At 41.3% G+C, this 144,179-nt stretch overlaps 1 protein-coding gene across 2 annotated transcripts; it reads left to right on the top strand.

The window, feature by feature from the left end:
* Positions 1–72,444: 72,444 nt before the first annotated feature.
* Positions 72,445–125,545, top strand: LOC148029373 (COP9 signalosome complex subunit 5-like). 2 transcript variants are annotated; one of them, XM_087688177.1, is made up of 7 exons: positions 72,449–72,681; positions 72,769–73,274; positions 111,282–111,563; positions 111,645–111,792; positions 111,871–111,956; positions 124,722–124,799; positions 124,878–125,545. In XM_087688177.1, the coding sequence occupies exons 2-7, from the start codon at positions 72,873–72,875 to the stop codon at positions 124,974–124,976; spliced, it is 1,095 nt and encodes a 364-aa protein (XP_087544303.1). In that variant the 5' UTR covers positions 72,449–72,681; positions 72,769–72,872; the 3' UTR covers positions 124,977–125,545. The 2 variants fall into 2 exon arrangements, with proteins under 2 accessions (XP_087544302.1, XP_087544303.1); XM_087688176.1 differs by having other exon boundaries at positions 72,445–72,681; positions 111,282–111,792.
* The last annotated feature ends 18,634 nt before the right edge of the window (positions 125,546–144,179 follow it).

Below are 144,179 nucleotides of genomic sequence, written 5' to 3'. Positions count from 1 at the left end.
TTGCATGCTATTGGAGCACTTACATGTATTTGGAGCAGTTTATGTCTTGAGCAGCTACATACACATTGAGACTTTGGGATCATACTCCGATCTTTATGGATATGCATTGATGTACTCTTGGTTCACAGGATGCTTATGAGCTGAGTCTCATATTTGGATCTTTCTCTTTGAGCAGATACCTATTTGTGTCAGGTTTTGGCAGTTACAGGAACACTTTGCCTAGAGTGTCTGGGGGTGTGCCTTTCACTAGCAGATGTTATTTTGACATGCTTGGTGTTGAGCTCATGTTCTTTTCACTGTCATTGGCCTTGCTTATGTCCGTTTCATGCCGGCTTTTGGACCTAGCATTGTTTGCTTGACATTGGATCCTATTTTGGGACAGTTTGCTCTCTAGACTGCATACCTGCAATTTATTACAGCAAGCAGTTATTGGTGGACTGAGGTGTACTTTTCATGCTGAAATATCCTGATTTGGTGTACCGCACCTAGTACTAAGTGGGCAGCAACTTTTGGCACACTTTGCTTACCCTTTGGACCCCGTTTTGGTCATTTTTGGGCAGTTTCTGCAGTAAAACAGCAAGCAGTTTTGGACTGTTTGGGCATTTCCAGCCTGCATAATGGCGTCATCTTCGCATGATAGTGCCATCTTTAACATTACAAAGTTGGATGGTACCAACTACTCTTACTGGAAGAGTCAAATTTGGCAGGTTTTGGTGCAGAAATCTCAGATTAAGCCACTTCGGTTGAGTGGGGAGCAGCCTGAAACTATGGACATTGACGACTGGCTTGAACTTGATGAGCTATGCAAGTCCACGATTGTATTGTCTCTCACTGAACAGGTACATTATAATGTATTTGAGGAAGCACAGAGTGCATGGGATCTATGGAATAAGATCAAGAATCTTTATGATAAGAAAAGTCCGGCGAGTCAGATGTACTGGTTGAAGCAGCTTATGGATCTGCGCATGAAGGATAATGCGACTATGTCTGCTCACTTGAGCCAGTTCCATGCTATACTGAAGAACCTGACTTCGCAGGATATCACCTTTGGAGAGGAAGTAACTCCTCTTTTCTTGCTTGGAACTCTGAATGAGTCATGGGATGTATTCCGCACTGCTCTTTGTGCCTCTAGTGCTACTCTAAAATTGGCAGATGTTGAGAGTGCTCTTCTTCAGGAAGAGGTGAATCGCAAAAACTTGGGTGCCTCTCGTGGTAGTCATGCTTTGACAGTTAGAGGCAGGAATGACAGGTATGACCGTGGTAATGGCCGAGGCCGTGACTTGCAGAAGGGTCGGTCTAAATCTCGTGGTGGCAAGTCGCGTAGTAAGTCGCGTGGACGCAATGCAAATGTCACTTGTCATCATTGTGGGAAAAAGGGCCATATTAGACCACAGTGTCATGAGTTGCGCAATGAGAAGCGCAAGGATAAGGGGAAAGATAAAGTGCAGGAGAAGTCCTCTGATCGCAGCATAGTACCTGCGAAGTCCAACGTCAAGATTGAGGAAATTAATGTCACGCAGACTGAAGAGTCCGATGGTGGTGATGAGTTTATACTTGCAGCTAGTTCTTCTGATGCTTCACACTTGACTGAGACACCTAGTATGTATGCACAGTGCTGGTTATTGGATTCAGGTGCGTCCTTCCATGTGACGCCTTACCGTGAGTGGTTTCACTCTTATCGTACTGTATCTGGATCAGTCAAACTTGGAGATGACAGGTCTCTTGATATTGTGGGCTGTGGAGATATTCAGTTGCAGTTTTCCACTGGCAGTTCCTTTTTGCTCAGGGATGTACGTCATGTACCTGCGCTTACGCGTAGTCTTATGTCTGCAGGACAGTTGGATGATGCAGGATTTCATGTCTGTTTTGGGGATTCTACCTGGAAGATTACCAAAGGCAGACTTGTGCTTGCTAGAGGCGCCAAGGCTGGCAGCCTCTATCCTCTTGTTGTATCTGGGTCTTCTGTAGACCATGTTTTGGCAGTGGGCTCTATCCCACATGTATCACTTTGGCATGCCCGTTTGGGGCATATGTCTTTGAAAGGAATGAAAATGTTATCTGGTTTGCAGTATCTTCCACCTTTGGATTATGCATGTTTTGACTCGTGTGATCATTGTCTTTATGGTAAGCAAAATAGGTCTACGCATAAGAAATCGGGTAGGCCACGCATGAGTGAGCCCTTGGCATTGGTGCATTCCGATGTTTGTGGGCCTATGCCTTGCATGTCTATGGGTGGCGCGAAGTACTTCGTTACCTTCATTGATGATTTTTCTAGGAAAGTGTGGGCTTATCCCATAAAGCAGAAGTCCGATGTCTTGGCAGTTTTTCAAAGATGGCTTGCTCTTGTTGAGAACCAGACTGGGTATAGGCTGAAATGCCTTAGGACAGATAATGGGGGAGAATATGTCTCGCATGCTTTTGAGCAGTTTTGTGATGACAGGGGTATTAAGCGTCAGTTGACCGCCCCTTACACCCCACCCCAGAATGGTTTGGCTGAGCGCATGAACAGGACTATTCAGGAGCGTGTGCGCTCTATGCTTAGCCATGCAGGCCTACCCCCGAGTTTTTGGGCTGAGGCAGTTAGTACGTCAGTGCATGTCATAAACTGATCGCCTTCCAGTGGATTGGATTTCCAGGTTGCAGAGGAAGTTTGGGCTGGTAAGCCACCCTCTTATGCGCATCTCCGTGTCTTTGGATGTGAGGCATTCTGCCATGTGCCCAAGGACAAGAGGAGTAAATTGGATCCAAAGAGCATTAAATGCATATTCCTTGGCTATGGTGAGTCAGGAGAGATGGGCTATCGCCTATGGGATCCGTAGGCGCGGAAAATAGTACGCAGCCATGATGTCGTCTTCCATGAAGACAAGATGCACAAGCAGCCTGAGAAGGTGGTTGAGATCCGCAGAGTGATCTTTCAGGAGGAGCCTAAAGCTCCAGCACAGCCAGTAGTACAGCCTGCAGCAGTTCCTCCACAGGGCCAGGATGTTGGACAGGTAGTTGGACAGGCAGCAGAGCCTGCGGTGAGACGATCTGCTAGAGATAGACGTCCACCTGACAGATTTCAGCCCTCTATGCATTATGTTTTGGTTACAGATGCAGGAGAGCCTTTCACTTATGATGAGGCTATGCGCAGGGGTGACAGTCACTCCTGGGAGAGGGCTATGCAGTCTGAGATAGACTCCCTGCATAAGAATGAGACTTGGGATTTGGTTGCCTTGCCTAAGGGCAAGAAGGCTTTGCCATGCAAGTGGGTGTACAAGCTGAAAAGTACCCCTGGACACCCCAAGCCGGCATACAAGGCTAGATTGGTAGCAAAGGGTTTTAAGCAGGAACATGGTGTGGACTTTGATGAGGTCTTCTCTCCTGTGGTTAAGATGACCACCCTGCGCTTAGTCTTGGCTTTGGTTGCACAGCTTGACTTAGATCTATATCAGATGGATGTCAAGACGGCTTTTCTACATGGGGACTTGCATGATGAGATCTATATGGATCAGCCTAAGGGCTTTGCAGAACCTGGCAGGGAGCACCTAGTGTGCAAGTTGAAGAAGAGCTTGTATGGCTTGAAGCAGGCACCTAGGGAATGGTATCATAAGTTTGATGCCTTTATGCAGTCACAGGGCTACAGCAGGAGTGCTATGGATCCGTGTCTTTACACGAAGAAAGCCCGTGATGGCAGTTTGCTTATCTTGGTACTCTATGTTGATGATATGCTGATAGTAGGGAAAGCTCATGATGAGCTAGATGCTCTTAAATCTCAGCTAAAGAAGAGCTTTGAGATGAAGGATTTGGGACAGGCCTCACATATACTTGGGATGCGCATTAAGCGCGATAGGCATCAGGGACTTTTGTATCTCTCACAGCGGGAGTACATTCATAAAGTCCTTGAGCGCTTCCGCATGCAGGACGTAAAGCCTATTGGCTGTCCATTACCTTCTTATGTGAAGGTATCACAGGCCGATTGTCCGCAGACAGATGAGCAGAGGGCCGAGATGGCCAAGATCCCTTATGCATCAGCCGTGGGCAGTTTGATGTATGCCATGATAGCCACTCGTCCAGATATTGCACATGCAGTTGGTGTTGTGGCACGCTATATGGCTACACCTGGCAGCAGACATTGGGATGCCGTGAAGGGTATCATGAGGTACCTGAAGGGCACAGCAGATATGTGTATTTGCTATGGCAGCCAGGATACAGGGGTCGTGGGGTACACTGACTCCGATTATGCAGGACATGCAGATAGTAGGAAGTCCACTTCTGGCTATGTATTCACCTATGCTGGAGGGGCTATCTCTTGGATGTCCAGGGTTCAGAAGTGTACGGCTTTGTCTACCACTGAGGCCGAATATGTTGCAGCCACTGAGGCTTGCAAGGAGGCCATATGGTTAGGCCGTCTAGTTGCTGACCTTGGGATTGATGCTACACCTACACTGCATTCGGATTCTATGAGTGCCATTCAGTTGGCTAAGAATCCGGTCTTCCATGCGAAGACGAAACACATTGAGGTGAGGTATCACTTCATACGTGGTGTCGTGGAGGACAGGTCTGTTGACCTTGTCAAGATCTCCACTGACGAGAATCCTGCAGATTTGCTCACGAAGAGCCTCACTACTGAGCGCTTTGCCTTCCTCAGGAGGTTGATGGGCGTTGGATGAGATGTCACCTTTCCTCACCTATGTACATTTGTACTGTCTTTTCTTTTTCTTTTCTCTCTCACTAGGGCAGATTCGCCTTTAAGTGGGAGGTTGTTGGGGGTAAAGGCGCCTCCGCCGTGCCGCCCCGTGTATTACTACACTGACAGTACCCGCCACTGCACACTGCAGGTGGCGGGCGCCCGTCACGTCACTTTATTCTTTATTCTTTTAGTGACAGTTTGAATAAAGGAAGGCCCGGTCACACATTGTGACTGTTGGAGTTCCCATTTCTTGTCTCTCTCTTTCTTGCTCTTGCTCTCCCGCCATAGCTCGCGTGCAAGCTTCGATCCTTCTCACCTTTCATTTCAAGGATGAATCCCTTACTTCGATGCTCAATATGAGGCGTGCAAGCGCTCAAGCTTGAATCTGTTTGTCCCAACGGAACCAAAATGTAGGAGCTTTCGCTCAACCACCAAGACCCACGGACCGCTTATTGTTTCAAGTGTTTCAAGCGAGCTCTAATGGCTATCTCTCACCTGTTGAGATTCAGCAAACACTCACTAACAGCCTCTTTGTATGGAGCTTCAGGGCCAAGGACATGTAGGCTTACCTATCCCATATGCATAGTGGTGCCTACTGCAATTTCCTACTTTCCTATAAAGCATTGTACTTGCTTCCTTTTCTTAATGCAATGATAGTACTCTTTTCTTATCAGTAAGTGACAGTGTCATTGTCCACATACACAAGATTGTGTTTATGAGTCCAAGTATCAATCTTGGAACCTAAGTCACTTGTGTAACAAACACTGTCTTTGTCTCTTCCATCATGAGTTTACTCTTCTCCTTTCATCCACCATAACTCACTGCCATGTCCTAGATCCGGCTCATCCCAACATGGTATCAGAGCGCAGTCGGAGCTCATTTCACTCCTCTCTCAGCTCCTCTTCACTCAGGTCAGATCAAGTCCCCAGCTCAGTCCCAGCTAATGAGCTTGTTTCTAAACTCTATCTCCACTTGACTTGTGGTAGCCATAGCCAAACCTGCACCCTGCCTCCTTTGAGCTTGTTGATCTCCCTCCACAGTCAATATTTCAACACGCTTTCTTCTGGAGATATGTTCCTTGGCTCAGGGCGCTGCCTCCTGTCACTTCAAACACCGACATTGGTGCCTTATAGCTCTAGCATTGCGTAATTCATTAGTTGTAGTCCAAAAAATTGCGCCTTCAGTTCGTACAGCCCAACATCCATCTGCACAATGCGATTCATCCTGGATCTTTAGGGATTTTGAAGCTTATCACTTAGGCTATCTCCAGCTTGAATCTTGAGGCATATGGTTCAGGCTATGAGCTGGAATCTCAGAAAAACTAGTCGTGCAGAAACCCTAAAAGAAGACCACCATAGCTTTTTGAGCTCAAGCTCATCTCTCACTTCACTTTCTCTCTCCTGCCACTTAAATCAAGGAGGGGAGATCTCACTAAGCTACTAAAGTTCTCAACAAGACAAGCATCAAATCAAGGAGGGGAGATCTGTGAAGCACTTGAAGACCCATTGAAGATTTGAAGACTCAAGGAAGAAGATACAAACATAGTGTCCATTGACACTCATCTAGTGCTCTTAGCACTTGTGTCTTGTGACACAACCAACTCTTCTACTACTGCAAACTGAGAATTTTGGAGCTGATTTGCTGTTGATCTTGCAACCTCAACATGGGAAAAGACTCTCCAAATGCTCGATTCAAAGGAGTCGAGTTTCACACCTGGCAAACCCGCATCAAGCTCATCCTGATGAAGAAGGGTCTCTGGGCCATCACAAATGGCAAAGAAAAGAAACCTCGAGATGAGGACCTTGCAGTTACTTGGCAAAAGAATCATGACAAGGCACAAGCCATCATTAAGCTGGAATTGGATGACAGCTACATCCATCATGTGGATGCCTGTGACACGTCCCACGACACTTGGGACAAATTGGATACCTTATTTGGTGCACAATCAAAGTCGTCTAAGTATGGTCTATTGATTGAATTTTTCCAACTTGATATGAAGCCTCATATATCCCTGGCATCCCATCTAAATTACATGGAAAGTCTCCTAACCCAACTTGCAGGGATAAAGCTAAAAATGGATGAAGATGTTTGTATTGGTGTCTTGTTAAAAAGTCTGCCTCCTGCCTATGATAATGTATCAACCACTCTAGCCAATATGTCTGATCCTCAACTTGTTGATATTAAAGCCTCTCTGCTAGAGGAAGAAAAGAAACTTAAAAGCAAAGAAGAGCCTAGCACTTCAAAGGATGAACAAATGTTATATGTAAACAACAGATACAAAGGTAAAAAGGAACCGCTCTTCTGTGACTTCTGCAAAAGGACCGGACACACTAAGAAGTTCCGTCATGCTAGGAAGAGGTCCCAAAAGGCCTATCTTGCTGTGAAAGAAGAAGAAGACCATGGACCAAAAGATGAAGATGAAGACCACCAGGAACAGAAGGACAAGCCTCATCAGTCCTTCTACTCTCATTACTCTGATAAACTGTTTTAAAATCCTTGTATTTCCTAGCCCTAATGCTTCTTGCCATAAGCTTTGTAAACTCCTCATGTAACTTGGCATTACATTCCCTGTACACTTTGTGAGGCCCCTATTACAACCTCTGGATGTCCATCATGTTTTGGTGCCCACACTTAGCCTTTTTTGCACAGCCTCTGGTGTCTACCATGTTTGTGGTGTGCCCACACTTTGCAGGTGGTTCTCCTCTACACACTTTGTGCCTTTCTAGTTGTGATTGAGGAGGGGTATTGAGATTCGGCAATCACACTCACTAACAGCCTCTTTGTATGGAGCTTCAGGGCCAAGGACATGCAGGCTTACCTATCCCATATGCATAGTGGTGCCTACTGCAGTTTCCTACTTTCCTATAAAGCATTGTACTTGCTTCCTTTTCTTAATGCAATGATAGTACTCTTTTCTTATCAGTAAGTGTTAGTGTCATTGTCCACATACACAAGATTGTGTTTATGAGTCCAAGTATCAATCTTGGAACCAATTTCACTTGTGTAACAAACAGTGTCTTTGTCTCCTCCATCATGAGTTTACTCTTCTCCTTTCATCCACCATAACTCACTGCCATGTCCTAGATCGGGCTCATTCCAACATCACCTAGTTGACGCACCATCCATATCTACGAGTGTAGTGAGCTTACCTCCATGCCGATCAAGTCACCTCCTCTCCCGCACACTCTAATAGCTCCATGATCCAAGTGCAAGCTTCAAGCAAGCTCCATCCTCAAGCTCCACGCTCCAAGCTCCATAGCCACGAGCAAGACAAGAGAAGAGAAGAGAAGAGAAGAAGAGAGGGGAAGATGGAGAGCTTCTCCTCGCCGGTCCCTCACTCTCACACACTCACTCCCTCACACTCCCATACTCCCTCTCTCAAGCACAAGCTTAAGAAAGCAAGAAGAAGAAGAAGAGAGCTCTTGTTAGCCACACACCAAAGAATGAGCTTCCATTCACTTTTTGAACTTTATATACAAGCCCTAAAATCCCATGGGCGCCAATCCCCTTTTTCTACATGACCGGCCGCCATTGTGGCAAGGTCCTTTCTCTATTTCCCTCTTCTAGCCTTATGCCTCTAGCCTACACCCATCTAATACTTTACAATTGGCACAGGAGGGAGCCTGACGCTCTTTTACATGAGCTTTTGGAGTTTTTTTGAGGCGCCTTTCATTTAAAATTATGCTTTTGGCCCCAGCTTAGCTTTAGAGGCCACTTGCGTGTCTTTGCTCTTTTTCCATCCTCTTCCCTCTTTTTCATTCATTTTCCCGTCTTCTTGACTTGGGGTTAACTGTAGACCAAGTGGTATACCTAGTTCCTATAAAACAAAATCTATTAGTGAATTCCTCTGTAGTAGAGGCTAAAGTGGTGAGTGAACTTTGAGATATTGCATAAGAGAGGTATTTTGGGTAGGAAAGAATAGAGGCTAGTTGCACCATATGGTACCATAGGATGAGGCAGTAGAACTCATGGACCGTGCTCAACTATAGGTTGAGGTATTGTGAAATAGGAGATGATCCACTAGCTAAGAATGTATGTGCAAATTGTGATATCACACGAGAAACACTAGGGTGTTGGTATGCTTAAGAAAGTAACCCTTTTGTGAATAGATCCTTGAAGGGACTTGATTTGGAATATAAACTCATCCAAAGTAATCATGGAAGTAATTGATTGATGTGATCAAGCTCACCAAGTTACTTGATGTCAAGATGGGGTGTTTGAAAACTCATCATCTCCTCTAGGTAAGGCACCTTTCTAATGAGACATCACTATTATTCTAGAATGTCTCTACTAGGGGGTTCTTCTTTTGTAGTAGTAGGATTATGGTTGATGCTATACCAACTTCTACCTAGATAATACACCTCTTCGCTAAGAAATGCCCTGCCTCAAAGGATGGCATAAGGCTTTTGACTGCTACACTATCTCATGTGTTGTTGAGGTGATAAAACCTCTATGTCCCATTGAGGGTAGAAAAAGAGTAGTAACTGATTGTGTTCGAAACTAGTTGATTCTCTAAGTCACAAAAGAGAACAATATGAGGTGATTAATGTAACCAAACTCATATATATCAAAGTTGTGGATCACCATATGAGGGGCCTACATAAGTGTGTTGCTACTAATGAAGAATGCATTTGAGCTAGCAAGTTCATGAGCTTCCATATTAGGGTAATTTTTGAAGTGATGCGTAAAGGAATATTTGTAAACCTACATGGAACTACTAAAAGAGATTATGTGTCCTCCTTGGGATTTTGGGACTATTCCTTGATATATGTCTCCTTTCCTCCATGAATTAAGAGGGTTTTGTGAATTAGAGTAGAAGACATAACCATCATACAAAGATGGGGACCACACACCAAAAGCACTAGAGGTCATTGAATGTTGAGGACTTTGTAGAGAGATCGGATTGAAAGTGATTTGCTATTGTGTGGTATTTGAGAAGGGTAGGGAATTATATGTATGTGGCAAGGGGAAGATGGTATTAAAGGAACCATAGGAAAGTGTATGTAAGTGATGATAAGAGTAGAGTTAAGTTTTTTGGATAGATGTGGATAAGGAACAACAAAGGGGTGAAAATAAATGAGCTTAATGAGAAGCCATAAACCTAGGTGAGAAAAGATACAATATGCATAGCTAGGGAAAGGAACCTTGAGGATAAGGCTAGGTGAGACATTGTGGTTATGGGTGGCATACTCCTAGTTTAGAAATAACGTTTTGAACCCTTGATGTGAATTGGCTTTTTAAAAAGTGAAAGAGTAAGTGTGAATGTGCTACTCTTTGCCTCTTTGCCCAATGTGGACAAATTACTGGTGACAAATTTTCTTTAGCCTCGTTATGCTAGTGGTTGAAGCCATTGCTTGTTGCTCGCTCCTTATTTTGTTGATGTTGCTTGTCACTTTGGTGACCACGACTCGATGGTGTAGCTATTGAGCAACATTTGTTAGAGCCACAGGACTTCTTCAATATTAGGTGTATGTGCTACCATTGATGTTGTTGAGTTATTGGAGAGTATTATGCTGTATGGCATCATGAATGCCATCATTGACTAGTAGATGGACAATATACATGTGAATGTCTTTGCTCTAGTAGTAGAATATATAGTGGCTTGCCATTGCTCCCTATACCACATTGATTAATTGCATGACATGATACTAGTGGAGGTAGGTTGGATAAGAGGCAATAGGCCAGATTGTGATACACTAGTGCCGGGCTTGACGAGAAAGATGTTTGTATGCTTGTAGAATAGGCTAGCATATGGTACCAAGTAGTAGACTAGTAGTAGCCAAGGAAGATAAGATAGCATAGTATTCAATGTTGGCTTATAGATTGAACTACTGGCATATATGTAGGTTAGCTTGATGGTTGCCAATAATGATGGATGTGGCTTATGAGTGCAAATTGAGAGATTGGTGTCAATAGTGATAGCTCCTTAAGAAAATAACATTGCAGTATGCACAATAGGTATACATAGCAAGTAGATTTTATAAACATAATTACTTGAAGAGATAATAGTACCTTGTGCTCCAAGATAGATGCAAAATATTGAAACTTGATGTGGAAATACTTCTTGAAGTAGACCTTCTTTAGATGTAGATTTTGTTGTGAAGATCTTTAGTAAAAAGAATTTTCTTGTTGAAGTAGGCCTCCTTTATATGTAGATTTTGTTGTGAAGATCTTCAGTAAGAAGAACCTTCTTGTTGATATAGAGACTTTGTTGTTGTTTGAGAGAAATTCCCTCTTGAATTTTTTTATATACAAATAAATTTTTTGATGAAGAGGACCTATTAATAATGTATTCAAACCAGTAGAGCAAAAACCAAGATATAAACTGTATAAGATAAGCTCTAAGATTTTTTTTTTGGAGGGGGGATTTAACTCATAAAAATGTAAGATTATGACATGGATTCAAAATAAGATATCTTTAAAATACACTTTTTACACATTTTTTACATATAGAAGGGTGCCATGTAAAGGGAATATTCACAAATTGAATGGAAAAGGGGTGTGTTTTGTCTAGGGAAAATGTCATAGATAAGGTATTTTTGAATAGGTATTGAATGCATGTGTTATATAACATTTAATGAACTAAACCCCCTAAGGCTCTAAGATGCATGCAAGAAACTATCAACCTAGGAATGTCTCTAAGCTTGTGGATGGTGGATCATGCTAGGCCATTGGGAGCTCGATGAGCTCTGATACTACCTTTGGAAAATAGAGTATTGTATTAGAATAGAGAATGTGAAAGTGATACAATGTTGGAGAATCACTCTGATACAATGTTGGAAAATAGAGTGTAAGAATGTACAATGCATACATAAATGCTACATTAGAATCAAGAATGTGAAAGTGATACCATGTTGGAGAATCACTCCAATAAAATGTTAATAGAATGTAAGAATGTACCATGAATATGCAAATGTTACACTGACTGCGCTACATTGCTCTACTAGACTATTGTACTACTGCTTGAGTACTAGCAATCAATGAGCGGTATATATACAAGTATCAGAGAGTGGTAGGTGAGATCTATAATGTGAGATCTACAATCCATGGGTAGTAGAGGTGAGATTGATTACATGTGATAGGTGACCAACTCGAGTGAATGAGGAAGTTGAGCTTATCAAGGGCTGATCTTTATGGTAGATGAACTACCATCGAACAATGGATAGTCTCTTGCTCTGGAGTTAATGTAAAAAATCTAGTATCTCCATCATTTTAGGTAATCTATTTCTTCTCAAAAAGAAATTTATGTATGGTCATTGCTGAGGAGGATGCGTACCAGCACCATGTAGAATCAATCGAGTTGTATCTCTACGTGTGAAAAATGGAATTAACAAAAATCCAAGATTGTATGCAGGATGTCTTATTTATGTAGGCACAAGCCAAAGAAGAATAAGAACGAAAGAAAGAACAAGCAGTCTAAAGATTTTAATGGGGGGTCGTGCATGAGGTACACTATCTTTACTTAAAATAGTTATACTTTATAATGTAAGCAAAAATTTGTCTTTCAAATTTTTATATATGCCAATGCTTCTTTGTTATAATAATGAAACAAACATATTATTTGGGGGCTTTGAGTGCTTCTACATGGTATATAAGCCAAAGTTTATCTTCCAAAGCCTTATATGCATCCATTATATTTTATAGTGCAACGAACACTATGTTTTGGCCTTTCTCATTCTTGTTCTATACTTATGTTAATCGTTTTATTGTGTCAACTTATACTAGTGCTTGTAGTTTTTTTATGACATCTGAGCTCAATTCATATAAATAATGCTTAGTGAGCATAAAGTTAGAAGGGGCACCAAGAAATTAGGGAGTGCTAGTTGAAGGATTTTGGCTCCATCCCCAATGTTCTATAGCTAGCAACTCCCTCATCTTTTTTAGTCACCATGCACCAAAATTAAGCATGCTAATTACCCCATTTATATTTGTTTATATGATTAAATTGGCATAAGAGTTGGAAGTGAATCACATTTAATCGTGCTTCTAAAATCACACTTTTTAGGACTTGGGAGACGTTGTCGGGCTTCCTCAACCATCTTGGGCCTCAATAGCGTATTAGTTATAGCTTACAAGCTCTGGTTTACTTGCTTTATAAGTTTTTATTAAACTATTTAAAGTTTTTATTAAGCAATAGAGTCAAGGTTACATGGCGTAGAGCAGCGACGGCAGAGCTGGCGTGAATATGGCGTTATCGGAGGGAGAAATCTTGGAGTTGCATGCTGGCTCTGATGGTGTTGTTGGAAATGAGAAGCATGTTGGCCTTGAGGTAAGACAGGCAATCAAATAGTCGAAGGTGTGGATATGGGGGTCGTTGTTGTAGGTGCCATAACACATACACTAAATAAACACAACACATATAACTTGAGATGATTGGTCTTTATTAAGTGTCTTGGCATGGCTCCTAGCTAGCATATTGAAGTTTTCAATTTGCTATTAAGTATCATATAAGGGCTAAGTTATCAAAATAAAGACATCCATATTTATCTTAAGAGACACTTGAAATACCTTGGATTTATTATTATTCTTTATATCCCTTGAAGCTTTTTTAATCATTTCCTTCATGTTATATTTCATCTTTTTGTTCCATTAAAATTTTTAAAAAATTTAATTTAAATTATGGAGATAAAAAGAATGAAAAGTATCTCATTACCTTTGTGATTTGTTTGCTTTTTTAATTTAGAACTATAACATTATTTGCCAACATAGTGTTCACCTCAATCTATAATTTAGATTACACTATGATATATATTAATATATATTTTTTACAAAGCATTAAAGATAACTAGCATATGTAGCACGTAGAAGAAGGTCGATAAATGATCTATACTTCTTGAGCATGCCATCCTTTTATTAAAAAAATAAAACATATTAGTAAAATGATCCTAAGTTTTCATTAAAAATAATTATGAATATCATGCTCATCCTACCAAGACTGTCATAATTTTCTATGTGATTTGAATCGTGCTATCTATGTGAAGGTAGTTCTGGATTATAAATATCCTCTATCTCCATCTTGTTTAAAAGAAAACTCAATAATCTAATAAAAATTATTAATATTTCAAAAAAATAATTATCAATGGCATGTATCATAGTTTTATTGACAAACTTCTCTTTGGGTTTCATAACATGTATAGCATTAGTGGATATCCTATTTATAATATATATAGTAGTAGCAAGTGCTTCAGCCCAATAGTAATGAGTCAAGTTTCTTTCTAACATCAATGCATGAGCCACCTCTATAATATGTCTATTTTTCTATTTAGAATCTCCATTTTGTTGTGGAGTATATTTATATATATATACTACCAATACCATATTAGAGAATTTGGAAATCTCCCAAGTCCTACTTTCAAATAAGGGGTAAAGATTTGGCCATGTGGCTAAATCTTAACAGTGGGACTTGGAAAGACAACCTATACAGTAATTAGGGTAGACTCCACTTTTAAGTAAGGGGACAATATTTGATCATGTGGCCAAATATTAACTATATTGAAAATTTTCGAGGAGGTGGAAGGTTGAGGTGGTTACATCTCTCTCTTCCTTTATCTTCTCCTCTCATGCTTCATTTCATTCCCTCTCTCATTTTGGCACAACTCTTGGTCTTTCTCTGTTGTGCTTTCTTGTCATATCTCTCATGGAAGAAGAGAGTGAGTGGTCAAGAAGAGGACACAAGAGAGAGAAGAAGAAGAGAGAGTATGTTTGTGCAGAAGAGAGTGAGTGAGTGACAAGGAGAGAGAAATACTAGAAAAGGAGAGAGAAAGACTAAAAGAGAGAGGAAGAAGTCATGAAAGCTTGGAGAGAGAGGTGAAGATGAACGGAGACTTATATTTAATCTAATGGTCCAAAAATCAAGTCCCTGACACCTTATATACTAGCCAGTGTAGCTAGTATTTCCCATTATTAAATTCCCCTCTCTTACATTCTATCCCCACCCGAAGGTTTTTGCCCTCAAAAATAATTTGGGCACTTATGATAACTAAGCAAGAGCATATCAGAGTACTACTCTATTGCATTATTACAGGGGTATACTAATGAATGAAGAGGTATTATTGCGTATGATAGGTCATTGGGGTATGTACGATACATAGGCCATATTGGATAATTATAAAAAATAAATTTAGGCCCAAATATCTTGAGTAAATGCGAGCTATAGACAATGGACAGCAAGCTATTTACTATAGGGCCCTACTGTAGTAAATCTGTCATAGCTTTCTGTAGGAGAATCCGATCGAGACATGCTACACATCAAAATGGAGCTCTTGGTAAGTGCTTTCAATCCATGTAGGTTGGGTTTGGCTGTTCAAAGTTCAAAGTAAAATCTGGTGTAAAATATTGAGTTGTCTGCAATCTTGCATGCACTAAAATATGGCCATAGATAACTAATCTTCAGCCAAAAGAGTCTACCAAAAAAGATGGATGCTAGTCTAAATGAGATCCCAAGCAATCCATTAACCTCCTGGATCAAAAGGTATTCCATCATAATGAGAAGAGAATGCCCATCAACCACATACTCCAATCCACCCGGATCAAATGGATACAATGAAGTATCCCCATAATCAAGTCCATGATCATATCCATAATCTCTCGGATCATAGGGAAGCACAATGCCATCTTCATATTCATGTATGCCCAAATCATGTATTATATCATCATCGGACATATGCCAATCATCATAACATGCTGTCTAAATATACTTACATATTGCTCATGTTTGTTTGCATGTTGTTGATGTCCATATTCATAAGATGTATGCAAGTCATAGTATGTACCATCAGCATATACATGTTGGCCATAAGCATAAGCATCAAGTACATAATGCCCATGATAATTTGCATTAACTGATGGGAAGGTGATTCTTTCGACATGTATATGAGATTGATCTTCTTGCTCTTTTCCCTTCATTTGGAATTCCATCCAATTAGTGAGTTGGGTAGCAAGGGTGTCCATAGTGGTCTTCATTTGACCAATGCCTTCCAACAATTCTCTATGCCTCTCAGAATATCTTGTCTCATGCATATACTGAGGGTATTAGTAAGCGCACTAAGGCTCCCCACGTCATGAGAGTAATCTTCATCTTCCATTTCAAGGTTTTTCACACTCCTGGGTTCTTGTGCATCCTTAATTTGTTATTGAACATCTTCATTGGCCTTGGTTTTCCCCCTATTCCCTGCCATAGTTAGGTGCAGTCCCATTAGACCACCTGTCACTATTTTGCCCGTAACTTGAGCTAGAAAGCTCCGATTGACCTACTTTTTTGTTCAAGTCAGAGCCAAGGATGCCCTCTTGGAACTGAGCATAAGCATGTGCTCCCAAATTTTATACAAAAATTTCTGTAATAGAAAAATTAATGATGTACTGTGCAGTCCAGCACCCTATCTACACTTGTAGGAGGCATGTTTTGACATGTAAGTATCTTGTAGAGTCCAAATAGAGCTCCAAAACTGATCAAAGTCCTTAGTAGGACCTATGGGCACTCTACAAGACCTGTACCTTAGTTCCTGGGAGTAGGTATACTTTTGTAAATGCAAGCAAATTGCTTATAGCACCCTGTGGGGGTCAAAAATGGGTTACAATAGATCAACTTGTCAATGCATGACTGAAGGGTCATCCCACATGGAATAACACATTGCCCAGTCATCCAAATTCACTATTTGCAACCTTTTTCCAGAACTGAGCATGTCATAAGCATCTCTTAGCACAATTCCCTATGCATAGGCATCTCCCATACATTCCAAGCATCGTATTCACTGCCATTACTGCATATGTATTCTCATGTCTGCAAATACATCCTCAATAGTATTTTCCCATACATTTGCAGCCAATAATATGTCCATACATCAGCAAATACATCTACATCAGTGCCAAGTCAATATCTTGGATCTTCAAGAGGGTACCTGCACTTGCAAGCAACTTTGGGCTCCGGATCACCAGAAAACACCAGATGTTACAACTCCTTCAATGATGTATCAAACATGCTTAGGTGTTGCAAAGTCTAATTCACACAAGACTTCACAGATTGCTCACTTGATGAGGATAGCCAATAGGGTACAAAAATTACTCCTCTATTATATTGCTCAAGTAACAATAGATGCAAAAACTATATCTGCAGTATGATACCCAACCACTCAAAGCCCAAAACTACTCTCTGAAGTCCACTCCAGTAAGCACCCAAAACTACTCTAAACTGTAATCTAGCTTGCTTAAGTGCAAGCTCTTTATAAGACAAATTGGAAGAAAAAGTGATGCCTTGACCAATTTAAGAGATCTCCCCTCAAACTAGAAGGTTTTGGATGGCATGCCTTCAAAGAGCAAAAATCATATGTTTCCAAAACCCATTCACAGCATCAAAGGTAACTCATGTGCATTCTCATGTTAATACTGTGGTTTCAGCAACCAAAGCATCTGTAGTTGAATATGATCAATGCCCCTGATTCACAACTCCAACTGGGCATGCATTCTCAAAGTTTTGAAGCACAATTTTGACCATACAAATGTTGCAAGAATTCCTTTAGATGACAGTAATGTGGTCAACAATTACTCCAGATGTTGAGCTATATCGAATTTCTTGCTCTAGTCTATCTTCAGTTTCAGCATCAGCAGTAGTGAATGGCTTGAATGGACTGTCTAATTTGTCATCTATTGATTCTGAACTTTTAAAGCATCCTTTACAGGAAGATCCCACTGCCACTTTTAGAATGCAACGCCAACAACCTGAAAGGGAGAGTGCACAACCAGTAGATGAGTATTCAAGGCACCTGTCTCACCCTTCCCCCATGCATACATTGTAGAAACACATTCCCTTTTTATCATTGGAGTTCCAACCTTGAAGCTTCACACTAAGGGGATATGCACTTGTTATTCGCACCGGTCTTGCTAGCATTGGAAAGTCCAATTGTCTAAGTTCTGCAGTAAATATTAGTAGTTCAGGAAAGATTAGATCAGGTTCAATCAAAAGAGAAGCTTTATAAGAAATTCTTTAGCAAGTTGAAGAATCTAGGAAGGCCAACATTGACACAAGTGAGGTGTTGGCCAAACTTTCATCTGAGGATGAGTGTCATTCCCCTATATTTGAAAATTCAAGAGTCTGCATTCAGGTACAGAATTCTGTTCTCAAGAGAAAGATAAAGAAATTCTGCATATTCAAATTCTGCGTATTCTGTTCCAAACTCTACATGGCCTACAAATTTAGTATGTGTGCTACATTACACACAGCAACACCAGCATCTTTTGCCTAACTTCCTACATCAAATGGTGATTCTGCGTGATTTGGCAGCATTAATTCAGCCACCCACCGACCAAGAAACCTTGAATCAAATGAGTTTGGGCAATGATTTTGGCATTCTGTCATAAGAAACTGTAATCTCCCTGCATCAAATGGCATCTATGTGTCCATTTTGAAAACACGGAAATCTTGTATCAAACGATGTTTCTACAATGATGCTAACATCCCTTTGCCAATAGGGTCAATATTTATTCTCAATGGAAACGGAGCAAATGTTGCCAAACATGTTCATCCCGTTGTTCCTTCAAAGGGGATAACTATTACTTTCAAAAAGATGGATCCATCAAATGTACCAGACGGTTTTAGGCCTGATCAAGAGTTGTTAAGAATCAAGCATGTCAGTGAGTCTAAGCAATATGGAGCCGTTCCAATCTCCCCGCAGTGTTTCCAGCTTCCTCTGCAGTTCTTCCTTTCTTCCCTTGTGTATACAGCTTCCTTTGCACTTCTTCCCCTCCACTTAGCTTCTTCTTTATGGCACAAGTGAAAGAAATGGCTCAAAAGGAAGCGCTTCCAGTGGCATCAACATATTTCTCTTGATCTAGTTGCATGTCTGACAAGTAAAGCTCCCTTCCAGGTATATATTGATCGAGAGGAAAAGATCTCTCTCTCTCTCAGATACCTTTTGCTCTCACCGGTTCTTTGGAACCATGGCAATGTCGTAGGCAAAGAGAAAGGGACTAGTCATATCGCCTTGCCTTTTCTTATGGTTGCTTCCAAACCCTAGCCGGTTGCATATAAGTAGAGTTACTGGAAGGTGTGCTGAGAAGGAGCATTCGCATGAATTTGAGGATGTTCTTAGACTCGTGAGCATCTGAAATTGTATGGAATCTGAGTTTTCTGCGGGCTTAAGGGAAGGTGATAGCTCATGTCACCGGAGGTGTCAGATGATTCGCCTTTCTTGCCGCTGGGGGCAGAGATGGCTAGTGATTCTGTGACTGAACGGAATGGCGGGCAAGATTCTGCTAGTGAGAATGGGCTTCCAAATCTCAGGCTGATGATGCTCCCCTGCTCACAAAAGAGACACCATCTTCTGATGACGCAGAAGAAGAAACTTTAGAAGAATTTCCCTCAAGAAGCTTCCTCTTATGGTCTATGTGTGCCGCCTGATGAGCTTGCTTCACAACTGGAGTGGCTTTCTGCTTTCAATGAGGACTCGTCCTACTCAGGAGACAGAAAACTTGCCTCGTTGGTGAGTTCAAGGAGCTTATGTGTCCAGTTTCTGTGTTGGAATTGGAAGGCAGGGCTGGTGTGCTACTGCCTATGTGCCGCTGCATGTGCCGAGCAGAAGAGTAAACTCCTTTTCAATGCCAAATACCATCATAGTTCCACTTGGGAAGGTCCTTTGGGCTTTTGACTAGGGCTTTCACAGTCTAGATGTATTCAGCAGTGATCTTGCCAGTGTGAGTGATGTCAAGATGGAGGAGCTTTGAGAAGAAAGAGAGAGAAACACTCTCCCAAAAAAAAAGTAGCAGTAACTTCTCCCTCCTCTACTCTTGTTACCACTATTTTTTTAGAAAAATACATTCAAAAAATGGCCTAAAATGACAAACTAATTGCTAACTTCAACCTTCCTACCACCAAACTTGGTCCAAGACTTCATTAATGCAGGCTTGCAATCCTTGTTGTGGTTCAGAAGTCCTTAGTAACTCCACTGCTGCTCCATGTCATGTCTGTACCTGTGTACTTGAAGCTTCTTGGATTTTATTTTTTTTAATTAAAAAGGATGGTAACTGAGCATGTAACGTAACTAAATGGATCAGAACTAGAGCTCTGATACCACTTGTCAAGAAGAGGACAGGAGAGAGAGAAGAAGAAGAGAGAAAGACTGCAAGAAGGGAGAAAAAGAGAGTGACGAGGAGAGAGAAATACTAGAAAAGGAGAGAGAAAGACTGAAAGAGAGAGGAAGAAGCCATGAAAGCTTGGAGAGAGAGGTGAAGATGAAAGAAGACTTGTATTATAATCTGATGGCTCAAAAATCAAATCCTTAACACCTTATATACCATCCAGTGTAGCTAGTATTTCCCCATTATTAAATCCCCCTCTCTTACAGATAAGGACAAATCTTTTGTGTGCCTCTCTCTTGTGTGTTTTGAGGGCATGGATTCTTGGTGAGAATGAGAGTTTTCTTGCAGGTTTTTATAGCCAACAAGTGTACTTGTAGACTCTCTTGGCCAATTCAAGGATCAAATTGTGCCGTCATAGGGTGCTTTTCAATAAATTACCCCTCTACTTAGTATCAAAAAATACCAAACAGTTTTAAATTTACTCTTAGATATAATAAAAGCACCAAATAATACCAAAAATATATCTTAAGGATATTAACTCCAAATTTCAAGAGCCTTGACCACTTAATCAATGTGACTACCTCTCACGTAGCCTCTTGTACATGGTCACAAGATTTGTTTGTCATGCTTCGTCATTCCCATCCTCTATGGCATTTTCACCTTTCTAGTTGATCTTTTGATTATTTTGTGTTCTTCTAGTCTAGGTGGTGGGTGAGGTACTATGTTGGCTCTTGCCAATGATGCCACGGTGGACTGCTATGAGCTAAGAAAAGGCACCACCATAATTTATGATGGTTTTCTTTTCCTCCATATAATTTGGTTCTGAGGTTGTATCTTGCTCATAGACCTTGTTGGCCTTGGGGCGACAAACTCAATTATGCAATTTAGCCATAATATGCTTAGATCCTAATTCACAATATTATTTGTCATAATGTCTTCCATGACCCAGTTGGGCATCCTAACATGGCTAGTTGTGGGCTTGTTGTATGTAAAGAGATGGTGGAGCATCTATGATGTGACTTTCAACTCATCATCCTATATACCAAGCAAGAGCATCCCCTTTTTGGTTACAACTTAGTCCTTCCATTGCTAGGGGGCACTGCTACTAGCTTATGTGCCTTCACGTATTCTTTTGATTTTCTTTTAATGCCTAGAGTTTTCTCTGCTACTTTTAGGGTAAGTTCAATGATGGTCTCCTAAATCTCTCAACAATCTCTATTCTTCACATTAAATTTCATCTTGAAGACTTTATTTTCTAGGAAGTTGTAGTAGATTATGGCTTTATATGTTGTGAGATGGATGGGGTTGCATGAGATTCTAACATAGGTGCCCTTTTCACATTCTATTATCAACTCTTGGAGTGGCTAGTGATATGCTATTAGATTGTCCATATTGCTTGTACTTTGGAATCAAATGTATCCCACTTCATGCATACTCACTTTGATGCCAAAGTTAGTCTATTGCAAGATTGAGAATATGTTCTTATCTTCATTAAGGAGATCTTTGATAAGGATTGTCTTGTTCTTGATTCTGTGAATTCTAAATTCTTGCACGGTCATGGAAGTATTCATAAGTTACTTCATAAAATCTCAAATCATGCTTTCATATATGACAAATAATGTTGCACCAATATTCTATACATGTGTATCATTGTACAATTCAAAGTCACAATTTACCCACCTCTTACTGTCTTATTACGAATCGTAACTTGCTTGGCAACCTTGGTTGGGGCTTGGATGTTTTGATAAGTTACTTGTTGGTCATTTGTCAACATGGTCATTGTCATCGGTCATCGGTCTCCCTCCCTCCTATAGAAGTGAGTCAAGCTTCCCAACTTGAGAGAGGAGGTCAAGTGTCTGCGGTAAGATTTTGTTGAATTTTTTATTGTGATAGTGTTATTGTGATATATAAAAGAATGAGTGATCTTTATTTATGTACAATAAGAGAAGGGTCCAAAATCCACCAAGTATAGAAGTCTAGATTGTACTTTGAGTTCAACTAGAGAGTTTAAGTCACTAGGCTGGACAAGTAGCTCACAAAGATATTATGTGAGGTCATAAGGAGTGATGGCCCATTCAAATGGCTTGCGATGTGGACTCTTCCTCTGTTAGTAGCTTTCCAAAAATCAGATGGTGAAACATCTCTTTTGGTGGAGTCAACGCGCGAGATTCATTGATTGTGTGGAAGGATACTATCTTGTAGTGTCTCGGGTCATGCTTCAGGATTCTCACAAGGTTTCAATGTTGCTGGACTATCATGCCAATTTTGCATTCAATGTTAGAATATTGAGGATGCATATTAGGGTGGATCACTAATGAGCAAGCAGACAATCATAATGAGACATAAGTAATGATAAAAGAGATCAACTAATATTACTCAAGCACAATGCAAGTACAACTAAATGAGAATGATATATGAAATGAGTGTGGGGATGAGCGCTTTTATAGGCTTACAATAGGTGGTATTGGTAGGTGGAAAAGGTGGAAAGGGACCATGGTATTCACTAACTATGGATTTAATAAACCATTCATACATGACCTAGTCTAATGTTTTATTTGCAATTTGATCCTTTGCCTTGTTGCTCGTTACAAAGGGTCTATAGAGTGGGTGTGATTGCACATTTCTCAACACCCCTCCTAAATCACAACCAAGAAAAGCATTGAGTATACAAAGGCTATCATGAGTAAAACCTTGCTAAGTGTAGACATGGAAAAAACCAACCATATAAAGCTAGAGGTTGTCACAAGGCCTCAATAAGTGTGCAGAGGCTATAGTGTAAAGGTTACATGAGGAGTACAAGAGCTTATGGTAAGAACATCAGACAAGTATACATTCAAAACCTAAAAATTTCTATCAGAAAATGAGCTGCAAAAGAGGGATTGGTGAGTCCTATCCTTTTTCTCTTGGGTGTATTCTTCTTCTTTTTCTTCATTGTTGTCTTGATCTTCTTTGACTGTTGCAAGATATGCTCTTTGAGATCTTTTCCTAGCATGACAAAACGTCCCAACATGCCCAATTCTTTTACAAAAATCACAAACTATGTCCTTCTTCCCTTTGTCCTTCACATAGAGGATTTGTCGGATACTTACTTCTCCTTTGCTCTTGATCTTCTTTTCCTCTTCAAGGAGGGAAGCTTTGATATCCACTAGCTTTGGCTTTGACATGTTGATTAATCATGTGTAAGACACATTATCATGTTCGAGTGGAAGACTTTTGAGAAGCACTTCAATGCAAATGTATTCATCCATCTTCAAGTTGATTCCTACAAGTTGTGTCAACAAGCCTTCCATATAATTCAAATAAGTTGTAAGTAAAGTACTACTTTTCATATCAAGCCTAATGAATTCAATTAGCAAACCATATTTGGAGGATTTTGAGTGAGCTCCAAACAAGGTTTCTAACCAATCCCATGTTGCTTGAGAGGTTTCGCAATCATCAACATTATGAATGTAGCTGTCATCAAGTTTGAGCTTGATAATAGCTTTGAGCCTTATCATCATTTTTATCCCATATTATTGAGAGTGCAGCTTCCCTTGGTTTCTTCTCTTAACAACTTGTGATTGGCCACAAGCCTTTCTTCATCAGGATGAGTTTGATCCTTGTCTTCAAACCCGACACATTTGCATCGCCATGAGGATGATTCTTTGGCCATTTTATTGTTAGGAGCAGTAGCAATTAACTAAGAGTAGACTAGCAAGAGAGTTGAAGTTGAATGTGTCAAAAGACACGAGGCACTAGTGCCAAAGAGCACTATGTGAGTATCAAGAGATACTAGCAAGTTGGAACCTTTGATGTTCAATCTCAAAGTTAAATCCTTTCTTTGCTAATTTGATATAAGAGGTCTGCTAGAAATTGAGTGCTAGGGTAGATTAGAGAGTATGTGACTTGATTTGAGCCAAAGGACTGAGAGAAAGAAGTGAAGCATGAGCTTGAAGTTTGATAGCTATGGTTGCCCTATTTAGGGCTTTTGACATGCAACTGATTTTTTGGTCACAGTGGTTTCAAGAGTGAGCCATTTGACACAATATTTGATTAGGAAAAAGCTTAAGTGTCTTCAAAATTCCTATGGTCTTTGTCAGCATTGATGTGCATGCAACCTGAGTGGATGATACGACCAAAAAGGGTGCAAAAAATGGCAGGGATAGGGATATTTGCAATGATGGAGTAGTGAGTGGACAATGTCCCACTATGAGGTCCTAGGCTAGAGTGCCTAGAGTAGAGGAAGATAATGCCAAAAGAAGTCACGAGCTAAAATAGCTTGGTTGGAGAGATCTAGGTCCTCCAAGACAAGTAGCTAGCTATGGAGGTAGATGAGAAAATCATGGAGAGGAGAAGGGAACCAAAAACCTAACCTATGATGACCTAATTTACCTAACTAATGGCCCTAATGACTTATTGGCATTGAGACTAGATTTGATACCATGTTTGAATATTGAGTATGCATGCTAGGGTGGATCACTAATGAGAAAGTAGACAATCATAATGAGACATAAGTAATGACAAAAGAGAACAATTGATATTACTCAAGAAATATTGCAAGTACAATTGAATGAGAATGACATATGATTTTTTACCCCAAGAAGTGCTTAAAAATAGCCAAAATTTCCAAATTTCAGGGGAAAAATGGACTTCGTCGAAGGCAGCAACTGCAATCAGTACGATTTTAAGCGGCAATGCTCCAAAAATGCTTTAAAGACCCACCAAGAGGTGGCTGGGGAATTTTCATTATTTTTCTAACGGTCAGACGGGACTTCTAGAGATTCCCAGTAGTGTGGGACTTTGAGATGAATGCCCAAAATTTTCCAGTGGCCAAATCTGAGGCCAGATGTAGGTGATAGGCCGGGCGAGAGGCCAAGGACCAAGAACCAAGTGGGAATGGACTTTAGAAAGTCCCAAAGGGTGTGCATTTTGGGGGCCCCCTTTGGGGGCCCCTAAATTTTGATTTTCGTGGGGGCAGGGGGGCCATTTTTTTCGACGGCTACTGCAGACAACGACGCCATGGATCACGATTTCCTGCAGGGGGCTATGCCACTTCAATGCACCCCCCAACAGATTTGATGCATAATTTCCCTCTTGCCTATGCTCCCTATCGCCTATCTCTACATGTGAAATGGCTGCCTGGTTATGGAGGATGAAAATTAATCTTTCTCTCTCCTCCACACTAAATGGTGTTCACCAGTTGTGATCAGGAAGAAGAAAAATAATCAAATTCGGCTGTGTGTGGACTTTCGAGAGTTGAACAAGCAAACAGTTAAGGATCACCATCCACTACCCTTTATCGACCAGCAATTGGTGGGTAGGGAGATATATTCATTCGTGGACTGTTTTGCAAGCTATAATCAGATGGTGATTGCACAAGAGGATAAGCTCAAAACAACATTCATAACAATCTTCAGGACCTTTGTGTATCATGTGATGGCATTTGATCTATGCAATGCGCCTGGTTCGTGGCAACGAACTGTCGATAAGACCTTTGGTGACATTTCCCCTAAGGAGATGAAGGTATTTACGAAAATGTTTTGAGCGATGTAGATAATTTTGCATAGCTCTCAATCCAAGGAAGTGCGTTTTTGGCGTACCTTATGGGCTCCTGCTAGGCCATGTAGTTAGCTCGGTAGGAATTGTGACGGATCTTGAAAAGATCAAAGCTATAGTCGCCATGAGTCCGCCATGCACCCCTAAAGAAGTTCACCGCTTTCTGTCATCAGTTTGATATTATCAACGGTTCATAAACGCTTTGGCAGAAAGAACGTTGCCATTGACAAATCTGTTATCCTTCAACTGTTTGTTTATATGGAGTGACCCTTATAAGGTGGATTTCGAGGATGTAAAGTAGGAACTCGCAAGAGCACATGTGCTGAAAGCACCGAAGAGGGGTGAAATTTTTTTTATCTTTTTAGTAGCTACCATGCATAGCATTAGTTGTTGTTTAGCACAGATGTGGGAAGAGAAGTGGTATCAGCCGATTGCTTTTGCCACTCAGAAGCAGGTTGTATCTGAAATTAATTATACTTATATGGAAAAGTTGTGCCTTGTGATGGTCTTTGTGACTAAAAAGTTCAGACGCTACATTCTTTATGAGAAGGTTGTCCTTTATACGAAGGTGGAAGGGCTACGACTGCTGATGAATAAGCTACAACTGCTCGACCGTTTGGCAAAGTGGTTAATCACTTTGCAAGAGTTTGACTATGAGGTTAAGAGCAAGCCGCCCAGGTTGTAGGGTATCGTAGAGTGCCTTGTGGACTTTGGGGAGTCAAAGGAAGCTCTAACTGAAGGCAGTGATTGGGACTCATTGTTCAAGATTGACACAACATTTATTCCCTCCTAGTATGCAGTGATAATGCATTATTTCTCAACATGAAAGATTGGAGCTGGTCTATCAAAGTCAGAAAATCGAAAGATCAAGCAGCATGCTTTAAAATTCACAATAATCGCAGGCACGTTCTATCCGCAAGGGGTAGACGATATCTACCATCAATGTGTAATGCCTGACGAGGTCCCTTTCATCTTAGAAGAGTACCATGACTCTACTTGCGGAGGTCACTTTACTGGGTGGCTAACTGTGCAAAAACCCTTGAGAATGGATTATTGGTGGCCGGCCATCTCCAGGATGCATTTGTGTACATTAAAAGATGAGACATATGTCAACGACATGATAGCCGAGAGAATAGGAAGCGACCACTCACTCCTATTATGGCAATCCTTCCGTTTGAGAAGTGGGGGATCGAATTTAAGGGCCCTATTACTCCGTCGTCCACTGCACAGAAAAGATATATTATCGTAGCGACTGATTATTTTACTAAGTGGTCGGAAGCACGTGCAACACGGAAGGACGATGCAAAGGAAACCGCCAATTTCCTATTAGAGCAAATAGTATGTCGATTTGGTCTACCAAAAGAAATAGTATCAAATCGGGGGACGCATTTTCTGAACAAAGCGATAAAAAACCTGACTAAGGCTTGGCACATCAAGCACAATAAAACAACCCCCTATAACCCACAAGCCAATGGGCAGGTCGAGAGTACCAACAAGCAGCTTGTGGGCATTCTGTCTAAGGTAGTATCGGAAAAGAAATGAGATTGGGACAAAAAGTTTTATATGGCAGTGTGGGCATACAATACGACGTTCAAGTGAGCTACTGGTCACACCCCATTCAAGTTAGTATATGGAGAGGAGTGTGTCCTACCTCTAAAGATTGAGTTGTTGCTGACGATAAGATTTGCGATCAATCATTATTTGGGTGATGGGGATGCCTTCTTAGAGCGCTTTACGACTCTAGCACACCTCAATGAGATTAGATTGCAGAGCTTGCTATATCAGGAGGTGACCAAGCATCAGATGAAGCAGCTCCATGGCCTAAAACCAAAGAAATACACTTTTAAGAAAGGACAGCTAGTGTTGTACTATGATGCATGTAGGGAATTATTTCAAGGAAAGTTGGAGCCCAAATGGGACGGTCTTTATAGGATTGTCAGGATATCAGGAAGAATAAATCCACAGCATGATTGGCAGATCTTGAGGGTATGGAGTTTAAGAATAAGGTTAATCTTAATAAGATTAAACCTTATTATTTCGGACTGCGCTAATGACATTAGTGCCTTGCAGGTCTATGCACGTTTGATCAAACATCTGCAAGGAAACAGCAATAGAGGTTGATGGGTCGACTGATCCCTTATTTGGAGCACCCATACTTAGAGCAGCGATATCATCATGGAAAGCTCATTTGGTGGAGTAAAGGCTATAAAGTGACTGAGCAAGATGACAGGACATTCGTTTGGGAGATTAAGGTCTTCTGTCATCACTGTTTGCAAATTTTGACGAACATCCTTATAGTCTTTAATGAAGAAGGTGTCATGGAGCCGTCAATTCATCCTCTCAATATGTTAAATTTTGACTATCATAATTACGAATAGGGGAGGTCTGGATGGCTGGTTGTGTAAACCCATTGTGGACGTATACATTATATTTGATGGGGCATCCAGGGGCCCTAATAAAAAAGGGAGTGTTTGAGTAGTTATCTAAGATCCCCAACGTAGAGTTACAATGAAATTAGCTGCTTATCTCGGGGTGGGATTCACTAACAGCATGGTGGAGTATAAAGCCTTGATTATGGCACTGAATATTGCCAAGAAAGGTGATATTTGGCAATTGTTAGTAAAAGGGGATTCCCAGTTGTCAAGGTTTGCGATCTAGGTCTTCTCGAGTCTGCCCTGAAGGGGAAGTATCTGGCCGTTCCCACTTAGGACCGACTTGAAGTCAGGGTTTCTTTCCTATCAGCCAAGTCTCTAGGAAGTAGCTAGCGTCCAGATCCAGATGAACCACTTTGCGTAGGAACAATAGAGTCGAAGCGGATTTATGTTTCACTTGGTTCATGGAGAATGGGAAATGAGAGGGATGCGAAGCTCAGGCATAGTCCCATTCCGCTCCCCTAAAATAGGATAAATCGGGATTCTAACTCTCTTCAGCTAATTCCACATTCTTGGAATCAATTTGCGGATTCACTAGCTAATTTTGCTTATGAAGAGGACATCTTATTCAACTATGGTCCTAGTCCGGATGTTGCTCTTAATAATGAGACGGGACCTGGTCATTTGTGGGGAATGTTATCAAACCACGCGTTATATGGCAGGCGATGGTTAATATGGGTAATGCGAAGAGTAGCCGAGACCCATCTACCACTATTATCCTGGACCCATAGGTTGTCCACATGTTATGCGTACGCCTCTTGCTATATAGGCAGGAGGTATGGGTCACAACTTGATGCATTTAGTTTAGGGTTGAGAGCCCTATTTTTCCCCTTAGAATAGAGCATATTTTCATATATCTGCCTTCTTCTAAGGAGGGATCTATATGAGCTGGTTTGTTTGATTTCTTTAGGCCAAGAGGGCAAGTCATTTTAAGGTTTTAATATTTGATTTCTTTAGGCCAAGAGGGCCAGTTAGTTTGCAATACAAATGTACTATTTCTTTAGGCCAAGAGGGCCATATGTCTGTTTGTTGCAGGTATGTTTAATGGTTTGTTGTTTTAGTGATTACATCATACAGGTTGATGAAGTTGCTGGAGGAAGCCTTTGCTGCGAAGGAGCTTCTTATGGCCATTCTAGGTGGTTTCATCCCCTTTTCGAGTTTTTTCCCTTAAGCAAATAACGATACATGTATAAGGGGATACTTTCTTTTTGTTTGTTTTGGGGACCGGCAATCAAGTCATGTAGTCCCAGGTTTAGGTTATGTATGTCTATGGGAGGTTTGAGTAGTCGTTGCCTCCTGTAAAGGCATTATCAGGAACTAAAAGACCTATTTTCAAAGGAAGTTCTAGTGACCCTATTTTGTTGACCTGCTAGGCGGCCGTTCTAGGAGTTTCTGTTAGTTATGAAGCAGTTTGAGAAGCTTGCACTTAAATATCAAGAGAAGAACAAGTTCTGAATCTAGCTAAAAATAAATATAAAAGGGGTTCTGACCCCTATAAAATATAGAAAAGAAAAGAAAGAAAAAACCTTGAGCAGTTTTTTATTGCCTTGCAAAGGCCTAGTAGGTTCCTGGGGAAGAGTTAGACCCGGGGCCGATACCTTGTCTTCCTAGGGATGGCATCTAGATGGAAAAATAAGAATAAGAGAAGGTTGGAGAGAAAATAAAAGTGAGCGTTAGAAAAGAATTAAGTGTCACCTTGTGAGGGCTTGGTAGGTTCTTAGGTACCAAGACAGGACCTGAGGCCGATGCCTTGTTCTTCCTGGGTCACTACGCTCAGCTCCCTCCTTTTTACATGCCTGAATATGAAAATAAATGCCTAAAAGGCCAATGTGCTAAACAAAATAATACATCTTGATCAAGCTATAGGAGTCATCGCCTAGTAGGAGCTCCTCATTGAGTTGTCCTTAGTTAGGTAGGTAGTTCAAACCACCACTTAGGATGATCTCTTTGATAGTTTTTTTAGCTTGGATGTGTTGGAACAATTGATTAGTGACTAGCTTTGGGCTTTTCATCAGATTATGCTAGGCCTACTCCTCGTGGATTTCATGGCTTGGTTTTGTTAGGGGGTAGGGTGAGAGCTATGATGTGTTTTGATGGGTATCCGTTTTGTATCAACTTGATGCTTCTTTTGGTTGTTTTTGTGCAGATCTATTTGTGGGATTCGACGGGCTGAGTCACCCTATCCCGTGGTTGCCAATGACAAATGATTTTTGACCCCAAGAAGTGCTTAAAAATAGCCAAAATTTCCAAATTTCAGTGGAAAAATAAACTTCGTCGAAGGCGGCTGCAATCAGTACGATTTTAAGCGACAATGCCCCAAAAGTGCTTTAAAGACCCACTAAGCGGCGGTTGGGGAATTTTCATAATTTTTCTAATGGTCAGATAGGAATTCTGAAGATGCTTAACAGTGTGGGACTTCGAGACGAAGGCCCAAAATTTTTTAGTGGCCAAATCCGAGGCCAGACGCGGGAGATAGGCCAGACGGGAGGCCAAGGACAAGAACCAAGTGGGAATGGACTTTAAAAAGTCCCAAAGGGTGTGCCTTTTGGGGGCTCCCTTTGGGGGCCCCTAAAATTTGATTTTCGTGGGGGGCGGAGGGAAGGGGGGGGTTTCGACGGCTATTGCAGACAACAACACCATGGATCACGATTTCTTGGAGGGGGGCTATGCCACTTCAATGCAACCCCCCCAATAGATTTGATGCATGATTTCCCTCTTGCCTACAATCCCTATCGCATGTCTCCACCGTGAAATGGTTGCCTGGTTACGAAGGATGAAAATCAGTCTTTCTCTCTCCTCCCTCTCTCTCTCTTCCAAGAGGCAATTCATGTGGGAAGAATCGAGAAGAGAACCGGTTGAAGGATGCTTGTCCGGCATGGTACCAAATCAATCCTCCCTCCCTCTCTCTTCCAAGAGGCAATTCATGTGGGAAGAATCAAGAAGAGAACTGGTTGAAGGATGCTTGTCCGGCATGGTACCAGATCAATCCTGAATTGATGGAGGGCTAGAGATGGCTGTTCAGAGATGGGCTGAGCCTTGAATGAGGGCTGATCTATAGTCCTGCATCAGATTTTAAAACCCGCAAAGAAGGAAAAATCGGTATTTCTATTTTACAAAGGAAACTTGATTGTTTTTTACATTTGATTGAGCCAATGTTGTTCTTATGGAGTGAAAACTAGTAGACATGATGAAAAATTAGAAAACATAAAGTTAAAATGCTGGAAATAATTTTTAGAAACCCGTAAAATATGGTTTTTATGAGAAAATTGAGATTTTTGGTATTTTTGAGTGGGATAAACCAATACACATGGGATAAAATGCCAATAAAATCTATATTTCTACTATTCTTAGAATCAAGAGCCATGGCTCTTAAAATATATCAATTTTTTATTAGAAAAATAGAGAAAAATAAGAGAAAAATAAAAATATGCCTTAGAAAAATAAAAAATATAATAAGTGATTGTGGACGTATGATAGTGGCAAAGCATGAGGTTTGGCCTCAGTTTGCCCTATCTTTTTGTGCAACAATTTGAGGGCTTTTATACACTAAACCATGACAAAACAACCTCTATACACCTATTCTCTCTCCTCCCTCTCTCTCTCTTCCAAGAGGCAATTCATGTGGGAAGAATCAAGAAGAGAACCGGTTGAAGGATGCTTGTCCGGCATGGTACTAGATTAATCCTGGATTGATGGAGGGCTAGAGTTGGCTGTTCAGAGGTGGGCTGAGCCTTGAATGAGGGCTGATCTATAGTCCTGCATCAGATTTTAAAACCCGCAAAGAAGGAAAAATCGGTATTTCTATTTTACAAAGGAAACTTGCTTGTTTTTTACATTTGATTGAGCCAATGTTGTTTTTATGGAGTGAAAACTAGTAGACATGATGTTTACTGTTTGTTCTATGCTTGCATGGTGAAAAATTTAGAAAACATAAAGTTAAAATGCTGGAAATAATTTTTAGAAACCCGTAAAATATGGTGAAAATTTTGAGATTTTTGGTATTTTTGAGTGGGATAAACCAATACACATGGGATAAAATGCCAATAAAATCTATATTTCTACTATTCTTAGAATCAAGAGCCACGGCTCTTAAAATATATCAATTTTTTATTAGAAAAATAGAGAAAAATAAGAGAAAAATAAGAATATGCCTTAGAAAAATATAAAAAATATAATAAGTGATTGTGGACGTATGATAGTGGCAAAGCATGAGGTTTGGCCTCAGTTTGCCCTATCTTTTTGTGCAACAATTTGAGGGCTTTTATACACTAAACCATGACAAAATAACCTCTATACACCTATGCAACAAAGCAAAACTTAAACGGTGGAGGGGAGCAGGATTTTGTGCAATAATTTGAGGGCTGAAATAATATAAATTATGATTGTTTTTTCTATGCATAGCATTTAGGAACCGGTCTATTTGGAAATAAGGGATCTAGTAGCACAAGGTTCGCCTTGGTACTAGATTCTTGCAACAAAGTATATACGTATTAGTTGGAATTCGTGAAAAGCTTGTTTGTGTACTAGCACATAGGCTGATTTCGAAACATAATTGTTTGTGCACGATAAGACATCCACTATTGCATTGATCATACTTGTGGTATCAACTCTTGGAAATGCATAACAATTGTTTGAATTATAGTTGACCCACGCTTGTGAGGGTGAGATTCCCCTTGCCGTAGGTTAGTCATTCGTTTCTTAGGGAAAATTATTAGTGAGGAAACATGGTATCTCCTAGATATCGCTGATAAAGAAAAGAGTATTATGCGAACGTGTTTATATCTAAAAGCAGTGCTTGGAGGGGCCAATCCCCAAGATGTAGGAGAGTTGCAATGCGGCTATGGCAATTAGCCGATGGGGTGCCTCTTGTGTCTATGATATGTGGCACTTATTGCCAATATATATGGGATATCCCTTTTGAGGGGTTTTGAGCAAGGTGTCGTTGGACTCCTATCCAGCTACAAACGCAATATTAGATGTATCTAGTGTGCATTTAGTTATTATAGACGCTCCTGGCCCATGAGACCGTGTGGTGGTGGAGGTGTCTGTTGTGTGCATGAGGTCTGGCTAGTGCCATAGCCAGTGCCGACCCATTTTTGGTCCCATCAAAGAATGATAATTGAAATGAATGTGGGGATGAGTGCCTTTTATACGCTTACAATAGGTGGTGTTGCTAGGTGAAAAAATGTGGAAAGAGATTATGGTATTCACCAATTGTGGTTTTAATAAACCATCTATACATGATCTAGTTTAAGGCTTTATTTACAATGCGATCCTTTGCCTTACTACTCACTACAAAGGGACTATAAAGTGGGTGGTGATTGCACATTCTCGACATTTCAAGGGTCATATCTTCATGGTGAAATGTGTACCATTTATTTAGGAAGCAAGTAGTAGAGCTACAAAGTTGGTGTAAGTTTCTAATATCACAAGATCCTTAAGGATCATATTTTTCATATATGAAAAAAGTATTCAGCACATTCTTAACTACTTTTATAGGATATCTTGTGTCAATTGATCCAGGACTATTAGACTTTTGAAGAAGAGATGCTCATGTTCTTACCATGTAGAATGCCCTCAAATGCAAGGAAAACCATGTTTAGGTCGGCCATTATTGAGAAACATGGATCTTGAACACAGTTTAGCTATGGAGGCTTGAACTCATAAGCAAAGGACATGAAGACTAATGACTAGACATAGACTTTCACTTAAGTGAATTAGGTTCCAAGATAGATTAGCTTGGACTCATAAACATAATCTTGAGTGGATAGGATTACAAACTCTAAGTACAAGGTACAATAGCATTACATTGAAAAGTAAACCAAATATATGCCTTTATAGCTTTCCAGCTTCTCCACTCTCCTCACTATGCTTATGGGATTCTGAGCATCTCTTTATAGAGCATACATTATTTGTCTATATTCTAGCCTCTTCAGGGGCACACATCATTTGCTATTCTCAACACCCCCCCTCAAATGATGAGTTCCTACACTCGTTGGCTTTTGCCCCCCTGTTGAGATTCAGCAATCACACTCACTAACAGCCTCTTTGTATGGAGCTTCAGGGCCAAGGACATGCAGGCTTACTTATCCCATATGCACAGTGGTGCCTACTGCAGTTTCCTACTTTTCTATAAAGCATTGTACTTGCTTCCTTTTCTTAATGCAATGATAGTACTCTTTTCTTTTCAGTAAAGTGTCAACGTCATTGTCCACACACAAGATTGTGTTTATGAGTTCAAGTCTCAATCTTGAAACCTAATTCACTTGTGTGACATTCAGTGTCTGAGTCTATGTCTATATGAGTTTTCTTCCCGTCTTTGAACCACCATAGCCATGCTCTAGATCCGTGTTTCTCAACATGGTATCAGAGCCCAGTCCGGCATGGCTCAGCTCGGCTTAGCTCTCCTCTGCTCTCTCTCAGTTCATATTAATATCTGGTCAGCTCAGTTTCATCCCATGACATCATCTCCCAACTCTACCTTCACTTGAGCTTCTATGGCAGCCATAGCCAACAGCACCCTGTCAGATTGAGTCGCTTATATCTCACTCCACAGGTCAAATCTCTTGGAGCTTTCTTCTGGAAAAGTGTTCCCCAACTCACAAAGCTTCCCTATATCACATCAATCCATGATATTTGGCTATCTGAAGCTCAGCATTGTGAAAATTCCCAGTCACTGCCATAGTCTTCAACTGTGACCTGTAGGACATACCCTCCATGGAGCCTTCATATCTCTCTCTATAGAGCATATCTTCATGAACTCTCTTCTAGACATATCTTCCTCTACTTAGGGCGCTCCCTCTTGGCACAAAAATCGTCCACATTGTTGATCAACCAGCACGGCATTGTCGAAATTCGTGGCTGCTGATGAAATCTGTGCCTGATCTGTTCGTCCGCTCCGCGCGTGCCGTACATGTTGCGATCTTGACAAGGAGCATAGGGCTTTTGAAGAGCTTGAAGTAAGCTTCATTTCTATTTAAAAAAAATTCAAGATGATCAACTACAGCTCCTGCAATCTGCAAAAAACTAGGCCCCTATTTGAAACCCTAAACTGTCAGCCATAGCCAGTTTCATCAAAACTCAAAAATCTCATCATTTTCTCTCTCCTGCCACCTAGAACAACCCACTGCCACTCTGGTCTACTGCCCCAGCACCAAATCAAGGAGGGAAAGGACCTAAGAAGATTGAAGAAGGATCGACGACCCCGAGCAAGGAAGATTTAAGCTCAACATCAAGTCTCTACATAGTGTGTTTTCACACTACCATTACTTGTGTCTCTTGACACATTGTAATCTGCTCCGTCACCTGTAACATCTGAGAATCTTGGAGCTGATTTGCTGCTGCTTCAGCCATCCAACATGGGAAAAGACTCTCCAAATGCTCGGTTCAAGGGAGTCGGGTTTCACACCTGGCAAACCCGCATCAAGCTCATTCTAATGAAGAAGGGTCTCTGGGCCATCACAAATGGCAAAGAGAAGAAACCTCGAGATGCGGACCTTGCAGTTACTTGGCAGAAGAATGATAACAAGGCACAAGCCATCATTAAACTGGAATTGGATGACAGCTACATCCATCATGTGGATGCGAGTGACACGTCCCATGACACTTGGGACAAATTGGATACCTTATTTGGTGCACAGTCAAAGTCGTCTAAGTATGGTCTATTAATTGAATTTTTTTGACTTGATATGAAGCCTCATACATCCCTGGCATCCCATCTGAACTACATGGAAAGCCTGCTTACTCAACTTGCAGGGATAAAGCTAAAAATGGATGAAGATGTTTATATTGGTGTCTTGTTAAAAAGTCTGCCTCCTGCCTATGATAATGTATCAACCAATCTAACCAATATGCCTGATCCTCAACTTGTTGATATTAAAGCCTCTCTTCTAGAGGAAGAAAAGAAACTTAAAAGCAAAGAAAAGCCTAACACTTCAAAGGATGAACAAATGTTATATGTAAACAACAGATACAAAGGTAAAAAAGAACCACTCTTCTGTGACTTCTGCAAAAGGACCGGACACACTGAGAAGTTCTGTCATGCTAGAAAGAGGTCCCAAAAGGCCTATCTTGCAGCTGTGAAAGAAGAAGAAGACCATGGAACAAAAGATGAAGATGAAGATGAAGATGAAGACCACAAGGATCTGAAGGACAAGTCTCATCAGTCCTTCTACACTCATTACTCTGATAGACTATTTTAAAAGCCTTGTATTTCCTTGCCCTAATGCTTCTTGTCATAAGCTTTGTAAACTCCTCATGTAACTTGGCATTATAGTCCATGTACACTTTGTGAGGCCTCTGTTACAGCCTCTGGATGTCCATCATGTTTTGGTGCCCACACTTAGCCTTTTCTGTGACAGCCTCTGGTATCTACCATGTTTGTGGTGTGCCCACACTTTGCAGGTGGTTCTCATTACAGCCTCTACACACTTTGTGCCTTTCTAGTTGTGATTGAGGAGGGGTGTTGAGATTCAGCAATCACACTCACTAACAGCCTCTTTGTATGGAGCTTCAAGGCCAAGGACATGCAGGCTTACTTATCCCATATGCACAGTGGTGCCTATTGCAGTTTCCTACTTTCCTATAAAGCATTGTACTTGCTTCCTTTTCTTAATGCAATGATAGTACTCTTTTCTTTTCAGTAAAGTGTCAATGTAATTGTCCACACCCAAAATTGTGTTTATGAGTTCAAGTCTCAATCTTGAAACCTAATTCACTTGTGTGACAGTCAGTGTCTGAGTCTATGTCTACATGAGTTTTCTTCCCGTCTTTGAACCACCATAGCCATGCTCTAGATCCATGTTTCTCAACACCCCCCCCCCATGATGACATGGCCTGGGAGACTAGCTCATAGGTAACCTAGTCAAGTTAAAGCTTGAAACTTTCCATTTTTGGCAGGAGTTTTTACAAAGCAAATCCACTAAGGGTGGAAAGACATACAAAAGATACAATGAAAATTCTTTTAGAACAGTCTATCAGAGTTGTTGATGGTAGCGGAAGCATCTTCTTCTTCTTCTTCATTCATGAATTGGTTCTGGTGGTGATCATTTTGCATCTGCTATGCTCTTTTCTTATGGAAATATTCATTGGCTATATGACCAGTCTTACCACAATAATGACATATCATCTGATTTTTGTTGTCGGTGTTGAATCCTCGACCTCTTCCTTTGGGTCCAGCAGCTCCTTTGGTGTATAAGATATTTTTCCTAGATGATGGGATACCATCTTTTGCATTCTTGTTCTTCTATGTTGGGGTAAAAGGCCCTTGGGCCTGCTCGTGTACAGTCACCGCCCATATTCTTTATTCATATATATATATATATATATATATATATATATATATATATATATATATATATATATATATATATATATATATATATATATATGAAAGTGCAATAAGGTTGTCATAACATTGTTGACAACACCTACATTGCGTGTGCTCTTCTCTCCTGCATCTCTTGCATCCCTTTCAACTGCTATCAAAGCAGGTCCTTCGCGAGCGCTTCCCGGCCTTTCCCGGCATCTACATGAGGTATGAGAGCTTGCTTCTCACTCAGTTCTCAGTCATTCTTTGACATGAACAGCAAGGTTTCATGAAGAGGCAGCCATAGCTTCCATCATTGAAGCTTGTTCTCTTCACCTCTTGCTTGGACTTGTCCTAGGCTTGTGTAGGCCTTCATTGGCCTCTTGCTTATCCCCTAGCCACCCTGATTTGGCCCCTCACGTACAACAACATGCTCATGTTTTATTTTGCGCATGTTTGTAAAAATGGCTCAAAAATCACTCTTTTTGTCATATCTCAGGCATTCGGAACCCGATTCAAGCAAGGTAAGAGTCTAAGTTGGGATTTTTGCACACTCCGGACATGATGGTGATGTCTAATTTGCCAAATTCTAATGAAAGAATATTCTACAATAGATTTCAGGTGTGAGACAACATGTATTTATATGTCTATGGCTTATGTGATGCTTCTACTGATGTCTATTGATACTGGATCACTTGTGGATGTTATGCCTCTTATGTGAGATGCATTTGGAGCTAATTTAGCTCAGCCACTGACTATTTTGAACAGTCCTAGATCTGTCCAAAACAGGGCAACCACATGTTACTTCAATTTTATGCTTACAGGTCTCGGCATTTGATGCCCGGTTGGTGCCTACATGTCTGGGAATGTATGCCTCTTAGTTGGCACTTGATTTGAGCTTGGTTTTAGCATTATTTTACTCAATTTTGGACTGTTATTTGCTACTAGAAACTTTAGGGCTGAAGCTATTTATGCTACAGTTGGGTTATGCCTATTCGTCACGGGGTGCTCCCGGCTACTCGGTATGATGTCATGATGTATTTGGACTATGCCACATGTCTTGTTTATGCTCCGGAATGCTTTTGAGCTGAGATTAGAGCTCGATTTGGGTTTGACTATCACTTCTTTGCAACTGGCATTTCATCTATGACATGGTTTATGCCTAGGCTACCCAATGCAGGTTATGATATCTTGGTGAATGCTTTATGCTTTGGTTGTGGATGGCAATTGTTTAAGCTCGTCTCGACATTCATTTGAGTATTCCCTTGAGCAGTTGGACATTGACTTGGCTTTTTCCGTTATGACTTGGCTTTTTCCATTATGACCTTGGATGCTATATGGGATTTGATGCTCTGATTATGCATCTTGGCTATTACTTGGATGCACTTATAGGTATTGAGCAGTCAACTGCTCCCTTGTTTTGGCAGTTGCCTATTGAGCTATGATTGCTCATTTGCATTTGATATGTGGGATACTTACTGATCATTGGACTTGGATAGTGGTTGGGATTTACAGTTATGGTCATCATGCTTCTCTATCGTATGACATCTATGTTATTTGGGCTGTTGTTGCCTGTGTATGTCAGGGAGCAGTTGATCTTTATGGCCACTCGTGTATGCACATGGTCTACTGCTATGTATTTTATAGAGCCTCTTACCTGGATGCTTTTACAAAGATATTTGGGCTTTTATTGGAGCTTGATTCTTGCAGGTTTATTTGCCACCTGTCGTTCTTGGCTAGACACGTATGTCAGTACATGGTATGAGACACTGCAAAGTTATGTATACTCCTATGTTTCGGGGATGCTTATGCATTTATGGATCTGAGGCATGCTTATGCTTTTATGGCTACGAGCTACAATGGTTGGATATATCATGATTGTGTTTGCTAGGCTTATCTGTGTGGGAGCTTTTGCATCCGTGGTTGATGCCTTTGTGTTCTCCCCTTTTGGTTTGGATGAGTCCCCTTTGTAGTATGCTATGAAGACTTTCAGCTCTTCTAGTCATGCAGACAGTCCTCTTGATGAACTTGTTCTCTCTTATGAGAGTTTCCCTAATTCTTTGAGCTCCTTGAATGTATTGGATAGCCCTAGTCATACTATTACAGAGCAGTTGTCCTCTTCTACAGGTTTTACAGGTTCTGTTTGCTTTCATTGTGGTAAGACAAGGCATGTGAAGCGTAAATGCTTCAAGTGGATTAGAGAGCAAAAAATATTGTGTCGCACTAGCATGAGAGCAAAGTTAGTGATACAGTAGGTGAGACCACTATTGATAGTGGTATGGTGCATGTAGTTACTCATGATGATGCAGCTGAGCCTAGACTCCTGGCATCGTGTTACCTTGCAGATTACTTGCTCAGTGATGTGGCCTATACCTTTGATTGGCTTTTAGACAATATGGCATCTTATCATGTTACTCCACATAAAGCTTGGTTCTCTTCTTACAGGGAGGTTGACGGATGTATTTCTTTGGGCCTTGAGCAGGATTGTCATGTTATTGTTACAGGGGATATACACTTGGCTTTGCCAAATGGGTCTTCTCTTATGCTTTGCGATGTCTTGCATATACCTACGCTTAGTAAGAGCCTAATCTGTATCAATCAGTTGCATGGTGCAAGATATTATGTCTCTCTTGGGGATAGTTCATGGAAAAAAATCCGTCGTGGTTGCTTGGTATTGGCTAGAGGTGCTAGATATGGCAATGATTATGTAGTGCACATCTCTCATGTGGGAGATTCTATGGTTGTAGTTACACAAATACCACATGCATTGTTATGGCATTGTCGCCTAGGCCATGTACGACACACTGAGATGGATGCTTTATGTGATATGGGCTTATTGCCTACTCTTCCCCATGCTACTTGCCCTCATTGTACTCATGGTTCGTGTAGAGCCTCTTTGGCTTATGGCGATCATGTGAGGCATGCTCCTCTAGATCTAGTCCATTTTGCAGTATATGGACCTATGCCTTCCCAATCACTTGGTGGAGCGTCGTATTTTGTGACCTTCATGGATCATGCTACCCACTATGTTTGGGCTTACCCTTTGGTACAAATTGAGGATGCTGTTAGTATGCTTGACAAGTTTATGGATTCTACTGGTAGCAGGCCTAGATGCTTGCAAATGGATTATGAGAGTCATGCAATCTCTCCCAGCTTATGGATCTCTTGTCAGCAATATGGCATTGATTTCTTATGCCCACAGTATTATGGGATTGTTCATGGCATGTGCCAAACTTTACAAGCAAAGATTGCTTCTATGCTTACCACAACTAGGTTGTCTTATGGCTTTTGGGCTGAGGCCCTTATGATGGCAATCTACTTGGTTAATCGGACGTCATGTTTCTCTTTGGATGTTATTACTCTGCATGAGGCATGGAGTGGCATGAGACCCTCCTATGATCACTTAAGGATGTTTTTGGCTGCCAGGCCACTGTCAGTATGCCACATGAGCCTACATCACGCAGATGTCTTCTCCTTGGTTATGGAGATGGTGACTTTATGGCTTATAGTTTTTGGGATTTGGATGCCCAGCAGGTTCTATGCAGCCGTCATGCTATCTTTTATGAGACGCAGACACCTCTCAGGCCTCTTGATGCGCGTTCAGTGCGCTTTATGGCCGATTCTACAGCCGTATGTCAATCTTCCGCTTCAATGAGGCCGCATATTGTCTTGAGACCCCGTCTGACTTGTGTCCGAGATGTTGGTCCTCTTTCAGTGATTGACTCTAGAGAGTTTGGATGCTCTCCACTGTCTTGTATGTGCCACGCTGATGCTATGTACTACTCTAATGATGATGATGTACAGCCTTGCACTCATGAGTTGTGCTAGATTGCTCCATTGTATGGAGTTGCTGAATCACTTGCCTCTTGGATGTCTTGGACTCGTTGGGGTAAAAGGCCCTTGGGCCTGCCCGTGTATAGTGACCGCCCATATTCTTTATTCATATATATATATATGAAATGCAATAAGACTGTCATAACATTATTGACAGCACCTACATTGTGTGTGCTCTTCTCTCCCACATCTCTTGCATCCCTTTCATTATGTTTGTTCTCCTCATCAAGAAGAGAGTGCTCAATATCTTTAAGTGAGAGGTTGGGAACATTACGTAGTGTTGGAACAAGCTTGTCATATGGTTCATGATTAACACTGGCAAGTAGCACTGCTATTGCCTCATCCTCATCAATGTTCTTTTTAAGAGTTGCAAGCTGAGTTTTAAGGCTCTTGAACTTATTGATGTGTACGGTCATAGACAAACTGTCTTCAACATCCGACTTATAAAACTACATGAGTAATTTTACCTTTGAGTTCTTTGCTTGTGTACAAAAGATCCTGTAAAGTTCTTCCCATTCCTTCTTTGCATCCCTGATGTCAGAGATGTAGTGTAATACATCATCTAATAGACCCCGGGCAATAATACCTAGAGCTTTCTTGTTCATCTTCTTCCATGCCTTTGTTTTAGGCTAGTCTTCTACAGCGTCTTCCCCTTTCTAGCATCTTCTTTCTTGTCATCTGCATCATCTTCCTCAAAGAGGTCCTAGAGATCTTTACTCATGAGATGGGATATGGTTTTCTCCTTCCAAGCATGGAAGCCTTCACCATTAAACTTTGTTATCTGCTCCAGTTCAGTCATCTTAGAAGGAGGTCTTACCACAAGGATATGCAGGCAGTTTTTGTACTTTTACAATGAGATTGAGACTTACAAAGAATTGGATCAAAATTTCAAATCATTACAAACTCAGAATAGGCTTTGAAATCATAAGATGAGTTACTCTTGATTAAGCTAAAGACCTAAGTGCCAAGAAGCACTAGTTGAGTATCAATAGATATTATGTCTTGAAGATCTTGATATTTGGCTCGATGTTGCTATGTAATTTTTGAACTTCCTTGGGCACTTCTAGATCTGCAGGCTTCAGAGGTAATGTCAGAGTAATCAAAGTCACTATTGATTATGGTAGTGAGAAAGGAACAAGGTTGCCAAGCTTTTTAAGTTTCTAGCTATGGCTTCCACTGCTTAGGGTTTCAGACAGCCATGATTCTTTTGTTGCCACAAGAGATAGGTGCAACCATTCGGACCAAGACTTGGGTGGAGGATATCCTATAGTATAGGCTTTGAATGCCCCATATAGATAGGAGGAATTGTAGCCTCCATAGGTGGGGTAGACCGTACGATTTTCACAAGGCGCAACACAGATAGCGAGCTAGTTTTTTTATAATGCCGCCCCGTATACACCTCAATGTTGAGGTCTCAGGTAGTAGGATGTTGTGCCTTGAGTTGCTGAGCAACTTTCCCAAAGCAATCTCAATGAGATATGCCTTGTATGGATAGATCCAAAGGCTCCAAGGTAAGTGGGTGGAGGTTGGCTTTGCTGGCCAAGAAGAGATGTGTAAGAATGAAGTAGGAGATGAACTCAAACACTTGTCCTGAGCTAGAGCTGAGCTATGAGAAGTTGGAGGAACAGGGAGAAGAGCTAAACTAAGCTCACCATGGCTCTGATACCATGTTGAGAAACATGGATCTTGAACACAGTTTAGCTATGGAGGCTTGAACTCATAAGCAAGGGACATGAAGACTGATGACTAGACACAAATTTTCACTCAAGTGAATTAGGTTCCAAGATAGATTAGCTTGGACTCATAAACACAATCTTGAGTGGATAGGATTACAGACTCTAAATACAAGGTACAATAGTATTACACTGAAAAGTGAACCAAGTACATGCCTTTATAACTTTCCAGCTTCTCCACTCTCCTCACTATGCTTATGGGATTCTGAGCATCTCTTCCTAGACCATACATTATTTGTCTATCTTCTAGCCTCTTCAGGGCACACATCATTTGCTATTCTCAACAGCCACAATCCTAAATTCACAAGTAGGAAAAGCTTGGTAAAGATGTCAAAGGTGGAGTTTGGTTGTGCAAAGAAATGTATGATTTGACTTTCTAGCAAGTACTGAGAAGTCCTTAACCATTTTGTAGAGTGGTCGACATTGTTGTAGTCTCTAGATGTTGGTTGATGGAGGAGGTTGAAACTAGCCTATTCTATGTGGAGTAGATGCATATATTTCAAAAACAATGTCATTTATATTGAAGATATTGAATCATTTTGCGGAACCAACTGAGAGTTGGAATCTAATAATTTTGGCCCCTTCTGGGAAAATTGTGAGGATGGAGAAATGTGAGGGGGAATCTTGTCTTGGAAGGAGTATAGTACAAGGGTTCTACTGGAATGGATGATACAGTAGATGGGACCAAGCTAAAGGAGGCTGTAGAGGGTGAGATAGAGTTGTTGCTTTGGGGGCAAACGTAAGTAGTTTAGGTAGCCAACACTTGCAGTAGCCCTCATAATAGCCTTGTGCCTCTAGCAAGGTTTTAGGGTCTAGTTATGCATGATGCATTATAGTGTGGTCGACGACGTCAGCATGAGTGCTTTCACTTAGGCCTTTGTGGGGTGCAATGCTTAGGAGCAAGTAAAAAGTCTTTCAACCTCCACTATCATTGAGAATGTACACTGACACAAGGCTTTTGGTGGGCATGATCCTTCAAGAGCTAGTTCACAAGCATGGTAGTTACGAGGGGTCATCTCAGCTATGGGTTATGGGTGTTCTACAAACAATGCCTTCTTGGACCAAGGAAAAAATCGGTATCACATGAGTGTTTTCAAATTGGAGATGGATGCAATTGTTAACATAGTTGATATTGGAGTTGGTGACAAACTTGAACATTTGGCATAGGAGGATTTCAATACAGATGCCCTTGATGCTCAATAAAACATAGAAGAGGAGTGGAATGCTCTTATTCTCAATAGTGAGCATGAATTTGTACTTGCCTAGCAAGGAATAAGGCCATCCTTCTCCATATGGGTTCTATTTTGCATTAGTGGGATACATCTAGGGTTCTCTGGGGTTGCCTTGAATTGCTCCAATAGAAGTAAGGAAAGATGTTGTAATTGGAGCCCTGATCTATCAATGCATCAACTGTAAGAGTTCTAGTTATAGTAAGGCAAAGGCAAAGGTATGAAGCTAAGATAATAGATTCATCATCCATTTTGAAACTATTAATAGGGGCTCTAACATTGGTGGTGATGGGGAAAGTTCTACACAATGGTAAGGAAGGGTATTATTTCTATTGCTCAAAGTGCTCATAAAAAGTTTATACTATTGATAGTTGAGGATTGTTTGGATTCTCTAGGACGGTTCATGCAAGGGGTGCCCTAATGTGTAGTACCTCTTAATCCTCTAATTGGCCATTGAAATGGCCAATGGGTTGGCCATCCAAAGTTTCTAGCTCAACATTCCCTACTCTAGTTATGACATAGATGCAAAATGGTCTAGGGTCTCTTAATTTGAATTTTTGCTTATGATATTTAATGGAATAGAGTAAATATAGATTCCCCCTAATCAAAGGACCCTTGTTTGACATGCTTGTTAAACCAGGCCTTACATGAGCTTTTTTCACAAGTAGGGCATGAATAGCTAGTAAGCAATTTTTCATTAAATGCTCTAGCTCTTCAAGGCGATGTTGCCATGCTTTAGTGCCTTCCCACCATTCTTAGATCTCGATGTGAAGACTATGGATAAAAAATTCTATAGGCATGATTGCATCAATGCCGTAGGTAAGTCAAAATGGAGTTTGGCATGTATTAGTCTTATAAGTTATGTGATAGGCCCAAAAAGCTCCCATGAGTTTGTGATCCTGATATGAGTGCGATGTTGAGACAGTCTTTGTCAAGACATGAACAAGAACTTTGTTTGTAGCCTCTATCTAGCCATTTGCCTTAGAATAGTATGGGTTGGACTTTCTATAGAGATGACCAAAAACATGGATAGGAGATACTAAATCACTTTGTTAATAAAGAGGGTTCCTTGATCACTGATGATGCCAATAGGGCATATATGCTCCAAATTGTAAGCTTCAAAATGATAGATGTGATACTTGCCTTGTAGTGGAATGATTTGATCACAGAACTTTGAAACTTGTTGGGGAATGCTCATGGTCGTGGAGCGTATTTCAGCAAGGAGATAAATCTCGAGTAGTACGCTTCCAGTGACATGCCCAATTGTTTCAATTTGAAGAACTCATTCATCTTCTGAATTCTGTATGCAGGTGGCATGTATCTTCCCTGCACGGCTTCCTTTAGCTTATCCCAAGTTATTGTGTTTTCAAAATTTGCTTGGTCCTTACACCGTTGCTTCCACCAGAGCCTAGCTTCTCCGGTAAGTTTGAGCTTGGTAACGGTGGCTTGGTTCACAAGTGATGTTCCTATTGCACTGAAGTAATCTTCCATGGATTCAATCCATACTTCGACATCAACTTCAACAGTCTTTCCTTTCCCATCTAATTCTGGTGGTTTAATCTATTTGAGAAGAAACTTTTTCTCTTGTGCCTCCAATGGGCTTAGTGCAGACACAAGACTCTGGTTCTACGCTTGGGGTTGTATCTGGTTTTGGATTAAAACCTTCATGTTAAGATAACATTTACATTTCTCTACATCTCGAATCAATGCACAAAATCATTTTTCATTGATACTATACAACAATTTAAATGAACATAAAATTCTTATTTATTCATAAAGAAGCATAAGCCTCGAGTACAATTATCCGAGAATACATAGACATTGGTTGGGATGATTTTCCTTTTCAATAGATACATCAATGCCAAGTTAATAATTCCCTATTAGATTCAGCTACAGGTACAGAATAGTAATATGGGTTGGGAGAATAGATTCTCATGAAGCTATAAGTCATGGGAAGTTCTAGAAGTCCCCATTTTTTATAGCCCTGACATTCGTTTCGCCCCATTACTTTAATTTTGTTAGCTGGCAAGACTTTGACCACCTCATCATAGACATAGTGATTATGTTCTACTTGTCGGGATTCAATGTGTAGGATGGAATTTACACAAGCCTCATGGAAGATGAATAACTTGATAATCTTCAAGACTACCAACAATTTTAGCCTCTTCAGGTTGTTTTCAAGATAGGCAAGTCGGTTGGCATCTATATAGCAGTATCCCGCGCTCCAAGTCCAACGCCTTTTTCCTCATACAATGGTGAAGGGTTGTAGAGTCGATCTAAGATCCCCATCATGTCGTATCATCGGTGATAACTTGAAGAGTTCATAGCCATCTTGAACATGATATGAAATACGAGAAACTTGCTCCATGCCTCGTAACTCTGGAAGCGGCAATGATCCACAAGTGAGTGAATAGAAAAAAAAAGAATTATTTCCTAGTGAAAACATCATTTCACTCTCCCTGGTTTAATCCTATCTGGATTATTCTATTCATTGATTTGCTCTGATACCAACAATGACGTGCCTATCTGTCGGCTACCCAAGCACGCTTTAGCGGTCTGTCGAGAAACAAATCCAAGTGTCGCCGCCCGATACTCCCATGGAATGTTCCGAAGTTTGTCGCTTAGGGTTTTCTGAGTTCACCTTGCAACGAAACATTCACGGCCGAACCCACTAGGATTGACTTGAAATCTGGGTTCCTAGGGGTTAAGGTCTCTTGAACGCATTCTAGCGTCGGGTCCTAGAAATCCTACTTTACATAGGGATACCCAAACCAAAGCAGATCCATGCTGCACTTGGTTCAAAGAGAATGGAAAACAAGAGGGATGCACTGCTCAACCTCTCTGTCCATAAGGCATACTTCCATTCCGGTCCCCTAAAATGGCATGAATGGGGTTCTAATATTACCTAAAGGTGCTTCATCTATAGAACCTTGTGAGAAGCCTCCCAGCTCTCTAGGACCACCCTTCCATAAGACGGACCCGTCAAGGGTTCCGCCCACCCACTTCCCTAAATGCGCATTCTTTAGTTACCTAATTAGGTCCTATTACATTTATGTGGGACATTTAAAAACAGCTTCCTTAATTAAGCCTTTTAAGAAACAAGTTTCATTTGCGTAACTTATAGCACTGACACAAAAAAAATCCAGGCAAGTTCTTTTGGAAGTAAACTTTATATTATCATCTTAACTGAAATACAAGTTTCGTAAAAAAAAATCCAAGCAAGTTCTTTTGGAAGTAAACTTTATATTATCATCTTAACTAAAATACAAGTTTTGTCCAAAAAGGACGGATTCCGCAATCCATGGGGATGCATCTTATTTCCTCCAAGTTTCTACCCTTGCACTAGTAACAGGGCCTCGAGCATCTATCTCGAGTCACCTAGATCATTTGAGTAGGACCCTGAGGCAGGGAATTTATAGCCAGAGCCCCCCCTAGTATCCAAGTGTCCTCCTACATTCAAACTGATAACCCACGGAGACACCTCTCATGGCGGGTTTGGTCCACGTTCTCGTCACGGTTATTTGGAATCCCCTTGGCTAGGGTTGGTGGCCAGCTGGGGGTAACTTGGCCCCCGCCCTCCTTGAGTTCAACCTGATTCAATTTTCTGTTGTGAGCTTGGGTCATTCATTCCGTTCATAAACATTGAACCTAGATTTACAAGCACAAACAAATAATGAAGGCGAGTGCTCTCAGGACATTTGCTAAGGTGGAGTCCTCATCTTTGACACTAACATCGTCTTTCTTGATCATTCTTGCCTTGGTGTCATTTTCCATTATTTTTCAGGGGATAGAGAATACCCTCTTCTTGACCTCACTACTATGTATTAGGGTAGAGTAATTACACTATAGTTTTAAATGATGGCTCCCTTGGGTTACTATCCTTTGGTCCCCCTATCTTGAGATCTTGGTCTAGGGTTTTGTTGGTTCAATTGGTAGTCATCTTTTTCCATCTTAGAACTATATCTAGTTCTAAGTTCTCCCTAGGGTCTCCTCCCTTCAAGATAACAGGAACTTATATTTACTCCTCTTGCAAGTCAAGCGTAAACCAAGTCTATTTGCCATTCTAAAATAGTTACGAGTATTGAATGTTGCTTGGAGAATAGTCATTCTCCTCCTTTTGGTTACTACATTCGAGCTTCCTTATATTAGCTTCGGGATGTCTCATATTCTGAAAAATGATATACCTAAGCGTGTTTTGGATTCATCGCAGCTAGCTATTGGGTTAGAGACCAAAGAGCATGTTGACTCCAAGTCAAAATATGGTCGTAAGGACAATTCGATTTATTTGCGACTAAGGTCCTAGCTTGGTCAAGCTAAATCTTGGCTTCGCTCATCGACCAGGACTTCATTTACCAAACTATTTCTTTCAAATCAGCTCAACGCTTCACATGCGCACCTTTATCTACCTTTTTAGATGCATATCCCATTATGTGGTGCAATTGAGGCTATTCATGATGCCATGCAAGTCCCAATGCAAGTCTTCCCTAAGTTGTCGATGCGATGCGAGGTCCCTATTCATAGAAATCCCTTCTAGTACATTTATGCAACTCAAAAGGCATGACTTAATTTCTCAAATGCGAGTGTACATGCATTCATTGAAAATGCAAGTTAATTCTCTATGATGGTCTATGGAGTACAATTGACCTAGACGAAATATTTATGTACCCCGACAATCTATGATGCATCTACAGAACTTAGATCCTATTACTCTACTTGTTTTCGCATGATTATTAAACCCTTTTAGGCTACCTTTCAAAATATGCAAATTAGACAATGTGAGACATGACTTTTTTTCTAATAATGCCTATGCTTAAATGTTCGATTTCAGTTTTCTAAACATGGTAGCGATACCTAGTTTTGGAGAGTCAAGTTAGTGTTTTCACATGATAAACCGTTCGTGTTGATAATGGCATCTTTTCCCGACACTTCTCCCGTAGTCACGGCTTTTCCAATTACCTAGGAGAGCTTACGCTTTCGGGCCATTTTGGAGTTGGAAGCGACCTTCACTTCCTTCGAAGGACTCCTTGGTGCCGGAGTTCCCTATGCTCGCCTTGTCTCTCATAGTCTTTGGAGGCAGTCGATGGAGTGGCTACGGGACTTGTAGTGAGGAGAAGCAGTACTTGGGCCTTTTCCCAATAGGGAGTTACTCTTGAACCACTTCTCTCCCTCTCTCGCCCTTCTTTACCCAAGATTCCCCTTCCCTCTCCTCTATCTCTGATTCTCTCCTTCACTATCTCCCCCTCTTCTTCTCCTTCTCAAAATTTTGGTGAAAGAAGGAGGGGGGCGGCGAAGAGCAATAATGGTCTTCTGAAGGAAAAGGGGAGGAAAACGAGTTATAATGGAGGGGGGGTGTTGGTTAAGGGAGGCGAAAGAAGAGGATTATCCCCCTTATCAAAGGGGGGGTGTAAATTTTTATAGGGAGGGGAGGAGGGTATTACGCGAACGGCCTTTTCCCCATGCATTCATTAGTTTAGTTTGGCTCCCTCCCTCATCTCGTAGTCTGACTTCTCCTCCCCTCGTTGACATGTGCAGTTGAACTTCCTCCCCCTTCACCACCTAGATGGCGTCGACAGGAAGGGGGGGTGTCGTCATCACGGCGGCAATGGCCTGTTACAGCTCTTCTACAGGAAGAGATCAACCATAAGAACTTGGATGCCTCTCATGTGTCGCATGCTTTGACATTTAGAGGCACAGATAGTAATGGCAAGAATGACCATGGGAATGGCCGTGGCAGAGACTCGCAAAAGTCTAGATCTAAGTCGTGTGGCAAGTCGTCGCGTAGCAAGTCTCATGGGAGAAATGCTAATGTGACATGTCATCATTGTGGTAAGAAGGGTCATATATGCCCACAGTGTCATGAGTTGCGCAATGAGAAGCGCAAAGAGAAGGGGAAAGACAAAGTACATGAAAAGTCCTCTGATCACAGCATTATGCCTGCGAAATCCAGTGTGAAAATTGAGGGGATAAATGTCATGCTGACTGATGACTCCGATGGGGAGTACATACTTGCAGTTAGTTCTTATGATGCTACACCATTGACCAATGTTCACTCTATGTATACGCAGTGCTGGCTTTGGGATTCTGGTGCTTCATTTCATGTTACACCATGCCGTGAGTGGTTCCACTCCTACCGCACTGTCTCTGGTTCAGTTCACTGGGTGATGACAGGTCACTTGCTACTGTTGGCTTTGGGGATGTATGGCTGTAGTTCTCTATTGGCAGTACTTTTCTGTTACAGGATGTATGTCATGTACCTATACTTACATGCAGTCTTTTCTCTTTAGGGCAGCTTGATGATGTTGGGTTCATGTCTCTTTTGGGAATCTGCTTGGAAGATCACACGTGGCATACTTGTGCTTGCTAGAGATGCCAAGGCTGGCAGCCTCTATCTTCTTGTAGTTGATGGGTCCTCTGTTGACCATGTTTTGTCAGTGGATTCCATCCCAGATGTATCTCTTTGGCATGCCCGTTTGGGCCATATGTCTTTGAAGGGAATGAAAATACTTTCTGGTTTGCAGTACTTACTGCCCCTTGACTATTCATGTTCTGATTCATGTAAGCATTGTCTTTATGGCAGGAATACGCATAAGAAGTTTGGTAGGACACGCATGGGTGACCCCTTGGCATTGGTACATTTAGATGTATGTGGGCCCATGCCCTATTAGTCTATCGGTGGTGCAAAGTATTTTGTGATGTTCATTGACGATTTTTCACATAAAGTCTGGGCATGTCCCATTAAGCTTCAATCCGATGTCTTGGCTGTGTTTTGAGAGGCATTGGTTGAGAACCAGATTGGGCATAGACTGGAATGCCTTAGGACCAACAATGGGGAAGAATATGTGTTACGTGCCTTTGAGCAGCTATGTGATGAGAGGGGTATTAAGCATCAGTTGAATGTCCCATATACCCCACCCCAAAATGGTTTGACTAAGCGAATGAATAGAACCATCCAGGAGCGTGTACGCAGTATGCTTAGCCATGCAGGCCTACCACAGAGATTTTGGGCTAAGGTAGTCAGTACAGTTGTGCATATCATAAATAGGTCACCTTCTAGTGGTTTGGATTTCCAGGTTGTAGAGGAGGTATGGACTGAGAAACCTCTGTCTTATGTGCATCTACGTGTCTTTGGATATGAGGCATTCTACCTTGTGCCCAAGGACAAGCTTAGTAAGTTGGATCCTAAGAGTGTCAAATGCATTTTCCTTGGCTATGGAGATGCAGGCGAGATGGGTTACCACCTCTGGGATCCACAGGTGCGGAAAGCCATCTGCAACCATGATGTAGTCTTCCATGAAGACAAGATGCATAGGCAGTCTGAGAAGGTGGTAGAAATACACAGGGTTATATTCCAAGAGGAGCCACGTGCTCCAGTATAGCCTGCACAGCCAGATGGTCAGCCTACAGTAGTAGTTGGTACACATGGTCAGGGTGTTGGATTGGCAACAGAGCCTCCCATGAGATAGTCTACTAGAGATAGACGTCCACCTGATAGATTTGAGCCCTTGATGCATTATGTCTTGGTTACAAATGTAGGAGAGCCTCTCACCTATGATGAGGCTATGCGCACGGGTGACAGTAACTCCTGGGAGAGGGCTATGCAGTCTGAGATGGACTCCTTGCATAAGAATATGACTTAGGATTTGGTTTCCTTGCATGCTGGGAAGAAGGCTCTCCCATGTAAATAGATGTACAAGCTAAAAAGTACCCCTGGACACCCCAAGCTGGCTTATAAGGCAAGACTTATTGTTAAGGGTTTTCAACAGGAGCATGGAGTTGACTTTGATGAAGTCTTTTCTCCTATGGTTAAGATGACCACCCTATGCTTGGTTTTTGGCCTTAGTCACATAGCTTGACTTGGACATGTATTAGATGGATATCAAGACTACATTTTTGCATGGGGATTCGCATGATGAGATTTACATGGAGCAACCTAAGGGCTTTGCAAAACAACCTAGTAGGGAGCACCTAGTGTGCAAGTTGAAGAAAAGTCTTTATGGCTTGAAGCAGGTACCTAGGGAGTGATATCATAAGTTTGATGCCTTTATACAGTCACAGGGCTATAGCAGGAGTGCTATGGATCCATGTCTTTACATGAAGAAACCTCGTGATGGCTCATTGCTTATTTTGGTACTTTATGTGGATGATATACTAATAACAAGGAAAGCTCATGATGAGCTGGATGCTCTTGAATCTCAGCTGAAGATAAGCTTTGAGATGAAGGATTTGGGACAAAGCCTCTCACATTCTTGGTATGCGCATTAAGCACGACAGGCATCAGGGACTACTCTACCTCTCACAGAAGAAGTACATTCATAAAGTCCTTGAGCGTTTCTGCATGCAGGACGTAAAGCCTATTGACTATCCATTACCTTCTCGTGTGAAGGTCTCACAGGCCGATTGTCTGCAAATAGTTGTCCCCGCACAGACAGATGAGGGCCGAGATGGCCAAGATCCCTTATGCATCAGTTGTGGGCAGTTTGATGTATGCCATGATAGCCTTTTGACCAAATATTGCCTTTGCAATTGGTATTGTGGCATGCTATATGGCTACACCTGGCAAGAAGCATTGGGATGCCATGAAGGTTATCATGAGATACCTGAAGGGCACAATAGATATGTCTATTTGCTATGGCAACCATGATATAGGAGTTGTGGGGTATACAGACTCTGATTATGTAGGACATGCAGATAGCAGGAAGTCCACTTCTAGCTATGTATTCACCTATGTTGGAGGTGTTGTCTCTTGGATATCCAGGGTTCAGAAGTGTACGGCTCTCTCTACCACTAAGGCCGAGTATGTTGCAGCCATTGAGGCTTGCAAGGAGGCCATATGGTTGGGCCATTTGGTTCATGACCTTGGGATTGACTATATACATACGCTGCATTCGGATTCTATATGTTATTCAGCTAGCCAAGAATCTGGTCTTCCATGCGAAGGGGGTCTTCCATGCGAAGATGAAACACATTGAGGTGAGGTATCACTTCATACGTGAGGTCGTGGAGGACAAGTTTGTTGACCTTGTCAAGATCTCTATTGATGAAATTCCTACAGATCTACTCATAAAAAGCCCTCACTACTGAGCGCTTTGCCTTCCTCCTTGATGGGCATTGGATGAGATGACGTTTTTCCTCATCATGTTATACATGTGTACATTGTACTGTCTTTTCTTTTTTCTTTTCACTCCTCACTGGGACCAATTCGCCTTTAAGTGGGAGGTTGTTGGGGGGTAAAGGTGCCTCCATCTAGTCGCTTGTATATTACTATACTAACAGTACCTGCCACTATACACTGCATGTGGCAGGTGCCCATCACCGTCACTTTATTCTTTATTCTTTTAGTGACAATTTGAATAAAGGAAGGCCCGGTCACAATGTGTGACTGTTGCAGTTCCCATTTGGTCTCTCTCTCTCTTTTGCTCTTGCTCTTGCTCTCCCTCCATAGCTCTTCCAAGCAACCTTTGATCCTTCTCACCTTTCACTTCTTAAAGTAAACCTCCTCAGACAAAGATTTAATTGTGAAAATCCTCAATAAAAAATCACATTCTTAGGCGAAAGTTATTACATGTGATAGGTAACCAACTCGAGTCAATGAGGAAGTTGAGCCTATCAAGGTGGATATTTATGGTAGATGAACTACCATCCAACAATAGATAATCTCTTGCTCTAGAGTTAATATAAAAAAGCTAGTATCTCCATCATGTAAGGTAATCCATTTCTTCCCAAAAAAGGAATATATGTATGGTAGTTGTTGTTGAGGAGGATGCGTACGAGCACCATGTAGAATCAATCGAGTTGTATGTTTATATATGCCTCGAATACGATGTGCTCGCATCTGTATCTTTGCTCATGACCTATTCCTTCCGAGTGTTCACATCCGGCTCTCCTCGATCCGTAATCTCTCCTCCTACCCTTCTTTGTATCTAGACTTTGCGCTGTAGTGACGTGCAAATTCTTGTGACCGTAAAGTTATAAGACCCTCACTAGCAAAAGTCATGTGGCAACAACCAAAACCACCTTCTCATCCTAGCTAGCAACATGACATTACGTTTCCTCTATTCCATTTTTCTTTTGCACCACAAGCTTTTCTAGCTCCTACTGCCTCTCACTCTGTGCAGCCAACAACTCCCCTATTTTTTTTCACAACGCAAAGTGTATTTATAATCGCGTAAAAGGGTATGTGAAAATTGTAAATAGAGAAACTGTATAATAACACTTAATATACCATGAAAATTGCAAGCATTACCTATTTAACAGTCCATTAAAATATGTGTTTGTCTTTTGCAAATTGTATGGAGATTATATGTGGGTCTACTGACATTATTAAGCTTGATTATAGATGCATCTACAAGTTTTCTTTTTTGGGTTCAACAAATACACTACTCTGGTAATCTACAAGCTTAATCTCTTGTAGTGCATATGGAAGGTAAAATTTTATGGGATCGTTTTAACTTGTCGAGATGGGTTTAAATAAGTCACATTAATTGTATCAAATAGCCTTGGGATTAAATACATTACACACTCGTATGCTAGTTTTGTTCTTGGGACTAGCTCAATTTCATGGTCAACCTCCCTATTAAGAGATAAGCTCATCAAATGTTTGTGGAATACATTAACAAGATTTAGGCTCTTCCAATTTGTCAACCTAATCAAGAAGACAATTTGTTCTTTTCTCAACCCCTTTTAGATTCAACTAGCTTTACTCAATTAGACCTCTAGTCTCTTTTACTTTTCCTTGAATTTTGACAATGTCACAATTGAGGCTTTGAAAAATAACTTTTTCTTTGGTACATAGGATTTGAGCCTTGTGTTATTTAATCCAGTCTATTCCCAATATACAATCCTAACATCCTAAAGGTTGTGCTTGCAAGTCAAGTATATTTGCTTGCTTATCTAATTCAAAATTGTTTTGTCTTAGGAGTCGCCTTATCTAACTCAAATTTGATTTGTCTTAGAGTTTTCGTGGATGTTGTTTTCTTTCTAAAAGTCATCTTTATGATCATGTCCTTTATCATTCTAGTATTAAGATAAAACCTTCTTGCTATATGCAGAGGCAATTTGCATTTATATACCCCTATCATTTGAAAAATAAAATTTACACATCTAATAATATAATCATTAATCTTATGTACAAAAATTTGTTTTGTACAAAACACCATATTGGGGAATATGGGAATTTTCCACAAGTTTGGGACACGTGGTCAAATCTTTGGATTTGTCATAGCTTGAACATTATAATTCCAAATCAAGTGCTCCATAGCTCAATAGATTCCATTTTTCAAGTGCTTTCCAATGATAGGTCACATCATATGGTTTTGAGAAACTTATGGGCATGTTATCCGGGTGCCACCTTTTTAGTATTCAAAAAATGGGAATTAGGAGATTCCCAAACTCACTAATATTGTGTTACAAGACATTAATCATAGATCTTAAGATCTCAATCATACAAAAAATACGCAAAATATTGGATGAAAATATACTAAATATGTGGAAGTGCAAAATTGATCATGATTAAGCATTACAAAATATCATAGAGGACTATTGATTTTTAATGGGCTCTAGTTATTGCAATTAAAAAATTTTATCCTCTGAAATCCTTAGTTTAACATACATTCTTAAGTTTTATATGAAATCCCTTATTCTCTCTCTCTCTCTCTCTCTCTCTCTCTCTCTCTCGTATATATATATATATATATATATATATATATATATATATATATATATATATATATATATATATATATATATATATATATATATTCATAAAGAAATAACCAAGGTAATAACTAGGAGAAGAGGAGGTGATAAGAGGGAGGAAGAAAAAGAAAAGATTTTAAGAGAGAGATAGCAAAAGAAGAGGTGGTAAGAGGTATGAAAAGGAGAGGTGGTAAAGGATAGAAAAAGAAAACGAGGAGGTGGTATAAGCTTGCTTAAGAGGTAGATGTTGGAGCTTGAGATCTTGAGAAGTAGAGAGAATGGAGCTCATTCTAGGTGAAAGAATAGAATTCAAGCAACTAAATTTTACTTAGCTTGATATCTTATTTACTTAGAAAAGATAAGATTTCAATCTTTAAATTATGCTAAAACATGAATCAAGGTCACAATTCTCAAATTAATAATGTTACTAGCTACAACCAAAATTAACAGACCACAAATCATAGCTATAAATGTGTATCATTGTCTAAACAAAGGATACAAATGACCAATATAAAAGTACTATTGTTTGAAATCATAAACATAGTCACAAGTTGGATATTAAGTTTCTCTCATATACAATCTGTTGTTCACCGATTCAACACAGACTAGAATATTACCTATCTAAAAAATGAGAGAGAGAGAGAGAGAGAGAGAGAGAGAGAGAGAGAGTACCTTTGTGTGTGTGTGTGAAGAAGAGAACTAAAGGAGAAGAAGATGAGAAATAAGACTACAAAAAGAGAGAGAAATAGGAGAGAGAAAGATTAGAAGAAGAGAGAGAAAGCGAAGGCTACTATGAAAGCTATGCAAGGAAATGAGATCAAAGATACTTCAAAGGAGCATCGAACGGATTCTGCAAAATGAACAACTACACATTAGTCCACCATACATAATGCATTTTAATAAAAATAGTAACTACAGACAAGAAAGATGATTGACTTATTGGGCCGCCGCGTGCATATGTAGTCTATTGATCAAAGTAGTGAGACCGTGTCTCTCTGCATATCAAGTCTCCATACTAGTGGGATCACGACTTGTAAATAATGGAGAGCTGCAAAGAAAACAAAATACAACTATTAGAAATATGATTGTTAGTACAAGTGATATTGCAAATAAGAAAGCGAGAAGAACAAATGAAAAACTTACAAAGTCCTCCAGATAAGTCCTGTGGCCGCCACTCCCAAGATTATGGACCACCCCCACCTCCAATCATGTCCTTGCTACCTCCTGCTGTTGTCGCATATCCTGGAGAGTCTGTAGTCTCCTCCTTGAGTTTCCACTAGTCATCTGAATCTAGCCACTCAAACTTTGAGGCACCACTCTTGAGTACCTTGCGTGCGTCCGGATCATCTGTGTGACATGTACGCACGCATGCACTTCATTATCCACCCCCACTGAAAAACCTCCCGTGGTAGGTACTGAAAACTCCTTGTGCAAGGATGCTACTATATAGTCCTTGCTCCCCTCGCGTATGTTCTTCCAATGGTCTAAGACGTTGTGCCAAAAAACTTGTTGGTATAACTCTCTCATGCGAGACATTACCCTCCTCCCCTCATCATTCATGATTATGGCTCATGTCCTATCATCTATGAGATATCCATATACCTCTCTGGGGTATGTCTAAGATGTGTCCTTTCCCACCTATGTCTATGCTCCTGGGCATAACTAGGAGACCCCTATACAACCGCCGGTATACCCATGGGGGTGGTATCTCTTGGAGTAGCACGCATAGGGGTGCCACCTGTGGACGGTTGGGAGTTACTGAAGTAAATGTCCCCACAAGTGTGACAAACCCTATAGGTGACATGTCTCCAAAAGAACGATGAGACAGAGACACTACATCAGTGCCTCCACAACACCCATCTAAACCACCCTCTCTTGAACCTATATGAGACCAAGGAGTAGCACATGTATCTCGAGCTGATTGCGGGCTCACAGCATCCACATCTCTGCAGTACCCCCCAGAACCACTCCCTTTGTCCAAGCCCAATCTAGAGTGTCAACCTTGTCTACTAGAAACCGAAGCATCAGAGCGTGCCAAAGTAGATCTCACAAAACGGCCTGATGGTGTTTGAGACGGCTCTTGGTCCCACCATATCTCTGAATCAAGCCATATGATCTAGAGACATACGTGTAAATATCTCCTGTGACTCCTTGTCGCTCATCCCTCGACTTATCCTACTCTCTAAATATCGTCAGAGGTCACTTGCACAGAGAGAAAATAATGTTAGCATAATCAATATAAAGATTCAAGAAAAGCATGGTAATATAACTCTTTAAAAAATAATATTACTTAAAATGCATATTCTAGAGTACTCTTATAAGCAATTCATCAACAAATTGAGTATGCGGATATTGTAAGTATGATGTAGCCTATAGTCCCATGCCAATCTCTTAGCACAACTTCGCATACACTAGAAGGTCATAGATAGGTCACCACAAAAGGATGAGTCCACCTCATTTTCAAAGAATTCATGGCCTTACCCAAATATGCCTCCTCTACATGCTCCACCAAGCCATCTTCGACCTCCGCCCCTTGCAATATCGACCCCTCCACCTACATACTCTCCTCGTCTACAGTGGGAACATTGCTTTCATCATACACTCTTGCACTCTAAGGAGTTGAAAGCATAACATACCACCATCGAGGTTATCAGGGGTTATGTTCAAAATTACATATAAGAGAGATTCAACATTTGTGACATATTTGAGTCGTAAAAAAAATTTAAAAATAGTTCATGCACCTATTCACAATGGGCCGACAATACAAATGTGTTGTGTAGATCTGTCCAACCAGAATCTATTTTGAGAAATCCAAATGGACCTCGCCGAATGGTTTCCTTGACTCCTTCCAATACCACTTTGAACCACTATACATCGAATATGATCATGGAGAAGCTACGATAATCCACTGAGATAACACTTTGCAAGTTCCCAAAATACTCCATCTCATCTATAATGGTGTTTGGATCCATGGCTCGCTATTGGCTCTCTTGCTCGAACTTTGCCATGACACCACAATCCGATGTAGAGCGCATTTTGTCGATGCACTCGACATGGGAATGTCGCCCATGCGACCACACCGCACTGTATATTTTGTATTGTACATTGAAATGGTTAGATTAGTTATCACATATAAAATCTAGATACGACAGCTTATAAAACATGTAGTCACCTTCAAACCACATCCCCTCGAGAATTTCCACTCCTCAATAGAGACCTCCACCCCTTCGCGAGAAGCTGAGATCAAATCTCCATGTAACCATCACATACACATAAACTATGGCATCTCCTCCATGCCCTCAAGATATTGAATTGGTCGATAGTGTGTACTGCATTGAAATTCCGATCGCACTTCTTTCCAATCTTTACTAGCTTGCTCGTACCTAGCGAGCCACGTCTCCATGGATGCATGGTGCAACATACAAAAATGATTCACTTTCTCCCCCATTGTAGCATCCATCCTTTTTTCTATCCCATTTCCAACCACCACATCTCTAGTCATTCTATCATTGTCCTTTAGTGACCATAGCATATTGTTATCTGAATCCACCGTTGGTAGCCACTATGAAATATGCACTAACGCCTCCGACACCAGTCAACCTTTAGCCATGCTACCTTTTGGCTGAGCTCATTGTCACACAAAGCCTTTCAGGGTTTTCATGAAGCGCTCAGAGAAGAACATCTAGTGCATATGGACGGGTCTCGCAATCTCCACTTCGTCTACAAGAGGCACCAAGAGGTGGGTTTGCATCGTGAGTATACTGATGGGCAGGTACTTCTCAAAGAGAGAGATCGTCTCCACTGCTCCCCACCTTGCATATTCAATAGAGGATGTCTTGATCTCCTTTTGTGAGATCCATTGCACTAAATTCGACAACCTATAAATTGCCCCACATATTTCTAGAGTGAGACATCCCGCAATCGCAATCGATAGTACAAACTGCTACAAATAAATAAGCATTACTGCGAGCACTGACTAGACACTAAATAGCAAAATACGCATGCCACTTACAATCAAGGCCAGTACAAACCTAACATATCTTATGCCAATCATGGGATTTTAGCCCTGATAGTTGGCCGTCTTTGGAAAAAGCGAATCTGAGGGAAGGCATCATATCCATCGGGGTGCGGATAGACCTGATAATTTGCTTCACAACGCACTCTTCTTTAGTGGACAGAACCCAAGGAGCATGAGGTAGTTGCAAGTGACCATTAGCACTCGACTGTGGCCAAAGTGCCTCCATCTTGCCTATCCCTTCAAATCCATTCGTGCCCCTATAGTGTCTCTCTTTCATGTGATGTGGTCCCATAATAAGCTACCCACATTTTTGAAAATGTGTATGGGAGTTGATATGTAAGTGGGTCCAATATGGTAACTCATAGAAAATCGAGAACCATCACATTCTGTTTGGATATGACTCTATGTGGGCCATTTTCAACTCATACCAACTTTGGGCATTCATTTGTACTGGAGGTCGTCCAAGAAAACCTTCCCTCAATTCATGACCCTCTGGCAAGAAAACGGCTTGTCCAGAAAGTGGCTTGTCCTTAATATACCATCTTGTTTATTCGTAATCTTTGGGAGTCTCATTGTGGCCCACACAATGGACATGCATGATACCTTAAGGTAACCAAACATGTCCCAACACCCTTATTTAGTCAACAAAAACTTAAACAAGCTATGTTAGATATCACCAACGAGAACATAAGCCTACTTACCTGAGCACTCCCTGAATCCCGAAAAGTCATGCATGGTCCACATGAGAATGGCTCGTATATTGGCAAACCATCGACCATCGCACTTGCTCATATCTTCCGTGATGACCCCTTCCTCCTACAAAATCTTAAGCTCATCAACTAATGAATGGAGATAGATGTCCATATTCTTGACTTTGTAGCACCCAGGAACAAGCAAGTTAAGGATCAGGTGTCCTTTATTTATAGAAATCCATGGTGGGATGTTGTAGTTAACAAGGACTACAAGCCACACACTGTAAGAAGTTGAGCAGAGACCAAATGGGTTCACGCCATCCATAGCAAATCGAGCTGAAGATTCCTTGGCTCTCATACAAAGCCTACAAAGGTAGAATCAATGTGGCTCCATGTGTATGAATCCACTGATGTTCATTGGACTCCATCTATGGATCTATTCAGCGGATGCCACGTTGTCAAGCTCGCCATGTGCGACATACGAAACATGTGACATATACACGGGATAAGTGAAAAGTGCCTCAGAACTTTCTGAGGGATGGTTTGCCCTTGCAAGTCATGTCGTACATATGAGCACACACTTTGGACATGTCTCCATACTCCCGTACTCTCCTCGAGACAACACGCAATCATTGGCATATGCATGGATGTTGTTGTAGTCCATACCAAGCTTTCGTAAAATATATTGCTCATCATCATGAGACTCGGGCATGGTATTTTCAAGTGGTAATATATGATACTTTAGCAACTTGAAAAAAAATCATAAAACACCTTTAAAAAGCTCGTGTTTTTAATAATGGTGCCGAAAAAAATCAACGAAGCATACATAGAATGTACCTGAACAACTCGGTCACACTTGCATCGCTCCATCTGTATTTTGCTTGCACACTTAGGAGTGTAAGCAGCGTCTTCAAGCAAGATACTTGGCACCCATCATATAATGGTATGGATGCTTCCTCTCTTAGTGGATCAGATGCTTCAGCATCCATGGGCATCAATGCATCAATCATTGCCTCCATCTCACGCTTCAAGATTGGAGGAAGGTCCAAAAGGCTGCATGTCTCCTCTGGTATTGACGATATAGACTGAGTCGTGCCTTCCAAATGGTGGATTGGCTCAGGCACTCCATCTATTTCATGCCTACGAACTCTTCTAACTGGCCACAATAGGTGCATTCCTCCTTGGGATGAGACGTCACCTCCCTGTATAAATTCTACGACCACGTCTAATGTTTTTGTATATGATATCAATTAGTTTGCAAATGTAAGGCATGATTGATACACACTTTTCTTATCGTTCGCTCAAATTCTGAGATCGCCTAATCAATTATCTCCGATTGGAAATCACTAAAGCATCGTACGTGTTCTATAGACAAGCAATGCTTTCATCTGATTGCCAGCTTGCATTGAGAGCAAGGATATAGAACACGCTAATTAAGATACGCCTCGCAATCTTGGACATCGTGATTATCATCGTTTTCCATTTTGCCTACATTATGACAAACTATAGTTTTTTGTTCTTATTCTCTTTTTCTTTTTCTATTTGCTCACTTCATCGTTTTTTGCTTCTCTCTCCCCCTCTATTTCTATAAATGTTTATTTATCCCCCCCATCTTTGATTTTGATTTTAGCGAGATGCGTCGAGTGCAAATGGAAAGGTAAAGAGAGAAGAAGTAAGAGTGGAGAGGAAAGAGTTAGGAATGCTCATCCTTGCAACTCAAAAATAATCCTCCATGGATTTGATCCAAAGTGTAGCATATGTCTCAGCATCGAGGGATTTTATTTGTTTGAGAAGGGATTTCTTCTTTTGTAACTCAATAGAATGAACGTCAGTTGAAACATCTTGGTTTACAACACATAACAAACTAGTTTAATATATATTATTAAGATTCCACATAAACTTTCTTACATTTTAACATAAATTTTTAGGAGCTATTGAGCTTGCACAAGTAAAAGGCAAAGAGTCATCTTTTATTTAAGTTTTTCCAATAGCTAAGAGACATTACATCATGATAAGTATCCTATTATAAAGATTTACCAGTGGAAATTAGATACATTAATAGTATGGTATAATTGAGGTTTGGTAAAAACCTCTAGGATTTTGTATTTGGAAGAAAGGTCTTGAGATAAACTTCTTTACAATAATTTTGCCAGCAACAAGAGCAAGCTAGAATGGTAACTCTATCAGTCTAAACCACTTTAGTTACTTCGTAAACAAATATAACGATTTAGATGAATTTTTTGTCCTTCTATAAAAAGAATAGGATTAACCCTAGATTCATTCAAAATGAACATTTAACAACTTTTAGATTTTCCATCCACTATATCTACTTAAGGTTGGTTCTACTATAGGGAAGATGATCGACATTAATAAAGCAGTACATGCCATTCCATATCCAACACCTTTCATGATGGAGAAAGATCATAAAGTCAATCTAAGGTGTGCACAAATTGATCCATTTTCATCCAAACTCTAGAGAGTGTATGGCCTTGCAAATCTAGAGCCTATAGTCATATCTAGGTGCATATCTATATTTGTAATATGTCTATCCATCGAATCCTAATGGCACAAATTTATTAAGAGGTAATCAATGCAACTTCCGCTCAAAACTCCCTTGTAATAATCAAACTCCGTTACCTCAAACTACTTAAGTCTACCTCTTGTAGGGAAAGTTCCACCTCAACCCCACAAGGATCAACCTAAAGCAAGCCTAAATTGTGACTATAGTCTCCTACCATGGTTACCTAACATTAGCTTAAGATAACTACTTTACTATCATCTCTCAAACTTAATTAGAACACTACATTGGTTTAAAGAGAGTGAGAAATGAGAGGGAGTGATATGCATCAACCACTTTATTAATAAGGTATAGTCTCAACTTAATCTCCCTAAAATAACATTGATTTGGATCTAGGATGACACACTAGGATAGTTGACATTCAATCCTTCGTAACTTGACCTAATCTAGCATTTCAGATTTTTAATGGAATCCTCTTAGCTAACCAAGACCACTTTGTTGTATGAAAAATCCATGGGCAATTTAAACACCCGCTTCCCTTGAGGAGTAGCTTTAGTTTTCTAACTAACCTAGTACAATTTATCCACCTCTCTCTGCACTCTTTGTTTCATGTTCTCTCCCCCTTCTCTTTCTTTCTCTCTTTTTCTTTCTTTGTCGCCCCTCTCTTTATTTCTCTGTGCTCCTCATTGTTTTCTCACTCATTCTCCTCTCTCCCTCCCTTTCTCTCCCTCTTTCTCTCTTTCTTTGTTATCTTTCATATTTATTCTCTCTCTCTTATTCTCTCTTCCTTTTTCTTTCTTCTTCTCCCTCTCTCATTTCCTCTCTTTCTCCCTCAATGCACCTCATTCTCAAGAAAAATAAACAAAAGAAAATAAGAAAGAATAAGAACAAACCAAGAGGAGACAATGTACTTGCCACACAGGCCTGAGGATGGATTCTTCATCTCCTCTTTGCAACAACCCCTCTTTCTCCTTCGTGCACTTCTCCCTCTTCTTCACGAACGGCGGTGACAGTAGCGGCGGCGGCGAGAAGCTCTTCTTCTCTCTCTTCCTCTCCCTCTCCCTCCCAAAGCCACAATCTCTTTTGCTCTCTCTCAAACTCTTTGTGGAAAAATGCCGCACTTGGATTTTTACCCTTTTTTTTTTTCCTCAGAGTAGCATCACATATTTGCGACATTGCTAATTTGCGTTGGAAACAACCATCACTATACTCCCATTCCCTTGTAGTGTTACATCTTATATACCTTGCCATGTGGCTCATTTATTTTGCTTATTACTTCTTCTTTTCTCCTTATTTGTTCAAACTCTTTGCAGTGAAATGCCGCACTTGGGTTTTCGTCACTTTTTTTTTCTCAGAGTGGCATCACTATTTGTGTCACATATTTACGACACTACTAATTTGCGTCGGAAATAACATTCACTATACTCCCATTCCCTTGTAGTGTTACATCTTATATACCTTGCCATGTGGCTCATTTATTTTGCTTATTACTTCTTCTTTTCTCCTTATTTGTTTCCCCTCCATTACACACACACACACACACACACACACACACACACACACATATCCCAATTTGTTATTTCCTAATGAGATAATGATTAATATGTTTTATATAGGTGGACAAAAAGGTGAAAGACATTGACAACACATTATAAAAGATTGTGTTTACAATTTCAATTGATAACTCTCCTATATTAAACATTTACTACTTCTGCTTAGACAACAATGTATATGAATATATTTAATTTATAATTTGTAAATCTAGGTCATACTTGTAACATTAGTTATTTGTTATCCTAGAGCTTCACTTAGAGTATAGCCTAATATGAAAGATTGTTTTGAAGATGGAAATATAAATTTTTAAGTTCTTACTATGAAATTCTAATAAACTATCAATTATTCACCTTTTTGAACTTCTTAAATGGTTATTATAAAATTTTTCTTATTTTTTATTTAAATAAAATAACTTTATTTACATTTAATTGTTAAACTTAAATTTGTACTTAAAACCAATTACTCACCTTAACTTATATTATCTAACTTAAAAACTATTTAAATGTAAAAATTTATATAACAAATATTTATTTTGATTAATTAAATTCTAAAATATTTTATTGAAAATTATTTAAATTATTTTGGTTGATTAAAATTATAAAATGTATTCTAAATTTTTTATATATGATAACTATTTAAATGAAAATGGAACTCAATTTTTCTTTTTTTTTTCTTTCTACACCCCTCATATTTGCAATCTCTCAACAACTAGGAGACCATTTAGATATGTTGGACAACTCTACATTTTAGAATTTATATAGGGAAGATCCTTTCATACCAAATAATATTTTTTTCATATGAAAGGATTATTCTACGAATCAATTACTTAATTTAATATAGTACTCCACACATTTAAGGACGTGTCTCAATAATATGCCTAGTTTAGAAAATTTTAGAGACTATCATATAATAGTCTACTATTTTCTATATAACAACTCTTGTATTCATATTAATACAATATTAACAGTTGAGTTGCAAGTATCTGAATGGTTGAGCATTGGTGGTCATCTACTTTATTCTCAATGGTTGCATCTCGATCACATGAATGGATCCTTGCTCTATCTCATCACCTAAGATGAATTCTTATTTGGATGGTTATCATACCATGGAATCGACTTCACCTCCTAGCACTCCTTTGACTTTTTTGGCTTGTTTGGTTATTCTCATTTCCTCTCCCTCTCATTGTTGGTTGCATAAAGTTTGGATTCCATGGATGGTTAGGACTATCTAGCCTTAGGTGTCTAGTGTTTCCACATCAAAAGCATTGGTTGTCAACCATGTTTCTCTATTAATGGACAATCACCAAGCCTCACCTATTGGCCTTACCATTCACTTGGGTTTCCTAATCAATATGGTTTCTTCTATAGTTATTACTCATGTTGTGACTTCTTTGTCTAGTCTTAGAGATTTCTTGTACTCTAGTTTTAGCACAAGTGAGAGCACCTTCTTAGGCCATTGGCTTCATTACCTTGAGATGAGAGTCAAGAGGGGGACTCGAGGGGGATTAGTCCTTAACATAATCTTAAAATTTTTTGAGCCATTGTCATTGGTAGTGCCTACTTTTGAAGGCTTATAAACTTTGACAGAAAGCTCCCAAGGCCAAGTTGAATTGGTGGAGGCTTTTGAATTTATTCATCTTGATAGATTTGAGATGGGATATGTTAGGTAACATTCTTTCACAACTTCCTTAGTTTTCTCCCAAGTTAGGAAAGCTTTAGGCACTCCATTATTTTCAACCATTTCTTCTACCGTAGCTTAGCTTCCATAGTGATGTGAAGGTGACTCATCATGGAGTAATAAGCAATCGTGGTCCTTGTAGCCATAAAATAATCATCAATCACCTCAATCTAGTATTTTGCACCTCATTTGACCTTAGGTTCCTTGCTATTGAAGTTGGGTGGTTAGATTAGTTTTAAGAGTGTTGAGACATTTTTAGGCAGGCCTTTGGCTATGCAGATGCCTTAGCAAGCTAGATCTTGGGCCTTTCTATTGGTTTTGGTCTTGGTTGCACAAATGGATCTGGACTTCTTGTATCATATGGATGTTAAAACAAGTTTCTTACATGGGATGATGAAGAGTCTTTATGGACTTAAGCAAGTGCCTAGGAAATTGTATCACAAGTTTGATACTTTCATGCATTCATAGTCATATTCCTGCAGTGATATGGATCCGTGTCTTTACACAGAGGAGGCTTGTAATGGTAGCCTTATCATTTTGGTATTATATATTGATGACATTTTGATTGTTGGGAGTGCTCATGATGAGTTGGATGCTTTGAAAACTCAACTCAAGAAGAGCTTTGAGATGGAGGACATGAGACATGCTATCTCCAATAGACAACCATATGCTCCCAAATCCATAACATTGAATTTAGCCTTAGCTTGCTTTGTTCCTACCTCAATTATGGTTACTTTAATTTATTGGGTAGACAAAACTTCCTTTTTGTTGGCTAATTACACTAGCGACTTTTTAGCAAGTTCAAGCTCTAGTTGTAACTTATTAGCACATTTCAGAGAAATGAAAGAGTGGGAACTACTATAATCAACCATGACATCAAAGGGAATGTCTTTCCAATTTGTTGGTGTCTTCATTACTAAAAATTGGCAATTCAAACCCTTGTTGTCCAATGTTGCATATGCAATTCCTCTTTCAAATTTTCTCCAATAATTGTGTTTGCTTTCTCTTATTCTTCAATGTAGACTTGGACACAACAACTTGACCTTTGTGCTAAGTAGTTGTAGCTCTATTTTTTGTAGTACCTATACAATCAAACTACCTTTGGTCCTTGCTATTATTTGACTTCGGGCATTTAATCTTGAAATGGCCTATCTTGTCGCAATTGTAGCACCTCTATCCATCATTATTTTGGTTGGATTGGGTTGGGGATTTTTCCAATTGTTTTTTCTTTGAACAAAATGTTAATTTGATTTGCCCTTCTTGAGGAAGGGTTTCCATCCATGGTGTTAGTTGCTTTGTTCCCTAGTGGCATTGACCATTGGGCTGTTTATTTGGGACTTTGACCAATGGTTTAGCTCTTACAAGAGTGTCTTGCAGATCACTCAACCACCCGATGGGCACTTATAGGAGGGTTTAACCATTGATAGAACCTTGCCACTAGTCTTTTGTGTCCATTACTAGTGCATAATTCATTAAAGTTATGAAACATTTGCTACTTCAGGTTGAAGAATCCATTCACCTTGATTGAGTTGTGTGGCGAGTAGTTATCTCCTGCTTACACCCTATTTAATATCATCCCAAGTAACCATACCTTCAAGGGTTCTATTATTATTGCACTATTTCTTGTACTAGAGATGATCTTCACTAACCAATTTTAGCTTGACAATTGTTGCTTGGTTTGAGATGCTCATTCCAACAGCAATGAAGTAGTCTTTCTTAAATTCAATCAAAACATTGGTGTATGACTTCACATTCTTCCCTTTTCCATCAAACTCAAGAGTCTTAACTTACTTTAAATGGACTTTCTTCTCCTATAGCTCAATAGGGTTGGTTGATTGTGGAGTATCTTGTTATAGAAGTTATTCTTATATTAGGTCTTACATGACTTAGATAATCATTTGCAATCCAGATTAGAGGAAACTTTAAAGAACTGATTCAAACATTACTATTTCTAAAGATAGGTGGTTTGAAAAATACATCAAGGATTCTATATTTTCTACACAAGTCAATAAGTCCTTATTTTATCTAATTATATCGACAAGATCTTCCTAACATTGCTACATGGTTAGGAGGCAATACTTGGACTACCCACTTATAAATGGAATTGGTGATAAACTCAATGATAACTACTCAAGTGTAGTAGGCATTCACCCAATCTTCCTCAAAGTTGAAGAGCGTTACTAGTTTGAGCTCCTCTGTCCAACGGATTTGTCGATAAGCTAAGTGGCTTACATCAATAAAGCAGTGGATTTCAATGTGTATCCAATGATGCTCAAGGTAGAGGGGTTATACATCCTACCAAGAATTACCATCACAAATTCTCCCTCTAGTCTAAGTTCATGGAAAGCATCATTGATGTCTAAAGAGATCATAATATTAGGAATCAGGACCATGGTAAGCCCCATCTTGGTACATAGTACAAAAGTCAATCCTAAGGCTCACAAGCATGTCTGAACTTAAATCAATTTCAACCTTGAAACAAGATTCAATTCAAATCATTGAAATAAAGCATAAGAAAACAAATATCTTTATACAAATACTCTACAATTCTCAAGTAGGATAGGACTTAGGTTGAGTCATTGGATCATTTGGGTGAATGATCTATGTCTTAGGGGATATCCCAATTATTACATCAATAGTGATAAGAGAGTAGTCCAATTCAATGGAAATCTTTAGACTTGGGACAAAGGACTCATGAGGTTAGATTCCAATGTGCCTAGGTTTTATAATTCTAGTAAGCTATGTATAGATTCTAGTTTATCAATTGTTGGCATTTTTAAAAGTAGAGGTTTCTAAGTAACTAGTCTCAAAGAACCAAACGACTTCTGTAAGAGAAGTTGCTCAAGTATCTCGACTCTCTTAATATCCCTCTTGCTTTAGCCAATCTTCTCAGCATCAACTAAGAGATTTTGGTACTACCATTGCCATCTCTCCATCTAGACCTCTAGGAAATTGAGACCAAGATAGCCTTGAGTGCAATCAAGGCAACAGAGTACCAAAAACAAAAATCACTTGACCTCTAAGGTGAAGCATACATCTCTTGCTCCATAAGTCGATTGAAAATGACCTTAGGGAAAAGCTATCATCTAGTTATTGCCTTGTAACATTGCTTCCTTAAATTCAAACATAACAAAGAAATAATGCTTAAGTCTTGTTAAATTATGCAAGCTCACATCAACTCTTCACTAAGGTGTGAACAATGCTTTCGGGTTGGTAAAGGTCAAGGATGATGCTATGATGTAAAAATATATGTCTAAGGTCACATATGTAACCTATGAGTGCACTTTTGATAGTACGCAACAAGTGGGCAAGGACGATGAAAAGGTTTCCTTCAATCAAATAGAAAATTTTGATTACCACTTTTGCAAGAAGCAATTTTGCAAAGCTAATAGCTTGAAATCCAACTATTAACTTTTAGAGGAGTAAAAATATGAAATGTTCATCTTGTGTGTACTACAACTTGATCATTGGGATAGTTCAAATTTATTTTTAAATCATTTTATACAACCACAAAATTGGTTGGTCACCTAACCATAAAAATTCAAGACTCCACTTACTTACCAACCTAAGGAGCTAAATATCTAGAGTTACAGCCATTATCTCATGTTGGCATATGAAGAAGAGTTGTTTCTCATTTAATGTAGCATCCAACTACCAAAGGGTTGCTCAAGATTCACTCACAATGAAAAGTTATATTAATTGTTATGAGCAACCAAAGTGTGGTCTCAATGGAGTCCCATTATAGTTTAGTTCTATCCTAGATTGTGAGAGTGATAGTAGACAATAAACACCATAGAGCTATACGATTGAGTAGTGTAAAGCGAAGTCCACACTGTCAAAATTCTACCTTTCATTGCACTAGAGCTAATTAAGCTTCTTACTACTAGTTTTGGCTTTGGGGATTAGCAGATCACTTGTACTTGGTAGTTATAGCTACCCTTTTGTTCTAAATAAACAATTCAATACGCTTATCAAGCTTGTGTTCTCTATCCACTCTAAAGTTGATTAAGACTTGTAGTAGCACATTACTATCATATCAATATATTTTACTACCACTCTTTACTAAACAATCAATTGTGCACATAACACTTTTTAGTACTATAGGAATGCTTTCTAACACTGTAAAAGTACTATTCAAGCACTATAAAATTGTTGTCCAAGTATTGTAAAGCACTATCCAATCATTCTTAAAAGCACTATTTAAGAACCATTAAAGCAGTGTAAAGCACTATAAAAATAGTGAAAAGACAATGAAAAGATACTTAAAAAAGTATTGTAAAAGTGCTCACTACTTTGCTAAATTAAAACTCTTAGCCACCCACTTTTTTTTCTCATGGTATTAGAGCAATATCATAGATCTTACCTAGTGTGACCCTTGTTTATGCTAAAGTTCCCATTTTCAACATTGTTTTCTTGAAACTAGAAATAGCATCTAGTCTACATTTGGAGGGAGTTGAAAAGCTTAATGCACCAACTATGCCACTTGGAAAGTGAAGATGGAGTCACTACTCTTTTTGCAAGATTGTTGCGAGCTAGTCTCAATGGATAGACCAAGAGCTACTAGGACTAATCAAGAAGAGTGGGCTAAATGGGATAAGAAGGCCATGTTTGTGATCAAAGATGATATCTTAGCCATCTAATGGATGTGGAGGCTGCCAAGAAAGCTTTGGAGACCTTGAAAAACATATATGAATCAAACAATACATTAAGACAAATAGCCATCTAATGGATGTGGAGAGTGCCTTGAAAGCTTTGGAGACCTTGAAAAACATATATGAATCAAACAATACACTAAGACAAATAGCCTTGAGAGCTGCGCTAACTAATACAAAGAGAAATCAAGGAGAGGTTGTTACATAGTTCATCAAAAGAGTCAAGGATCTACATTAGTAATTGATTACTATGGGAGATTAAATGATAGACAATGAGCTGTCTACAGTCATCATTCATGGTTTGGAGGAAGGATAAAAAGGACTTGTACAGGGCCTCATTATTTTGAGGTAAAACCCTCGCTCAATGAGATGGAACAAATTCTCAGAGGTGAAGATCAAAGACAAGTAGTTATTAAGAATATATAGAATGGCAACTCTACATGTACCTCTACAAGTGTAGTTGGCAAACCCCTCTTTTCAGCAAGAGGAAGAGGAAGATTCGGTAGCCAAAGAGGAAGAGAAAGACACCAATTAAACTAGCCCATGCATAATAATAATCAACTATATTAAGAAGGTAATTTGTTTTCTTATAGAAGAGAGGAGAAGCTAAGAGGAAATGTACTTGAGTATGTCACTAAATATGGATCATGTTTCACCTTGCTTTCTCCTCATAGACTAGAAAAGAACCTATTAAAGCAGCCACAAGTTGACACATGGCTATTATGCATATGTTTCTTGGTCAAGCATATGGATCAAGACATCATCAACATCTCTCTCTCTCTCTCTCTCTCTCTCTCTCTCTCTCTCTCTCTCTCTCTCTCTCTCTCTCTCTCTCTCTCTCTCTCTCTCTCTCTCTCTCTCGCTATGAAGATGATTTTATGTTGATGCACAACTCATGTGCATGATATGGACCAAGACGTTTGACCTTTCTCTCTTTGAAGTGTTGGAAAAGAGAATGACTCTTATGTGTGTGATATGTTGATGGCCTATTAACAATCACCATACGTTGATGACCTATTGACAGGAACCATATGCCAACGAGGGTGACTCTAATGTGACGATATGGTCAAGAAGATAGATCAAGTTCTCACTTGCTAGAATAGAAGTTGTATGGTTAAGGATTGATGAAAATAGAACAAAGGTAGCAAAAAAAACAAGTTTTTTCTTTCTTCACCTTCTTCTTCACAAAGAGTGGCAGTAGATGAGTCAAATTAGATGACAATGACTACCTTTTTAGCTAAAGACAAACTTTTCAAGCTTGCACCCTTCTTCTAGGGAGGTTGAACCAGGAAGAAGCTTTCATCCACCTTCAAATGTGGAATCCAATGAACTATTGCCATATCATTGCCATGCCAATTTACATCTCTTTCCTTAGGATTTCGGCCTTATTGCCTGAATCCTTCCTTAATGTGATGCCATTCCTGGCAGTTTGAGAATGTCTTATTCAAATAGTGCAACAAAACCACTAGTTCATCCTTGGAATCAAGCTTGGCATGGTCCCTCATCCCGCAGGGTCAAGTCGTGTTGGATGTGTGTTGATAGCTCCACCCTCACCCATGACATGCTCCCTTGCTGTGCCTTCGGCTTACCTTGTAAATACTTCCTATGAATATGAGCTTATGGCCTCAAGATGGGGCCATTCTGCAAACTTGTGAGCATTCTTTGAGTTCTGTTATGCGGCGGGTCTAGTGCTCATTGGGAGCCTAGATGGAGTCGTGGGAGTGTCCCGTGCAGGATTCCGAGGGCCGGACAATCATATTTAGTATCCTCCCTCCCCCCTCTCTCTCTCTCTCTCTCTCTCTCCCTCTCTCTCTCAATATGTAAGTTCTAGGCTACTAGCATATATAGTCATTGCCACACATGCATGGCACTGATGTGCCTGATACTCAGAAGCTGCGATCCGAGTTGACAATGGTTCGATTTTGAGCTTGGCTTGCGGAGCAGTGGTCGAGTTGACAACACATGAAATGGTTCGATTTTGAGCTTGGCTTCCTGCGCCAGCGGAGCAGTGGTAGCCGAAGCGATTACCTATCCCTCGCGTCTTCTTCCAACAACAGGCTTCAGGGTAAGCTTCTTTGCGCTCGCCATCGCGCCTCCCTTCTTCCCTCTCTGCAAGCAGGCCCTTCCCTCACGCACGCATCTTTTTCTCCAGGGAGGGAGCTTTGTCCCTCTTTCCCAGACACCTAAACGGAGGTTAAACGGAAGCACAGCACCGGGAAAAGGGGCCTTCTCGCCAGAGAAGAAGCCGCCGCGGCCATGGATTCCTCTGCCTCGTCATCGGCCGCCATAGCTCAGAAAACATGGGAGCTCGAGAACAACATCGTCAACATGGATAGCTCCTCCTCCGAATCTGCAGATGCAGTCTATTTCTACGACGATAACTTGCAGACTGCCATCCAGCAGCAAAGCCCATGGACGCGAGACCCACACTTCTTCAAAAACGTCAAGATATCTGCACTGGCATTGCTTAAGATGGTCGTACATGCTCGGTCTGGTGGCACCATCGAAGTCATGGGGATCATGCAGGGGAAGACTGACGGCGACACTATTATCGTCATTGATGCCTTTGCACTGCCTGTTGAGGGCACAGAGACACGTGTGAACGCCCAGGCAGATGCGTATGAGTACATGGTGGAGTATGCACAAACAAACAAGGCGGTTAGTTTTGACATTCTCTGTTTGTCCAGTTTTTCTTACTGCTAATTTATAGTTTTCAGCATCTCATTGTCGGTGATTGCTTCCATAGTCGAGTAAGGGTCCCCATTAGAAAATAGACTCATGTATGTGACAAGTGTTTCTGTAAACATTTGGCTTCAAGCTTTGGGATGTTCAAAGTGAGTTGGCAAAGCAATGCCTTGGTGAGGTGTGGAGCAACAATCTAGGATAGCTAACTGGAGGAAGGGAGCACAAAAACAAGTCAGAATAGGTGCTGTAAACAATCCACTGCCAAGGTTGTTATTACATTAGTGAAAATGAAAGACCTTTCCCCCCTCATTTAATGTCTTACAGGACACACTAACTGATATTGTCTTTTTAGTGGGGTTTTAACCAATCTTTTGTAAGTTTGCTCAATTATTGGGCATCCGTTACAACACATCACTGGATTTAGTGGACTATTTTAGATAAGGTAATTTCACTTCAACTTTGAACAAACTCATGGTTTAAGATAAGACTATGAAATATGTGGTGGGGCATAATTATGTACTTTGTCATCATGCCTTTGGTTTCCATGCAAAAAGTGTACAATTTTTGTCAACTTGAGGCACTACATACTGCCATACATGCACCTTGCATGACGATCAGCTCTTTATTGTTGTTAGAAACAATCTATTTTAGCCACTATTTGGTAGCCATGTCTTGTGGAACACAATCTCTTGAAATTACCAACAAGAAGAAGGTGCACGTTGCAACACTTCTCACTCTATGCAATTTTTGGCTCCAAAAAATATTATTCTACTACTTGTACAAATGACAACAACTATGACAAAAATTCATGCAAATGGAAATAGGAGAAACACACTTTTTGTTAGCTTGCTAGCTGTTTTGTGGGGTAAGCCTTATTGCAATCAAGTAGTGCCATGTGATCAAATGACCACATATTTATACATGGTAGTTGATGAGTTGTTGCAGCCCCTAATGATCCAAGTAGTCTCTCTAAACGTCCCTTGCAAAGGTCATGTTAGATTTGTTGCATAATATCCGTTATAGGCATGCACTAATGATTAATAATAATTTGATGTGTTGCTGTCCATATATGTTACACGGCTCATTATAATCTTTCATTTGCCAGAAGTGCGGGTTATACAATTGATGACATAAGTTGAGGCCTTGATGGCATGTGAAGATGGGATGTTGTCATTGGATTATTGCTTGAAACCATGAGGCAAGCAACTACTTTCATTAATAACATGTGAACATATTTAGTATCCATTGCCTACTCAAAGGGCTCAGGAAACGATAGAGCCGAAGTTGTTGAGCTGCAAGGCAATCCCATAGATAACGATGAGATGTCTCAGGAGCACCAAATTGGCAATGAGAGGAAAGACACATCAAAGCCGTGAAGTACCCATTGCAAAGCTGCGGCGGGCTATCAACTTGAAGAATAGAGAGACCTTGCAAGGTTGGAAATTGCATCACAACCTTCTTCAAACTTGCCTTAAAAGATCATGAACGAGTCTATTTGAAAGCCAAAATTTTAGTCCTACCAAGGTATTCTTGAATGCATTAGCCAAGGCTCAAGCAACAACTTCCTATAATAAGGTGCAATAATAAGTAGTATCTAGGAAGAGGGCTTGATTGATGCAATGCTAAGTCTAGGATAATTTCTCATGAATGGCATGGTGTCTCAACTAGTGCTCCACAAAGGTGATACCAAGGGCCCAAGGAATTGATACTATTTGGGTTAAGAAGCAATCATTGTAAACTAGGGTGGGCTACCAATTAGAAGAACATTGATACCTTGTGAGGTGCAGCAGTAGTGCCATAGTTTACTCCAAGAATTGCCATGTAAGATATAAGTTGGAACTATAAAGGTATAACAAAAAAGGGGAAGCTTGGATGGTGATCGAGATTGGAAGAACTCTAAGCTACAAGAAATTGGGCCTATCAAAACTTGACCTGATTTTCTCTGGGTTCTCAAACATCCCCAAATTGCAAAATGCAAGTCCTAAAGATGAGATTCTAGAAGATTTTAAGAGGGAAAAGTTTTATAAAATGAGATCATGGGCAGATCACTTTCTCATCCCTATTGTCATCACTTTTCTTGCTAGAGCCTTTGCCATCTTTTATCCCTCCGCCTTTAGTTTATTATTGGCATCATTTTAGTGTACATTTTCATTAGTTGTTATTGTGAAGAAAGGATAGGGTTGGACAATCTGTATGGCAAAACATAGAGACAATGAATGAACTCAAAAACTCAAAGAAGAAATGGAATGTGAAATGTAATGAATACAAGGGGCCTTGGGGTTACGTGTCTCATAGATTGGTACTGAGGTGAATTGAGATGAGTTGATGACGGCAATCAAAGCTAGAAAATCACCGCCTTTCTTGATTGTTGAAGTGGTGACATTTGTGAAGAAATGTACATTTTGAAGGGAGTGAAACACAATTCTTAGGGTAGAGGTGTGTCGATGATGAAGATGAGATTGCTCCAGATGAAGGCGACTACAACCTTATAATGGCGATAACAACCGATGAAAGACGCTGACTCTAAAAGGTAGGGCAATGATGAAAAGATGATGATAGAGTTTACAGGCTGGCTCTTAGAAACCAAAAACATTCTTAGTCTATATATGAATGCCTGCTTATAGCAACCACCTCTAGTATGTAGGTGATGGTTGCAAATGATGATGCCATTATTTGTGGTGTTTGGCTTCCTCTTTTGTGACTTTTCCCTCCTTCGATGTTCCATCGGCCCTGCTTTTCTAGCCTTGAGACACACCCAAGATAGCCCTATCTTTCCATATCTTTCTCAGTGTCCATCTTTTGGTTGTGAGCCTCATTCTTAGCTAGAGTCTAGTTGCTAGGGTTTTTAGGAATGGCAGATATTAAACATGTTTCATAGGTTTCATAGGAGTTTCATAAAAAGGTAGAAACAAGTTTCATTTGAGATGGAGAAGAACTATGAGCCTTCATATACACATACAATGTGGCTCCTATAACACGTAGTAAACATGAATTAGTCATGATGCATGATTTCAAAAAATGTAGTGAAAATTCAACATAGCATGAATATTTCCATTTATTGTGGTCCATTATCCATGATCAACATTAATGTTATCTATGAGAAGCCCGAGCATGAAACAAATTTCCTAACATTATGAAACAATACCTCTTGAGGGCTGTGTTTCACTTCCTCTACAACTGGTTGTCCTTCCTTCTACAACATCTATTTTGATATTCTAATGCTTAGAGGATTGTGTTTTGCTCCCTTCGTATTGCAGATTTCCTATAGGTATTGCCGCTTGATCGGCCATCAGCCAAGACAATGTAGTTATCTTAGAACTTTGCTTCATTGTATTAGCATGATTCAATGTTCATCATTCTTCTTCTTCTTCTTCTTCTTCTTCTCATATGTTTCTCAGTTTCTTTGTCATAGTGTTTGCCGTACATTTTGTGTCTTTGCTCGCAAATATTACCATTTCTTTACATGGTACTAGAGTAGAGGTGCTTAGAGAGCTAAAGATCCTCTTCATCAGTGAAGATGAAGAAAGGTTGTGGGATCGGCAATACTCCTGGACTCGAAAAACTTTGTTTCCATTGTGCCATCAAAAGGATATGATTATCTTTTCTATCCTCCTTTCCCTTACAGATTTGACACGTCGGTGCTATGGCTTCTCTAGAGATAGGACAGACCACTGGGTGTGAAATCAACCTTCATCCTCAGATACAATGGGGAGCAAGTATAAAATTTACATAAATTGAAAATGCAAATGTTACCACTTAATCTTGGACATTGGACAGCTTGTTGGGCCCAAAACTTGGCGCTCCTTGCAATATTTCTTTAACTTGTATAGCAAATGGTTGGAGTGCAACCGAGATTCTTTAATCTCCTTCACTAGGCCAAGTGTGTCTTGCTATCATAAATGACCAGCAAGCCTTCAAATCAAATTGCCCCTTGATTTGCTAGGGGATTGACCTTCACCCGTGCTCCTTGGGAGATAAATTAGCTCCAAATTCAATGCTGGTTGGCTAGCTTCTTGAATCCTCCTGAAATACGCTAATTGCAGCTTTGAAAATTCAAGTTTGAAGCCTTTAAATTTGGGCACACTTCCTGAGGTGGCTGTCAAACCCTTATTTCTGCTGTAAATTAGGGTTTACAAACAGCAGAGATTCACCAAAATCTCCACCTTTAGTGACAGGATTGCTGTAAAACTTGGAGCAAAGCTGGGAAATGGTTGGAGAAATAGAGAGAATGTTGTAGAGTGAGAAAATTCAAAGATTTGTTGCAAGAATTTGGTGAAATTGAGCTACTAACCTAGCTTTTTAGCTCCAAATGGATTCCACCAACAACAAAGGGAGCATCAGAGGCTGTAATTTTTATGAGAATCTGCATTAGCCGCAATCACTAGCTTCCTCTGGTCAGGAATATGCACTGGCTTCACCAAATGGCCTCCGGTGGTTGAGAAATGGCCCCAAAAGTAGGTAGTAACAACCCAACCTCTCTTTCCAAGAACTCCAAAATGCAAAAATGAGTTTTCTCTCAATTTAGTCCCAATTCAACTTTTCATAACTTGCGTGGCAAGTTTTGCCAAGTAGCAGCCTTCTAAACGGAATATCTAGCATTGTCTAGCCCATTAAATTAGTTTTCAAAATATAAAATTTGAAGTTAATTTAATTATTGTTTTTGCATCCCAAAAAAAATATAACCAGGCAACAATCAAATTGGCTAGGCTAATTTATCCAATTTATCACCCAAGTGATCTTGAGGCACTCATTAATCTGGAATTGTCATTATGCCAATTCCCAAATAATGGCTAATTAAATGTTTTGGGCCAAGTTTTGACACCCGGTACCACGAAGTACTTGTTAGCCATAACTTATTACAACTTATGCCTTTAGCACCGATTGATATCTCGGGGTCTTGGGTCCCACATTGTGAAATAAATGATGTGCACTTCACATGTGCAAGTCACATTTGCACATTTGATTAGTTTTTAATCAAGTGCTAAGCAAAAGAATAAATTTCATGTCCTCTTGACAAGGTGCTTCTCTTGCGACAAGAACGATCATGCCACCAAAGATTGTCACCATTGACCTTTGGTCCCTACCCCACTAGAGTATATGCATATTTTTTTCAACACTCCTGCAACCTTATCCTTTTGGGCCATAGAGATCGTTTTGTGTTGGCTATTAGATTTTTATGCGCAAGGCAATAAGTTGCACATGATGCCCACTAAGCCCTTGCAAGCAAAAGGAAGCTCTAAGATCCCATGAGACAACAATTCCTCTTGGAGACCATCGCAATGTGCTACGTGTTGAGCTAAAACATGCATTACTTGCTGATTAGCCTCTTAAACAGCCCCAAAACACACTAAAAAATGCTCTTTTAGAGTAAAAACCCCAAAACGGGGAGCGGTTCGAGAGAGTTTAGTGGAAACCCTAAAACAAGGAGCGGTTCGAGAGAGTTCAGTGGAAACCTTAATTTTTGGGGCGCCCTTCCACATCTATAAATAGACAGGCTGCCCCCATTTAGCCTCATTCCATCTGCGCAGGTTTCTCACTCCACGTGCAGATTTCAGCCATCAGCCTCCTCCCACGTGGCTGTCCAGCCCTTGAGACTGCTGCCACTCCATCCGTGTTTGCTCCTGCTGCTGGCGCCTTCATCCATGTTGACATTAGCTACTGGTGATATCATCATCTGCTCCGGTTTGATCATCCAGTCATCGTCAGCCACATCAGACATTGTTTCAACCTGCTGTTTACAACAGACTGTGCACAGTTTCTAGCCTCCAATTGGTGGTACACTGTTGGGTTTACTAGTTTCCAGCCTCCAGACTGCTGCATTTTGGTGAGCAGCCTGCTGCCATTCACTATTCAGCACTCCTACACTCCGATTGGTGGTCACAGACTTGGGATCCGTCTCCGGTGGACGTCACACTCCGACATTGCTCTGCCCTTGAGCACACTGTACACTCTTACATTCATTTACAACATTCATTCACTTCAGAGTTGTGTTCTCTCTCTCCCTTCTTTTGTTTGTGTTTGAGTTTTTGAGTTTTGCGTGTAGGGTTTGAGTTTTGAGTTTTGCGTTTAGGGTTTGAGTTTTGCCCTCTGTGTCTGTGTCTGTCTCTTTGTGTTTGTGTCGTGGTCGTACACTCTGTGTGTCCTCAGCGCAAACCCTAGCAGTTTTCTTCACACTACGAAGGTTTTTTCCATCCATTTTGGGTCCAATGGCTTCCACAACCTATGATTCTGTAATATGCTCCAAAAAGAGATAGTGGCTATTGGGTATCGTCTCCTTGATCGTTTGCTCCTTGAAGAGATTATGGTTGTTCAAACCCTTCCACCCTTTCGGCTTTGCAGTCTGCCCCACCGAGAGACACATGTTGTTGCCAACCTGTAGGTCCTCCAGCTACATCTTAACCCATCCTCTTCTACTCAAGTTCGAGAGGCCACTTTTGGGAGTTTTTTGGCTTTTGTTCCATTGTAGCCCCAAATACCTTCGTTGGTGCCATCAGTGGCATTTTCTTCGTCATTAGATGCTTCAGAGTTTGTGATCCATGAGTCTTTAGATTCCCTCTCTCTCAAAGGGGGATTTATAGGGGGATCATCTTTCTTGGACTTCAGAGGGGGGCTCCTATTCCTCCAACTTCAAAGGGGGTTTCTACTCATTGTGCGGTTCTTTGCTTACCTTGGTGAAAAGCTTTTTCATTCTTCATCTTCCCTTGCATGGGGTGGTTAACATTAAGCTGCCATCTCACCTATTGATACCCAAGGTTTACGGGTTCTAACTAGTTTGGTGCCTTGGATGTTTCAGCCATGACTTGGTGGCTAGGCCATTGTATTCCTACTAGCATGGAGATATGAAGCTTGTGGTTTCTCTCCCGAGGTGGAGTTTCAGGCACTATTATCTCACTCTGTCTATTCGTCTTTACTATAGGTCTCTTTTGAGTTGGAGTTCTTGATTTTAGGGTGGGTCTTTTCTCTCGCACCTCTTAGGGCACCTTTTTGGGTATGAGGGGTTATTGAGAAATCCATGTTAAAAGATGACGTACTAGCGAGATAGTAGGGTTTGCGGGGAGGAACATGGAGTGAACTCGGTAAACACTGAGAAGAGAAGAGAAGAGAGAAGAAACTCTAATGAATGGAATGATGAAGATCTGAATCATGGAGTGAATGTGATACAAGGGAACAAGGGTGCCGTAGCACAAGGAAGATGATGAAGACAGCCACGAAGCACGAACCGCAATGTCCTCCTAAAGGGGTGTGAGGGGTAGTGGAGAGGTTGGAGAGGAGGTGACGGACTGAATGAGTCAACCGTAAGGAATGAGTGAGAGAGTGGCCTATAAATAGGCAGAGTTAGTCTAGGATGGCGCCCCTGTTTGGGGCTGCAAACTCTAAACGCAATACGTAGAAACACAAAAACGCAAATTGCGGGTGAAGGGTTTCTCAACACCCCCTCTCAGGCCCAGAAAGGGGAACAAGAGAAGAGTGAGATGGAGATGGAATGCTACATAGTGAAGAATGCTCATGTAGCAGGTGCCACTTGGACATTGTCCCTTGCGGGGAAATTGTTCACTTGCCCAAGCGTCCTAGTACAAAGATGATGAACACATGCAATGCAGAGGAGGAATGTCAAGCTTTGTGTGGTGCCGAGAACCATAAGGATATGCCCGTACTCGATCTCGGGAGTTGGCTCCATGCTGACCAAGTGACCAAGGCAAGAAGAAGAGGAGGAAGAAGATGTAGAGGATCCCTAAGATCCAAGATTTCCACTTGAAAGGTAACTTGCAGTAAAGAACAGTAGACAGAGTGAACTGGAGAACCCGAAACTCAACCTCAGGAGAGAAGCCACTAGCTCTGTGTATCCATGCGGGAAGGAATACGAAAGCCTTGTCACCAAGTCGCGGCTGAACCTCCAAGGCCTCGATCTAGGTAGATTCTCGAGATCTTGGGTATCAATAGGTGAGATGACCATTGGAAGGAAGCCACCCCATCCAAGGGTAGAAGAAGAAGGTAAAAGGCCTCTGCCAAGGTGTGCGAAGGACTGAGCAGTGGGGGCCCCTTGTGAAACTGGAGGAATAGGAGCCCCCTTTGAAGTTGCAATAGATGAAGAGGTCCCCTCGAAGGGCAAAGAAAGATCATTCCCCTCTGAATCCCCCTCTGAGGTAGATAGGGAATCCAAAAACTCATGGATGACGGACCCTGAAATGTCTGAGGATGAAGGAAGTGCTACCAGTCGTGCTGAAGAAGGTATCTGGGGTCGTGAAGAACTCCCAGAGGTGGCCTCTCGAACCTAAGTAGGCGAGGGTGGAGAAGGGTGGGATTCAGACTGAGCAATGAGTGGGCAACAGTCGTTGCTTCTCAATGGAGCGGACCAGGAAGCCAAAGAAGAGGAAGGAGTCGAGCAGCCACTGTCTCTCGAAGGAGCGGACTGATGAGGAGACGGTATCAAACAATCAGCGTCTCTCGATGGAGTGGATTGTAGAACCGCGGGTCGTGGTAGCCATTGTACACGAAAATAGGTGGGAGAAGAGTACTGTTGGCATTGCAACGATCTCCTGAGGTCATAGCACCAATCGATCCTCCATGTGCTCGAAAGGACTTAGTGCGCATTGGATGCGTCTTATTACCTTGAGCATAGTACTCTGATAGCCAATGCATAACAATCTCTGTGGCCCAGAAAGGAGAGGTGGCACAGGAAGTGCCAGGTGGGAGATGCATATACTCCGGGGGGTGGGGAGCAAAGGTCAAAGGCGGCAAGCATTGGTGGTGTGTCCGGTGATGCCACAGTAGAAGCACCCAGTAGTTTGGTCATCAGTTGGTAAAGAAGCCATGGCTACTAGTGTGCCTTCTTGAAGAAGGAAGAGGTCAGCCACGAACCACAAATCGAAATGTCCACCTCAAGGGGTGCGAGGGCAATGTGAAGCACGAACCGCAATGTCCGCCACAAGGGGTGGGAGGGCTGGAAGTGAGTTGTCAGTGGGAGGAGGATGCTACCAGCAGTAAGAGGTTGCAACTAGTAGAAAAACGCAGGTGAGGAGAGAGAAATACTAAAAACGTAGGCTGTAGGAGAGAGAAAACAGCAAACGTAGGCTGCAAGAGAGAGAGAGAGAGAGAGAGAGAGAGAGAGAGAGACACTAAAAACGCAGGAAAAAACCAGCAGTAGCAGTCAGCATGCTAAAATCAGCTCCGAACAATGTGTGATAGGCTGGAAACAGGCACCAAACTATTGTAGACAGCAATGGCCAGCTTGGACCGCGATGTCGTCCACGTCCGGGGTGTGGGCAGCAAGGTGAAATACTTGAAATCTACAAAAACGAGATTGTTTTCTGAATGGAGAGTGATTAGCATCGGTGATGCCACAGTAGAAGCACCCAGTAGTTTGGTCATCAGTTGGTAAAGAAGCCATGGCTACTAGTGTGCCTTCTTGAAGAAGGAAGAGGTCAGCCACGAACCACAAACCGAAATGTCCACCTCAAGGGGTGCGAGGGCAATGTGAAGCACGAACCGCAATGTCTGCCACAAGGGGTGGGAGGGCTGGAAGTGAGTTGTCAGTGGGAGGAGGATGCTACCAGCAGTAAGAGGTTGCAACTAGTAGAAAAACGCAGGTGAGGAGAGAGAAATACTAAAAACGTAGGCTGTAGGAGAGAGAAAACAGCAAACGCAGGCTGCAAGAGAGAGAGAGAGAGACACACTAAAAACGCAGGAAAAAACCAGCAGTAGCAGTCAGCATGCTAAAATCAGCTCCGAACAATGTGTGATAGGCTGGAAACAGGCACCAAACTATTGTAGACAGCAATGGCCAGCTTGGACCGCGATGTCGTCCACGTCCGGGGTGTGGGCAGCAAGGTGAAATACTTGAAATCTGCAAAAACGAGATTGTTTTCTGAATGGAGAGTGATTAGCAACAGTTGCTTTGCTATAAATAGCTGCAAACTGCGGGTGGAAGGCTGGAAATTGGTACCAAACTGTAGATGACAGCAAGGGACAGCTGAGACTGCGATGTCCTCCGCGAAAGGGGTGTGGGCAGCAAGCTGAAAACACCTGAATCCCGCAAAAACGAGATTTTGATGTAGCGGAATAAGAAGAGAAGTGGATGCCAAACCCGCCACCGGTCTTTGCTGTCACTGGAATGGAGGATCTTTGCCGCTGTTTGAGCAGATCCAGCTCCACCATGTCAAAGATGACGTACTAGCGAGATAGTAGGGTTTGCGGGGAGGAACACAGAGTGAACTCGGTAAACACTGAGAAGAGGAGAGAAGAAACTCTGATGAATGGAATGATGAAGATTTGAATCATGGAGTGAATGTGATACAAGGGAACAAGGGTGCCGTAGTGCAAGGAAGATGACGAAGACAGCCACGAACCACGGATCGCGATGTCCTCGTGAAGGGGTGTGAGGGCAGTGGAGAGGCTGGAGAGAAGAGGTGACGGACTGAATGAATCATCCTTAAGAAATGAGTGAGAGTTGCCTATAAATAGGCAGAGTCGGTCTAGGATGGCGCCCTTGTTTGGGGTTGCAAACCCTAAATGCAAAACACAGAAACACAAAAACGCAAACTGCAGGTGAAGGGTTTCTCAACGACCCAGTCATTAACCACATTTTTTTTCCTTAATTCCCTTTTGGTTTCACATTTACAACCTCGAAAATGTTTGTGCTCATATTGTGGGGCATTAGTCGACATTGTCTAGTGGCTATAAATAGGGCACACACTTCATTCATTACACATCCATCAGATTACACTCTCTTCATTGGACACTCTTTTTCTATCATTGTCCCCTTCATTCCTCAGTCTCTCCATTGTTGCCTACATCTCGACATGGAGCACATTGCAATTTGTGGAGGATTCTATGGTGTTGTTTGCTGTTGGCACCTTGTTCCATCTTCTATAGGCTGTGTTTTCAGGCTAGATCTGGCCGCCCAGCTGCCATTCCACCTTTGGTTGATTGGTGACCCTCTTCTCCATGTTGGCGACCCTAGTTTGTTATCGTTGATCATTTTGGAGTGTCGCAGATTTGCGCTTTGCTGTCCAGCGGCTCCCCAGCATCACACATGGTCTTACCAGCAGTTTGTACCTTGCGCAGATTTCTGTTTTGCTGATGTAGACCCTCTCCAGTTATGTTTGTTGTCATAGCAAGCAGCCCTATTCACTGCTGAGCTAAAATATGCATTACATGCTGATTAGCCTCTTGAGCAGCCCCAAAAATGCCTATTTAATGTAGAAACCCTAAAACAAGGAGTGGTTCAAGAGAGTTACAATGAGGAGAGGTTCTAGATTGTTGAGGACTAAAAACTTTCTATAAATAGGGACACCGCCCTCCATTCAGTCCAACCTCATTTTTGCAGGTTTTAGGTGATCTAGCTTCACTGCCTACACCTTGTTTTCGGAGGACATCTCAGTTGAGGTTGCATGACATTGTCTTCATCCATCTAGCACCTATTTCTAGCCTCCATCACACACTCTACATTGATTTTTGCTGCGTCTCTTGATCAGCCACATCGGCTATATTGGCTGTCAAGAAGTGAACTGGAGAGAGAGAAAGAGGAGAGAGAAGACTACAGAAGAGAGAAGTGCAGAAGAGAAAGAGAGTGGAGGAGAGAGAAATACTAGAATAGGTGAGAGAGACAAGAAAGAGAAAGAAGCCATTGAAGCTAAGAGCAAGGCGAAGAGGAGAAGGATAGTAATGTATTAATGTGTCAAAAGATGAGAAAAATTATATGTCCTCTCCTTTTATACCAATGTCAGTGTGACATGGTATCAATATTATTTACACACTAAATCCTTATTCTTCCCAGCTTCTTACAATCCATCTCGTCCCAAAGGTTTTTGCCCTAAAAAACAAACTCAATTTTCTTAGTCGATTAAGGCAGGAGGAAAAAGCAGGTCACTTATGCTTTATAGAAAATACCTTAGCCACCTCTTAAGCATCTATTAGGTTTAAAGCAATTATTTCATTTAGAAATGAACTTTTTTTTTGGTGGATAAGAATAGATATGGTTTGTGGCCTTTCAAGCAACTGTGCAACATGGGGAGAATGAAAAGAGATGGTTAGATCCAACACATCACAAAACAAACAAGCTAACCCAACCACTCTAAGGTGTCGATGAGGAGGGATAGGGGTGAAGGAGTAAGGTGAGGTGGTAGTAAGGTGGTGAGGAATTGTTGGTGAAGACAGCTCAGGATCTACTTAGGTGTGCTCTGCACAATGAGATGCATAGAGTAGTGTGCTAAATGATTGAGAATGCACATGGAGTAGGTGCCACTTGGATGATGAAATCATGCAATGCAAAGGAGAAGGTACAACCGGGGGAGGGGAGAGGAAGGTTGATATTGAAGACAAGTGCCGAAACCTATAAAATACAATGAAAGGGTAGGAATCCCCTCTCAATCTTGGATGGCGATGCCAAAGGAGGAAGAGGAGCTTGATGTCGGTTTTCGTGTGGTGCTAAGAATCATGATGATGAAGATGAAGATGAGGATGAAGCACTTGACTGAAAGAGCAACATAGAAGTCATTGCCATGATAGCATCAAGAGAGATGCTGCACGATTTGCCTCAAGAGGAGAAGTCTCCATGCTGGTCATCTTTGACACACACTTATATACCACACACACTTTATAGGAGTGTGTTGTTGGATGTGGAGCTTTGTGCAACTAGTAGGCTATGGCGGACGGAACTCCATGAGAGAGAGAGAGAGAGAGAGAGAGAGAGAGAGAGAGAGAGAGAGAGAGAGAGATTGATGTCTTTTGGGGCCATTGAGACAAATCCATGCACAATGCTGGTCGTCACTAGATATCAAAGTGTGACATGCTAAAAGATGGTTAGTGATATATTGTGAAAAGAAACTAAGGTGATGTACAAGACAAAATAGTGCTCATATGGGGATACAACAAGAGAATGAGATGGTATATGTCTAGCTGTGTGGATGAATGATATCCTTATATCTAGTTTCACCTAGTTAAGATTATTGGATAGAGTATGTGATACATTCTGGATGAATAGTATGAGAGTAGTATCTGGACCTGGCACTCAACTTTGTTAACTGCTGCTCTCTTGTAACTGGCGACTCTCCCTTACCTCTCTTTGATGTAGTATTTGTGTCTGGTACCTCTGTATCTGCGGGCGGTTTGTTGCTCTAATCTCCTTTGCTCTCTGGATTGTCATCCCTCTATGTTTGGGTGTTGTATGTGGTCACTATTGGGAAGAAATCAATGAGCTGTTGATTGATCTCTCTCTCGTGTAGTTCTAGTGTGTAGTAGTGATGTGCGGAGCCTTTGAATCTTGACTAGGAATTGGCCTAGGTGGGGCTAGTGCGGGGGACACTATGACTAGTTTGAGGGAGGTGTTTCCTCCAAATAGCAGGGGATACCTAGCTTGGATTGTGCTATAGGCTTTGCATTTGCAAATGTAGTGCTCCTCGCTCTCCACCTCCTCCAGGCATAGCTTGGAAATCCGCTTAGCTTGGGGAATGTGGGCTGCCCTCCCAATCTCAATCTCAAGCTGGTGAGAGGATACCTTGATTTGGGCAATGACATCTTTGGGGAAAGGGGCTGCTTGGGTGCAATCCATGTATATTGTATGTAGAACTGGTAAAGGTCTTGCTACATGACCAAGTTCCTCTCTTTGTGGGAGAGGTGCATGAAGGGAGAGTTAGGGTCATAGTACATAGTGAAAGGGGGGGAGTGATCCATGTCAATCCCATATCTTGTAAGCCACTGCTCGACCTCTGTTTACCACAAAGTCTCTTGCCCTGCCTTAGCTAGCTACCTAGAATCCTTGAGGGCTCTCCTAGGTAACTCTTGCATATACACAAGCTGAAAGAAATAGATTGATAATGATAGATGATATATGCGGGATGAAAGTATAAGTGATAGTGCTTGAATATATAGGCTAGGTTTTATAGCTAGTTGCTATAGCTAACCCTTTGACCCTTATTCAATGCTAAGTGGTGTCAAAGGTGTTCATATCTAAACACACACTTTTGCACACAATAATGTGTGTTCATTGTTCACAAACAAGGATAAATAAATCTAACAAACCCATTGAACCCATGGCATGAAATATATGAAAAAGGAAAAAGGGAAGGTCTTACGTTGAAGAGGCAGTGTCTATTCCCATATAATGATTTTGGAAAAGGAGACACATAAATGAGAGAGGTGGAGCATGAGAATGGTTATAACACGGTCTATCGAGAAGCTCAGGGACACAAGGTAAGACATGGTTCAAAGGTGTGCGTGCATGGCTCAGAGGTTGATCAAAAGTCAACGTGGCTCAGAGGCACTGGGCACATGACCAAAGGTCAAATACATGGGTATGGCTTTCAGGATCAAACTCTGAGGTCATGTGTAAAGTGGTTACAAACCCCCTTTGAAATATAGCTCCTTTGTGAAAAGAAGAAATACAATTCATTTAGGATTAAAATCCGGACAGAGGATCCCACACAATTATCTAATAAGTGATGTAAAGGTCTTAGCACACGTGTATTTATGGCTAGTGTCTAATTCCAAACACATCTTTTATATTTTAATGCTGCATTTATATTAGTTTAAAATATTTTTATTTAATTTATTTTTTTGAAAAAAGATTTTAGTGAGATTAAAATTCCTCCTTGATGTTGATGTTGAGGACATTGCGATCAGTATCAATCGCTTGTGATGGTGTTGCCATGCACTGGATGCGTGGCGAGTCTTTTTTCACCCAATGTCAAAGGCGAGCATATGGGCAATCTTCAACCATGTTATTTGAGGCCTTAATTTGATGTTAGAGGGCTCCAATGCAAAAAGCCCCAGATTTATCGAGGCAATTTTAAGTTATTTCGATAAAAATTCAAAGAGCCCCAAAGTGTAAGTGAATTGCCCCTAATAGAAAATATGTTTTAACTTTAGTTAAGGTTTTATAAAAAAACTTGTCTCTAAAATAATGTTTGGTCGAGGCAGAAAGAAGACATTGGTGGCACAAATGTGGCATGACATGTCAATACATGGATTGTAGGTGCATGTGCAAGGCAAGAGGATGGGTAGCTTGACGGGCACAATAGGTGATGATAGATGCTTGAGTAGCTTAATCAATGGCTGATTCCTAGATAGATGGACTAGGCGATTTGAGGGCAACTCATGGGCTGAAGTATGGTAGTGCTTTTGGTAGCAGATACAAGAATGATTATAGGCTCAACAAATGGATACACAGCTGGGTCCAAGAGGTGCACAGGACTGGACCAGCTGCACTTAGCACAGACAGAACTTCATCTTCTTTTTCTCCTTCATCTTCTTCCAATGCTGTATAGCAGACAACAATTGGCCAAACAGGCAGAATGTTGGGTGGCCACAAGTGAAGGTGAAGTTGAACTTGGCTGTGATACCACTGTTGGGTATGGAGCTCATGTGTGACCAGCAAGCTATGGCGGATGGAACTCCATTGAGAGAGAGAGAGAGCCGTTGCACGTACACAAACTGAAAGAAATAGATTGATAATGGTAGATGAGATATGTGGGATGAAAGTACAATTGATAGGGCATGGATGTATAGGCTCGGCCGTGTAACCTTTTGACCCTTATTTAATACTAAGTGGTGTAAAAGATATCCACACCTAAACATGCACTTTTACATACAATAATATGTGTTCACCCACGAGGATAAATAAATCTAATAGAAACCATGAAAGAAAGAATGCGCATCCTGAGTCTCCAGCCTAGGAAGAATTGGTGCAAACCTATATGTTAGCCCTATATTGAAATATAAAACCTTGCAAGAGAGATGAGAATCTACAAAATAGAGGTTAGTAGTGAGATGCTGCAAAGTAAAACATAAAGTTAAGCAAAATGAAATAATAATGCAATGAGTGCATATGTATGAGTGAATGTAGCAGAGGACTGAAGAAGGAAAAACTAAAGATTAGGCCACCATTGTGTGCATCCAACAAGAAGTATTTACCAATGAAACGCTTGACAAGGTGGAGAAGTGGTTCTAGATGAAGTTGTAGAGGATGACCTAGGAATGGATGCAAAGAGTGCGATGGGTGGGGAGCTAGTAGACCAATTGGTTAATCCTTTAGGAGTACTGAAAGATAGAGGTTGCAAGGCTATTCACATGCCACATGTCCAACGATTGTTGAGGTAGATGGAGTAGTGGAGGCAATAGGGGGAGGCGTAGCCCCATTGGATTGTCCAATAGGAGTGGAGGCAGTCGTAGCGGTCTGCTAGGGTTTTTGAGGAGGAAGACCTTGTGCTTTGGTACGACACTCCTCGTCCACATGGCTCGATCTTTGGCAGTGTATGCAAAACCTATTCTTTTGAGGGGGGTTGTTGCCAGATGGGTTTTGTTTCTTTGTTTCCGTAGGTGGAAGGGGTGGCACATCCTTATTTTGGATTGCCTTGGCATCTTGTGAGTTCTTGCCACTGTCAGTTTTCCTATGTGAAGAAGAGAAAACCATACCCCTCTCTAGGGCTTCTTATGGACTTGATTGTGTAATTGTATGTAATGCAAGAACTGACACTCCAACTCATAGAAGGTTGGCAATCGGGGCAACTGTGAGAGTGCGCAATGGAAAGGAAACACGAACATAGAGACCAAGGAAACAAAGAGAGACTGCAAGAAAAGAAGAATGAAATCTGCACTAAACAAGGAACAAATGTTGAATACAAAAGTAGGATTGATCAATCTCTGCACGTAGCCCACAACGTTAGTGAGGGCACTAGATTAGGATGATGATGATGGCAGCACTAGAGATGGAGGAAGATGATGGAGTTAGAGTGTGCATCTGCCAAGGAAGAAGGAAGATGATCTACCAAGTGAGTGGGGGCGGCTATAAATAGCTAGATACATTTGAATTTGGCCAACTTGCAAACTGGACCCTAAAAATGGGCTGACCAGCATTTAATGTTAAAAAAATTGTCAAATGTGCATAGAAAAATCTTGGGAAATGTGGAGAATGTTCGTCAGGTGAAGGTAGACTAGTGAATGCAGAAACAACCCGGGAAATGTACACAAAATCCCGACTGGAGGAGAAAATGCAATGAAAGGCAATGAAATGGCTGCTCTAGAATGAGCCACCTCCTCCCTAAAAACAAGTGATAGACATGTTAGAGCTGAAGTCCTCGTTTGACTCAGATTGAGGCTCATAGGTAGGAGATGACAAGGCATGACAATCATGACTGCTAACACCCCCTCTCAGATCCTGGATGTGGCGGAAGGCCAAGAAGCGGATCCTAGGGTGGCAAGAGGAATGTCAATTGAAGAAAATGCACATTTTACCACTTTGATCTTGGATATGTCAGAGTGAAGCAATGCGGAAGTGAATGACCATGACAAAGAGTGAACAGAGAGAGAAGAGAGAGAGAAAGAGACAGTGAAACACATAAAATCTGCAGTGAACAATGCTGTATAAGGATGTAGAATTATACAGGGGTGCAGAGAGAATATTTGTGTATGTCTCCACCTTCAATCTCCGCCAGCCCTGAATGTTGTCTCCGTCACCAGTAGGCTGAATTCTGTTAGATACAAGTATCCAAGACTGTTGGAAACTCAGCCTTATAAAGGCTGAAAAGAATGCCTGAAAAATACCTGAAATAATCAGGTCGACTGCATTTAATGCAGCTGGCTGCAGTCAGACAGTCCGATTGCAGCCACGTGGCAAAATTGCTACGTGGCACTGCTGACGTTGCAGGAGATGACTCTTAACACCCCCTCTTAGATCTTGGACAAGGCAACAAACGGAGGGATTTGGAATGTCGATGAAGTAAAGCTTGGGGAAGTGCCTTCGTAAACAAATCTGCAATTTATCTTCAGTTTTACAGTACTCCACATCAATTGTCGCATCATGAAGCTTCTCCTTGATGAAATGATACTGGATATCGTCTAGGCATGGAATACGGGATTTCGTGCCAAGGCAATGCAACTCTTATTGTCGCATTGCAAAATAGTAGGACAAGTCTGGAGGTAGCCAAGCTCCTCCAATAGCCACTGAAGCCACACAGTCTCACATGTGGTAGAGGACGCAGCCCGATACTCTGCCTCAGTCAAAGATAGGGCTACCATGGGCTGCTTCTTGCTACTCTAAGAGATAGCACCAGCACCCAAGGTAAAACAATAATCTATAGTAGACCGCCTTTGATCCATATCTCCGACCCAATCTGAATCACTCCAACCTGCAAGAACAAGATCAGAAGCACCTGTACCTGCTGGATAGAAAATCTCGAGGTCGGAGGTCCCCCTCAAAAACCAAAGTATCCTCTGAGCAGCCTGCCAATGCACCTGTCGAGGTGCATTCATGAACCCAACCAAGAGACCTACAGCAAAACATAGATCAACCCGTGTGTTGAGGAGCCAAATCAATGATCCAATCAGCTGATGGTAGAGAGTAGCATCCGCCAAAGGAGAATCTATGTGTGAAGTGGCCTTCTGATTCGGTTCCATAGGAGAAGAAATGGACCGACAATCCTCCATCTCAAAAGTCACCAAGAGCTCCTGTACATATCTCTGCTGAGAGATGAAAATCCCCCTCTGAGATTGATAAATCTCATGGCCCTAAAAGAAATGGAGAAGTCCTAAATCCGTCATCTTGAACTTTTGATGTAGGGCTGCCTTTGTCTCGTCGACCTTCTAGGCATGATCACCTGCAACAATCAAGTCATCAACATACAAAACAAACAACACACGACCTCCCTCGGAAGTGTGCACATAAAGCTGCGGATCGGCCCTAGAGCGACGATATTCCAACTTGGCCTGGAGAAATGAATCAATCTTCTCGTTTCAAGCACACGGAGCGTACTTTAGGCCATACAAGGCCTTTTTTAACTTGCAAACCTTCCCATCTGAGAAACCAAAACCAAGAGGCTGCTCTACATAGATCTCCTCCTTCAAATCACCATTCAAGAAGGCCGACTTCACATCCAACTGAAAAACAGGCCATCTCCTATGACTAGCCAAGGCAAGAACAACATGAATAGTTGCCATGCGAGTTGTAGGGGCAAAAGTATCATGGAAGTCAATAACTGGGCGCCGTGCAAAACCTTTAGCAACAAGGCGAGCCTTGTGCTTGTCCAACGAGTCATCACTATGGTACTTGGTCTTGAAGACCCATTTGACACCAATCACCTTTTTATGAGAGGGACGAGACACAAGGAACCAAGTGCCATTCTGCCCAATAGCCTCCAACTCGGCTTCCATCGCCTTCCACCAATGATTAGACTGTAAAGCCTCCTTCAGTGATGTAGGCTCTCTATCTTGCATAACACGGGACATCAAACAGTAGTTAGAGCAAACAAGCTCCGTAGAATGTGCCTAGTGCCTTCATGACCTTCGTGGTCTATCCTGCGGTTCCCACTCTTCAGGGATCTCCTCGATCCTTGAATCACGGAGTGTGTCACGGGCCCAACGAGGAGGAGGCCGTGCTTCCCAGCTATCGAAGACTCCGGTACATCCATTGATGGGATCTCCACTGGGGTAGCGGGTGGAAGAGAAGACTCGGAATTTGAAAAAAAATCTCCATCAAGAGGCTCTGGCTCCAAAGGAATTGTCTCGATAGCCCAACTCTCCCCTGGATCTCCAAGTACGGGGTGCTCCTCACCCCCCTCTGTGGCCGGAATTTCCACAAACTGCACATCTTGGCTCGTGTAGACATCATGCTTCATGGGATCATACAAGTGATAACCTTGGGATTGGGAGCTGAAGCCAACAAATACTTGTTGTGAGGAAGCGGCCTCAAATTTGTCACGCTGCGTCTTCGGGATGTGCACATAGGCATCACACTCAAAGATCTTGAAATGAGAGACATCAGGCTTAGTCCCAAAGTAAGCCTCAAAAGATGTCATCATGTCAACGGTCGAAGTGGGGGATTGATTTAGGATGTGGATTGCCGTAGCCACTGCCTTGGTCCACAGAAACTGAGGGTTTGTCGGTGCTTCATCATGGTGCGTGCCATCTCGACTACACTTCGGTTCTTCCGCTCCAAAATGCCATTCTCTTGAGGAGTGTTGATATTAGCAAACTCCTGATGAATGCCTCTATTTGCACAAAAACGAGCAAACTCATTAGAAACAAATTCACCACCCTTGTCTGATTGCAAGGTCTTTAATCTCCTGTCCGATTGGTTCTCCTTGAAGAGAAGCCAAACCTTGAAGTGGGAGAAAGCCTCCGACTTTAGCGCCAAGAAGTAGGCCCAAGTCATCCTACTGTAGTTATCTACGATCAACATGAAGTAAGAGCTCCCCTTCAAGGACTTATTCCTCATTGGACCACAAAGATTTGTAGATACAAGCTCTAGACCGTCTCGAAGCTTTGTTGGGAATCGCATCCCTATGCTGCTTCCCATGAATGCAGGAGATGCATGGTTGCTGGCTCACCACTATGTCCGGCAAACCTCGAACAAGTGATCCTCGTGATGCCTTCTGAAGATACTCATAGTTCAGATGGCCAAACCGAGCATGCCATAGCTCGGACTGTGTGTGAGAGATAAGAAGAAAAGAGGTAAGAGCAGAAGAAGACTACAATTTGTAGATGCCATTCTCCTCATACCCTGAAGAGGGAACCTTCCTTGATTGTGGATCAAGGACTCGAACAACATCACTGTCAAACTCCACCAAGAGATCAAGAGAACAAATCTTATGTATCGAAAGCAAATGATATCCTAAACCTGGCACATGCAACACCTCGGAAGTGTGGGTACCACCACGTCCATCTGGAATTGGTTGCATCTTACCTCGTGCAGCAATAGACATGGAAGAGTTGTCTCCTATGAGAATCTGCCCACATGAAGGTCGCAAATGGGACACCAATTGTCGAAGGAGTCATGTGCCGCGAGGCACCACTGTCCACGATCCACTCTCAAGCTTGGGGAGCTGTCATTGCAGTATCAGAAGTCTTCGGTGAAGTGTCCTCAATGAATGTTAGGCGTAGAAAAGCAGCTGATGAGGGTGCAGCCACCGCTCCAGAATCCTTCGTTTCCTTTTGCTTGGTGTTCTTCTTGCTCTTGTCGAGGCAGACCTTCCAATGGCCGGTCTTACCACAAATATGACATGACGATTCTTTGTCTTTGATCTTCTTGGATTTGTTGTCTTCCTCCTTTTGGTCCTTTCCCTTCTTCTGAGAGGTTTGGTGACCAATCAATGCCTCCAATTTGGAAGCATTCTGTCGCTTCAACTATTCCTCTTGGTCCAAGACCATAGAAACTAACTCTTTCCACCAATGAAGAGTCGACTCCTGTCTTGAAGCAATAAGAGCGGAATAAAAAGTACTGAATCATGGTGGCAACTGGGACAATAAAGTGATCGCCATGTCTTTGGAGGAAATGGGCTTCTTGGCATTTTGAACCTGCATCTGAAGTTGCTGCAGCTTGTTGATGTGTTCCCAAAGCGTAGAAGACTTATTCACGGACAGGGTCCACATCTGCACCTCCAAAGAAACCCTCTTCATAAGAGTCATTTGGTTGTACATTTGGTCAAGCTCCAGCCATATCTCCCAAGCCACCGTCAAGTGCTCTATATGGGCTATCACAGCTATTGTACAGGATAGAAAAAGAAAAGAACGGATCCTGGCATTCAGCTTGTCCCAATGAGACTGGGCCTTGGTCAACTCTGCATGAGCACTTGAAGAGAGTTTGGACTCATCTCTCAGCAAGGGCCGGTTGATCTCCTCCATCATAAGCTTCGCCAAATCATAAGACTCCAATATGGTCAACATCATCACACGCTAGATGCAGTGATTGTCGCCATCGAGCTTTTGATCTGATGGAAGAACTGATAAGACAAGCAACTTCCTGTCCAAGATTGCCTGGAGTCTACGTCAGTCTTTGTAGATATCTTCACCTGCAATGCGTGCACAAACGCAAAAGAAACCCCTTCTTGACTGTGAAAACACAGCTTGCTAGGGCTCTCGTCTCCGTGTCTCGAACCTTCTTCAGCCTGCTGGAGGCGATGAAAAGGTAAAATCTGCACTTGAAGGCCAAAAACACAGCCTTCTTCCTTCTCTAATAGCAGAAAAATAGTAGCAGCTTCAGCAAATCTTCTCTTTTCTCGCACCCCCACGCTCGCCTCAACCTTGTTCTGATGCGTAGCCCACCTACTCGCACTTGAACGCTGAAAATGCAGCCTTGTGCCGCGCTGAAAACTCCTCTTTAATTAGATCCACCCTAGGTGAGTCCTTCAATGCTTTGATACCATGTCAAAGTGAAGCAATGCGGAAGTGAATGACCATGACAAAGAGTGAATAGAGAGAGAAGAGAGAGAGAGAGAAAGAAAGTGAAATGCAGAAAATCTGCGGTGAAGAATGCTGTATAAGGATGCAGAATTATACACGGGTGCAGAGAGAATATTTGCATATGTCTTCGCCTTGAGGACTTCGATCTCCATCAGCCCCGAGTACTGTCTTCGTCACCAACAAGCTGAAATCTGTTAGATACAAGTATCCAAGTCTGTTGCAAACTCAGCCTTATAAAGGCTGAAAAGAATGCCTGGAAAATACCTGAAATAATCAGGTCGACTGCATTTAATGCAGTTGACTGCAGTCGGACAGTCCGACTGCAGCCACGTGGCAAAATTGTCACGTGGCACTGCTGACATGGCAGGAGATGGCTCTCAACAGGACATTGGACACCCTACTGGCCCCAAAATTGGTAACCCTTGCGGTATTTCTTTATCTTATATTGCAATTAGAAGGAGCACAATTGTGATCTTGTAATCTCCTCTGCTAATCCAAGTGCCTCTTGTTATCAAAACTGACCAGCAAGTCTCCAAAATAAATTTCCCCTTGGTTTGCTTGGGGATTGGCCTTCACCTTGCTCCTTGAAAGACAAATTTAGCCCTAAATTTGATATTGGCTTTTTGGTCTTTTGAATCTCCTTGAAATTCCTTAATTTTAGCTACTGGAATTTATATCCTAGGCCCTCAATTTTAAGCATGTATCCCAAGGTGGCTATCAAACCCTAATTTTTGCTGTAAATTAGGGTTTACACCAAAGTTAAACTGAAATCTCTTCCTTTGATGGCTCAAACTATTGGAAAATGCTGAGATAACTTGAGAGTTGAGAGATGGCTGGGAGATGAAAGAAAATGGTATAGAGAGAGAAATTTCTGAGTTTCATCGTGAGATATAGTGAAAAGCTATTTCTGCCCTTTTCAAACAGCCATAGAAGCTGTCACCTATAGTTTAGGACCACTAGAAAGATTGCTGCCCTCTCTTGTATGCTGTCGTCTGCACTAGAAGGACATTGGGCTGTTGTCACCTGCTCCTAGAGGGCTCCAAACTATTGTCACATGCTGTAGAATTGATCCATGGTGGCTGCAAATCACATCAGCAGCCTCTCCTTTGTCTTTAACAGCCTCCTTCTCTCTCACAAGGGTTGGAATAGACTTCCACCAGTCCCTTAAAACGTTTTTTCCACTTGCATGGCAAGTTTTGCCAAGTGGCAGGCTTCTAATTCCATTTCCTAGCATTATCCAACTTATTAAATTAATTTTGAAAATTAATTTAATAATTATTCTAGTGCCCAAAAAAATAATTCCACCACTCAATAATTAAAGTTGCTAGGCTAATTTTTCTTCCAAGTATTCTTGAGGAATCATTGACCCTTAGATTGTTGAATACGCAGCTAGTGGAAGATTTGCAGCAAGGGAAGTGTGCAGGTGAGTGAGAGTGACAAAGAGAGTACGAGCTGATTTGGGTGTACCAACAATGTGTTAGTACACAAAGAATAAAATGTATTTATACTTTTGGCCCGTAAGGGTGCATTCACATGTACAACATAATAATACATGTGTACAATATACGAAGGTGAATAAAGGACCTTTACATCCTAACAACCTCCCACTTAAAGGTCTGAAGTGAACCTTTAACCAACTCCCACTATTTCAGCTTTCTACCTATCTGAGTGGTCACAAATGCATGAAAAGTTTTAAAAACAACAAACACTTCATTTTTTCTTTTTTAACAGATAAACCTAAATATTCATGGAACAATCATCAATAAAAGAGATAATATATGGAGCACCACCCAACGATTTCACAGGCATACTACATACATCAGAATGCACTAAGTCCAAGACATTGGACTTACGGGAGACACTAGAGTAAAAGGAAAAATTTACTTACTTTCCAAACTGACAGTCATTACAAAAATCAACTTTAGAGCCTTTTCCATCAACCCTCTTCAAAGAGGTAAGGACATCAAGTCCTTTATGGCTCATATGGCCTAATCTCTTGTGCCACAACTCCAAATGACATCCAATTTCAGCAACTGCAAGAAACTTACCATTCAAAGCTTTATAGTGCAGACAATACAAAATGCCCTTCTTGGTTCCTTGCCTTTGGTTGCCTCAGATGCATCTGTCTTATCCTCTTTCTTCTTTTTGTCTCGTACATTCTTCTTTCTCTCTTGTTTCTTCTTGTAGTATCTGCAATTAGGCTTCTTGTGTCCCTTCTGACCACATTGATAGCAAGTAATATCACTCTTTTTCTTTCCTTTGCTCTTGCTTTTGCTTCTCTGTCCAACATTTGCATTTTTCTTTTCAGCCCTGCCTCTAACATTGTAAGCTGAGTTGTTGCCTTCTCCACTAGACTTACGTCTAATTTCTTCATTCAAGATTGAACCCCTCACACCATCATATGAGAGATTGGGGTTATTACTGAGAGAAACTACCAAGGTCTCCCAAGAATCAGGTAGTGTCATGATCAGAAAGATTGCCCTCAACTTATCATCAAAATCCAAATTAGCATCCTTGAGCTGATTTAAAATACGAGTAAATGCACTCAAGTGCTCAGCTATAGGCTTGGACTCATCCAGCCGCATATTCACCAACTTGTGTATTAAATGCACCTGATTAGTAGGTGTGGTGATCTCATAGGTAGTTTTCAACTTCTCCCATATTGCATGACTAGTATCTAAGGCCTTAATGTCTGTCAAAATGTCATCAGTGACACCCATCTTTATATAAGCCAGAGCCTTTTTGTTGACTTTAGCCCAATCTGTATCAGACATTTGTGCAGGTTTATCTTTCTGCAAAGCATCCTCACAATCCTTTAAGAACAATATGCCCTGCATACGGTCTTTCCAAAGGTTAAAACCTTGAGCATCAAACCGTTTGATTTCCATTAAACTCTTAATGTCAGAATTGGAAGAAGTTGCAGCCATTTTTATCACAAACACAAGTGTAAATGTATTGAACTGCAAGAGCACTAGCTAAACCAGCAAATACACTGCTGTTCTTGCCTAACTAGCAATACACCTCTGCTGTTTTTACATAAACTAGCTACCACAAGGGCAAATACTGCAGAAATTTACCAAAATCTGCACAAAATCCCAAATTTCCAGGTCCAATGGTGCGTAAATGTCAGCCAATCTGACCCAGCTAAGCAAAATTTCATCAATAGATGAAAAGCCCCAATTTTTCTAGGTCCAATGTCAAAAAATTTTACTCGGATGAGAAAAATTCCAATAAATTTGGCAAAATCCCCAATTTAAGTGAGGTCAATATGCACAATATTTGCAATTTTTGACACAAATGTCACTGTCAAGCATAAATAACATCAAATTTGGGAAAAGCCCCAAATTTCTAGGAGCAGATTTACACAAATTTGTGTTCTATGCTTACACGCGCGAAGGCCCGAAAGAGTAGGAAATAAGAAGGATTGAAAAAATTTCTAATTTATCAAAAAAGGGGGGGGGGCCTGTTGACGTGCCCGTCCAGCCCCGTTAGTCAGTCGCGTGATGTGAGACCTCGCCGGCACCTGTCACCAGTCTCAAGCAGTCAGCCTTGTGTTGACCTAGAGCCAGAGCGCCGTTTACATTCTGCGTGCTCCTGTCAGCCATCAGCCCTGTTGTTGGCTGCCTGGTCATGAGTAGGTCCCGTCTCGTCTGCCTTTGCGCGCCTGTCACTTGCGCCTATCGCCTGTCAGTCGCCTACCTATCACGCTTGACTTGTCGAGTAGTCTGTCTGGTTCCCTTGTTTGACACGCATGTAGTAGGAGACATTATTGCAGCTACAATGTCTGGTCCCCACTGTAGGGTCCTTGACCTATTACCATGACATAATTGCCATGTGTATCACATGTGCTAAACAATCTTGCACATTTGATTAATAACTTAATCAAATGTTATTGGCAAGATTAAAGCATCTTAAAATTTCACATCCCCATGACACCAATGGTGATGAAGTCCGTCGAAGAAAATTGTCCATGAAGAAGCTCCTCACGATCTCGGGAAACCCCCTTTGAAACACTAGGGGCTAGGAAACCCACAGTTGCATCACCGAGATTGTCCCTCTCTGAAAGGGATGGAGGGTACGAGGGAACCACTGGAGGAGAGGGGGGGATGGAAAGAAAGTTGTGGAATAAATGGTGCACAAGCGGGAATGGATGTAGCAATAGGCTATTGCCTTGGAGGACCTTGCATAAGAGAAGGAGAATTGAGCAACTCACTCTCTTGCCAACTTGTCGTGATAACAATGCGTGTAGAAGAATCCTCAATAGAAATGGCCTGCTCAGTGAAGACAACACCAGTGATGGGCATTGATACAATGCCACTGATAGTGATTGAACCCTCAGAAGGGCATAGATCCCGCAATAAATTACCTCGTGGAGTCATATGATTAGAAGCTCTACTATCAACCAGCCAAGGCCTCTTTAAAGACAAAGCAACCATTGAAGAAGGCTCCTCCATTTGAATAATATGAAGAAACAGTGACTCATGGGTAATTGTTGGAGTAGAGGTAGAAGGTTCGGATGTTTTAGCTCCATCCTTTGCTCTTGGATGAAGATGAGGATACTTTTTCCAACATTTCTCCTTTGGATGTGCCCCTTTTTCACAATATGGGCATTTAGGCTTCTTTGGGTTGGAGTCAGAGTTGGAAGAACTCTCTTGTCGTTTACCTTTGACTTCTCTTTCTTTCTCTTCTTCCCTATCGAACTTGCAACCAAAGCTTTGGTGGAGGTGGATCCACTGACCACCTCTTGGGCGTGCTCGTCATGCTCCAAAACAAGTGGGGCAAGCTCTTCTCATAGAAGCTTCTCGTGGGTCCTCGATGTAAAAAGGCTAGTGTAGAAGACATCAAACCGTGGATATGGCAGGTGAGTCAAGAGAATCATGGCCATATCCTATGAAGATATCATCCTGCCAAGGGATGCAAGCTCCTCCCTCATATCCTCCAATAGTGAGTATCCATAATTTCTTCTCGAGAGTTATTTGGTGGGCAAATGTCTTCTTATGGCACAAAGAAGCAAGCTCTGTCCACACTTCAGTTGCTTTTCGCAACCTATACACATGCACTAGGACAGAATCCAGTAAGCTCATAAAGAGGAAAGATCGAGCTGTAGAGTTGGGGATTTAGGGCTGCACAATCCATCGATGATCCAATGATGGGATCCTCCACTAGACGGGGAATAGAGTGGGTAACAAATGTGGAGGTATCAAGGATACACCACCTTACATGACCAAAGCAAGTAGTTCGAACCATCAAGCTGGTCTTCTTTGGGCAAAGAAGGGAGTATGGTCACCTATATAGAGGGTGCCATGGATGGCATTTTGAGGCCAGCAAAATAGGCCTTCTGTGACACGAGGAGAACGGGGAGAGGAGGGATCCTGTACAAATGGGCTAGGTGACCTCCGTTCTTCACGATTTGTGTGATAATCTCGCTTCATTCAGAGGAGTGATGAGAATGCCCCTCAATGGTATCATCAAAGCTAGGAAATTGGTGGTAAGACATCTTCAATTGTTAGAGATAATGTCATCCCTTGGACAAGCATGTTTTGGATATGGGCAATTTTCATGCATTTCTTGTTAATCTAGGCATTCTACAGCAGTTGCTTGCAGTCTAGTATTGTCGTTTTGGAGTTTGGGCAGGTGCCATCAGTCGTGGGTAGTTGGATAGATGCTACATGGCAGGCTGGACGTTTTTCACATGTGTGATTAATCGGTGCATTTACTGCAGCAGTTGGCACATTTATTGCTGGTCCACATGTCAATCGACAACAATTATTACCATTGTGGAGAAGAATGAGGAGAAAGGATGAGAGGGAGAGGAAGAGGGATTTGGGAAAGGGAGAGGGAGAGAGAGGAAGAGGGAGATAGATAGGGGGAGGAGACGCAGAGAAGGTGAGGGAAATGGATAGGGAGAGGGAGTAGAAGAGAGAGGGATAGGGAGAGGAGGAAGAGGGAGATGGATAGGGAGAGGAAGGTGAGGGAAAGGGATAGGGAGAGGGAGTAGAAGAGAAAGAGGGATAGGGAGAGGAGGAAAAGGAGAGAGAGAGAGAGAGAGAGAGTGTGTGTGTGTGTGTGTGTGTGAAAGTATACATTAACGTCTCTAAAAGGCCAATGTGGCCTATGAGACCAAAGCAATACATACAATGATGGTGTGTTTCTCATCTGGAACGAGAAAAGATGAAAAACATGCCTATAAGATTGAAAAAATGAAATATTGTCCTATAAAAGGGAAACTTGTCAATGATCTAAAAGTGAAAATAGAAAAAGGAAAACTCTCCATCAATGAGATGTTTGTCCTCTAAGGAGGTGTATCTCTGCATGGCTGAGGCGTCTCGGCATCTGTCTCCTGTGGCGCTCAATGATGGCTTTAATTTGTCTGTGGTGTGGATGTCTAGGCCTTCGTCCAGGTGGAAGGGGCGCCTAGACCGGCTAAGTGCCACTGCTCTATCCAAAGGGACACCTACAGAAGATGAGGTCCAATGATGATGTTTCACTGTGACTGCTCTCTGTCTATGTGAGCCGAGCTGTGGGGGCCTCCTACTCCGTAGAATTGTTGCTCTGCGCCTTTGGAGCTCCAAGAGGAAGAATCCCAAGCATCTTTGATCCTCAAACTGCATGATCCGTCTCAGGGGTCCAAAACCCTCTCGAAACAGACAGTGGTATCTACCTCGTATATCATAATATACAGTGCATCGGCAGATGTAGTGTTCCTCTGTCTCTGGCTCTTTGTCGCATAGTGGGCATATGCGTTCCTCTGTCTGTATACCCTCCCATCTGCCTGTCTCAATCCTTAGGTGGTGTGATGAGGTGCAGATCTGACCAATAACTGTGCGTAGTCCATGAGGCAGCTGTGTGTCCATGTAATTGGGTCGGGTGATGAAACCATCCTCAGATACCTGAAGGAAGTGGGTCTAGTAGTGTGCCATCCTCGTGCCATGGGGGAAGGGGGGTCGGCGGATCGAGGTCTTCTCCGTATCTAACTTCAGTATGTCTGTTCTGATCACATGGCTTAGCTTTGATCGGCTTAGGTCAAGTGTAGGGCAATCCAGGCTATAGTCAAAGGGGGGTAGTCTGTCAATCTGCAGCCCATGTAGACTCATCCATGTACTCATCTGAGCATACCAACAATGTCTGTCACCATCTGTTGCTAGTTGTCTAGAAGAGGCCAGGGCTATGTTAGCGATCAGAGCCAGGACTGCAGTCCAGTCGGACTGCCACGTGGCAGTCCGACCTGCTGCAGTACAGTCGGCTGCATTTAATGCAGCCGACCTGCATTTTCTGGCGCCGAGATAGTTTATAGCCGAGTTTTCAGTCTTCTGTACACGCTCTTTTGCTCGCAGATTACAAACTGGAGGCTCGCGCAGATTCCGTCTCTGTTCGCAGATTTCAGACAGGAGATCGTGCAGACTGTAGCGGACTTCGAGGTGAACAGCAGGTTGCATCATCGAGGTGGAGACACGCAGTCCAGCGCATTGCGCCCGTGTATATATCTGCATATCTTTGTATACAGCACACTTTATACAGCAGATCTTCATCTTCCACTGTCTCTTTCTCTCTTCTCTCTCTCTGCGTTCTCTCTCTCTCTGCGTTCTCTCTCTCTGTCCTATGCTTCCGCACCGCTGCACTCTGACATGGTATCAGAGCAGTGTTGAAGGGCTGATTGAGTACAGAACCAACTTGAAGAGGAGTTTCTATCGCGACACAAGGCTGCGTTTTCAGTGTTTGAGGGCAGGCAGGAGGGCTGCGCCTCGGAACAAGGCTGAAGCAAGCGTGGGTGCGCGGGAAAGGAGTCCAGGTGGTGGATTTGCTGCTGTTTTCTGCTGATTGACGAGGAGGAAGTTTGAGTTTTCAGCTTTCAAGTGCAGGTTTTGCTTTTTCATCGCCTCCGGCGGGTGAAGAAGTTTTAGGACGCGGAAGAGCCATAGCAGGTCGAGCTTTCACAGTCAGAGGGGGCTGCTTTTGCGTTTGTGAAGGCATTACAGGTGAAGATGTCTACAGAGATTGACTTGGAGGGAAGCATAGGATTGAGAGAGATCGACCGGCCCTCGGTGAGAGATGAGTCCAAACTCTCTTCCGATGCTCGTGCGGAGTTGGCCAAGGCACAGTCTCACTGGGACAAACTGAATGCCAGGATTCGTTCCTTTCTTTTTCTGTCTTGTACTACAGCCGTGATAGCTCACATCGAGCACTTGACGGTGGCTCGGGAGATATGGCTCAGACGGTGCATTGGCAGGCTGCTCAGAGGATACTTTGGTATTTGAGGGGGACATCTGATTTAGGGATTCATTATCCAGCAGGCACAGGTGGTTCAGATCTTGTACTTGCAGGTTGGAGCGACTCGGATTGGGCCGGTGATGTGGACCACAGGCGGTCTACTACAGGTTACTGCTTTACCTTGGGTGCAGGTGTTATCTCATGGAGTAGCAAGAAGCAGCCCACGGTAGCCCTTTCGTCTACTGAGGCGGAGTATCGGGCCGTGTCTTCCACCACCTGTGAGGCTGTGTGGCTTCGGAGATTGTTGGAGGAGCTTGGCTGCCCCCAGACTCGTCCTACTTTGCTGCAATGCGACAATGAGAGTTGCATTGCCTTGGCACGGAATCCTATTTTTCATGCCCGGACGAAGCACATAGAGATCCAGTACCACTTCATCAGAGAGAAGCTTCTGGATGAGACCATCACTGTGGAGTACTGCAAGACAGAGGACAATCTTGCAGATTTGTTTACAAAGGTGCTTCCCCAGGCCCTACTTCAGAGACATTCCAGATCCCTCAAGCTTCTGCCCCGCCCAGGCTCTGAGAGGGGGTGTTAGCGATCAGAGCCAGGATTGCAGTCCAGTCGGACTGTACAGTTGGACTGCCACGTGGCAGTCCGACCTGCTGCAGTACAGTCGGCTGCATTTAATGCAACCGACCTGCATTTTCTGGCGCCCAGATTTTTGGCTATTTATAGCCGAGTTTTCAGTCTTCTGTACACACTCTTCTGCTCGCAGATTACAGACTGGAGGCTCGCACAGATTCCGTCTCTGTTCGCAGATTTCAGACAGGAGATCGTGCAGACTGCAGTGGACTTCGAGGTGAACAGCAGGTTGCATCGTCGAGGTGGAGACACACAGTCCAGCGCACTGCGCCCGTGTATATATCTGCATATCTTTGTATACAGCACACTTTATACAGCATATCTTCATCTTCCACTGTCTCTTTCTCTCTTCTCTCTCTCTGCGTTCTCTCTCTCTCAGTCCTACGCTTCCGCACCGCTGCACTTTGACAGGCTAGCCGTGGGTATCTATCTTGGGGGAGCTCCCATAGTCTATGTATGAAAGTCACTGCTTGGACCAAGGCCTCAGCCACCATGGGTGATGCTCCCAACTCAGCTCTGATAATCTCATGTGGGGTCGAGCTCTTCGCTCGTATCATACGTGAGATCATCATGACCAGTGGTCTTTCCATATGCTTCCACCCGTCATAGTATTCCTTCTCTGGTCCATCCTGGTCTCCCAAAGGCTGTCTCCTCGTGTGAAAGAGACTCGGACCCCAAATAATTGCGTCATATAGGAGTGTGGGTGTAACCAGGGTGTCAAAAAGCCACAATTTGGTGCGTGGCTCATGAAATTGTATGTGAGCACATTGCCTCTCCAATGCACCTAAGGCTGCATATGCTTTTGCCAAACGAGCCTTTGATGTCTCTCTCCAAGAGAACTGTGGTTCCTTCAATGTGACCCCCAAATAGACATACTGCCTAACCATCTCCATTGGCTCTCCATCAAAAGTAAACTGGTGCTCAGCTCTTGTCACCCAAGCAGCTGAAGTGTTAAATACCATAATTTAAGTTTTCCCAAGGTTCACCTTAAGATCTCTATCTCTGCAAAAAGCTGATAATGCATCCAAGTGTCTATTTAGCCTTTCAGACGAGTCAGATATAAGTACAATATCATCGGCATAAAGCAGTAATGGTATCAGCACTGCAGCTAGGCTGGCTCAGGCTCCACCAGTTCTTTCCACATATTTTGAAATTTCATCTATGTACAACCCAAATAGTGTCGGTGAAAGTGGACAGCCTTGTTTCATCCCAATGGTGCTATTGACTGTATCTGAGATGCCCTCAGGTGTTCATACTCTGCCCGTCACTGTCTCATACAAGGCATAGATACTCCTATCTCTACAGGCACATCAATGTTTTGCATTCTTCTCATGAGTCTAGCATGTGGCACTGTGTCAAAGGCCTTGCAAAAGTCCACAAAACAACAGTAGATCTTTTTCTTGAATGCCTTGCCTTCTTCGATGATTGCCCTCAATGTAAAGATATGGTCTAGAGTTGTATATCCCCTCCTGAAGCCAGCCTGGCCTTTTGAGCTCAGGCCATGCATCTCGGCCCATTCACTCAATGCTTGTTCCACGATAGAGAGAGAGAGAGAGAGAGAGAGAGAGAGAGAGAGAGAGAGTGTAGGGTGATTGAAGAAGATGGAGGCTTGAGCTCAAGAGAGGGAGCTTATTAAATTTTAATCACATGGTTAAGTAAATGTTGCATATGCGAGGTGTAACTCGGGTTAGAGTAAATTTATGAGCTCGAGACCCGAGAAAATCACGGGATGTCAAAGGCAAAAGTTGTAGTAAGTTATGCCGCACAGGTACTTGGTGGTATCTGGTGCCAGTTGTTGGCCTAGGTCATTCATTTGGCCATAAGTGTCAGTTGGTGACATTAGAGAAGTGGTGTTTAATGGTACCTAACGCCAATTTGATGGTCAAAGATGATGTAGAGACACTCGAGAATGGAAGTTGCCCAGCCAATTTAATTATTGGCCAGTTAGATTATTTTTCAGGGCACCGAAATAATTATTAGATTAAATTTTAGTATTTAAAGACTGAAAATTAATATTTAATTATGGATAATGCTAGAAAAACCATTTGGAAAGGGTATCACTTGTCAAAAATGCCCATGCAAGATTGAAAAATGTCTTTAGACGTTGGAGAGAGGCATTTTAGTGCATTTTGCTTGCAAGAGAGAGAGAGAGGAGATATTGCTGGTCTGATTTGCAGCCATTGGAGGATCTTTTGAGACAGCCAGGGGCAGGAGCAAACCAATTAAGAGCAGGTGACAACGTCTACAGGTTGTTGAGACAGGACAGTAGCAGTAAATGACTGATTTTCTTCAGTTCTTTGCATCTACAAGTTGTTGAGATAGGGTAACAACACTAAATTAAATATTTTCTTCAGTTCTTCACGAAGAAAGTTTGAATTTTGTCTCTCCTCAGCATTCTCTCTCATCTCCTAGCCTTTTCACAGCTTGCTCCGAAGATTACGGCATTGAGATCACCAGAGGCTGAGAAATTTCAGATTTCTCTGTTGTAAACCCTAATCTGAAGCAGAAATTAGGGTTTAGCAGGAGCCTCGGGAAGCTGCCAGAAATTGGAAGCTCCAAGACTTGGATTCAATAGGGTTGAATCTGTTTTCATTCAAATTCAGGTGGAGGGACCAGCAAATCAATGAATTTGGGGTATTTTTTATCTTCATCAAAGTAGATGAAGGCCAATTGGCTGCCCGAATCAAGGGGCAAATCAGATTGAAGACTTGCTAGTCATTTTGGACAGCAAGGGGAGTTGGAATACCAAAAGGGATTGGGAGAATCCCATTGTACATCAACTTCTTCTTCAATTAAGTTAAATAAATACTGAAAGGGGCGTCAATTTTGGGACCAATAGGGTGTTCATTGTCAAAGATTGTAAACCAATTTGCATTTATTAGTTTTGTAATAAATATTACTGCTGTAACTAAGTTGTAATTAGGGAATTACCACCCATTCACAGAAGGAAGGCACTAGATACCACCAAGTACTTGTGCGGTATAACTTATAGTAACTTTTGCCTTTGGCATCCCGTGATTTCCTCAAGTCTCAGACTCGTAAATTTACTCTAACCCCAGTTACACCTCGCATGTGTAACATTTACTTAACCATGTAATTAAAAATTAATCCACATGTTAAGTGAGGTTTCAAAAATACATGTCCTCATGACACTCAACCCAATAGTCCCTTTTCTTGAAGATGTTATTCTATAGGGACCACTTTATTAGGACTACAATAGATAACTTCATTGAGATACCTAGGCGCATACATGCTGCATGAGATGTGATTGGCCATTGGCCAACTTAGAGTCGTCTCTCATCAACTTGAGATTGAGATTGTGAGAGCAATCCGTATCCACAAAGTTGAGCGGATATGTAGACTATGCCAAGAGAAGGTGGAGAGCGAGGAGCACTACATCTATAGATGCATGGTGTATAACATAGTCTTGGCTAGAGTCCTTAGACTAGCGCTATTTGGGCTAGTTCCTAGTTGAGTTTCAGAGGCTCCACATCATTACTACATATAGGCATGCTGCAAAGAGAGGGCCAATAGTCAACTCACCTATTTCTTCTAGATAGTGAACACACAAATTGCACCTACATAGAGAGGGGTGACAATCCAAAGAGTTGTGCAGAGCAGAGCAATATGTCAACTGCAAGTGTAGGGATATTAGACACAAGCTACACGAGAGAGAGATGAGGGAGATCTGTCAGTGACACGAACAATACTTGATAGAGCTAAGGGAATGTTTGGATGCACCCCCATACTATCTCATCAGGATGTATGACATACTCTACCTATTGATCTTGACCGACTGGGTGGAGCTAGTTATCAGTGTATCATATTTAGTGATAGAGCTAGACATGTAATACTCCATATATCCACCCCATCATCTTCTTGCTGTATTGCTATATGGTCATTGCATTGTACATCACTTTAGTGTCTTTGCATAGTGATTATAATTTAGCACTTCACACTTTGACATCTATTGACGATTATCATTGTACATGGTTTTGTCTCATTGGCCATTTTTGGCCTTAGTAGACGTTAATATGGCTTTCTTTCTTCTTTCTTCCTTTCATAATTGTGTTTTTACTTCTACATGCGGGCTCACATTCAACACATATGTATACCCATTGTTTGTTCCTTTGGATTGCAATCTTGTGTTTAGACAGAGAAAAAGAGCTTTGCGAAGAGAATTGGCATTTAGATGGTGCAATGACAAAGAAAACAAGTAGTAGAAATGTCTCATTTTAGAACTTCTAGACAATGGAAAGTCTAATTTTTACTTTCTTACTTATTTTATAGTCGCAAAACCTCTCAAAAATGTCCAAGAAGATGCTATTCTCTCACAAATGCATTTTCTTCTTGGCTTGAGATAAACGTCTCATTTTCCTTGAATAACTAGAGAGAGAGGGTCATAATTTTCTAGCTCAAGAAAATTAGTAGAATTTGTTGCGCTCAATCATATGGTGCCATGTGTTTGCCCATGTGGTGTACCATATATCATGTAGCTGTCATGTGTTATTGATAAAAAATAGTAAAAGTTTGGCAAATGGCCTAATGGCCTATTCCCTCTTTCAATGCCTTCAATGCAACCTGCTATTTATTTGATCATTTGAGTAGGGTAGAGCCATCAAAATGGGAGATGTATTGGTATTGCCATTGCATATTTTAGAAGAGATTGGCAAGTCCTTGAGTTGTAGATTTACACTTCAATTTATAAGTTACTATATATCTTGTCAATAGTTCAATGTCATGACACATGCAAACTTCCTAGTAGGCCTAGTTGAGATGAAGACATTGATTGCCAATCATCCCATAGGTATGTAGCCCTATCCTAGTAAAGAGCTCTAGATTTTTGCCATGGTCAGTTTGCCATGATGAAGGTGCACTTTCCTATGCTGTATCAAATGGACATATATTGATGATGTGAAAGAGTTGGGCTGAAGAGAGGGAAGAATATGTGTAGTAGGGTTTGAAGATGAAGTAGGTAAATGTCGTTGATAGTAGATTTGCCAATACAATCTCACACGTCTTCAGTGTGTTCAATATTTGCTCCTCCGTGTGTGAACACACATTATTGTGTTAAGAGTCGTGGAGTGTGAATGTGGTCAAGTTCATTGTGCTAGTTGCGATTGCGGAGGGTCACGTCACATTTCAAGGTTAGATTTGATGCTTTTCTTGTGTGACATTATTAGTGAGGTCGTAGAGATTTCCTCCAATGACATCATGAGAAGGTAAAGCCACCAAGCCTGTAAATTGGGCTATTATGTTTGTTTCGATCAATTAGTCATTTCTTTGTGTGTGTGTGTGTGTGTGTGTGTTATAAATAAATAAATATATCCATCCTATAATTGGTATTAGGGCCTAAATCTCTCCCAGATCGGCCTTTACTGCTATCAACATACATCAACCCATCTAATTTGTTAACAACTTCACTAGTTCTTCATGCCTTATCCATTAACATGTGCTACTAGATATATGTCACTTATACCTATCAAATCTTATCTTCCCAATGTGCTAGTGAAATGTCTTTAGAGACCAAGAGCCACATCAAACACAACCCGTCACGGGGTTGTGAATTTTTAACTTAAGGCTCTTGGGACACTTAAGTTGTGCACAGTGCACGTGTGAGATTAAGTTGAATGTGTGTCATGGTGACAAGGCAATCCTAGCTTTGGCAATGGGGGACATTGGCAAAAGTTGTGTGGATTGGTGCTAGTGGAGTATGGAGTTAGATCTTGGTCAAGGATATTAAATAGGCCCTTGGAATGGACTTTTGGTGCCATGGGGTTTAGAGATTTAAGCGATTTAATGCCCTAGATTAAGGTTTGTGGAAAGTTTCAACAATTTCAGGCTCAAAGAGGTTAAAAATAAAAAAATTGGATTGGGCATGGGCAAAGTTTGCAAAGGGGCCATGCATTTTTCAATTTTTTTAATTATTGTTGGCTGGAATTAAGTCTAGAGGCTAAGTTTTCACGTGCAAGTTACACACACACACACACACACACACACACACACACACACACAGGTGTACGTGTAAGTACACAAATACATATATGTATGTGCGTGTGTGTATGTGTGCATGCGTGTAGAGAATTGTTTTCGCCTTTGGATTCTTTTATTTTTTTGGGAGTTGTGCACATAGGAGACTAGTGCCATCAGTTGGTATCTTAGTGAACTTGGCTATCAAGTGAAGAAGTTAAAGGACCAAAGGTTGACAAGTAAAGGTGAAGCGGGTATACAAACTGTTTTGAGTTATGTACAAGGGTCCATCTGCACCATGTACAAGGATCCATCTGCACCCAGCACCCAGTAGCCAGATGCACCTATTCTTTGTTGCAGTTCAATTTAAGCTTAGGTCAATTTGGCAGATAAAAGCTCTTCTAAAGAAGGTTCCAAACAAAGCACCATTCTGAATGGAGCTTCACATGATACAGTCCATATAACCCCTTGCTTTTGATAGTATTAAAGGCACTCCCAGCCTAATCTGTAACAGCAGCTTTGGACTTCCTTTTATTAAGGGTTTTAATATACATGCCTAATCCTAGATAAGTGAATGACTCCATTGCAAATCTTGACTAGACATTTCACATTTTTTGGTTAGAACCATGTGAGCAAAAATGTATTTTTCTACAATGTATCTTGATTTCAAAGAGGTGCACAATTGGTGCTATAAGCACAGCAGCATAGAGTTACTGCCGCTGTTTACCGGGGCTTTTAGTCAAAGCTTGTCGCACTTATCTTTTTTCACTTCTAGCACCGGGCAGGTGCCAGAGACTGTATACATCTAAACTTTAAAGAAGTTTTAAGAAAATCAAAATTTCAAGGACATAGATCTTGTAATTTTTTTGCTTTCTGTATGAGAAGATTGTTCTTTGCATGCATCTATGCTTATAGATCGGTTAAGATTTCTTGTTTATTTGTGCTTGTAGACACGATTCAGAAAAACTGAGGTTGGTGCTTTCTATGTAGGCTGGACGGAAAGAGAATGTGGTGGGTTGGTACCATTCCCATCCTGGTTATGGATGCTGGCTTTCAGGAATAGATGTTTCAACTCAGATGTTAAATCAGAAGTTTCAGGAACCATTTCTAGCTGTTGTGATTGATCCAACTAGAACTGTTTCAGCTGGTAAAGTAGAAATTGGTGCATTCCGAACTTACCCACAGGGATACAAGCCACCAGATGAGCCACCATCAGAATATCAGACTATTCCTCTTAACAAAATAGAAGATTTTGGTGTCCATTGCAAACAGGTACTTCCACAATTTCTTTCCGTGAAGTTTTGGTATCAGGATTCCAAAGAGATCCTCCTAATTTGGTACCTGGTATGGCAGTACTACTCTCTGGATATTACATATTTCAAGTCATCATTAGATTCACATTTGCTTGATCTTCTTTGGAATAAGTATTGGGTGAACACGCTTTCATCATCTCCACTTCTGGGAAATCGTGACTATGTTGCCGGTCAAGTCTCAGATCTAGGTGAGGTCTATCATTATTATTTGAAGGAGATCACATAATTAAGCAGCATATTATTTAACATATCTTTTGAATTTACAGCCGAGAAGCTAGAACAAGCTGAAAGTCATCTAGCACATTCAGGACGTGTTGGAGCCTTCTTTGCTCCTTCTCAGAGGAAAAGAGAGGTATTGATAATTTGCCAATCCTTTGTTATGCTTATATGGCCTTAACAAGGTGACAAATGAGTCAGCTTTGTGGTGTTCAAGCATTTTGTGTTGAAACTTGAAGGGACCAATTTGTATATTGACTAGAGATCCATACTGGTTATACGTGAGATTTTAGCTAAACTCATATTGCTTAGGTGCTTCCACATTTTCTCCATTCAAAACTGGTATGCTACCAAAGTAATGCCTGAGATATTACTTGAATGGTAGGTGTAAGACCCTTGCATTAAGTTTTGGTCCCTTCGAGCTCTGCCCATGTGGTTTACAATGGTGACCAATGAGCATTGGGCAATCACAAGTTCTCCACTGTAACCCGAATCCAACTCAAAAAGAAGAAAAAAGAAGCAAATCATGGTATTGTTAGTTCAAGCTATCAAAGCATGTGAACAGCTGGATGTGCAAAGCCACCATGTGGCTCACACTCTTACACGGACAGCAGCCAACCAATCATAACCAAGGCAAAGAAATAAGTATTGAGACTAAGTACAGGAGTAGAAACACATGTATGAAGGCAACGTAAACAATTTATCAAAGAAGAGGAGCCTTACAAGTACATATGTGTGTTCAAATGAAGTGGTTTTTTGATAAGTGGTTTAATGTGACTACAAAAATATATCCAAAAGAGAGGTTTTACAATTTAGGGTTGGAAAGCAGCCTGCAAGTTTATTAAGAAGGGATATTCTGTTAGAAGATATAGAAATAAGGATTTGCTGATTAGCCCTTGAATGCATGTGGTTTATGTATGGCATTGATGCATCAATTCTTGGTCCAGTTGCTCAATTTGGTCCAGACTCCAACCGCAACTGGCATTTGGGTCATGGTGAGATGACTATACATCAGAAACGTGTCAATTTGCATCTTTTAGTAAACCAGCAACTAAGTCTGAGACATTCTAAGAAAAGGCAGCTTGAGCTCTCATACAAAGCATGCTTTAATGAGTATGGCTGTGACACAGCCTTGGTGTATGGGCGAGTCCCAATTATATGTAGGCTTGCTGAGACGATCAGTTGCAATTATTTTCACACTGGAGGGTTGCTTCTGCACTGTACTCCACCAAATTCACCCTTGGTATCATTTGAACCATTTGTGTGCAGAATGAGTGTTGCTTGTCTTTGTTAGAGATTTGGTCACCTTCAGGACAGGTACATGCATGCACATGGCAGATTAGGGCAGTTAATGCAGTCCTACCATGTATAGGAGCAGGTCGGACAGTAGTTTTGCAGTCACCAGCAGTTTGGGCAGGTCGGGCAGGCTGGACAGGTTAGGCAGATGTGCCATGTGGCAGACTGTATTTTTCACACCAGATTTATGATTATTTTATTGTTTGCCATACTTCCGTTTTTGTGCAGGTTGGGAGAGATCTCTGGCTTGTTATGCTCACACTGCCCTTTATACATATTGGCCTCCAATATTTAGCATTCATTCTTTGCAGTCTTCAGCTTTCTACATCTCTTTTTGTCTCTCTTCTCTCCATGTTCATTTTTTCTTTTAGTTTGGTCATATGTGTCTGCATTTGCTGCACTCTAACATGGTATTAGAGCAACATTGAAGGGCTGATTGATTATGGGCAGATCTGAAGAGCAAGTCTCAGCCCAACATCAAGGCTATGTTTTCAGCATTTGAGGGAGAGCAAGAGGGTTGCATGCAGACACAAGGCTGAAGTAAACAGGCGTGTGGGGAAGGAAGTGATTTTACTGTTTTTGTGTAGGATTTGTTGTTTAGGAAGGCTGTGTATTTAGCCTTTCACAACAGATTTTAGATTTTAATTGCCTCCAATGGGTTAAAGTAGGTTTAGGATGAGTGGAGAAAGCTCTATCAAGCTGCCTTTCGGTGTTAGAGGGGGTTGCCCATTTTTTGTGTATGTTATTTGGATGACCATGTCTTTCGAAATCGACATGCACTATCATGGATTGTAAGGCTCAGTGCTGCCGGCTCAAAAGCTAGATGGGGAGAACTACCGCATTTGGTAGGTGATGATCCTTGTCATCTTGGAGTCTTATGATTTGGTGGAGGTTGTAACCAAGGCCGTTGACGGTTTGACACCAAGCAAAGTTATTAAAGGTACAGGCCTAGTGGGACAAGTTGAATGTTTGCATTTGCTCTCTTGCACAACCACTGTGATTGTTCATATCAAGCTTCTAACCAATGCTCGAGAGATATGGCTGGAGTTAGGTCAGCTCTATAACAGGATGACCATTGTGAAGAGGGTTTCTTTGGAGGTACAGATGTGGACTTGGAACTCAAGCAAGTCTGTATCCATGTGTTGTGAGGATATGCTAGGGTTTGCATTGAGAAAACACAAAATGTAGGAACATGACTAAAACACAATAACTTAGACAGTAACACAATAAACACAAACCCTGAAGGCAAAACTCAAAATACAAAGACACAAAAAACACAGACACCAACAGAGCGAGAAGAGAACTTTGAAGTGGATGAATCAATGTAGTAAATAAATCTAAGAGTGTATAGAATGGTCAAGGGCAAAGCGATGAGTGATGACGTCCATCAGAGATGGATCGTGAGTGCTGAAACCTCTAGTTGGAGCTGTGGGAGTGTGGAGGAAGGCTGAAAACTGGTCACTGCATGTTGTAGACAGCTAGGCGAGAGTAGAGTAGGTGTCGGATGATGGAGGTGGCCTGCTGGACAGCAAAACACAGCTGCAGCAGGTGTTGGAGAGGGGCAGCAACCAATTGACCAGCAGCAAGAGGTGTAAACGCAAGCTGGGAATGTGCCAGAGAGTGGAAATCAGTTGGCGATGGCAACAAGATTGCAAATGCAGCTAAGGGGACCTCCTGGCAGCATGTCGCAGCAGTAGACTGGGAGCCAAGGGCTGTCAGACTGCGGTCATCAAAGGCTGGGCAGCAAGAAGAAGGTGACTAACGGCTGAAATCTGCACCATAGAGTGAGAAACTTGCATGTAAGGATTGGGCTGAATGGTGGGCAGCCTATCTATTTGTAGATGTGGAAGGACGCTCCCAAATTAGGGTTTTGCATGTGGGACACATCAACTCTCTAGAAGTGCTCCCCGTTTAATGAAACTTTTGGTAATTTATTGTTTTGGGGCTGTTTTGAAGAGCTAATCAATGGGTAATGAATTTTTAGCTCAACATCTCCTCTTAGCCCAAAATTGGAACCAAGAAAGGACTGGAAAAAAAGCTCAAGCCCAGTTTTATCCCAAGGCATCCCACCCCAAAGCAACCAGGGCATAGGAGAAAAGGTGCATGTAGGTTGCGCAATGCCTAGCCAAGGCATCGAATGAAGGGTGCTCGTCTGCTGTCCAGTCGCTTACCAAGTCTTGCAAATATGGAAGGAACCACATTGAACTTCTTTTTTGGGTGGAGAATAGATATGGTTTGCGGCCTTTCAAGTAATAGTGCCGTGTGGGGAGAAGAAAAAGGGATGTTCAAATCCAACACATCACAAAACAAATAAGCTAACCCAATCACTTAATGTTGTCAATGTCAAGGGAAAGGGTAGTAGTAAGGTGGTGTAACCAAAAAGGAACTGGAAGAAAAGCTCAAGCCTAGTTTTACCCCAAGGCATCCCATCCCAAAGCAACCAGGGCATAGGAGAAAAGATGCATGTCGGGTGTCCAGTGGCCTACCAAGACTACAGAGGTGATGGTTATCTTAGAAAGGAAGTCTAAGTGATTACCATAGTTGTCAGGTACGAAAGGTACGATACGGTACGGTACGATAAAATACGGTACTAATTGGTACCTTATGATTTTATAAGGTACGGTACGATATTAGTACGAAAAAGAATTAATATGATTTTTTAAATAACAAAAACCATAAATCATTAAATGATAGATCATAAAATACATGTTTATAGTGGAAATAGCCATTTCATTACAGAATAAGATGAATACATGAGGGTGACCATCGCGGTCGCATGGGCTACGCAAAACATTCGATACAACTACAGTCTAGTATATCTGATACAAAGAAAAGAGAGACCTATGTGACATGTCATATGAATGATGAATCATGAGGCATTACTATCATCATTATCATCATCATCAGAACCATCTGAATGCTCATCAAGAGAGTCTGAAGATGACTCCTCGGTATTCGATGATGAGATAGACTCATACTCATCCTCACTGATGAGGTTACCATCATCATCAAATGATGGCTCCCTAGGTGGCGGATGTGTAGGCAAGGGGGGGATGTCATCATGAGGCACAGGATGTGAGCTACTAGAGCCCCGCCTTACTTATGTCTGCAAGCCACTCGAACAACCCCTCCTCGATGATGGAGGGCGTCGAATGACCATGCCCCTGCTACCACCTACTCGAACTCCTCGCCTACGAGCACGCTGACTGCGAGTGTCACGAGTATCTGCTGCTATAAGCTCTCTATAGAGCTCTGTAAAAATCATCTCCTCCTCGTCCACCTCCTTATGTACACTCGGAAGAGTGTCCCCGTCAACTTGAATGTATCAACATTCACCTACACAATCATCAATGCAGTGATGCACATAAGAGTGATCATGATTCTTTGTAAATACTAAATGCTAAAGTCTAAATTGTAAAGTATAAAGTTTAAACTTCAAAGTTCAAAGCTTAAAAGTTAAAACAACAAATTTTAAATGTTATGGTTAAGTGTTTAAACTTTACCTACTTCGGACTACCCATGCTCTATTATAGCCCTCATCATGCGTAAGTTAGTGCGGCAATAGACTAGCCGCTCTAATTGTCGTGTGCTAAGCTGATTGCGAATCTTTGTGTGAATGAGAGAATAGGCACTCTAGTTTCTCTCACATGCATCCGAAGAGCAATCCTGGGCAAGGACCCTCATGGCTAAGGGCTGAAGGGTCTCCAGTGCGTATCCAAAGTTTTGCCACCAAAATAAAGGCTTCACAAGTGACTCTCTTCTCCAACAAGTGGGAGAAGCAAAAGCCATATGCCCTCTCTGATCTACATAGCATCCTAGCTCCTCTAGCACTGCATTGTGGTCATCAACAGGGACCACACGAGTCAAATAAGCAAGCTGGTCTGAATGGAACTCTCTATCATCCATGACTGTGGGTGACTTGTAGGTTGGATGTACCAATGCGGCAAAACCATGGATGGGCTTATGCATCCACGTCCATCTCCTCTTTGCTATCTCTAAAACATGTGCACGTTGTGTCTCTATGATCACTATACAAGCACGTGCCTTCGCCAATGCCGCTCTAAAGAAGTGAATGAGAAGGCCCATGGTGGACCCCTCGCAATCACTCATACGTAACACCCTATAAAAGGGAGTCACGACAATGACAATGGCACGGACTTTTTGCCAAAACTGCTCATTAAGGCACAAGCGCTGCATAGCTTTGGCCTCCTCTGTCTCATGCTGATCCCACTCATTCCATAAAGTGGACTCCACTGTCTGCCGCAAGGCGGACCGCACCTCATAAAGGCGCTCCAACAATAACCACATGTAAGCAAAGCGAGTTGAAGAAGGCTTCTTCAACTCAAGTGTGCTATGCTCACGATACGTTGCAAGCACCTTTACCTTTACCGTGAAGAATGTGACAATTGATGTAGCTTTGCGGACCACCCTCTTCACCCACTTGAGCTTCCCAATGTCCTCCATGAGCAAGTCCAAACAATGACTTGCACATGGAGTCCACACAATGGTAGGGAACTCGGCCTCAAGCAAACGGCCCATGCGCCGACAATTCGATGCATTGTCGGTAACAACTTGCACTACATTTGAGAGGCCCACCTACAACCACAATTTACAAATTACAAGTTATGTATATGAATGCGCCCGTCGTTTTTCTCCCCCTCTTGCCGGTATCTATGGCCCGCAAAAAGTAAGTGCCGAGTGGACATGAGACGAGTATGTTGATGATGCCCTGTTTCTTACGATCACTCCATATGTATTTTATCCATGCGGCCCGAATAGGATCAAGGGCTCTATCAATCCTCTCCTTCTCTTCATCAATCTTTCTCGTCCTCATGTCGTTGTATGTGACACCGGTCCATTCTTCACATGGACCCACATTGGCAATGGCTTTTACCATCTTCTTCCATTGCTCTTGCTTTAGGACATATTGAATGCAAGATTGCACTCAATCACCGTGCGTGCAATTTCAATGTTCGCAAGTCGTTGCCTTTACCGATCCACACACATGATCGGGTGCTTGAGAGAGAGACGATTGTCTCTCCGGCACCGCATGAGCCTCCACTCTGTCTTTTACCGGAGCCGGATGCGGATGTGGAGCCCCCACCACTAATGGTAGAGGCCTCTCTCGCATCGGTTGAAGATACGCCCACATTGGATTCTTCCTCGTTAGTAGGCATAGGAGTTGGTTCCGATAAGCCACTTCTTCCTCCTCTTGTGGATCCCTCTCTCATCTTGGCGAGAATCTCCTCCACAATGTTTCGAGGGATCTCCTTGCATGGAGCAACTTGCCCCCCCGTCTTGGAAAGATGTTGGAGAAGCTGAGTTGCATCACTTGTATAGCGCTTCCCGTTGGTGGGAGTTGGACTTCTTTGTGTCCCTCTCCACATGGATCGCATGCAAATTGAAGGCCTCGTGCTTCTCACGAGTCATGGTGCTGATGACGAATAAAGAGGCCCACGAGAGAGAGAGAGAGAGAGAGAGAGAGAGAGAGAGAGAGAGAGAGAGAGAGATGCTTGAGTCTCGACTCCGGACTCTTGAAAGTTGAAACTTGAGTCTTGAAAGTTGAAAGGGAGACTCGAGAGGCCCGAGGGTTGGGATAAAGTTGTGGGGTAACGTTGAAAGAGGAAGAGTGAGAGAGAGGGAATGGGAGATGAGAATGGCAAATGCTTTGATAGGGTATGGGATAGAGGGGATGGGATATAAGATTTGACTCTTTGAGAATGGCAAATGCTTTGATAGGGTGCGGGAAAGAGGAAGATGAGAATGGTAACTTGTAAGTGCTTGCTGAATTGGTGTGGAAGCATGGAGGAGAGGAGCACCTTTTGTAGATGAGAGAGGGGTCAAAGTTCAAAGTTCAAACAGTCATAGTCTAAAGAGAGAAAAATCCAAAGTCTAGACTCTAAAGAGAGGGCTGCAAGCTGGAGCCTGGAAGGAATCCAAAGAGGAGCATTAAGTTTTGCATGGATGATGGTGGGAAAAGTGCAGGAAACGCGGGACGCGGGGGTGCAGGAAATGCGGGACGCGGGGCGCAGGAAAATACGCGGAAAGAGCACGCGCAGGCCAGGTGGCCGAAATAGGCCAGTTTTTTCGTACGAAATCGTACCGTACGGTACCGTATGGACCGTTTCGTACCACGTATGGAGGCAACTATGGTGATTACCCCAGACTCCAGAGAGGCCAAGGCATCGAACAAAGGGTGCTTGTCGGTTGTCCCTAGTGGCCTACCAAGTCTTACAAATGTGGATAGAATTACATCGAACTTTTTTTTTTTGGGTGGAGAATAGATATGGTTTGTGGCCTTTCAAGCAACAATGTCGTATGGGGAGAAGGAAAAGGGATGTTGAGATCCAACACATCACAAAACAAACAAGCTAACCCAATTACTTAAGGGTGTCGATATCAAGGGAAAGGGTGATGAAGTAGTAAGGTGGTGTAGTGGTGAGAACCACCGGTGGAGACAACTCAGGATCTGCTTAGGGGTGCTTTGCATAATGAGATGCATAGTGGTGTGCTACATGATGAGAATGCACATGTAGTAGGTGCCACATGAACAATGTCCCTTGTGGGAAAATTGTTCACTTGCCCAAGTACCCTTTACAAGGATGATGATTATGCAATGCAAGGAGAAGGTACAATAGGGGGGAAAGGTTGATGTTAAAGACAAGTGTTGAATCTTGTAGAATACTATGAAAGGGTATAAAACCCCTCTCAACCTTCCATGTCAATGTCGAAGGAGAAAGAGGAGCTTGGTATTAGTCTTTGTGTGGTGCTAAGAATCATGATGATGAGAGAGGAAGACGAAGACGAAGCACTTGGACTAGAAGAACAAGGTAGAAGTCACTGCCATGATATCATCAAGAGATGTTGTATGATCCATCTCGAGAAGGGAAGCCTCCATGTTGGTAGAATAGCAAATCTCCTAGGAAAATGAAACCATGAAAGGAATGGTGCGCATCCCATGTCTCTAGTCGAGGAAGGACCGATGTAAACTTGCATGTTAGCCCTACACTGAAATACAAAACCTTACAAAAGAGATTAGAATTTGTAAAATAGAGGTTAGTAGTGAGATGCTTTAGAGCAAAACAAAACAAAAAATGAAAGCAAAATGAAAAACAATGCAATGAGAGTAGGTATGAGTGAAGGCAGTAGAAGATTGAAGAAGGAAAGACTAAGGATGCATATGGCTACTATTGCGGGCTTCCATTAGCAAGTCGTTGCCAATGAAATGTCTAAGGAGGTGGAGAAGTGGTCCAAGATGGAGGTGTAGAGGATGACCTAGGAATGGTTGTAACGAGTGCAATGGGTGAGGAACCAATAGACCAATCAACTAATCCTTTAGGGGTTTGAAAGATACAAGCTGTTGAGACTATTCGTGTGCTGTATGTCTAGCGGCCATTGGGATAGAAGTGTTGAGAAACCACTTCTTTAGTTTGCACATTTTAGTTAGGGTTTTGCATTGATAGTCCCAAAAAGGGTTGGTGTCTATATTTTTGTCATTTTATCAATGGGCGCCTACTTTGGTGCACCACCCTAGACAAGTTGTGTCTATAAATAGGCAGTCGGTTCATCCATTCTTCACCACCACCACTGCCACTTCAGTCATTCTTCACCCCTCTTCTTTCGTGACTTCAACACTCTTCTCTCTCCATGCCGTTGTTGCCCACACCCCTATCGGAGGACATCACAATTTGTGGTTGCCTTCCACTATCTCCTACTTGGCATCATCTCTCCCACATCTGGAGATAGGTTCTTGTTTGCGTTTTCTAGGAGTATCTCCACGAGCAACTGTCACCTCTTCCATATTTGGCATCACCCTGGTATTTGCGTTTGGCAATTGGGAGGGCTTCTCACACCTTGGTGACATCTTTTCCAACTTCGCATCAAGTTTCTGCATCCATGTGTCAGTCTCCACATGTTGGCATCATCATCCACTTTGTGTTTTCATTATCTGAAGACTCTCCACTAGCAAGCATCAACTTCCATCTGCGCGGCGTCACCTTGGCATTTGTGTTTTGTAGTTTGGAGTTCTTTCTTCAGCCTGGTGTTATCTCCTGTAACCTAGTATCAGCAGTCTTGCACTTGGTGACAACATCCACAGCCTAGCATCAATGATATCATTTGCATTTTTAGCATTTTGGCCTCTAAGATTTGTGTTTGCTGCCCAGGCCACCTCCAAGCATTTGAGGACTGTGCTTCACTCCCTTGACGGCTGGTGATCGTTCTCCTTATCTTTGATGGCATCGAAGGACTGTGGTTTACTCTCTCGATAGTTGTTCTTCACTTTCTAGTGATTACTTTTATAGGCCACTACTCGGAGGATTGCATTTTGCTCCCTTCACTGTGCAGATTTCCCACAGGTGCTGCTGCTTGATTCAGATAGGACAGTGTAGTCATCTTCTGAGCTTCGGCTCTGTTGTATCATCTTTTCTTCTCGTAGCATGATTCAACACATCATGATCGTGTTCTTGTTGTGTTTTTGAGTTTCTCTTCTCTCTCAATATTGTATTAGAGCCTTCTTCTGTTAGTCATTTTTTGACAAGGGGGAGCAAATGGGGTAGCCCCATTGGATTGTCTAGCAAGAGTGGAGGCAGTTACATTGTTTGTTGAGGCTTTCCTTGGGCTTTGGTACGACACTCCTTATCCACATGGCCCAATCTCTAGTCGTGTGTGCAAATCCTATATTTATTAGGAAGTTGTTGCTAGATGGGTTTTGTTTCTTTGTTTTCATTGGAGAAAGGATGTCACTCTTGTTTTGACTTGCCTTCACATCTTGAGAGCTTTTGTTACCTTTGGTTTTCCCTTTTGAAGAAGAGGCAACCAGACCCCTCTTTGAATAAGAGTGTGTGGAGTACTTCTTGGGGACTTGATTGTGCAGCCTTGTGTAATGCAAGAACTGACACTTCAACTTATAGAAGATAGGCAATCGGGGCAATGAGATAATGTGCTCAATGAAATGGAAGTATTTTTCAGGCAACTTATTAAAAAAGAATATAACCTGATTGTCATTTGACTTCGATGAGCGAGTAGTGGCAAACTTAGTAAGTAATTGTCAATTTGGCCAACTTGACTTTTAGATCATCCCCTTTCTTAATGGAAAACTCTTGAAGCTCAAAGTCGAGAATGATATGTCGAATGTGATCTCGTGTTGCATAACGGTCAATGAGATGACTCCAATGCTTAGATGCAAGAGAAAAATGCTGTAATTGAGAGTGAAACTCAAGAAGTGACTCTTGCATTAACTCAACATTGGTTGTGGCTTTGCGGGCTCTCCATTGATGGATGCGCTTAGGGTGATCCAGTCAAGGATACTAGGTTCCAAAGTCCTTGAGATTCAAGCACCTATTGCATGAAGCTCGACCAAGTGTTGAAATTCAACTTGTTGAAACGAGTCTTATCCGTTAAGGTATTCTTGGTCGTAGCAACAGGAGCAGTAGTGTTGTAGGATGGATGATGTATGTAATGGGGGTAGGGTGGATAGGGTGGGTGAGTGGAGTACCCTTTGGAATGAATCTTAGAGTGCCCACCATGCATGCTTGAAGTGTACACAATGGATCCATATGTGGGCATGGATTGATTGGGCACAGGCATGGTGACTGCATGAGTAGCCCATGGAGGAGAGATAGGGACACGTGGAGCAAAGGATGGAAGTCCTTGTGTAGGAGCGATCCATGGAGTGTTTGATGGGGCACCATAAGTAGAGGATGGAAATCCCTGCGTCTGGAAGGTTGCTGAATGGGGAGGTGAGTGACCGGGGATAGTGAGGGGATGCCCATCGGGCAGAAATGAGGACCGGTTTACTCTTTCAGTGCTGTTTTGTTTTTTTATTGATTGGGGTTTATATGGCTCTTTCAGGTGAATCAAATGTAGTATACCAGCATGTATCCTAACCAGCTTAGTATTCAGAGTTTGTATCCTGAATTGTGGACCTCTTCAACAGAAGCAAATAAATATTGCAAGGGATTTGTCTAGCTCCAGTTGGAATGGCTGCAAATGACCTGCATCAGCATCATGGCAGTGGAAAACTGCAAAATGCATCTGTCTTGGACAGCAGAAACAGCAGCAGGGATATTGTACTAGCAGGATGATGATGACGATGTGGCAGTAGGGATGACACTGGTGGTGGCTGATAGTGATGCCTGATGGCTAATGGTATGGCAAAAACAAGGCACAATGTTGATGGACTAGAAGTGATGAAGAATGGCCTGCCCAATGGTCCTTCTCAGAACTTTGTAGGACTTTTGTCCTACCAAAAACTCCAAATTTTTGGTTTTAAATCATTCTTTAATGGATTTTTTTTGGGGGCTGTTTGAATATATTTACCAATAATTTAAGAATTACTTTTAACTTAATTTTTTGTGGCTTAACATGGATGGTTGGAGGGACTACTGGTAAGACACACTTACAAGATCATGAAGTTGTTGGATTTATGCCGAGTGATCACATGCACTGCCGCTGCTAAGAGTAGAACTTGCCCTGAATGCCTTATGTTGCAGGAATCACTAAGATGTGATATTATATGTGGATAACCAAAAGACTTCTCCCTAGTACAATATACAGCATGTAACAAGTTTCAAATGATTGACAATGAAAATGTCAGTGGTTTGAATGTGTGAGACAAACATTGAGGCAACTGAAGCAAACTTGAAAGATCAACACAACTAAATGTGTGAAGGTACCATGCAAATTTTGGTGCCTGAAGCTTCAAAATATCTTCATCTCAACAGGCAGGTAAAGATGGGGATGAGCGCTTAACCAGACAGGAAGGCCGTAGTGTGTTACATGTAAAAGCAAAGATTGGAGGTGGTGCATGAAAAATATTAAAATGCATGTAGATCCTGCTGCAGCATGGGATGAATAGTGGCAGTATGAACTTTGGGGTCAAGCACTGTGCAAGTATCACCCAGGTGAAACGTCAATAGAGTCGTGGGTGATTGGGGTCAAGCACTGTGCAAGCATCACTCAGGTGAAACGTCAGTAGAGTCATGGGTGATAGCAGCATGGCTACATGCTTGATAGTGAGGGTCAATGCTCCACAGTGCATTTTTGCCTTGGTTAGTCCACCATAAAGGGAGGACATTGGCACTGAATCGTACTTGTAAGGCCAAACTCACAAAAGCTAGCAGATTTTGGACTTCAGATTCTTACATGATCGTGTGTGATGGGTACATAGGTAAATTAGAATTTTAAGAGTAGCGGTCCTGCTGTTAATGGGTTTTTACAAGTTTTACTTCAAAGTTTTTGGCTGGCTGCAATTCTCTCTTCCATTTACTTCAGTATGTATAGGTGTTAATGATCCTTCCATGTAGAGGTCTTAATTTGTGGTCTGTTAACCTCTGTTTTTTGTCCCCAAATTCAATGCCAGATTTCTCCCCTCCTTTTAAATATTTGTTATGTTTCACTTTTACATTTTGGAAGGACCATAAGTCCTTCACATGGCATTCAGTCATCATTTGCCTCTCTCTCTGTGGCAGGACCACAGATAGAGAGGCAGGACCACAGTCGATCTTTTTTTGGCTTCATTTTCCAGTGTTTAAGTGAATTGTGCTTCACATGTTGATTTGATGTGCCTGCTCGGTTGAACATTCTGTATCTTTTGAGCTTGCAGGAAGAATCACAGCTAGCTAAAATCACGAAAGACAGCAGCAAGATAACAGTAGAACAGGTTCATGGGCTCATGTCACAGGTAAGTGGCATTCATAAAGACTGGATGTGTATTAATTTTGTAAGCTTGAAACTGATTGGTTTCTTTCACCCTGTACAGGTAATCAAAGATGTTTTGTTCAACTCAGTTTCCCCTTCAGCAACTCCAGCAACCATGATGTTTGACACTCTTGGTCCTGAGCCTATGGTTGAGTCTTAAATGTTCTTGGAATATCGTGTCAGTTGCATGTGGTAAATCTGGACATTTAAGCTGATGGTACCTGTCTGAAGAGTGGCCTAAAATTGGAACTGGTTAGGACCTTTGTCATGCAGAGGTTATACATTTATACAGGTTCATTATGCTTATAGATGCACCAGGTCAGGTGCTAAATAGTATGTGTCAATTGTGATGGAACTGTCAAGAATCTGGTTCTAAAGAAAATGTGATGCCTCATTTTATGAGAGCTTCCAGATGATTTCTCAAGTGTGGGCAATGTTTTATATTGTTTGGGTGCTCCTAAGTCCTTTCGATGAAGATAGTATGGTTCACGGACATGCATCAATGCATGAAAAAATCCCAACGCATATTGGTTGGCTTGAAACCTATCCACTGCAATTAGTGTGAAAAGGTTGCTTACGTGTGAATGCATGAAAGCTTGTAAAATGACCTCTTATAGTTACAAGCTTCATGATGTGAAGGGGTGTTCATTATTAGCATTCTTGTTCTTCGTAACTGTAGTAGAGCCTTGGATGCTTCATTTGTCATATTGTAGAAACTATGTTGGAGAATTTATTGATCTGTATGGGAATAATCCTGAACAATATTTTTGTATTTATTATGTTTTAAGTATGAATCAAAAGATATTAGGCCGCTTACTATTTTTGGATGTAGATAGTGGAAAACTCAATGATAAAGCTGAGCTTAGCTAGATACTCATAAAGAGCTTTGTTTGTCTTGATGTGTGGTCTTTTATATTGCAGAAACACAGTATCTTATATACTGAGTCTGATGTACAAACCTTGTATGCATTGGATGTGAAATGATTTTGTATAAGTGAATATTAGGGCTTACATCAGTAGTTGTAACCAAAGGTTGCCCGAACCCTTGACTACCAGCTTAGTGCAGTGTCTGATTACAATGTCCATCTTGTTGAGCAGCCAAGTGGAACAATAATCATTTTTTACAGTATACAAGTTGCCTTTGCTGCTGCTTGAGATAATGAAACGCTTGACCTAGGGTTTAGCACATCATCTCACTACCAATTGAGCTAGCGGGTCTTGGCCAAATCTAGTACATTATAATGTCAGTTGTGAAGGGAGATAAATATAGTTGCTAAACCTTACTAACTTTTAGACATTTTTTTCATAGAAAAGAACTGACATCTGGGATTGATAAGTGGTTGGTTAAGATAGCTAGGTCCTCAATAAAAACCCGTACTTTCCTTTTTCTAGTGTCTTGTGTGAAGCATTTGGGTGTCCATACTACATATGGTTTGTTTAGAATTTGTAGGTAAAAGTCTTGCTGAATATGTTAAGGCCATGTGTGGGCATATTAAGTGTTGCAATTTCTAAAATTGTCATGGTTACAAGTTTCCAAAATTAGGTGCACTACTTTATATGTTAGATGAAAAGAAAACATGTTTTTATTTAACACTACTTTGAATATTTAGGTCATTTTGTGTTATCAAAGGAAAATTATTATGATGCTATGAAAGTAGTAGTGATTTTAGGTGAGCCTGTCGCCCAAAATAAAAAACCCATTACTACTAAGACTTCTTTTGAGAGGTATGCTTCAAGAACAACTACAACTTTAGTCCAAGGTATGTAGATTGGATTCTGTGTTATCAAGTTGCTTATAGTTGAACCAATGAAAACAAGAGTCTAACAATACACGAGGTTTCTTAAAATAATGAACCAGGTAAGAACTCTTGATTTAAAAGCAGATGCAAGTAGCATTGCACCGAGGTGTTGTTTGTGTGTATGCTCATGTTGGGATGATTTCCACCAAGTAGATCTCTTCCTTGTGTTTGAAGCCTTGTTTCATTCACCTACACATTGTAGGCTGGTTATTTTCAATCATTCATCATGATTATGTGAGAAGACTTTATCTACTAGGCTCAACATATATCTTAGGTATATTAGCGTATGATGTCAATGCATTCTCATAACATTTTCACCATAGTGAAGAGCTTGTTGCTCAATGCTAGAGCTACTAAGAAGGTATTCCAAAGAACTTGAGTGGAATTGGATTTGTGGTTGTAAATAATAAAAGAGCTAGATCGAGAGCATGCTTAAATATGTTGTAGAGACTATGATATCAAGGGTGTTTGTTGTGAGTAGTCCAACTTGCATGCTTTATGTAAATTAACCATCATGATAGTTGACAATGTGAGGCACAATACTTGTAACATTGTATTTGGTGATAAAGTATTACCATGTGAATCCTTTAGGTAAACCATCATGACCAAGATATTTCGTTTTTCTCAATCTTAGATTAGCTTCTCCAAAAATGTTTCCTTTCGCTTAATTACTCATCTTTGGTCACTACAAATGTTTCCTTTCATTGTTTAATTTTTAAGAGTTAATATTACTATAGACATCTCAATACATCTTTAAGTGCATTATATACATCTTAAGACATCTTGCATTGCACTTGAAGATGAGAAGTTCTATAACTTTATTATAATACACTTCAACAAGACTTTACAAAAAACATGAATATTGTCACTACGAATGTTTCCTTTCATTGTTTAATTTTTAAGAATTAATATTACTGTAGACATCCCAATACATCTTTAAGTGCATTATATACATCTCAAGACATCTTGCATTGCACTTAAAGATGAGAAGTTTTGTAACTTTATTATAATACACTTCAACAAGACTTTACAAAAACATGAATATTGTGACATACAAAAGCTAAAATTCATGTCTTTAATGGACATTCAAAATAAAGTTTTTTAGGGTTCCAAATATCCCAGGACCATGAAAATTGGGATTCTTTTTACTACCTTCTTGACATGGCAATATGGAATTTCATATCGCTTGGTACATTCTTGAATGCTTATGTTTGTTGTTATTTTGGAAGTACAATACAAAATAAAATATTTGATATATTCATAATTTTTGCCTCGTGATGCCAAGAAAGACTTAATGTTTCAAGTTTTGGTGTTAACATTCCCTTATCCACGGACACTTTTACCTTTTAGCCAAAGGGTTTTTTTCTTCGGTGTCAACACTCGTCATGGGTGTGGTACATAGTACCTTAAGGATTGTACTTTTATATTAATCACATAGTAAATGTGAAATTCAAGCACTCTCTTCTCTCTTGCTGTTCACTTGTTCATTGCGAGTGCTTGTGTGACCATGCTGTTGAACCCTAACGGTGGTATCAAAGCATACCTTTCAACTGTTGCCATCATCGCGTAAGTTGGTTGAGTCATGCAGTTGGTTGCTCTTTTACTTGCTACTTAGCAATTACCATTTGCTTTAGACCTGTCATCATAAACTCGTTTAGTCTATACGCATGGTCGGTGCATGCCGTACACAGCTATGTCACTTGCAGTGTTTGGGAAAAAAAAAATTGTGAACCTAACATAGATTCTTCTCCTCTTAGTCTAAGGCGGTTCTGTAAAATTTGAACCATCCAAAACCTTTACATTCTAAATTGAATCGGCTCAATTCCCTTGATCTTACAAATTGAATTGGTCAAATTCTCTTTTAAATCTTTAATGAAAGGATAATTATTTTTTTTCCCATTATTTGAAAGGGTCTATATTTCAAAGTTTTCCTTAGAATTTGTTCAATTACTTATCTCTTATACCTTAGAAATGAAAACCATTATGATCATTAAGCAACTTGATCTATATTACTTATCTAAAATTTTAATAGATAAAAACAAATATACAAGTGGCTTCTATGTCTCTTAGTGAGTCTATGGCCTCAGAGAAGTATATACATCATAAGTGCAGAAGTAAAGAGAACATATAAAATAGAAACCCAAAATAAGAGAAGTTAAAGCATAGAAGAAACAAAAAGAAAAAAACCAAACTAGCATAAAAGATAACATAATGAAATATAAGCAATTAAAAAAAAAAAAAAAGTTAAGCACATTTTTTTTTGAAAGCAACCATGATACAAAAAGAAAAAACAAAACTAACATGAAAGAGAGCGTAATGAAGTACAACCAAAATTATAAACAAAAAAGTTTTTAACAAGTTCAAGCATAATTTATTAAAAGTAAGCATGATCAAAAAACAAATGTGAAAGATTTTTATTCAAAAGATAAAAGAAACCAAGGAAAAAATAAGTTTAACATAAGAAAATGGTTTAAAGTCAAAAGAATCAAGACAACAAAAGTGCAAATAATGCGGTGACTTCAAAATCATCATAGGCCATAAAAAAGTAATTGCTCTTATCAATATGCAAATTTACTGCAAAATCAATGAGCAATTTCCTTGTGTTGTGTATAAATGTTGATGTGTTTTTCAGCCCATAAGTCCATACTCTCAATGAACTCCATATTAGTGAACTTAGAAGGCCCTTCAATAAAGATTTCATTAATGCATCTAAACTCTTAATCTCCAAACGATTACGTAGCTTACTCTTTATCACAGTTCGAGCACTAAAATCTCTCTCACAAATAGTAATGCTCGAACATTGGACAAGAGCTACTTGACAAAGAGTAAGAATATTTGGATAAGCATCCCTCCACATACTATTGCAAGCAAGTGTTGAAGTTATCTCTGGCAATGTGAATCGTATCCAATCTCTAGAAGCTTGATGCTTAAAATTTCTAAATTCTTTCTTAAACTCATCAACTTCTGTCATTGTAGGGAATTCTGCTATATTTAGCTTTTTAGGGAAACCATAATATGAAGTTAATTGATCTATCTCTTGGGTTCCACAGTTGTTTAATGCCTTTTCATGTATTGGATGTTGTGTAGGCACAATTATTTTTAAATAGTTAAGTATAGAATTATCTTGAAATTGAGAATTCAAGTTACTTACCACTAAATTGGCAAAAGCAATGTGAAATTCTAAGGCCCTATTAAAGTCTTCTCCATTAATTTTATGTTTTAAATCATGCTCATAAAATTTATTCCCATGCAAAGCACCTCTTAATGTGTATAAATATCCTTTTTTAGGCCCATAGTCTGGAAGAATATCATATCCATATATTCCAACAATTAATGCATTCACATCAGGAGGAGGACAATCAATGTAATATTGTGTTATGGATACAATTTCATTCTTCACAAGACTATCTATAGTTGTGACATCTACAAAGTCTTTTTGAAACATTTGGCTTAATGTTGTTAAACCTCTCAAAATGTCTGCTAAGAAATGTAAGCAATAAACACACTCGAACTTAACCAATTCTTCATAAATATGCAATGCCTCTCTTTTTGTGATCTCAAGTATTGCATCTAAAGACTTGCATACTCTACTAATAGCTCTATATCTACTTAACCATCTCACATCAAAAGTATGCTCTAGTCAAAGAATGGGACATGCCAAATCTTGTTGCATAGCTTGCAACCCTTCTAATCTCTTCGTTGCTAACATTAAAATGTGAAGCTATAGCATTAATAAGTTTTTCTCGTACTACGATGGGCAACACAATGAATTGATGTTAAAAATGGATTAACGTGTTTTTTCAATAATGCTTGGACACCATTCTCCTTTCCTACCATTGTGGAACATCCATCAGACCCAAATGCAACAAATCTAGATAAATCTAGCTTACACTTCTTTAGCTCACTAATAATAGCCTCAAACAAAGATCTTGCAGTGCCATCATGCACATGTATGATACCATAAAAGCTTGTTTTAGGAACACAATCAGCCTCAAGATATGATAAATAAATAACCATATGTCCATGTGAGGAGATATCATTTGACTCATCAATTAAAACACCAAACCATGGACTAGCCAAAACCTTTTCTATTGCACTTAGTGTATGGTGCATGTCAATCTTGAAATAAGCTTATCATTTTAGGAAACATAGAAAATGGCAAATTTTGCTTTGCAATCAAATATGCAGTTCTAAATAATGAAAGTAATGCCTCATCTTTTACTTCTCTTATTTTTTTAACACTCTTTTCAATGTAGTCTTTTCCTTCAAGGAAAATAGCTTGCATAGCAAACTTATGACATGATGGGTGAACATGGGATTTTAAGTTGCTAATCTTAAAATTTATAGATCCTCCTTTTGAATATGCACTATGTGGATGAGGATATTTCAAATAAAATTTACAATACATTTTTACTTCATCTGTATCATAAACAAGCCATTTAAATTGGTCTAGCCAATCCTCCTAAAAAAGTAAGCGTCCTTTTTTCCTTTCAAATTCAGCCCTTTCTTCAAGTGACATGTTATTGAATGATTCATTTGAAGATAACACATTAACTGAAGTTGAGCCTCCGACATTATCCATATTTTCTTTTACCTTTTTAGAAGGATGCTTGGCTAATTTTTCAATCCCAACCCATGCAAGAAGGTTTCCTTGTCTCTTATCTTTCAATTTAGGTGCCATTTCTTAACGATAAAAAGAGTGGTTGCAACCTTACCATGTATTTTATAATCATTGAAATTTTCCACCTTTTGTTATGTATTCATTCCCTTTGAAAATCCAAGCTCCTCCAATAGCCAACCTCTATCTTCAAACTACAATGTCTCACAAACCTTTAACCTATTAACAACCACATAGCCAAAAAAAAAGTACTAATATTTTGTCTTTATACTTTCATTAACAATTTTCCATTTAGAGAGAGAGAGAGAGAGAGAGAGAGAGAGAGAGAGAGAGAGAGAGAGAGAGAGAGAGAGAGAGAGAGAGAGAGAGAGAGAGAGAGAGAGAGAGAGAGAGAGAGAGAGAGAGAGAGAGAAGCTCATATATGTAAGAGAAGGGGATTTAATAATGGGAAAATACTAGCTACATTGGCTGGTATATAAGGTGTTAGGGACTCGATTTTTGACCATCAAATTATAATACAAGTCTCCTTTTATCTTCACCTCTCTCTCCAAGATTTCATGGCTTCTTCCTCTCTCTTTTTGTCTTTCTCTCTCCTTTTCTAGTCTTTCTCTCTCCTCGTCACTCTCTTTCTCTCTCTTCTGCACACACACTCTCTTCTTCTTCTTCTCTCTCTCCTATCCTCTTCTTGATAAGTGGTATCATAGCTCTAGTTTTGATCCATTTAGTTACCTTACATGCTCATTTACCATCCTTGTCAATTAAAAATCTAAGAAGCTTCAGGTACACAGGTACACGCACTAAAATGGAGGAGCACTGAAGGACCCAGAGGTCAAGGACTAGGAGGACAGTAGTCAGAGCATTAATGGAGTCCTTGGACTAAGTTTAGAGGCTGGAAGACCGGATTTGGCAGCTCATGGGTCATTTTGGGCCAAATTTGAAGGTAAATCTCTAAAAACAGTGGTCACAGGTGTTAGAAAGGGTTTAATTCTTGATTACTTTTCACATGGAGTCTTCACTCTCCTCATTCTCAAGCTCCTACCAAGCTTCCATGGAGGAGAAACACCATAGATCCTCTCTACCCCAACTCCAATGATCTTCACCACTCTTCCAGAGCTTCACATGGATTCTAGCCCTCATTTCAAGTTGCCCAATGAATGGTTGGACCCTCCCTTTCTTCCCAGGTAACAGCCCGTAAATTTTGGCACAGATTTAGGGGTTGCAACTTGAGCAAACTAGGGTCATCTGTAGCTTCTTCTCCATCTTGGCTTTCTTCTATAGCTTCCAGCAGGTGTTCTTGATATAGGGATAAAGCCTCCTTCTCACCTTCTTGAGATCTCTTGATCCCTAAATCTCTAACACGTGTAGGCCATGGACATCCACTAAATTCTGCTCAAAGCTCACTGAATCTTGAGGGTTTGTGCCTACAAGGATCTTTGAAGAAGGAAGCATCAAGGAGCCCGTATTTGAAGATGGAAGCAAGAATGGGGCCTGACATTTGGGGCAGCCATAGCCATAGACCAAGAACCTGGAATTTCTTCAAGTTCCCTTCAAGATTGGGACCCGGGGCTTAAAGATATCAATAGAGCTTGCCTACCAATTTGGAAGAGGTTTGGAGCACGGGAAGGCATTGTGGGGCAAAATTTTGGGGGATTCTTCTTCTATGGCCTTCAAGCATGCATGGAGCTATTGAAGTTCAACCCCTCCTTCTCCCATTGAAGAATCAAGCTTGAAGACTCAATTTTTGGTTGAAGCTTTGTCATCATGAAGCTAATTGGAGCATTGGGGAGCAACCTTGGGACATTGGCCACTGATTCTCAGCCGCCCTTCTTCATTATCAAAGAGGTAATTGACTCTTGAGCTCTCTTTTAGTTCTATCCTATTGCTGAGCCAAAAAGCCTATTGTTGGGAGAGATTCAAGTATTCAATCATGCATTTTATTGAAGGTTCCAATGCTTATATGCTACCCGTTTAATTTCAGTCCTCTCTTAGGCTTGCATTGAAAATGGTCCATTCTATGCTGAAATTTCTCACTACTGTTTATTGATTACCTCACCTAATCTCTTGACTTGTGATGATTGTTTGAGCATAAACTAATATCTGAAATCCATTGTAAATGAGGTGAGATAGCAGTGAGTCACTGCTCGGTAAGCCCTCTCCCAATTCCCAAATTCAATTCCATGCACTTCATGAAAAGAATTACTTTCAAGCTCCCATGCATAGCATGTTGATTGTTTAATTAATAAATGTCTGCCATGTATACTCCAGGTGAGGAAAAAGCTCGATGCCAGGCGAGGTGGTAAGACAAAAGAGGGGTGACCCCCCCTTGCCATCAAAGACCCTGAAGGGATGCACAACCCAGCCCAAGGGGCACTTTGCCCACCTCTTGGTGATCCGGAGCCCGAACTTGTTTGCAGGTGCAGGGATATTTTGGGGACAGTGAGAATTGGCATGTCATGATGATGCCAATTGATGTCTATGACATATTGATGTACCACTGATGTACTTGCAATGATGTATGACTCAGAATCAATGCTGAAATGTATCTTTAGATACACATGCAGTCATGTATGCAGTTATGATAGTGAATGCAACAAACAATGCATGTATGATGCTCATATGTGAGTGACAAGGCCATGAGAAATGCTCATTTTTATACTCAACAATGATGTTATGGTGTAGACCATGTATATGTATGCTGAAGCAATGTATGGTGCCATGGGAGAAGCAGTTGCAGACATACAGTAGATAGGGGACCATATTTCAGCTCTCTTGAATTCCTACAGGGTGCCATAGACATTTTCAGTCAGTTACAGAGGTAAAGAGTGAGTACTAGCACTGAAGAGCACACCCCAAAGAGTGTTTGTAGACCTCAGTAATCCCCCCTATCAGTTTGACACTTTAATTGGGCACTATCCATCCCTTACAGGCCAGAACAGCCCCCTATTGCTCTCAAACAGGGTGTAGGAATGCATAAAACAACTACAGATTTGCTATTATAGAATTTTCTGTACTAAACGTGTAGCAATGTGCTTATGTGCTTATGCTTAATTCGAAGAGGGCATCCTTGACTCCAACCTGATAAAAAAAGTAGGCCAATCGAATCTTCCTAGCTCACGTTACGGGCAAAATAGTGACATGTGGTCTAATGGGACTACACCTAACCATGGCAGGGAATAAGGGAAAAACTAAGGAAAATGATGACCTCCAGCAACAAATAACGGATGCACGTGCCTCGAGGGCTGAAAATAACCTTGAGGTGGAAGATAAAGACTACTCTCATGACGTGGGGAGCCTCAGCACGCTCACTAACACCCTCAGTTTGCATGAGACAAGGCATGCTGAGAGGCATAGAGAATTGATGGAAGGCATTGGTCAAATGAAGACCACTATGGACACGCTTGCTACCCAGCTCACTAAGTGGATGGAATTCCAAATGAAAGGGAAGGAACATGAAGATAGATCGGGTATGCATGCTGAAAGAGTGACTGGCCCATCAGTAAATGGAGCAAACATGAACTCCCAAGGAATTTTGGGGAGAGTGGGCATCCTTAACAGCACTTTTGAACAAGGAGAGCCCTCACATAGGAAAGAGGAGCCCATGAACAATGCAACGAGGGGTAATTTCCAGCCATCACAAGGGTCCATACCATCTATGCGAGTTCAACCATCTTTTGGTAGAAATTACAACAATGGTTCATTTTTGGGCAGCCACATGGATTAGCCTCAGTTTGGATATATGGGACAGCCACCTAATCATGAACAAGAGCTGAGAGACAATATTATTTTCTCAAAATTCAATGGTCAATCGTCATCTCCAGCTGAACTTGAAGAGTGACTCTCCAAGCTTGAGGATTATTTTGACACCTTGCCCCGTAGTGATGACCAAAAGATCCATTTTGCAACCATCCACTTGGAAGGATTTGCACATACATGGTGGAGGTACATTAAAAGAGAAAATTAGCAAGTAAACTCATGGGAAGCATTCAAGGCACTCATGGTGCAAGTATTTGTCTTGTAGGTGAAAAAAGAAAAGCTTGCCCCGTCGATGGTATGGCCTTGAACAATGTGGTCTCGCTATTAGAGATTACACAAATAAGTTCCTCAACCTTACCATGTATGTTGAGTCGATTAGTGATGATGCTGAGTTACACAAGTATGTGTTTGGGCTGGATCCCCAACTATCAGCTGATGTTTCAGCTCAAAATCCATCAGATTTATTTAAAGCTATTGAATTGGCTGAGAGGTACTCTTGTAAGTATTGCTGGGATGCTTCATTTCAGCATAGATAGCAAAGAGGGGCATCTCAGCCAGTGTTTGGGTAGCAAAGAGGTGCTATAAGGTCGAGACAATTTGGGGCAAGTTGTGGTGGTGGTAATGTGCCATTCAGTACTCCTAAGATCCCCACATATCCCACTTTTAATGCCTCAAGACCACAAAGTAATTTAAGGACATCAAACAACCCGAGAATGAATAATAGGCAAGGGGACAACAAAAATAAAAATGCTTTAGCCTTTGGAAGTCCAAAGTCCATTCCCATGGATTTGTATAAAGAAAGAAAGGAAAAAGGGCTTTGTTTCAAGTGTGGCGAGAAATATACAGCTGATCATGCCTCGAAATGTGCTTTTAGAAACACTAAGGCACGGGTTAACAACATGTTGGTATTTGAGGACTCAGAGGAGGACTTTGAGGATGCACATGCTTTTATGATGATTGCTGAAACAGATGATGCTGATGAAGAGTTTGGTCAAGAAGAGTTCTTTGACTCTGCTGACTCTTTTCCTTTTGACCCCGGTGGTCATGTATCAGGGGTTATGGGTGGAAAGAATGAACCACATGCTGAAATACATGCTATCACTATTTATATCATATCTATGGATGCTTGGACAGGATCCAGAAGCCCTAATACATTGCATATTAAGGGAAAAATTCATGGAAAGGATGTGTTTATACTTGTAGACAGTGGTAGCACTCGTAGTTTCATTAATAGAGCAGTCATGGACAGGCTGAAGTGTTTTCCCACTGATTTACAATAGCCATTAAAGGTGCAAGTTGCCAATGGGGATGAAGAAATTAGCACGCAAGTATGCCATGCTATTCATATTCAGCTTGTTGAAAATTTTGGACAGCAAATGGATTTAATTGTATTGGAAATGGGGCCTATCGATGTTGTCTTGGGTTGTGATTGGCTGAAAACTTTAGGCACTATAATTATGGATTTTTCCTTGCTGTATATGGAGTTTGTTAGTGCGGGACAACTCATTCACTTTTGCAGGGAATTACAATGAATTTCAGCTCATTACCAGCAAACAACTCAAGAAAGAGTTCAAGAAACGGTCTCAAACCTTTGTATTGCAGTTAAATAAAGAAAATTTAGATTAGTCCACTAAAATTGAACAAGCCACCTTACAGATTATCTAGGTGTGAAAGAGAAGAAGTTGCCAGACACATCAAAGAATTACTGGACATGGGATTTATTGAGCCTAGTTCTTCACCATATGCTTCCCCTGTGTTATTGGTAAAAAAGAAGGATGGATCTTTCAGGATGTGCATAGACTACAGGGATCTTAATAAGATCACCGTGAAGAACATGTACCCCATTACACATATAGGTGACTTGCTAGATGAGCTCAAGGGGGCTAAGTACTTTACAAAGATAGATTTGAGGTCAAGATATCACCAGATCCGCATGAGGGCAGGGGATGAGGTCAAAACAGAATTTCAGACTGATTGAGGGCTTTATCATTTCTTGGTTATGTCTTTCGGGTTAACTAATGCACTTGCCACCTTTCAAAGCTTAATGAACAAAATACTTTAGCCCTTTCTTTTTAGATTTGTGTTGGTTTTCTTTGATGACATCCTCATCTATAGTAGATCACTTAAGGATCACCTTTGGCATATGAGGCAGGTGTTTGATGTATTGAGGCAGCATAAACTCTTTGCCAAGGAGACAAAATGTTATTTCATGCAGATAGAAGTGGAATACTTGGGGCACATTGTTAGTGAAGAGGGAATTAGGGATAATCCTAAGAAAGTGCAGTGCATAAAGGACTGGCCCACACATGCAAATACGACTTCACTTAGAGGATTTCTTGGTCTCTCATCATTCTATTGGAGATTCATTAGGCATTATGCCAATATTGCAGCTCCGTTGATGGATATGCTTAAGAAATATGCATTTTTCTCAGATGCCATAGTTGATAAGAGCTTTAATCAGCTCAAGGAATTGCTTACCTCAGCTCCCATGCCCAGATTTTTCAAAAGAATTCACCATTCAGTGTGATGCCAGTGGCAGAGGCATAGGGGCTATATTGTTATAGGAGCATGCGGTTATAGCATTTGAGAGCCGCAAACTTACTGAAAATGAGATGGCCATGAATGTATGTGACCAAGAGATGTTCACTATCCTTGATGCCATTAAGAAATGGCACCACTACTTGTATGGCAGTAGATTTAGGGTCAAGAGTGACCATAGGGTTCTCAAGTGTTTCCTCTCTCAGTCTAATCTTACCCCCAAATAACGCAGATGGATAGCTACATTGCAGAACTATGACTGTGACATTACACATACGCGTGGAAAAGACAATGTAGTTGCTGATTCATTATCTAGAATGTGGGCTTGTAAAGTTTCAGCCATCATGGAACTTCACATTGATTGGATAGAAGAGCTTCAGGAGGCCTATTTGTTAGATGCTGATTTCAGCCACATTTTCCAGAAATTACAACAAGGGCATATGGAATAAAACTCTCCATATCAGCTTAAGAATGGTCTCTTATAGTTTTAGGGCAGGATTGCCATCCCACACACTTCTACGTTCAAGGAAAAGATCATGCAAAAGATGCATTCCTCACCTACAGCTGGTCATTTGGGCATATTTAAAACCTACGACAAGATTGCTAAAAGCTTTCATTGGAAGGGTCTATGGAAGGATGCAAAAGATTTTGTCTTGAGCTGCATGTCACGTCAGCAAAACAAGGACAACACCTTAAAACCAACTGGTTTATTGCAGCCATTGCCTATGCCTGAAGGCAAATGGACACACATTACTATGGATTTCATTACCGTCCTATCGATGACCAAAAAGGGATGGAACAACATCTATGTAATTGTGGACATACTCACCAAGGCAGCCCATTTCATTCTTACAAAGAGTCAATATAATGCTTCTCAAGTAGCCAGCCAATTCATGGAACATGTTTTCAGATTACATGGCTTACCACAGGTCATTGTGCATGATCGGGATGCTAAGTTCATGAGTAACTTTTGGCAGGCAGTTTTCAGCTCTATGGGCACTCGGTTAGCCCCTTCCACTGCTTACCATCCACAAACCGATGGCCAGACGACAGAGAGGGTTAACAAGTGGCTGGAAACTTACTTGAGGCATTTCTGTTATGATGTGCAACATGCTTGGGACTCATGGCTGCATTTGGCTGAGTTTGCCTATAATAACTCTACACACTAGCATTGGAGTTTACCTTTTGAGGCATTGTACGGCTATAAGGTGCCCCTTCCCACAGTTATCTTTAATGATAAAATAAACCCACAAAGCAAGGAGGAGTTGGATAGAATGCACATGTTACTTCAGCAGTGTAAAGTCAACTTGAAGAAAGCTTAGGATCAAATGAAGCTTTATACTGATGACAAAAGAAGGGATGTTGAGAAGGGGATTTGGTGCTTTTGAAGGTGCCCAAGTCCAGATATTCCACCCTTAAGGATGGGTCTAGCAATAAGTAGCTCACAGGTTCTATGAGCCATATCGGATTGTCAGAAGAGTGGGAGACTTGGCGTATCGGTTGGTATTACCCCCATCCATGAAGATTCATAATGTCTTCCATGTGAGTCAATTGAATCCCTTCATTGGATCACCAGTGGATTATGTTGAGGAGCTACCACCGATAGATGAAGGAGCCATCATTCAATACATACTCAAGCAAGTCATATGACAAAGGAAAAAAAAGCTTCACTCTTGCTCCATCATGAAATACTTAATTAAGTGGTGAGGTTTACCACTTGAGGAGGCTTCTTGGAGACCAGCTTTAGTTTTGGAAGAGTTTCCATACCTATTAGAAGTAGATTCGGCTGAAATCTAGCTAACTATGGCCCTGTTTTCTCTCAGACTGATTGTAAATGGCTCTCTGTTTCAAATCAAATTTTATTCTATACTATGGACAACAATGAATATCATACATGGGCTGAAAGTACTCTTAGAGAGCTCCATTTTGATATATGGCATACCCCGATCGGAGTCTCCTACAGAAAGTTATGATAGATTTACTACGACAGGGTCCTGTAGTAAACAATTTGCTGTCCACTGTCTACAGCTTGCATTTACTCAAGATGCTTGGGTCAAAACTTATTTTTATAGTTTCCCAATAAGGCCCATGTATCATACATACCCCAATGATCCATCATACACAATAATACCTCTTCATTCATTTGTATACCCCTGTAATAATGCACCAGAGTAGTACTTTGATCTGCTTCTGCCCAGTTATTATAAATACCCAAATTATTTTTGAGGGCAAAAACCTTCGGATGGTGATTGAATGTAAGAGAAGGGGATTTAATAATGGAAAAATACTAGCTACACTGGCTAATATATAAGGTATTAGGGACTTAATTTTTGACCATCATATTATAATACAAGTCTCCTTTCATCTTCACCTCTCTCTCCAAGCTTTCATGACTTCTTCCTCTCTCTTTCTATCTTTCTCTCTCCTTTTCTAGTCTTTCTCTCTTTCTCTCTCCTTGTAGTCTTTCTCTCTCTTCTTATTCTCTCTCTCTCCTGTCCTCTTCTTGACAATATATTATTAGGAGATTGATCTTCTTCTTATCCTTGTGCTCAAGCCTTGTGTTGTAGCATCGTAACCGCTAGCAACGTATGCTGTAGCCTATAACTTCCTTAGGCTTAAGGTCCCAAGAGCCGACTCCTAGGAACGATGCAAAATAAATTCTCTCTCTTCTATAAACAAGCCTTCAAACTTCAAAGTTCAAAATATTTAAAATCCTAAGTTGAAGACTTTCTGTCTCTCTCTCTCTCTCTCTCCACAAATGCCCACCAAGAAAACAGTTGCTAGTTGCTGCCCACCAGGAAAACAGTCGCTGCCAGCAGCTAGCCACCTAGGCCCTAGGCTCTTGCAAAATGGCGTCGCACGATGCACAACACACATTGCACACTGCACAGACAGACTCTCTCTCTCTCTCTCTCTCTCTACACAACTGCCCGTAGCTTGCCCATAGCCCATGCCCGCAGCCCAACCGCAACGCCCACAGCGGCCCAGGAGAGCAGTCGCCCAAATGCCCAACGGCAAGAGATCAGTGGACGAACCAAATGCTCAGCGGCAAGAGATTAGTCGGCGAATGCCAACGGCCCAATGGCCTAAGAGATCAGCCAGCGAACGCCTAGTGGCCTAGTGGCCCAAGAGAGCAGTTACCCAATGGCCCAGCAGAAACGGCGAACGCTGAACCTTCTAAAACGGGCAGCCGCCGCCAACCGCTACCACCCCCTAGGCCCCTGGCTCCTCCAGAATCAGGGCTTCAGCCTTCCAAGTTCTAGGTGCCCAGGCCCCACACTCCTACAGACTCCAGAATCGACTGTGGAGGACGATGGCGTAAGATGCTAGAAGGGCAGCGACTAGCCCTGTTGCCTTGGCATCACGTGTAGGTCTTGGGATGCAAGGTTGAAGGAGCGCAAGCTGCAGCCTTGGGGCTTGCAAATCACACAACAGGTGAGCCAACCTCCAGGAATGATTGTTGATGAATTAGAAGACACCAGATTCGCAAAAACTTGAAAGAACTATGAATATTAAACAGGCAGTAGAGTCGAGGACTTGAGTTCCAAACTTGCAATGCATTACATGAGGAATCATGAATGATGAAATGAGAGTTTTTGCCATTTGGCGCTCTCTCTCTCTCTCCCTCTCTCTCTCTCCAATTTGTTGGCAGCCAGACTGTAGTCCTCACTCCTCAAATTTAATTATAATTAAAGCTAAAACGTTTAACTTTTAAAGTTTAAACTTTAAATTTGAAAATTTAAAACTTAAAAGGTTAATTTAAAAATAATTTGAAAATTAATATGTATTATTGAAAATCCTTTTCCATGTATATTTAGAAGGATCTTGTTCTTCTACTTTAATCATGAGAAGGATATTCTCCTTCTATGCTAAAGGTGAACCGGGGTAAATCCTTTTCACTTGTATTTTTCACAAGTAGGCAATTCATCCTCACATTGAATGAAATGAGTTTTCTCCTAAAATTAACTGGCCTTAGGATGAAGCGAACCCGCCTTTTTCCAAACACCGGTCACCTGTTGTTGCCTCTCTCACACGGGTTAAGATTTGTTGTCGACAATCTCATGTTGTGTGTGACTGTCACGTCACAGCCCCCGCCTGCTTTCACGTTGACATGCACTGTGCGGCGGGCTCGTTTCCTACTCAATAGGTTGGACTGGCCCGATTCGTCAGTCCCTGCTACTTTAATTCCCGCCAGGCGCCATTTGTTTCTGATAATTGATTCTATCCTCCACATTTTTAAATCAATTTCAAACCTTAATAATTAATTCCTTAATCTCCATTGACACTTCTTTCCACTGGGTCCCTATTTAAGCATAAATTTTGGGGATTTTTTGCAGGCATCGATTTTTCCCAATTTTCTTTAAAAATTATAGAGCTTTTGCTTGAAAACCTCAAATTTCACTAAAATTTTGGGGACTTTGCATTTGGTGCTAAAAAATTGCTCGATTACACACCTGAAATTTGGGGCTTTACACATTTGAGCCCAATATCACAAAATTTTAGCAAATAAATTTGGGGTTTTATGAAATTTCTTCAAATTCATTGACACTGAGACCAATTACACTTTCTTCATTGACATTTGCGAACATTGGAGCCCTTTTAATTATAAATTCTTCATCGATACTATCAAGTGTGCAAAAAATTCTAAGTTTTTTGGGATTCTCTTGATTTTATTTTTGTGCTACCCTACATTTCTACATTGGACAACTTCCCTTGGTCCAAATACTAGGAATTTGCAGCAAAGCATGGCATAACAAAATGATTTGCTCTATGTTTGGGGACTCCGAAAAATTAGATGGCATTAATTATCCGATGTGGGCATACATGATGAAGTATGTCTTAGTTATGTCTTAGTTGCCAAGTAGCTTTGGGGTTATATATGTGGTTTACGGCCCGATTCACAGCCCATCTACACAAAATGCTACAGGTTCTTCTAGCTCATCCAATGTAGCCGGTGGATCTTCTGCTCTAGTTTGTCTTGCACCTCCCATTGCAGATAAGTTGAGATGGGATGGACGTGATGCCCAAGCTCATGCTTTGATTGCACTCTTGTGCAAGAGAGGGTTATCCCACATATTGATCATGCACAACAACCAAGGATGCTTGGGATAAGCTTGCTTCATTGTACCAGATGCATAATGAGGCTCGTATAACCTAGTTATGCAAGCAGCTTGAGATGGAGCACATGACAAAATGTGATTTTGTGGATGCATATATTAGACGTGGCAAGAACATCATGGAGCAACTTGCTAATATTGGTGAAATAATCCTTGATGCCTTGATTGTATCTATAGCCTTTGCTGGTCTACTTGATACTTATCAGAGTTCTGCCTCTACACTTTGCTTGCTTGAAAAAGGAGATGAAGATGCATATACATTTGATGCATTGGTGCCATTGTTATTGCAAGAAGAGCAATTGAGGGTGAATCACTATAACATAAGTATGGACAATCAAGCATTTGTAGCTAGCCATATGAAGAAGAAAAATCATGGCAACCCTCAAACTCAAAGGGTAAAGGTATACAAATTTCTTCCATAAAGCTCTTCAAGCACCAAGGATGATGGTGCTAAGAAAAAGAGATGCAATCATTGCAAAATAAAAGGCATGCTATTGAAGAATAGAGAAAGGATGGTAAGTGAAAAGAAGAAATGATTTGGCATGAGTGTTGCTGAAAATTTAGCAAATATGAAGGATGCAACCACACAGTTAGCAAGCTTGGTCTTATGCTTTTGTTGTGCGTTGTTCGTATGATCCTTCTTCACAGAAACATGGTCTTTCAATGGGCTGAAAATTGCAGCACATGGTCTTTTGACAACAGAGCTTCCAAGCACATAATGTCCTTTCATGACTTGCTTGTATCATATGCTTATCTACAAAGAAGGGAGTTGTTATATCTCCAAACAATGCTTCGTATGCAATTCAAGGCATCGGTCATATTCCCATTCTTGAACTAGATGGGAAAACTATCATGCTTGAAATGGTCTTGTATATACCAAGCATAAAGAAAAAATTGCTTTCAGTTTTAGCCATTGCATGTGCTGGTTTTATGGTTAAATTCCACAAGGATCAATGCAATGTCTATGACTCTAATGATGGAGATGCTCTCACTGTCACTAGTACATTGTACAATGGACTCAATCATCTTGATTTATATGAGAGGAGAGTATCAAAGGATACATTATAGATTGATGCCACCATTTCAGATGACACTAAGTTATGGCATACTCTGTTTGGTTATCTTTATTATGGACGTTTGGTTCATCTAAAAAGCAAAAATATGGTGCTTGATCTCCCTCCATTAAAAGCACCTACTCACAATGTATATAAAAGTTGTGTTCTATCCAAAATGTATCTACTTTGTTTCCCAAAAGAAGGATCTATGCATGCTTATAAAAAATTACAACTTGTGCGTAGTGATGTTTGTGGTCCCATGCATGTTAGATCCATTGAAAGGATACTTGTACTTTGTTACCTTCATTGATGACATGACTCCTCATTGTTGGTATATGGTTTGAGGTGCATGTAATATGCCTACCTAAATTAAATGTCGATAGCATGCATTTTTTAAGCCCATCAAGAAGTAATTAAGACTATTGTCATTTAGAACTTGTTAGAATAACTGAACATTTGTGTTCTTGAGCTACTTCAGTCTAT

This window comes from Lygodium microphyllum, chromosome 11 (genome assembly GCF_053477565.2).
Source record: "Lygodium microphyllum isolate KBCC chromosome 11, Lygodium_microphyllum_v1.1.10, whole genome shotgun sequence".
In the NCBI taxonomy this organism is placed as follows: domain Eukaryota; kingdom Viridiplantae; phylum Streptophyta; class Polypodiopsida; order Schizaeales; family Lygodiaceae; genus Lygodium; species Lygodium microphyllum.
The sequence above is the reverse complement of the archived record's forward strand: the minus strand, read 5'-3'. Positions and strand labels throughout refer to the sequence as shown.

What these genes read in the sequence shown, in the direction of transcription:
- LOC148029373 (XM_087688176.1), top strand. Translation starts at nt 72,873, where the DNA reads ATGGATTCCTCTGCCTCGTCATCGGCCGCCATAGCTCAGAAAACATGG. An exon ending in CTTCTCAGAGGAAAAGAGAG is followed by an intron (nt 111,957 to 124,721) that starts GTATTGATAATT and finishes TTGAGCTTGCAG; the next exon opens with GAAGAATCACAGCTAGCTAA. An exon ending in TTCATGGGCTCATGTCACAG is followed by an intron (nt 124,800 to 124,877) that starts GTAAGTGGCATT and finishes CACCCTGTACAG; the next exon opens with GTAATCAAAGATGTTTTGTT.